The sequence below is a fragment of the Ixodes scapularis genome, unplaced genomic scaffold (assembly GCF_016920785.2).
Source record: "Ixodes scapularis isolate PalLabHiFi unplaced genomic scaffold, ASM1692078v2 PGA_scaffold10__122_contigs__length_95168666, whole genome shotgun sequence".
Lineage (NCBI taxonomy): Eukaryota > Metazoa > Arthropoda > Arachnida > Ixodida > Ixodidae > Ixodes > Ixodes scapularis.
In genome coordinates this window covers 73425951-73532098 of record NW_024609836.1, presented here as the reverse complement: position 1 = coordinate 73532098, position 106148 = coordinate 73425951, and the positions used below count along the sequence as shown (strand labels likewise).

General features: G+C 45.6%; 1 pseudogene; it reads left to right on the top strand.

Moving 5' to 3' along the window:
• The first annotated feature begins 15640 nt into the window (after positions 1-15640).
• Positions 15641-105029, top strand: LOC120840932 (annotated as a pseudogene).
• Positions 105030-106148: the final 1119 nt, after the last annotated feature.

Genomic DNA, 106148 nt, shown 5'->3' with positions numbered 1-106148 from the left:
AAGCTCAAAATCAAAGAATGTTACGAGCACGGCAACCGCTAGTCGGCCATAGAGTTCTGGTGTCTCATCGACTGTGAGAGAAATAGGATGATTCTTGCACTGTTCCTGAACCTTAGACAAATCCCTTGCGAATACGTCGGGTAAGTACTTGCGGTGCATCATGGCAGCAGACGGCATTGTACGGGCTGCGGGGCACATATCTCGGAAGAGTTCTCCAAGGGGTCCATCAGTCTTCTTTAGAGAGATGCCAGCCTTGCAGAGAGCTCTGCAGAATCTGTGCGCCACGTCGTCGGCATCATCTTTCTTCCTTGAGACGCGTATGATGCATTCCTCCAAAGAGCTTTGGGGGGTACCTGAGCACTCCCGGCTGAAACGAGTAAAAATTACAAATTATGGAAACGTTTCAAGACACGACATGCTCTCATAAAAGTGAGACATTGCGGTAGTTTTTCTCATTGTAAACGAAATGAGGACACGGGAAAAAATTGCTTACATGGATCAAGACGTGGTTTCATGAGCTGGCTCAGCTGAACGTGACGCTTGGATGTTATGTGCTCGGTGATCCTTGTAGCCCCTTTTCCATCTTTGAGGCTTACTGTGATTCTGCAGCACTTGCAGACCATGAACAAAGGGTCCGTACACGTGTCGAAATCTGGATACTCCTTAGCGTAGTCATCCGGAGCTTTCCTCTTATGTCCCATCCTGGTGGCCTTCTACTCCGCGTGACGACGATCATTGAAGTGTTCGACGAAGGGAAGCAAGTCTCACGTTGGGATAACCCACAGACGCGGGAAGGACGCGCCTTCTCAAACACGACTGCAAATATTTTTTACAGAACGGTCCTTTTATGTACAGCGAAAAACCCCCACGCCAACAAAACCCTTTTTCCGTTTCTCCAAAAGCCCTTGGAAACTAAACAGATAACAATGAAAGCATCTCAGTTCTCAAAGGTCAGTAGCCCTGTACGACACGGATGTTGGCAGTGTTTTCCAGGAACCACAGCAACCTCTGAATACATGACTTGCACCGACATCACTTAGCCAGACACAATGGGGAAAGGGCACGTGAGAGCTTAGCTTCGACTGCGTTAACTTGACGCTTTTGACCCCCAGAAAGGAGGGCGGACTGACGCCACAGGATCCACGAGATAACACGTTGGACGAACCTCTACGTGGAAAGTATTTTGCTAAGTCGGAAACATGCTACGACCGGTGTTTTTCGGTTTTAACCTGGGCGAAAATATCCAACCACCGGTGTTTTTCGGTTTTAACCGATTTTGTATTTTCGTCACCGACGGATGTTTATCGGTGTTTTTCGATTAAAACCGGAAAATACACACCCTACCTATCACTTGCATACCTTGCGAAAATATTCAAACCTGAACTCATAAATCAAGTCATTTCTATTTAGTTCTGCACCTACAACTAGCGCCAGCATTTGAATGTGTTGCTTCCAGGCCGCAACCAAATCACTCCCAAGCATGCATTCAGCGAAAAGTAAAAACAAAAATCAAAAAGTTCGCACCCTGCCATGCCGTCAAGGAGCGAGATCTTCCCATCGATTTTCGTAGTCATCATTGCAGAAACTCAAATATGAACACTTTCACATCCAGCTTTTCGTCAAAGTGCGGATATACAACATCTGTACGGAATCACAGCTACGACAATCGAAAAGCAAAGCTCACGTTCACCATGACGTACACACACGAGGCCGCGGTTGTGTTGTATTCCAAAATGTGCTCGATCTTAATCGAGAGTTGAACTTCCGACCCTCGGCGTCCAAAAACCTACTCGCTTCTAGAGTAGTTCTAGTTCATTCCTCCAGCCTTATTGTCACGTGATCCAACTCACAGGAGCAGCTAAAAAAGCCGTCGAAGAAAGGAACGCGACGGACGACCGTTGGGGAGAAAAGAAAAAAAAGAAAAAACGCGACACCGTGGCGCTTTTTTGTTTGTTCGCGCCGCGTTATGGTACGTTTACACCTGAAAAGAAATCCGCTGCCGCGGGAGCGGATCCGCTCCCGGCGGCGGCGGCGACGAGCTGGTTGTGTTTACATCTATTTCCTTCGAGCAGTGGCGGCAGCGCCGGCTGCGGCAGCGGTTCCCGTAACGTCTCGTCAAATATGACGAGAAGGCGCGAGAGTTCCCGCCTCGGCTCTCTCTCTCCCGGGCGTTGCTGCTCCCGGAAGAACGCGTACTCGTGACGTAGGCAGCGTCGCGCTGCGCAAGAATGTCACATCCGGTCAGCGAAACGCCTCGTTCGGCGGCAGAAATAGATCCCGGACCTATTCGGCTCGCCGCCGCGTTTTCCGCCCAGAGTTTCGCCCCAGCGGCAAAAGCTGGGCGGATCCGCTGGCGGATCCGCAAGTGTAAACGTACCATTAGGCGTAGAGAGAAAGGGAAAGTAAAAGAAAACGTGCATTGCAAAGAAGCCAACTGTCAAGGGGAGCCTTGCGGAGAAGCGCACTACCAGTTCAGCCGACTCACACCGACGCTCCTTGAAGGGAGAGGGGGAAGCGCTGCGGCTTTAGATCTAGGTGGTGTTGGCTGGAGACGCGAATAGCAAAGGGTCAATCTTTCGGCGTCGTACCTTTGTCTTCCAGAAGCAACTCTAAAAACACCGTACAAAGGATTTGCTTCTTTTTTTTTACGTTAACACCAATTTCACACAAAGGTTCTCTGCAGTAAATCTTAAAGGAATTTTATTTATTTAGTGCTTTACAAATTTCGGACACGTTATTATTTAGTACAACATCGCAATAAGAAAAAAAAAAAAGATTGAAGTTTTAGGAGTTACGTAAGTGTTACGTTTGCCGGAACGTATCTTAGGTAAACTGAGCATGTTGAATTGTCGTATTCACCAAATATGTCATGTTCAACTTGATGCCAGGCATTATGGCGTTGACAAACTGCAACGTCGTAAGTTTCGAACTGTTAGCTTCAGCAGCCACCATTTAACGTACACTAGATTCAGGCAATTTATCAGTTATCTCAAAATTCACGTCTTTAATATTGAAGGCCTTCTTAAATTGGGTTTTATGTGTGTAGCAGAAATATGCTTTCGTTTATAAATGCGGCAGAAACACAGCAAAAGTCGCCACACACCTCTTTTGATATAACTACAACAATTTTGAATAGCTGTGACCAAACTAGTTATAGGCTGGTCGCAAATCATCATACAAAAGGAAGACGAAAATTCCTCTGGTGCATTGGTCCCGCAAGACTTACTAGCCCAAAATGTACGCGACCGTAAAAACACATGCGCATTGCAATAAAAGACAGAGATATTATACACCACTGCTCAGCACATTGCTTCGTTTGTCTCATCGAATGTCAATTTCATATTTTACTGATTTTCGGTGTTCTTTAATTGCTTGTTTTACACATGCTTGTTGCTATTTATAGGTGCTTCAAAAGAGGTATTGCGTTGAGCGTCACATAATATTGGTTTACACAATTATCAAATCATCCATCAAAGCGTTTCATTCACATTCATTGCAAAAAAAAGCCCTAACGCAAGTAATGAAGTCCCATTGATAAGCCGTTGATAAGCTTGACACATTTCAACTTTGAACATGCGTGCATAGGATTTATAATATTCTATACTAAAAGAATGTCTTAGAGCCTCAGGATAACCGTTTTGCGGAATTACCCAAGCATAAAACAGTATGCCGGGAACATAGGTGCACGCGCTGCGCGTGCTGGCGTCTGCAATTGTAACTGTTCGAAAGCAAAACTCTAAATACAAATGGCACATAGCACACGGTATCCACAAACGCTTTATTTTGGTCATTTATTTCGAATATGTTGTATAGGGAAGGCTAGCGCGTGCAGCCCGTGTACCTGCGTTACCAAAATTTCCCTTGGTGCTTGGGTAGTTTAGCGAAAGTTCTATAAGAGTAGGCGTTTTTCCAAGATAATTAGTTATCTGAAAGAGCTAAACGAATTAACGAAATATTGCCTGTAAACACAACTCAATCGAAATAAAAGCTGGGCTTATGCAAGTGTTCAGTCTCTAAGCAAAATGACCTCTCGCCAAACATTTTTTTTAGGCAGGGGGGGGGGGGGGGGGGGCGGGTATCCTTGCATCTGCATGCAGGAAGGGTCGACTATATTTTCTTTTGGGGGGGGGGGGGGGGGGGGTGATACAGCCTAAGAAACCGCTTCCTTTTCTCTATACCTAAGTTTCTCAAGAACGATTTTAAACAATAATTCTCGTGCTGCTCCCAGGCACCTCACGTACACGTTTTCTTCGTTCTCTCAAGAGGCTACTGCAACTTTAGTATTTTAGAGACGTAGGTCATAGAATATAGATATTTTTATGTTCTTTGTGAAAAAGTTTCAAGTTTCCTAGCTGGAATCAAGCTACAAATTCTTCATTGCTTTTGCCTTACCGTCGTGTCGAGGGCAATCTCCGAGGTTAAGGTCGGTGTTCAAGGAGTTGTCTACTGACACAGTGGCCATACTTGTGAGCGAACATAGTTCTGCTGCCATCTGAAGGCATAGATGTCCACCTAACCTGCAAATAAATGCAAGCAAGGATCAAACGAGCTTGAGCTATCGCATCAAACTGAAAGTCCGAACTATCAAGCTCTCGCGATGGTTAGCAAGCTTTTTGCAAGATGTAATGGCACTAGATACAAAACTTTTTTGACTCGACTGTGTTGTCACAGTTCCTTTCCGGAAGAATCTCTGCAACATACTATGATCGAGAAAAATAAATCCTGCCAGAGGAAAACAGCACATTCGACGCACTCAAAGCCAGACTTACAAAATGACTTAATTGAAGAACCGCTAATTGACTAACATAGTATCTGGTATATCGTTACTGAAAAAGTTTTGGTTTTCTCGTCTCTGTACTAACTGCAATTTCATCTCTTTAACGTATTATTCCAGCCAAATATTTTTCATTCGTGAAATTTATTCATCCATGATCTGGTTTAAATACCGAGAAAAAAAGACACGGACGTGGGGGAAAAAAAGCAACACATGACAAGCGCTCACTCGCAACTGAAGGTCTACTAATTGAAACAGATAAACAGAAGAAAAGAGCAATAGAAACACAATATAACAGACATGCACCATTCCTGCGTCCACACGCATCAATGTAGGTCCCCCATCGTAGAACCTTTCTACATAAGGTCACTGACACTTCGCTTATGTATAGCTCGTCTAGACCGAAGATCTAATAGGTCTCAAACGCCTCCCGCGTGTCCTTGCGCCTCCCTACAACTGCCGTGTAACCAATGAACGGGTAACAGACGCATGATCCGCAGTAAAGTGACAAGTGTCCTCCATCCCTGGCTTTCAGGGAGTAACTTTGCTCCCTCAGGTGCCAATTAACAACATGCTCAGGGAGCACAGTTACTCCCTGAGAGCCACGATCGGAGGGCACCTTCCGCTTTACTGCAGATCGTGCCCCTGTTAACCGGCCTTCGGTGACACAGCAGCCGTGGAAAGGCACAAGGACAGAGTCACGCGGGAGGTTTTGGAGGCTATACTGAATTTTCAGTTTGAGCTACCTCTGCATATGCAAGACGTCAGCGATCTTATCTACAAAATGCATCTTTGTTCGCTCTACGATAGGGGACATACGCTGAAGCGATTGGGTGATGGATTGGTGCATGGGTGTTACATGAGCAGAGGTGCATGGATCCGACCGTAGAACTTCGAATCGAGATATTACGATTGTGATTGGGTAGAAGAGAAAGAAGCAGAGAGACCGGACGCATGGGATTGGATCGTTCTCGATTCAACGCGCTGCTATTGCATCCATGTAAACACAGTCATTAGCCGCGGGTACATGAATGCGACCGTATCCCATCGAATCCAGATGACAATTGTGATTGGGTTGAAGATGGGGTATCAGGAGGACTGGAGCGTGTGATTGGTTTCATTTAAATTCGAAGCGCTACTGTCGCACTCCTATAAACGTAGCCATTGCGCTCTAAAAAAAAAAAAAAAACCCATGTGTCGGCTTTGCCGGACAACACTCGAGAGCCAATCACCGTAACTTACGAAGGTAACTCAGCGAATGACGATGCCGAAACATATGTTTAGACCAGAAAACGCACTCTGAGTTGTGATATTAAGCAATGCAAGCGTGACGTTTCGCATTGCTTAATGTCACAACTCGGACTGCGGTTTTGGGCTAAACATATGTTTCGGCACCGTCATTCGCTAATCTGCCTCCGTAAGTTGGGGTGATTGGCTCTCCGAGGTGTTGTGCGGGAAAGCAGACGCACGGGCATTTTTTTTTTAGAGTGTGTGTTGCTATGGCCCTTGTCTTTATTTCAGTTTTTTTTTTTTTTTTTTCAAGTAAGAAAACATTTGTTGTGAGTTAACGGTTGGCCTGTGTTGTTTAACTCTTCCACTCCGCCCGTCTTTTTTTTATTTTTGTGTGCTTTGTTTATACCATAATATGTACAAAGAAAACCAACTAGCTCAATTTTTGACGTAACAAAATAATCACTCATTTTGCTTCAAACAACACATCAGAGTCCTCGAACTTTTACCTTGACATCCTTTCAAGAAAGACTGCAAAATTCTTTCAGAAAAAAGCATTTCCGGAGGTCTTTCATAAACGCTCATCTACAACTTACAGGTTGTCGCGAGCACCTATTTCACACCCTGCACATTCAGCAGAAAACAATGCAAAAACTCGTGATCGTCTAAGATGGGATGACGTCACGGTTTCCGGTTGATGACAAAACAGAATGCTCATCTTCAGGACCTGTTTTCTCAAAGCTGGTTAGCTTTAACCGCGGCAGAACGTTAACCGCATTTCTCTACGAGGGGCGATTACAGGTCACGTGACCGGAAGAGCAGGGACAGCGGGAAATTTTGGCGCAGCCCCTCCCAGCGAGCATGGCTCGCTTTGGAACATATTTTCTGTAGTCGCTGCAAAATCGGGCTTGGTTATCAGCAATAAATGGTGGAGGAGGCTTTCCCTTTGCCTTCACCTAAATCCCAAAGTATAAGCAGTGATCTCGCACCATCTGTTTTAAAGTCGTTTTTTGTTTCTGGCTATTCCGAAACCTAAAGACATGTTCGTCTCTGGATTCCTAGTGGATTATCTTTAGCCCAGTGCTGCACAACTAACCACACTCTAAGGAATATCTGCGCGTCTATATTTACCCGCAAAACACTCGAAGAGTCCATCTCTGCGACCTACGAAATCTGGTAACCGAATGATAAGGCGGAACATCTGCTTAGACCTCAAAATTAAGTCTTCGCTGTGGCATTGCGCAATGCAAGCGTGGAGCTTTGCACAATGCCACAGCACAGACTTCAGTTTTAGGTCTAAACGGATGTTTCGCCTTATCATTCGCTGGGCTGATTTCGTAGATCGCAGAGATTGAATCTTTGAGTGTTTGGTGGGTAAGCAGACGCACAGGCATTTCTTAGAGTGCATCAGAACACCCGAGGGATTGAATACGCCGAAAGGTTCAGTTTTCATGGGCAATATCAGCCACATCACTCACAAAACAAATCTCACAGGAATTTAGTTTGATATAATGCTCCATGAAGTCTGGGAGATAATGCGACTACCTGCGACAACGGTGGGTCCGGTGCTCGAGTACCACGAGTCGTTCAGACAGAAAGCCTCCAACGGTAATTGACTACAATGTGCACTTAACAACACGTTTTTTTTAAACACTATAATTTAAACATTTTAGGTTAATTCTGAATTACTTATTCATAAAAACTATTTATAAAAAAAAAATTAAGGATAACTTTTTTTGTTATCTTGCAGCACAAAAGGTGTACAGTTTAGACTTTACCGTATTTCAAAAACATTCTAGCGCAATTACACTTACAATAGTTTAACGCTGATTTTGCTGTTGAAAGGGAACAAGGCACGACATACTGTAGCGACAACGAACTCCAAGGTGTAATGCTCACTATGAAGTTCCACGAATATACAATCGCTACGGAGAAAGCATTAGGGCATTTTATGTCCCGAAAATAGTCAACGCGTTATCGGATTCTAGATTTCTTTGTAAATCAAGTTGTCATGTAAAAAAAAAAAAGAAGTGGTAAAAGATTGTTTCAGGACAGAAAGAAAAATTCGTAAATTTCACTGCCAGTTATTTACCTTTGTTCGTATTTGTTAATGTGAAGAATGTGCTTTCACTGCGAGGTCGCGCCACACAAACCTACTATGGCTTCGGCAGGCCTGGCGTTTTGTACTGTTGATCTTGATTAATAAATAATAATAATAATAATAATAATATTATTATTATTATTATATTATCATTATTAATATTATTTATTAATATTATTTTATGTACAAAAAGATTTAGCCTAAAAACCTTATTCTAAGTTGCGTTCAAAGACCTCCGAAAAATACCTAACATCAAAGAGTTCCCTACTCAGGCCAAGTTTATCATTTTATTTTATTTGAAATAGAACCTTAAACAAACTACATTTAGGTGTTTCAGGTAGACCAGTTGGCGTGCTTTATATACAAAAAATACGTTGTAGAAATATGTATTTTTTTATCCCTGTAGCCCTCAATGTTGCGTCGACGCGCAATTGGAAAAAATTGTAGTTGAAGGTCCTCTGAGACGCAATCTGTTATTACGAATACAAAATATTTTTTGTTCAAAAGTAATGTCTATTTTGTTGTATGAACATGCTTCGCCACCTCATATAAAAAAAATATGATCGAAAACGAAATATAGGCATGACACCCCATATAGCCCCCCCCCCCCCTTTTTATCTTAACACATTCTGCACAACAGCCTTGTACCGTACGCATTACAACTAATCAAATTACTTGTAATCGATTACTTTTTGGAGTAATTTTGTAATCATTTGATTTATTTTATTAGGCAGTAATCACAAGAGTAATATGATTACTTTCTGAAGTAAAAAAATTACTTGTAACCGTTACAAGTTGTCCACGGAACCCCCCCTCCCCCCCCCCCCCCCTATCCCCCGGCACACGCCTTTTTTTTATGAAATGACAAAAATAAAATTTGCTTTTTTTTTTTTCGAACGGAAAAAATAAAGATTTTTGCGGAGCTGTAGGAAACGAGGTCAATCTCTTTCTATGTACAGTTTCTGTGGCATATCCGTTTTTTTTTTTTTTTTTTTTTTCGAGCTGGGACTGGGAGTGGGAAGCCCCAGGAAAGCCACAGTGCGTGACAAAGGCCATTCAAGGCGAAGTTTGAGGAAGCAGAATGTAGCTTTGTGAGTCCTTCGTTCTAACTAGCCCCCTCACGCACACACACACAGAAATAAAAAAATTAAAAAATCCTGCTTAGGGTACTCTTTCGCAGCCCATAGAAGAACCAGAACCGAAGAATGCCTAAAGCGGATTCAAAATATGACAAAGGCAGTTGAAATATTTCCCCATTTCCCCTATGTGGTCTTTGTGACAAGCAATGTTTCGAGTTGAGAAGTGGTCGGGGCGATCTCTTCCGCTAATGGATACCACACATGATCCGTTTCAAATCCTGGAGCTGCTGCTCTTTTGTATAACATGCGAGTTCATCCAGGTGTGAATAATGAAATGAGCGACGCAAACTTTGAGCGACAACGCTTGCTCAAGCTTAACAAGATCTAGAACCCCCTCCGCTCCACCCCCCCCCCCCCGTCCCCCCCCCCCCCCCCCCCCACACACACACACTGGCGAACGCCCAAATCATTAAACGTCTTCAAACGAATTCTATGCTTGTGTCCGCATTGTGAAGGTGCAACGATCACGAAGAGGGAGCCAGTTTTTCTTCAATACTTGTGCAATTGTGAAATATAGTTTGGAAGTATTTTATTGTTATGACACTGAAGATGTGTCTTCACACAATAAAGTAATCGGAAAAGTAACGATTACTTCTTTAAGTAATGTCCAATTACTTTTGCCGTCGAGTAATCAAGTAATCTAATCGAATACTTTTAGCCAAGAGTAATAGTAATTGTAATCGATTACTTTTTTTTAGTAACGTGTACAAGACTGTGCAGACATCAGGGACTCAATCTAAGCGGTGTTTGAGCAAAGTATAAATATCGTTGAACCTCCCTTTACGGAGAAACGGAGCATGAGTGGTGTTGGCTCTGTCTTGTGGCATTTTTGTGCAACAGCTCCATAGTATCCGAACACGTGCAAATAGCAAGGCGTGGCGATGCAATATTGACTTCGCCGCTGAGCATCTCGCTCTTGATAATCCCTTATCGGTTGGCGTTGGCCGTGACCTGGTGTAGGATATACTCTGTTTCACCTTGTGTTGTACCTCAGGAAAGGCTACGAGCGCGAGCTCCTTGCTCTAGGGCTCATCTCGAAGGCACAAGCTCTCGTGCAACAAGGGCAGCTGCCAACGCTATGAGTTCGCGCTTCTAGTCTTCGCTGCGGTACAACATAAAGTGAAACGGAGTATAGACGCTTTGCAGCAGCTGTGCACGGACGCCGCCATAACTGACCTTCAGTTTTTGTTTCCTCTTATTTTGTTTATTTCACTTCACCATTACCAAAGCAGGTCAGGTTACTGCCACATTAGATTAAACTGTGTCCTTTTCTAAAGCATCGGCCTTTGTAGAGGATCGTCAACTACTGTTTCAGTTTCTCGGCATCTCGGTAAGACAAGAGAAGGTCAGCAATGGCGACTGTAATTTGGCGCGTGTGTAAAGCGTCTATAGATATCAGAGGCTACAACGGCCGTCGCGTAGAACACAGATAGGGATAGCGCTAACTACCGGGGAGATCAGCACGTCACGAATGACGCAAAGACTATAATGCGTCATTCGTGACATTAGACGCAGTGTGCTGCCTTGGTATAAGGATGCGCTCTCTCGACGTTCATACAATGGTGTTTTGTGTATGTTTAGAGGGCGGAAAAGCCGTCAACCCCAATGGGGGTCCGATGTCTCCGCTATAAATGGGAAATTTAGCCATTGCGGTACGCCGCCGCTATCCTGGGGTCTTGTACGTGCATCGCGCGGTTGTGATACACGACGGCACGTCGATACGATGCTTATTGAAATGTCAAAGGGCATTCAGAAGTGGGGACTGAGCCCCCCATTTCGAGGCTCTGCAGCGCGAGGTTTCGCTTCACGCGCTCTCCGAGCTGGGGTACGCTATAGCATAGCCTCCTCTATACGGAGAAAGCCTGGCACATCGACGACGAAGCCATAGAGCACGCAGCCGCAGGAAAAAGGAGAGGAGGAGCGCGCCGAACGGTGACCAATATGGTAGCGCAGAGCAGAAAGGGCAGACCTAGACAGCGAGCGCTTGGGTCGTGAGCGGCCGCTCCCCGAACCACGCTTGTTTTTGTGTTTTCGTCACCGTCGTTTTTGTACTCCGGGAGAAACGGGCGCGGCGATTCGAAAGGCCGCAGGGAGAAACGGGAAAGGGTGGACGTTGAGTTTCTCCTCTCCACGATAGCGACAAAAAAAGAAAGAAAAAAAAAATAAAAGATTGTTTCTGCGTTTGGCCGCTCGCTCTTTTGTGGCGCTAGCGGGCAAGGTTCTCTCCGCTCCCGTTTCTCCGCCCCTCCTTTCCCATTTACGGCGGCCGTCTTTTCACGCGACGCGCCAGGCTTTCTCCGTATAGAGGAGGCTATGGCTATAGTGATTGGATCCCGTTTAAGTAGCGCCAAGCTCCCCGTATTGTCGTCGTCTTACCATTGTTGCACAGTTCGTGCACGCCATCCCAACATTATGTGCATCGACGGAGAGACTTGTCATTAGCGGTTAATATTTTAAGAGAGGCGAACCAGTCTGAATCCGTCCGTGTGAACGACATTTTGTCTTTTTAACAGCAACCCCGACAAGTGAAACATTGCGTGTACACTCTAAAAAAAGCCGGTTCGTGTACTTTCCCGCACAACACTCGGCGAGCCAGTCACCGCAACATCAGGAAACAGCTGAGCGAATGACGATGCCGAAGCATATAGGTTTAGACCAAAAAAAGCAGTCTGAGTTGTGACATTAAGCAATACAAGCGTGACGTTTTGCATTGCTTAATGTCACAACTCAGACTGCGTTTTTTGGTCTAAACATATGTTTCGGCATCGTCATTCGCTGAGCCTCTTCCGTAAATTGCGGTGATTGGCTCTCCAAGAGTTGTGCGGAAAAGTAGACGCGCGGTCTTCTTTTAGAGTGTATGTCCGTTTCCTTATCCTAGACAGTTGGCACTCATTGTTTTTCTTTTTTTGTTTTTTTTAATCCGTATATGGTTCCGAGTATGCAGTTGAGGGTTCGTCTTTAAAACTGAAACCGATTAGAGGAGTTGTCATTATTGAATACTGCGATATTTTCCCAATGGTGTACTTGTGCGTTATACACGAGTACTTTGCTGCGGAAAGTGAGTCACTTTGCTCTCCCATTTTTTTAATTGTTTGGCCTAAATACAATGGCCCAATGTTGTCAGTCCGTCCTTTGTTAATTTGCATGTTTATATAAAAAAAGTGTCCACTTGAGATGGATTTTTCAAAGTAAAAAGGAAAATAATATTAAAATTTCGTTCCAAATTTTGTAAGTGTCACGGACTGCCAAGACGATCTTATAATTATCGGCTATCATCTTTCCCGCGATGCAAAATGACTGGAAAAATGATCGAATATTTTATAAATACGATGAAACAGAAAACGATAAAAGGACTTTCACCGTATTCTCATACGAAGAGTATCTTTCGCAAAGGGAAGCAGACGGGTTATAGGGTACAATACAGAAAGTTTTTCTCTGTTTTTTTTTTTCTTTTTTATCTATGCTTTATTTCATGATGTAACATAATATAGCGATTGAGGGTGGGATGTTGTTCCGAATTTTTGGGATGCGGTTCGGACGCGGATGCAAATATTTCCGAACATTGCGGGTTCTTTCGGATGCGGATGTGAAATCTGCGCATGAGAATCGGATGCGGATGATCAAACTCTTATCCGCGCAGGGCTCTACCTACAATGCGTGAATGGTTGTGTCACGTGACAATTTAGCAGTGAAACGGAATGGTTGTATGCTCCTTGCAAGTGGGCGCATTTCGGTCTTCTGCGCGTGGGAAAGGAGGTGTGAAGGAGGGAGAGGAGGTTATACTAAGCTCCGCCTCCTCTTGTGTGTGTGTTTGGGGGGGGGGGGGGGTGGGGGGAGGTCGCGGATGTAAACATCTCGGCGTCGGAAATGGCGGACGTGCTGTAGTAGCTGTGGCTCTAGCTGGGAGTCCTTCGCGTGGTTGGTGGTAAAAAAAAAAAAAAAGAGGAAAGAACGTTTCGCTGCTGTCCTGTGTGTATTAGAGATCGGCTCCGATCAGGCGCTGTCCAAGGGGCAGCGTCACCAAAGGAAATGAAAACGTGCTGCGTCTTCGGATGTGGTGGGCGCATTCACGACGGTGTGTCGCATTTTAAATTTCTGGGAGGATTGGCAGATTGAGAGATCTTCCATGATTAGGTGGATGGTGGTGCATGTCCGTTCTTAGTTGGTGGAGTGATTCGTCTGGTTAATTCCGATAGCGAACGATACTCTGGAAATGGGTGCGTGGTTCTCTGCACCTTGCACCCTTCTTAGAGGGACAAGCGGCTCCTATCCGCACGAAACAGAGCAATAACAGGTCTGTGGTGCCCTTAGATGTCCGGGGCCGCACGCGCGCTACATTGAAGCAAGCAGCGTGTTTTTATCCCTGTCTGTTTAAACAGTAAGCTTAGAAAAAAGTGACTTGAGCAAATACAGAGGACTAATTGAAGTCCATCGGATTACCCCCGAGCACCTGCTCGTCTGTTTAAATAATAGGGCATAGAAAAATAAGCTTTCATAAACGTTCGCCAAATATAAAAACAATAACTTCTTGGTGTCAACGACTCTACAACATAACTTCCGCGATACGCTCGACGCCGCACACGAAAGGAGGGAACTTGCGGACGCTAACCTCACTCCTTCTTGGTTGTTAGCAACAAACCTGGGCGCGTCCGCCACCTCGCCCGTGAGTCCTTTGGCTTCGCTCCTTGATGCGTGTCTGCTAGTTGTTAGACAAAAACACATCGTACCGCTCGAGTGATTTCGTCTGTCCACTCTGAAAGGCAAAGTCGAGCTCGCTCGTAAAGGTAAGACAGCAGTTGAATAGCAGACGACGTTGCAGAGAAGCAGTCGACGCTCAGATGGAGGGTCTCGGCGACCCACTATCTTTCCACTCTAGCCAATCAGAGCTCAGCGTTCTGACGTCACCACAACCCCTGCGCAAAAAGCAGACGAACTTACCCTTCGCATAGGCCACGTTCACGTCAGGTCACGTGGCGTCAATTTCCCGCTCCAATAATTGGAGAAACAAAATTGACGTTTTGACTAGAGGACATGAACCTTCCGGCTAACTTTAGCGGGGAAACTGAGTTGACGTAGAGGTCACGTGCCGTGATGTTGCGTGACGCCACTTTTCTCGCTAATTCCAGCGGAAAATGGGAGGATGGACGGACAAAATTTTGAGATTGGGGGTAGCGTTGAAAACCATTTCGTGCTTTACAAAACAGAACATTATGAAGATCCGTCCTCCGCGCGCACTTTGCCGTGCTCTAGGAATCGGTGCACGATCTGTCAGAAATCGGCGCACCGAAGCTCGCTTCTATATAATATAATATATAATCTAAGAAATGCCTGCGTGTCTATTTACCCTCAAAACGCTCAAAGAGCCAATCTCTGCGATTCATGAAATATGCTCAGCGAATGATGAGGCGGAACATCTGTTGAGACCTTAAAACGAAGCCCGCATACTCAATGCAAGCATGACGTTTCGCATTGCGTAATGCCACAGCGCAGACTTCAATTTTAGGTCTAAACGGACGTTGCGCCTCATCAATCGCTGAGCTGATTTCCTAGATCGTAGAGATTGGCTATTTCAGTGTTTTTCGGGTAAGTAGGCGCGCAGGCGTTTCTTAGAGTATAAAAATTCACAACGCGACGATAATCTACAATTTCAGGTAGCCAGTCGAGGAGCGCAAAAGCGCATATTCACGGAGATATTGGCGTCGTTCTGCGTTTAATGTCAACGGCCATATACCAATCACGCTGACTGAATGCTCAGTGTGTACCTGCGCTCTTTTTTTGTGTGTGCGCGTGATCGGCTCATTTTGCAATTTCCGACGCGACAAGACAAGGAGCGTCGTGACGATGCATTTTCGGCGCTGCTTCTGATTGGCTCGGTCGGAACAATACGGTTCTGCTAAGACTTACGCTCTAAAAATAGTCCGTGCGTCTACTTTCCCGCACAACACTCAGAGAGCCAATCACCGTGAGCTGCCTCCGTAAGTTGCGGTGATTCGCTCTACGAGTGTTGTGCGGGAAAGCAGACGCACGGGCTTTTCTTAGAGTGATAGGGTAAAACGAGTTAACTTGGCACCGCTATGAAATCGGAAGTTGGACAGGAAATGTGATTGGGCAAGCGGAGGTGTTACCTCCGTGAGCGCAAGCCAGCGATTCCGTTACCTAGGAGAGCTTCTTTTGTGACTCAAGATTATTTCTAGGCATTTTCTCTGATATAAAACTTGCTACGCAATCACGCAAAAAAAAAAAAAAAAAAAAATTACGCGGTTCCCGAAAAAAAAAAGAAAAAATACCAGTTTTTATCGTTCCGATCAGAGTGACGTGCGTGACGGTGAACGCCGATATTAAGCGTCGGCGAGCTTACAACCTGGTCAGAGAGAGATATCCGTTCACACAGAGAAAATGGCCTCCCGAATCTGGAACGGCGTGGTTTTGGTGACCCTTCTGTGCGCCGTCTTCGTCGAACGGGGTAAGTCCTTGCACGCATTTTCAATTGTTGTCCCCACGGCCAAGCGTGCCGAATCGCTGGTCTGTGTACATCTGCGCGGCGTAGGACATTCCTCAAGAGAGGACGCTACTTTTTCGGTATGAGCGAGAACAAATTTACGCACTATATACGCAAAAGATGGTCGCCCATCACGTTGTTGGAATTATTTCGAGTCCATCTTGAAAGCCGGGGTCACACTGCTTATGCATCATACAAGAGACAGTCTGCCTACAGAATCGAACGCGAGTCACCTCAAGATCCGTGCTTCGAATGCTTGGTAAGCGGCATTTGAACCACGGATACTCGACTCGTGTTTGCTGACTATCCTCTGTTTGATGTAAGAGCAGTTAGACCCCGCGGCTATAAAGAACGACGCGTAAAACGCGAAAAAAAAGGTCGGGAAATGTAAGCAGACTCCAAGTTGTCCAGGGCTCCTCGCTTTCTGTCATCTCTTTTACCGGCTTTGATAATATCTTAGTTAGAATTATGCTGCTAAAAGGCTTAACATATTACTTTTTTTTTAAACTTTGCTAGGTGCCTCTAGGTGGCTCAAGGCGCCGCGCGATTAAAAAATTTCAGCTCCCTTCAGCTATCCGTAGTAAGCGGTCACAAGCGGTTGTAATGCTGTTGGTCACGGGCTCAAACGCGAATGTGTGAATCAGCGTTAACGTCAGGCAACAAAGCTTGCAAGTGATTCACAAGCGGAGATGTGACATCCGTCATCGAAAGGTCTAATCACTCAGTTCAGCATCCAACATAGCACAACCGAGATTCTCTTCAGCGATTATTTCCGCTTAGCATGAGCGTGCATCTACGTGTCTTCATATATCTTCAATTGTGTTGCGTGCTTTGTTTACAAATCAAGAAGGGTGTAGCTCGATTGCCCCGCGTGCAGAATCTCTGTCGCAAAAGCCCCGCGTCTTTAGCCCTACGTTTCAAAAACCCGAGTTAAATTTCCCGTCCCGTATTCCCCGCATGCCAAAAGCCCCATCCTCACAGTCCCCATCCCCCCTTCGCCCCGCACCAAGCAGCAGTTTTTCCTGTCCTGACCTAATTAATATTGTTAGGGTCTACAAAGAGTTTTTTTAAGTGAAAGAAAGAACAAACTAAGGCTAACATGAAGCGGCGTAAAAACTTAGAATGACGTACAAGTGGACAATTGCACAAATCGCATCACCAGCGAGGCACTCTCTAAAATCATCTAGGCTAAATATTGATCATGACGATGTCGAGTCAATTTGGTGCTCAGTTACTTTATCTGACAATTCGTCGTTCGCTGCCGGAACGTTTTATCGGCCACCGAATTCAGATTTAAAGACGTTACAGTCGTTGTATGAAATCGATTCGGAGGCCTCTCGGCACCCTATTTTACTTGCAGGTGACTTTAACCTGCCAGAATTGAAATGGAATGATGGCACTAGTTCATGCAAAGTTAATAGTCGCATTAACCTAGAAATGAAGAACATCGTAGATACGTATGGACTGTTACAATATGTAAAGGATCCAACTCGGAATAAAAACATATTAGACCTTATAGATTCCGTCACCATTATACCAGGAATAAGTGATCATAAAGCCGTAATTGCAAGTGTCAAATCAGGAATCATCCGACCGACGACATGCGCATCAAGGAAAGTTTTTTTCTTCGAGAAAGGCGGCTATACTAGTATATCTCAGCAGCTGCTTGACCACTTGCCGGTCTTTGAATGCCTAGCTGAGGATTACGACGTCCACAAATTATGGTGTGTATTTAAGAACAAGCTGCTCGAACTTATGAACCGTTATGTTCCAAGCATAGATTCTACCAGACTCAAAAAAATTAAAAAAACCCTGGGTGGCTTCACGTATTCTAAGGATAATTAGAAAAAGATGGAGAGCATTTCTCAAATATAAGAAAGCTAGAAGTAACAATCACTTGAAGAGATTATCTGAAGTAGCGCAGGAGTATAAATTATCTATAAAAATTGCGAAAGAAGGATACTTGATGATGGGCGGAGAGAGAGCTGCACTAAAATGAAAAGCAAATTGAATTGGGAACTGCTTTCTTCTCGACGAGAAAAGTTGAGATTGAAGTTTTTATTTCTCATATATAATAATAAAACTGGCATTAACAGAGAAGTATATTTAAAACACCCACATTATGTTTCTAGGCGAACTGAACATGCTTTCAAAATTCGAGAGTACCACGCCAGAACGAACCTGTATGCAAATTCTTTTTTTTTTTTTTTTTGTTAAAACCATGGCAAAGTGGAATAGGCTGTTTGGAGACCAGGTGTGCTCTACAAATGAAGATGTATTTTTTTCGAAACTGTAACCCCCTGCAATAACGCCTCCGGGCAATGCGGGGTAATCTTAGAATAAAGAATGAATAAATAAAGTACTCTCTCACGGAGGTATATCGGACGCAGAATTATAAATTTTATCTATGTAGGGGTTAAAAATAATTTTTGAAGTACGTAAGAAGAATGGAACTGGTGTTTGGTGCTGCGATAAGTATATGACGCCATGAGCTCCGCGTTTACAGTTTGTGAATCCCGCGTGCTTCAGAGTCGATAACAGCCTTCGCTCAATGCTTACTCATTAAAGCTGTAACTTCAATTTTTTTTTTTCCAGTGACTGATATTTCCTGCCTCTTTTTTTCACTTCTAACGTCGGAGGACGGGAATGTGGTTAGCGCAACCCTGAAGAACGGGAAGCTTCATTTAGTTATTCCTTACTTGATTGTCGGGTGCGGCAATATTACGTCACGCAGGCTCACGTGCTCACTTAAGAGTCTTTCAGTTAAAAGCAGAATACTCTACCGTCACGGTGTGGACCCGGCCGCCTGATACGGAGGATTCGTGTCACGGGCTTCTGAAACTGCCGCTTTTGAAATCGGGGCAAAACATGACGGGGCGTTTGCCGCGGGGCACTTGACAAGGGTCTTTTGACATCGGGAGCTTTCGTGCACCACCCATCGGGAGGTTAGTCCTCCCCCGTTGGCGTTTCTTCTATCCTCTCTGGATGAGGAATTTAGTCAGCACAGCACCACTTGCACCGAGTAGACGTTAATCACGACGTAGTGATTAGACGAAGGCACGCATATATGCAGCTCATTCAGACTATCCAGACGGAAGCAGGGAGGGTGGGTCCTGCAGCACGAGCTTTCGGTGCACGCGCTCCGAGCTGCACTGCGCAACGCAGTCAACCACCGATCCCCCCGTACATTTGCAGCCTTGCGAAATAAAAAGAAATGAATGAATGAATAAATTTATTACATCTGTGCTGTGTTCCAAATTTTACCCAAATGAATCCGAGTTACCCCGGCCGGTCGTGTCACGTGACAACACAGATTGAAAAACGCTGGACGAGGGTAGGTTTTAGAACGCCAAGGTAAAAAACCCTTACCGTGGAGTAGGATCGAGTAAATTTTGGAACACGCCCCAGGATGGCTCTCTGGCCAATATGGGGGAAGGGGAAGGACGGTGGGGGCAGTCTGCAGTTCGTGTTCAGCTGACAAGGTGGGCCTCCTTGGCAAAGTCCCACAGTGCTAGCAGCGTTGCGTTGTCGTGGTCATTGGGATGTATCCATTCGTGGAATGTCTGGGCTCTTGGTGGCTTGTGCTTGTTAAAAACACCAGAACCCGGTTGTCCTGAGGTGCGGAAATGCAAAGCTTAAAATCTAGTGGTCTCAACGAATCCGAAACGTCGAGCCGAACTGAAAATCCAGGCAAGCCGTTGGCTTCGCTAAGTTCTACGTATAGGGTGCCTTCCTCGTACGCTGCTTAACGTGCAAGCGCGTTCTCTTAAAGACCGACCAACGAAACCATTTTCCGCAAGGTAGGAAAATGGCCGTCGCGCCCTTCTCTTTTCACCCTCTCCCAAAAATCACGTGACGGCAGGGGCTCGTTTTGTGTCGGCTTTTTCTGTAGGGATAATCCTCAAAAACCGCGCAATGAGCGGCTAGCTGCGAGCGCAACAACGACCTTGAGACGTCCAGGTGTCTTCCCTCGTTGACGCGGGCACGCTCAATCCGCGAGATTGAGGAAGCCAGCGCGACCGAACGCTTTTTTCCATGAGCTGCAGGTCCGAGGCCGCTCGGTCGGTGGAGATCGAGAAGTCGTGGTATGCTGGGTTCGTTCCAGCAGCCGCTCTCTGGCATCGCGCGGCTGCTGGAACCAGTCCCGCGCCGGCACAAGGATTGGCTTGTGCAATAAAGGGTTCAGGTTGTTGATAATACATTTATTTTTGAAACTTATAAATCAAGTGGCTTTCCCTAATCTTTGCATTACTGTTTGAAACACATCTCCTTTCATAGGTTGTTCATCCCATTTTGCACTCTTTTGCGTATTTATTCGTCCTTACCTCTGCTTGATGACTGTGTGATAACTTGATAAAGACCTTTAAATATTGGCGCGGGATTGCGCGATCAACGCTGTCCCGGATTTACCCGAAATTGGAAAGATTGGCGTCAGGAGGAGTTGAATAAGCAAACCGAAAATCTTGCTTCTAATGAAGACGGCACAATCGTAAGATAGGTATTTGCATCACTTGCCTGCACAACGCCCCATCGTTTGCACTATCGCAACTTCTCAGTAACATAGCTGTATACCACATTTTACTCATGGTTACTAAAGATGTGGCCCCATAGGCTTTCCCATTATCTGCGAGTCGACTTTTTAACGACCGGCGACTCTCCTGAGTGAGAATAAATATCACCTTCCCACAACATCCAACCCTTTCCCGTGTTGGGGAGATATCAGGCCACTCCATGAATCAGCCTGCAGACTGCGCGTTTCGGCTACTCATTCTCAACACATTCGAATGTGGAAGTAAACATATCGCATGAACGACGCCCAGTTAATTTGCAACCTAAATAATGTGGCTCTATACTGTTGGGACCCAATCAATTTCATCATCAATCAATATTTGTTACGATTTCATGGTGAAAGTGTGTTCGTCGTGATGCCACAAAAATGATCGATTCGAAGGGAGAAATAGATGATTTGCAATTTTCCCAAGCACCCCGGCCAGCGCGGGAGGAATTGTGGGAGAGACTGTCCCTCGCCTGGCCGCTCTGCCTTGAGGTCGCATTGCCTTTTCGCTTGCCTCCTCTTAATCCTCTGTTTTTCGATTCCATTACCTATTTTTATCTATTCCAGTGTGTTTTTTATTGCTTCTAAGTGTTTCTATTCTCTTCTGCGCGCGATATTTCTTGTATATATAGTATTTGTGTGTTTATTTTGCCTTTTTCGCCGGGAGTGCCGACAGACAACACGCCGCTTCGCGCGTCGTTCCCGGGGAGAGTACTACGATTTCTACGGATTCCTGTCGCGCTGTTAGGTGTTCATTTTGGTTTATTTGACCCGCGTGCAGTCGAGAGGAGCCGTTTATGAACACCCGCGCAGATGTCATAGGGGTAGGCAGAGCTCTGAATCAACAATCACAAGGCAAGAGCCGAGTGCGCTGTGATTTGGCCGCCCACGCTCACTCCGTCGACTCGCACTATAGCCTATGCCTTCGAGTGCCGCTTACTTGACCAAGATACAGCACGCCGCTTTGCCGTCGCGAATCATTTGTGCGAATGCCTGCGAAACCGTAACACCATTCGGCATATCCAACGCTGCGGCGCCTGACAACTGCACGCAGCGGCTCGAGCCCTTAGCAAGTGCCGGCGGTTCAACGTCGCGGCTTGTATGCGCCTTTGGCATGCAATCATTATCAGTCTGCTCGGTGGTTGTCAGTTGCTGACATCTTGACTCGAGCATAAGCTGACATATTGACCCGAGAAATAAAATTATCGAGGGAACTACGAGTTTCAAGATGACTGCCTGGGCGACAGCAGATCTCTGCACTTGAAAAAGGGCGTTGGCAACTGACAAGCGCTTAGCAGATAGATTACGAAGGCATGCCATAGGCGCATTCAAGCCGCGACATTGAGCCGTCGGTGTTTGCGAAGGGATCGCGCCGTAGCGCGCAGTTGTCAGGCGCCGCAGCGTTGCATATGCCTCAGCCTCGCAAACATTCGGACAAATGGTTCGCGGCAACAAAGCGGCGTGCTGTATCTTGGTCAAGTAAGCGGCACTTGAAGGCACACGCTACAGTGCGAGTCAACGGAGCAAGCGCGGGCGGACAAATCACAGCGCACTCACGGCTCTGGCGTCGCAATTGTTGATTCAGAGCTCTGCCTATCCCTATGACATGTGCGCGGGCGTTCGTAAACGGCGCCACGCGATTGCACGCGGGTCAAATGAACCAAAATGAACAGCTGACAGCGCGATATGAATCGGTAGCAACGGTACTCACCCGGGGAACGACGCGCGAAGCGGAGTGTTGTCCGTCGCCACTCCCGTCGAAAAAGGCAAAATAAGGGCACAAACACTATATATATATACAAGAAACATCGCGCGCCGAAGAGAATGGAAACACATAGAAGCTATAAAAAATACACTTGAATAAATAAAAATAGGTAATGAAATCGAAAGACACAGGATTAAGAGGAGGCAAGCGACAAGGCAATGCGATCTCAAGGCAGAGCGGCCAGGTGAGGGGCAGTCTCTCCCTGAATTCCTCGCGCGCAGGCCGGGGCGCTTGGGGGATCTTGCAAAAGGTCTATAGGTCCTCGTATTTATTTTGCTGAAATACTCGCTCCTGTGACGCTCTAGTGCGTAAGGTCAAAGCACCCGAGGCAGTGTGTAATACTTTTCAACTATCGTTGACGATAAAACATTTGGGGGAAGTGCGTAAAATTGTTCACGCACTTCCCACAAGGTTGTTAAAAATCAGCTCGCGAAAACCCGCGCTTCCCCCCCCCCCCCCCCCCCGTCTCTCTCTCTCTTTCTTTTTTTTTTTTTTCGCGCCACTACAAGAAATAGCGGCCGAGCAACGAAATTCTATCAAAACCTCGCTTCATAGAGAAAGGACACCAGGCTATAGGGTAGTGAATCTGCCAGGGAGTTTGTAGAAATAAAGGGCGACCATTGAATCTAGCCTTCTGCACATCATGCCCAGGATATTTCCATTTTCCTTCCACGCGATTAGAAGGCAAGACGCTGGGGGAATTTATGTGCACTAACATGCTGCTTCTAAAAGAAAGTACCAGATTTCTAGTGCATGTCAATCTACATGTAAATAGTTTAATCAGTGTGCACAAACATTCGCGGCCTGGAGGATGACATAGAAGCATGGCGGAAAGCAGCTTGCTGGAAATATAAGTCTCTATTGCATTTCACTGGTATGAAAAATTATTATGTATTTTTGGTTTATTTCTGCGCGAAAATAAAAATAGCGTTTAGAAACCGAACACTGTGCGTTTCGAGGTGCGCCGAAAGGACATAAAAAACCGGGACAACCTGAACAATACGAGGCGCCTTGCGTCACTCAGCTTTTCCTGGTTTCTTGTTTTTCAGGAGCCTTTCAAAAGGGGATGAAAAATTATGAACCGATTGACCCGACTTGCCACATTAGAGCTGTTCATTTTCATTACGACAGGCTCTCTTAGAGCGTCCTGCATAGTTCAGCTTGTACTGGTCCGTTTTTATTTTCGGTTCTTTTCAAAAAGTGAGCTCTAAGCTACTGGACCAACCTACAACATTCAAAATTTACGGAAGCGGAGAAGTGGTTGGGAGGGCCAAGCGGGCAAGGGCTGCACGCCTCTCGAACCACCGTCCGTTACCTTTGCTTAGCGGCTGGGCTTTGCGAGCAGAATGCGAGCTTGCTCGAGCATAGCCTCCTGGGCTATGGCTCGAGTAACTTGGATCCGTTCAGAAGATAATCCCCCCTAAACGACAATCTCCGCCGCCTTGGAAGATTGGCGAACGAGACGCCTCTAGGTTTTGCGTCACGCCTGCATTTCAAGGGTCAGACTTACTGGTTCCCGACACCAGCACGATTGACCGCACCGCCCGCGTCGTTGGTTGTATATTGATACGGAGAAGAAGGAGAAGAGCGCGACGGCCCGCGGCCGTAGTGCGTTAATTCTGGCTTGCACTCTGGCGGGCATTCTGAAAACCACCCCGTGTACATACTCGAAAACATGATAAGCATCGAATGGTAGTGGACGTAGACGTATAATGATCCGATACAAAGTTTCGCTTGATTCCTAAACGAATAATGTCATAGCCAAGTACACCTTCACATCAAATTGTTAGACAGAATTGAAGAGAAGATTGTGTGTTTCTTGAAGGAGATTTCGGCCCCCTTCTATCCGGTCCGCTTTTCTATAGGCCCCAAATAACGTGGGCGAATCTTTCATTTTGTTGCATTTGCACTTCTCCGCTTCCGCAGTTAATGAATGTGGTACTTTGGTCCAGTGGCTTAGAGCCCACGTTTTGAAAGGAACCGAAAATAAAAACGGACCAGTACATGCTGGACTCTGCAAGACGCTTGAAGACAGCCTGTCGCAATGGAAACGAACCGCTCTAATGTGACAAGTCGGGTCAGTCAGTTCATAATTCTTCATCCCCTTTTGAAAGGCTCCGAACAAACAAGGAACCCAACAAGCTCTGGTTGTCCCGGTTTTTTATGTCCTTGCGGCGCTCCTCGAAACGCATAGGGTTCGGTTTCTAAAGGCTGTTTTTATTTTGGCACGGAAATAAGACAAAAATACGTAATAATTCTTCACACCAGTGCAATGCAACAGAGACTTCTATTTTCAGCAAGCTGCTTTCCGCCATGCTTCCATTTCATCCTCCAGGCCGCGAATGTTTGTGCACAGTGATTAAACTATTTACATGTAGATTGACATGCACTTTAAATCTGGTAATTTCTTTTAGAAGCAGCATGTTAGTGCACATGAATTCTCCCAGCGTCTTGCCTTCGAATTGCGTGGAAGGAAAATGGAAATATCCCGGGCATGATTTGCGCAGAAGGCTAGGTGCAATGGTCGCCTATTATTTTTACAAACTCCCTGGCAGATTCACTACCATATAGCCCCCTGTCCTTTCCCCAAGAAGCGAGGTTTTGATAGAATTTCGTTGCTCGGCCGCTATCTTTTGTAGTGGCGCGAAAAAAAAAAAAAAAGAGAGAGAGAGGAAAGCAACGGTTTTCGAAAGCTGATCTTTTTATTATTTTTTTTTAGCCATTGCGATATTTTGTTGTCTTTCGGTGTGCTTTCGTGGTGTAAACAATTTTACGCACTTCCCACAAATATTTCGTCGTCAACGACAGTTTTAAAGTATTACGCACTGCCTCGGGTGCGTTGACCTTGCGCACTAGAGCGTCACAGGAGCGCGTATTTCCGCAAAATAAATACGAGGACCTATTTCTCCCTTTGAATCGACCACTTTTGTGGCATCACGACGAACACACTTTCTTCATGAAGTCGTAACAAAAAATGATTGCTTGGTAGAAGAGCGTGTTGGTTTAAGTCATGGATGAAGAAAGAATAAACAATTAAAACAGGGACAACACAACCACATCTTTCAACTAGCAACAGACGAGTAAACTTTCAACAGCGAGGGTATAGTCGGCTGCTCGCTGTTGAAAGTTTACTCGTCTGTTGCTAGTTGAAAGATGTGGTTGTGTTGTCCCTGTTTTAATTGTTTATTCTTTCTTCATCCATAAAAAATGATTGATGATGAAATTGATTGGGCCCCAACAGTAAAGCCACATTATTTAGGTTGCAAATAAACTGGCTGTCGTTCATGCAATGTGTTTACTTCCACGTTCAAATATGTTGAGAATGCGTAGCCGAAAAGCGCACGGTCTGCAGGCTGCTTCCTGAAGTGGCCTGATATTTCCCCAACTTGGGAAAGGGAGGGGAGAGGGGGGGGGGGGAGAGAAAGGTGTGGATGTTGTGGGAAGGTGATAATATTTATTCTCACTCAGGAGAGTCGCCGGTCGTTAAAAAGTCGACTCGCAGATAACGGGAAAGCCTGTGGGGCCACATCTATAGTAACCATCAGTAAAATGTGGTATACAGCTATGTCGCTGAGAAGTTGCGATAGTGCAAACGATGGGGCGCTGTGGAGGCAAGTGAAGCATAGACCGATCTTACGATTGTGCCATCTTCATTATAAGCAAGAATTACGGTTTGCTTCTTCAACCCCTTCTGACGCCAGTATTTCCAATTTTGAATAAATCCGGGCCAGCGTTGATCGCGCAAGCCCGCGCCAATATTTAAATGTCTTTATCAAGTTATAAAACAATCATCAAGCAGAGGTAAGGACGAATAAATACGCAAAAGAGTCCAAAATGGGATGAACAACCTATGAAAGGAGATGTGTTTCAAACAGTAATGCAAAGATTAGGGAAAGCCACTTGATTTATAAGTTTCAGAAATAAATGTATTATCAACAACCTGAACCCTTTATTGCGCAAGCCAATCCTTGTGCCGGCACGGGACTGGTTCCAGCAGCCGCGCGATGCCAGAGAGCGGCTGCTGGAACGAACCCAGCATACCACGACTTCTCGATCTCCACCGACCGAGCGGCCTCGGACCTGCAGCTCATGAAAAAAAGCGTTCGGTCGCGCTGGCTTCCTCAATCTCGCGGATTGAGCGTGCCCGCGTCAACGAGGGAAGACACCTGGACGTCTCAAGGTCGTTGTTGCGCTCGCAGCTAGCCGCTCATTGCGCGGTTTTTGAGGATTATCCCTACAGAAAAAGCCGACACAAAACGAGCCCCTGCCGTCACGTGATTTTTGGGAGAGGGTGAAAAGAGAAGGGCGCGACGGCCATTTTCCTACCTTGCGGAAAATGGTTTCGTTGGTCGGGCTTTAAGGGGATCTACTCGGGGACATTTTTTTTTTTCTCGTACATATTACGTACAAAAAGCGAAGGCCACGCGAGCACTGCTGGGATCGGCGCTCAATGTGCGCGAACTCAGGGGACCCATAGCTTTGGCTTCACTGCCGAAAAAATGTCATTTACCTGTGTCGCGTCGGAGGCTACACAAGCGTCACCCGGGGCAACTGGTGTATCCAGATTCCAGAGTGCCTCCAACCGCTTCATCGGGGTCACGTGCCGCCGCCGTACTTTGAATGCTATAGTCGGTTGCAAGCTAAAAAAAAACCGGTAATGCCTCTCAGAGGAAAATGTAATCCTACGCCGAGAAACGCCAGCCAATCGTTTTCATGACGTCACGATTCCGTGGACCAATCGCGATCCTTTTGAAAAAAAAAAAAAAAAAGCTCAACATGGCTGCTGGTTTTAGCAACGCGACGCTAGTTTCTCGTGATAATTATTCTGCTTTGTTGCACCGTGTTTTACGTGCCCGAGGTTACGCCACGAAATCTTAATGGTATCGGCTTGCGTTTGCAGCAGTTTTTGCGCGACAACGTGAGCAACCAGCGACGCTATCGCCAACGAAAATTTCGAAGCGGGCGCGAGGCTTAGCACTGCTGAGAGGTATGTTAGACGGTATGTTAGACAGTATCTTGGACAGAAAATGAATTGTGAAGACGGTACATTGGACATGACTTTCTTTCTTTACTAAACAGCTATTTCGTTGACAAAAACGTATTCTAACTTATTTAAATGTCCTGAACGAATTAAATAAATATTGTAGTAGTTTAAGACACGTTTCCTGGAGGAAGAAAAAGCAACGTTGCTAGCGAACTACTTTCTCGACGGCGGAGGCACTTCAGATGGCCGCAATGCGCTTGTGGGTGGAGCTAAAAGATTGTTCTCAGGTTGCATCCGACTATAGCTGCCAAGAGGAAGCGTCGATTCTCGATTGTCTGCACAAATCCCCGAGCTTGGCGCGGCCTCTCCTCCCATTATGTTCCTCATTGCGCTCTAGTTCACACATGCGCACGACCAATCCATTTGCGCGGGAGGTGCACGCCGTTAGATTGCAAACGCCGTCCGTGGTTCAACCTGCGCCCTCTCTTACATCTAGGCACTCCAAGGGAAACGAGATAAGCCTTTCTCGGCATTCTGATTGTGTGGTGCGTCTAGAGGACAAAGATAAGGAGCTGGTAAATACGAAAGTGCCAGGTATGAACGGTAATGTCGGCGGTTTTGGGAACCTGTTCCGACTTTTATCCACTGGACTAATGTTACACTGCGAGATTAGGTTTACGGGATAAGGAAAACGTAGCAAGGTTTTCATGACCACAGACCCCCAGGATTGTTTAGTTTCGCTTTAGCACCTCTGTCTGGCGAGCTTATGTAGGCATGAGTGCGATTAAAAAAACTCTGTAACAAATGTGTAACGTTCGAGTGCGATTTAAAGTTCCCAACTTGAACAAATACGTATAAAAAAAGAAATTAAATTGATTGCATTGAAGTACTTGAACCGACCACGACGGACATGTACGCTGGATCCACAAACATCCGGGAAAAGCTTCAACGACAACAATCCCACCGACCAAGTGACCGCAGAGGGCGGGCCCGTCAGAACATAGCCCTAGCAAAGCTCTCCGAACTACCCCGACGCAGCGTTGCTCTAACGGTCCCTAGCCAAGGCCGTCTGCCCACGACCGGCTGGATGGCTGAATAGAATATGCCCGCCCGACCCTTGTGGACCCTTTCCGTATGAATAATTGGGGTTGTGTGGATATTTATACTGTGTGTAGTTGGTCAGCCATTTCAAAGTTGCGACGAGTCTCCCAGCTGTAAATAAGAAATTTAGCCAGTGCAGTACAACCGCCTCCCTGGGGTCTTTAACGTGCACCTTGAACTAGTGGTACACGACCGCACGCCGGTACGATGCTCATCCAGATCGAAATCGGCAGGGGTGGGAATTGAGGTTCTGCAGAGCGAGCTTTCTCTCCACGTGCTCCGAGCTGGTGTGCGCTAGCCCACTCGGCCCACGATCATCCTTCCCGTATGAATAGTTTGACCCCTGACCTCAATTTTAGATCAAGAGGTCAATCTCTTCCCCTTGTCATCCCCTTGTTTACCGAGGCAGTCATGAGGAACGCTGTCGTCGAAAAGAGGTTCTCATCGACTCAATCTTCTTGTTTTCTGTGATATAGAGCTCAAATAAACGCCGTATGGTTAAGCTTTGCAACATTGTATGAACTTGGTTATTAGTGTGTCATTTTTATTTCGACACGACGGTACGTCAACACTGTAGAGCTAGATGAGTTCGTGGGAACTACGCGATGTGAGACCAACCTTTCTTCGCCGAGTGTCACGTCAGCATCGAGTTGCAATCGCAACAGGTCGGTTCCTAAGCGCTTACCAAGACGCGTTCCAACAGCGCGAATCCAACACTTCGATCAAACGCGCGCGTCCATTCCGACTGTGAACAGGTATTTAATGCGGCTCTGTACTGACACTCTCATAGTTTAAACGTAACTTTTTTTAACGTCGGCTCGCTCCTGCAGTTCCAAAGCCGCGAAATCCGCGGCGGCGATTTGTTTCTATCTACGCCGCTTTCAAAACGACCGGCACCTGACGTCTTCTTTTAGCAACGATGACAATAGTGTTGACTTCGTAGCGCGCGCGTCCGCTCCGAGTTTGAGCGTGTATTTACGTGGCTCTTGCTGTCATTCTCGTCGTTCAAACGTATCTTCCTGGACATTGGCTCGCTCCTGCATCTTCGAGGCTGCGAAAAACGCCGCGGCGATTTGTTTCTAGTATCTACGCCGCTTTGCAAACGACCGGTACGGGCCGACTCCTTTTAGCAGCGATGACAGTCGTGTTGACTTCGTAGCTATCGAGTTCCTAGCAGGCGACCAAGGCGCTTATCCCGGCATCGGCATTCGAGCCCGCTTAAATCGTGTTAGCGTCAACATTTTACTGCACGGAATGTTGACAGAAAGGCCGCCTCCGTTTGCTATTCAAAATCCAGGTGCTCTGAACTATGCCCGGCTCTGCGATTGGTTGTTCGTGTTGCCGAAGACGCCATTGCCACAGAAACAGCCGGCTTTCGAGGGGATCGGAACTTGCGGTAGACCGGAAGTTTTAGTTTTTCCGTACGAAAACGTCGCTTTCCTCGTCTCACTTAAGAAAGTTTTCGGGAATACCGATTTTTCCTCTTCTTACGACGTTCTTAACTTACGAACTTCTTAGCTAAAATATAAATAATAAAAGAACATAAAAGACGAGGATGGACGAGAGGTTGTCCGTCCTCGTTGTAACTTAAGAAACTCTTGGCGAATCTGGTCTCTGTTCCAAAGATTAAATGCGATGAAATGCGGAAGCTTGACAGGAACATCGTGAGTGCAAACAATTAGGAAAGGCAATGGTGCGATGTCTAGGACGACGTTGGGGACGACTTCATAGAGGATGACATCAAGGGCGACGTCTAGGACGACCTGGAGGGCTACCTCATGGACGACGTTTAGGGCGACGTCGAGAACGACGTCGTAGACGTTGTCTAGGGCGAGCTCGAGAACGACCTCCTTCTGTCCTATGGACAGAGTGTCCATATCTGTCATATGGACAGCTGGACACTGTCATATGGACAGCTGCATCGTCATCGGAATGCAATGACTTTGTCAACCTTTGTTTAGATTATAATCCAGAGTGACCCCGTTATCCGCAAACATATTGAATCTGGTCCTGTCATTCACGCTGAACTAGTTTCCCCCAAATCATTTCTTCCAGGGATTAGTGATAATTACATATTACATTTTATGATTATGAGTAAGCTTACTTCGTCGAAATTAACATTGATCTTACAACGTTTATTAATATATTTGTAAAAGGATTCTCAAACCGTTCAGTGGAAGAGAATTGGCAAATATTTAAGAATAAAGTAGAATCACTTACTAACGTACTTATTTCCATAGGACTCTACTAGAAAATCCCCAGCCCCCGTGGTTTAACAGAAGCCTCAAACAATTCTCAAATAAAAAGAAGCGTTTATTTCGAGCAGCCAAATTTATCGGATGTGAACGGCGCTGGTCCAAATACCGTACTGCTGCTGAGACATACGAAGAGGCAATTAATAAGACCAAGCTGGTGATTTTAGTGCTAACCCTACCCGATATGTTAATCAAGAACCCTAAAAAGTTCTGAAACATATTGAACAAAAACATTTTTTCTGTTAGTTTAATAAACGAAAGTGGTGATATTATGCCCAGTGAAGAGTGTACGATTGCACTGAGCAGAGTTTTTATAAAATCATCTTCTAGTGACAGCAGCACGGAGTGTACTATTTTAGATAGTTCAGATTATTGGCCGATGAACCCCATCTTGCTTAATTGTGCTGGTGTCGATCATGTCATAGAAATCTTAAGATTGTCGTCTTCAGCGGGAGTGGACGGTGTTAATTCGAAGTTTTTGAAAAAACAAAACATTACTATTCTTTTTTTAACTAAACTTTTTGATCAATTTATTAGAGATCATGTTCTGCCTTTAGATTCAAAGGTGAAGAAGGTGGTTCCCCTTTACAAGATGGGTGACAAACATTCCTTTCTAATTTATCGCCCAATCTCTATAACCACTGCTCCTTGCGAACTCCTTGAGCATATCATATTTTCCAATTTTGTCAATTCTTAGAATTTAACAACTTCTTCTGCCCATCCCAACGTGAATTTCGAAAAACATATTCATGCGAGACATAGCTTTTATAATTCATTCACGATCTTCACTGCATTCTGGAATGAGGATCCCAGGCAGACTGCATTTTCCTAGATTTCTTCAAAGCGTTCGATAAACTATCCTAAACTACTTCTGAAACTCCCCAAGCTTAGCACAGATGCTAACGTTCTTGCATGAATTCGATCTTTTTATCGTAGCGGTCACAATTTGTTGCAGTCAGTAATAGTAACTCTTCCTTTTTGTCTGCAGCCTCCGGGGTTCCCCAAGAAAAAATCGTAAGGGTGCAGGCGAGCTGGTGAATATTAACCCTGTTGATTTAACCTGAGGCTCGGGTAGAGAAGAAGCATCAAAACGTAGAAGGGACAGAAAATAGACAAAAGCTGAGTTTGTGACGTCGTCAGCCGGGTGCAGCCGTAGCTTCCACCATGGTACGGCGAAACTAGCGCCGCTAGGCGCTGCGGCAGTCTCGCGAACTAGGTCTGGGTTGTAAACTACTTGCAAATGGCGCCACGGCGCCACTAAAGCGAACAGCTATCATCATCATCAACGTGCTCACCCTTCCCCTTATCCTCCCCCCTTCCCTCCTGTCTTTTTTTGTTTTTACTTTTTTTGACCGTTCTTTTTTTTTTTATGTATGCGTGTGTTTCACCGTAGGAAACAGCGCGAAAATCAGACGAGGACGAAGAAGAAACACACGGGACGAGCGCTCGTCCCGTGTGTTTTTCTTCGTCCTCGTTTGTTTTTCGCGCTGTTTCCTACGATGAATTTCCACCAACTCGCCCAACTATACTTCGTCTCACCTTAGTATAAACTATTGTTAGCCGCGCGTGCTAAAAGCGCGAGCTAGTCGCTTTGAATGAAGCCGCGGCGGCTTCACGAGCGCTCGTGCAGCAAGTGCTCTAGTCAAGGCAGTCAAGGCTAGCCACTTGCGCTAGCACAGCCTTCGCGGTTAGTCTAGGGTGAGACGAAGTATATCCATTCTTCGGCGTGTGTTTATCGCGCGTGCGTGTACGATGATGGGTGGTGATGCGTGTTGAGATTTGGCGTGCGGCGCGCGCTCGTGCGTCTGTGTTAAAGCATCGCTTTTTCACACTGTAAACACGGACGTCGCTTGATACGGACATCTGTGTTTGCTGTTTTTTTTATCGATGCCTAACAACAAGCACGCGTACACTGCACACAACCTCGCCAAGGAAACGTCATAAAACCGGAAGATTGAATAAGACGCATTTTATTTGAAGTCATTTCACGTTCTAAAAATGCTTAGCTATTCACAGAATTGAGAGAAAGTTTACAGGAATACATAAGCAATCAATAAGTCAGCTTTATGGCGAGATCAAGAGCATATACAAACATGTAACATGTGACATCATATAGAAATAATTGCGTTCACTGGCATCTCGCCATCTTTCAATTAGCATTTACATATTTTACATACTTACTTTATTACTACATACGTCTTAAACAAGCAGTTTTCACAAATAGCACTCTCATTTATTTAAGCTCTTACCCATGACATTCAATAAAACATTTACAAGAAATTATAAATTACTTTTACAGGCCCCATAATGCCGTACTAGTCATCACACGAAAAAGCATACTAAAACTCCAGTGCACAGCATTCGAATTCTTTTTTATACATAGTATGAGCAACCTTAAAAGGACAATTTAGGATATGCAGGGAAGTATTGACAGGATTTTAAGTAACGAATATATGCACCAAGTTGCCACACAGCCAATAAAAAAAACTCACACCTCGAGCAAGAAGCAAACAAGCCGTTCGCCGCAGAGACGACGTTCGCGGAGTTTGCTCAACGGCAGCAACTTGAACTCTGGGCAATTTGCATAGCAGATCCATTTACTGGCTCTATTTGAAAAAGTAAGCGGAAAAGAAGAAAAATAGCGCGCATAACTTAACGCGTTCACTTCTTTCAGTATATCGCGCGTACGAAGTTTGTAGTCTCACCTGTCGTCCGTCGCAAAACGAAAAAAAAAAAAAAAACTGCAGTCAGCAGATTTTGTTGTATGCTGCCACCACTTTGCTGCACAGTAATATCCATAGACAGCAGCAATCCCGCCGAACTGAAAGCTGAAAGAACCATCTAACGCGCAGACCCCCACCGCCGAAGGTTTCGGTTGCGCTCGAGCGTTTCGCGTACGCCGCACGCCAATCGCCCGACTCGCCCGCACGCGCTTCGAAAGATCAAACAAAAATAACGGTCGATAACGGATCTCTCCCTGAACGCCCATGATTGGCTGAAAGCGCGCAGACTGATATTATATGGTGGCGAAGATAACCTATGCGACACGACGCTCAAAACTGCGGCGGTAAGACTGAGAACCACGTCTGGGTTGGAACGAATGAATGGATGTACGAAGACTTATGGATAGACGTAAGGAAGCTTCATGTGGCGCCACACTTTGGCCACCCGTGGAACCTCAGAGCTGCACATAGCTGACGTCGTCCTGTGTATTTTCTGTCCCTTTTACGTTTTATGCTTCTTCTCTACCCCAGTCTCAGGTTAAATCAACATAGTTTCCCAAGAATCTGTTTTAGGACCTTTGCTTTTTTAATATATATAAACGACCTCCCTTTTAATGCTTCCTCCACTTTTTGTTTATTTGCTGGCGACTGCGTGATTTACCGTGAGATGCTTAATAGTCATGATAACAGCAGGCTGCAGTCTGACATTAATGCTATCTTCCAGTGGTGTGACCTATGGTCTGTGAGTCTTAATACTAAATATATAAATCTGTGCATGTATCTCGCCAGTCGCATGAAACTCAAAACTACTTTTTTTAATCAGGCTCAGCTGGATACGGTATCTTCGTACAAATATTTAGGTGCACATATAACTTCTAACCTCTCATGGAAAACACATGTCCAGTATATCACTTCTAATGTTCACCGTATGTTAGGATACCTCAGGTGTAACTTTTTATTAACACCTGTTTCTCTCCAACTAATTGTTAATAAAACTCTATTTCGACCGATGTTAGAATATGCAGCCTCTGTCTGGGATCCCGGACAAGCAACTCTCCTCACCGCGTTGGGAGGCGTTAAAAATCCGTTCGCTTTATTCTTTCTAATCATTATTCTGTGTCTAGCGTCACTTCTATGAAATCAACTTTGTCACACATAGTCGCGATATATATCTGAGCCTTTTAATGTGTACTTCTTGCTTTTTTACTAAACCGTCTGTTTAACAGAACTAATTTCTCTGCCACCAATGGAATGTTATATATTGAATTACTGACCCGTGTCTTTTTATATGTTTGTTCGTTGATGAAGTGATACATTTCTTTTGTGACCTGCCGCTGTTGCCACTTGGGGAGGGGGGTCAGTGACTCGTCAAGCTGCACAAATGCAGCTTTTTTCCTCAGTCTCCTTCCATTATGTACTTGTACTTAATGGAAAAATAACTATTCCTATTCTTATTTTGTGACACCCTTTTCCCGTCCAAGGGGTTTAAGAGAAATGTTTTGTTCTTTTGCATGTATCCTTTAAGCGTCCCCCAATTTATGTTTTTCTTTTTGCAGAAGAACACGTAGAGCACTAGATCGCTGATCAGAGCGCTAGCATATGCTTTGCCCCACACTTCTCAAATACCTTTTATCTCAACCCATGGGCCCTGAAAACTAAAGAATTGCAAGGCGTGGCGAGTTCCGGGTACCTTGAGATCACTTATCAGCCAATCAAATTGCGGTATTAGCCTGCACCACCGCTGAAGAGCCAATCCCGAAGCGATAGGCGCGAATGTAGAGAGCCATACCCTACGTTTCTTTAGTTGACAGTGACCATGGGCTAAACATGACTCCTCGTGTTGATACGCATGTTTAAAGTATTATTCCACCCACTTCAACCTTAGAAAAGCAATACCGGAAAATATTACTCGTTGAAAGCGTCACAATAGGTTTATTTTACTTTTTTCTTGTAAGGTTCGTCGGGAAAACAACCCTGCGATGCCGAAACATATTGGGGATGTTTCAAGTGGGCCATGAACCAGATCTCATTTCCAGATGGTAAAGAGGAACAACGGCTCGCTAAAGATTGCAAGTGAGTACAGTTTTTGAAGTTCCATCGTGAAGATAGGAGCATCATCTTGAGAACTGAGAGCCCGAAAAAAGATGATCCAGATACTCTCAGAAAGGCACTCGAGCAAAAGTATACGCCCATTTTTTTTACTCGTAATTGCGCAGCGTAATCGGTAGATGAAATATAAAAATCAACTAATAAAATAATTACAATTGAGGGAGAAGTTAATTATTCAAGTAATCAAGCATATATATATATATACCCCCTGCGGTAATATAATTCTTGTGGCTTCTTTTAATGATCTAGATTATTCGTAATCAAGATAAGGAAGATAGTTAAAGGAAAACTCATTCATGAAAATCAACGCCACTAAGAAAATGCGATAGGAAAAAGCGATCAGGCTTATACCCACCAAATACGACACTAAGCTCGCCGTCGGCAATGAGCGACAGGGACACTTGATCAGTGTTCTACGGAACGGCGTTCCATTTTGCATCAGTGGAACGGGAACGCGTTACTTTTTCACTGAAACGGAAGAAGGAACGGCGGTCCTTTTTTTTTGTGTGTGTATGTGTGCCTTCGTGTCATTATTAGATTGTAAAGAGGGTGTAAAATTTTTAAATGTCATAATTCGATCACCTTGCCGTTTCTTTCTTTACAATATATTTCATTGATGTGAGGGTGTGAGTATCTATAAATAAATTCATATTCTCATAGAAGTGAGCAGCTATCGATATGACTTGAACAAGTGTTTCAAGGAATGACTGGAAAGCACAACTGCTAAAATATTTCTGCCGCACAAACGTATACAAAACCTCGAAAACCAATGACGAAACATATTTGGAAAAAAGCTATAAGTAACACTCTTCGTTGTGTCCATTTTAGAACTGTGAATACAGGAACTTTTGTAAGTGCCAGTGTGTGTTTTATTGATTATATGCTTCACTGATGTCTCCTGTTCCAGACTCCAAATTATCCTTCTCAAGATGCCAGAGATTGCCTTCTTTAAAACTGACGTTGAATTTTGGTGTGCCAGAAATCGTAACTTAGTCATCGCGCTCGTCAGAACGTAAAGAAGTTACACTTGTTCATATGTGCTGTGACTACTTTGACCGATGTTTTCAGGGTTTCGGAGTCCGCCGATTCTTGCACAAAATACACGGAGATTGGAGGATGCTCGGACGAACTAAAGCAAAAGCTCCAATATCTGAAAAAAGATTTTGCTTCACTCCGTTCACACTTGTGCGACCCAAACCTTCATACCAGTGAGTTCATCTTCTCAAAGTGTATTAGGGTCCGTACGTTTCGTTTTGATATCAGCCCTTGGTTAGCACTCGTGCACAACTGTTACAATTAAATCTTTGTGGTTATAGCAAGCTGCGTCATTACGGTTTGGTATCAGCGCGAAATGTGAACTTTTGTCGGTTACTTGATTGGCTCCACCAGGCGGTAGCGTCGAATGCGGTCGGACTTAGAGCGAAACGAAGTGTAGAATAATCAATACCTGTGGAAACCCTTCTCTACTTCCATGCAACGTCATTGCACCCGGATGGCGCCGACTTCGCAATCGGGCCCGAGCCTGACGTCGAGTGTCCTTCGACGCGTTGATTGGATACGAAGCACATCCGAACGCTGGTGCAATGCTCGTATCCAATCAGCGTCTTCGCTTGACCTCAAAAACCCTTTGCACAGGTTTTCGATTTCTTCAAATGTTGTTGGCTTGACCAGAAAAACTGCTGCTGTCTCCAGTCGGTTTTCGGCCGCCGCCACGAGAACCTCCCCCGAGATTGTACACATTTATAGACGCAGACAGCCTAAGAAATTGAGGGCATGGCTTCGTATATTACCGCTTTACGCTACGGGATGCCCGAATCATAACCCAGCTCTGCCTTTTTTTTCTTTTTTCTTTTTTTTTTTGTCACGCGTCAGAGGGTTTAGTACGTTCCGCACACATGCCTTGCATTGATGTCATATTGGGGTCCATTGTGGTAACCTTCCTGCTGACCACGTACATTGCAGCATACACTTTGCGCCACCGAATTTGTTCACTTCGATAAGAAAACGAAGAAATTACCACCAGTATGGTGCAGTAACGTCACGTGCAAGCCACGCATAAATTACGTGAGCACTGTACGTTACACGAAGTAGCTCGAGCACGACATCGACGCTTTCCGCTATTTACCGAGACAGGGTATCAACGTGCGCCAATGTTTTATCGCTTAGGTTGAAGCTCCACATAAGCACTCTAAACAAGATGACAAGTTTTGACAAAAGCGATTCAATTGTTCACGAGAAATATTAAAATCGGGAGTCGCACCTTCTTGCTCGCAGGCTGTGTACTCATGAAACTCTCTCTCTATAACTGGGCGAGTTGGTGAGAGTTCATGTTGAAAAACAGCGCGATTGGGACGGGGACAAACAGGGATGAAGGGAAAAAACAGCGCTTTGTCTTGTGTTCCCTTCATCCCTGTTTGTCCTCGTCCCAATCGCGCTGTTTTTCAACATGCTCTCTCTCTCATAAGCTACAGTGCCCTCCGAGTGGCAAATGGGGAGCTTCTTCGCGCAAGAATGTTTATTAGAAAAAAAAAAATGTCTGTAATTAGCTTGAACAATTCTCGCATTTCTAGGTATACTTGAGTGGAATCAGTGCCTGAACAACAGTGCCTCCCAATCCTGCTTGGAGCTTCTGCCTCAAGACCTCTGCAGGTAACGACAACTAAAATAGGAGCGATTTAAGGTGGCGACTGCACGATGAGCGGTTTAATGCTTAAACTAAGTTCAGTTGTAATGACTAAGAACTACGTATGCATAAACCTGTTGTACAGAGTTTTTGAAATTCGTTTAATGAAAATATTCCAGCTAAATACCAGAAAGAGATAGAGAAGACAAATTTGGTACTGTGCTGAACCGCTTAGTTTTATGTTGACGAATATATATATATATATATATATATATATATATATATATATATACAATAACTGTTTTTTATTCTGTCAAACGCTAGCTCACGCGGTAAAGAATGTTTAAGAACAAGACCCTTTTTAAATTTTTATTATCAGCTAAATTTGTTTTCAGATATAATATAATGAGTCAGCAGAAGGGTGCATCAGTGGCTCTTTTTGGTTAAACAAGCTTACCACTATTAGATGAATATGAGATAGGAAACGAGTCAGTAAACTTTTTCAGAATAATATTTTTTTTAAGCTAGTAGAATTTTGCTTTAAGGTTCCGTGAGTCTTGACCTTGACAGGATATCTTTGGCACATATTAATAGGTAATTATTGCCTGCACTAAAATAACAATAATTATTTGTGGCCTTTATCTCTGAAGCCTTACAATGCATGTACTGCTTTATTTAAAGAACAATTTATTTTTAGTTTGCTAAGACACTAAGAAGAAATTTCTTCTTAGTGTATAGTGTATTAATGGCTTAACTGAATATAGCGTAAAAGTTGACGTAACCTGACTTAATGTCACGTGATGTCAGATCACGTGACATCAATTTTCCCTCTAGATTTAACGAAAAATTTCATCACGTGACCTCTGGTCACGTGATCTCAGGTCACACAAAGTCGCGGAGTCAGGTCGTGATGCCCAGTGACATCAAAATGTTTTGTGACGTTACTTTTCCCGCTAAATATAGCGTTAAAATACGCAAACTAATGAACAATCGGACGGATGGACAAGTGTTTGGGGTAGGGGATTCCGTTAAAAAGCCATACAACATAAATTTGAATGAAGAAAAAGACAAAATAATGAAAAGTTTATTTTGGAATCATATTCTTAACCGCTTTTAATAGAGACGGCTAAGTTTTAATACAGACGGGTAAGTTGTAAGTTTTGACTTATATCACCAAAATCCAAATACTGTTGAGGCAACGCAATCTGAAACCATCATATCTCGGATGAAATATTCACGATGTTTAAAGTGGTTAGGTTCATAAATCTGTGAGAGGTTCCCTTCCATAATTGTCCGCTCCTATTCACTTCTCATTTCTCGCAGTACTGGCCGTTATAATTGCTTCCTGAATGCGACAACAAAGTGTACTCGAGACAGTCCTGCGATGAAAGCCATGCACGACTCGTTCAACATTCATCTTGACTTGAAGAATTGCAGCCGAATCGACGGCAACGACGGGAACGGTGGCATCACCACTCCTCTTGACTTGAAGAATTGCAGCAGTATCGACTGCAACGACGGGAACGGCGGCATCACCACGAGCCCGAAGATTTTGCTGACATTGGTTGCCTTATGCATTTCGCTCTTCCCTTTACGAAAATAAATGCTCCAGACGGTTAGCCTCCGGCCTACTTTGTCCCTAAGATCATTTCTTATGCGATTCAAATATGTCACAATCATCTACATGGCCCAAATCGACCAGAGTGCGTTTGTTATTTTTTTGTTTTGGCCCGTAAAAATAAACTGCGCGTCGCAGAAAGATGAAAATACTTTGAGAACGTGGCGCTAGGGTGGTGGGGACAAAATGCGAAAGTTTGAGAACGTGAGGTTACCTGGATCGAAGGATACGAGAGAAAAAACAAAATTTCTCAATGAGCCGAGGTCCCCCTACGCCTAATATTCATCACAGTAATAAATGCCCTTGTGGGCGCCTGTAGCATTTGTTTTCCTCAAAACACGTGTTAAGACAGGAATGAAACAATATGTTCTTTCTCGCTGATAAAATGTTTCGTTTTTTATAGCTTTTAACGCTATAGGCACGCATAATGTCATATTTGGGCTGCATAAATATGATGGTGGATGTCGGCGCCTAGAGAAAAGGTTTAAAGCGAAAGTATTAACTGTCCCATAAAGCGAAGCCGGTGTCTGTAGCAACGAAATGACACCTAAATTCCATTGGCTGCGACACGTGATATCAGATGCTTCTTCACGGAAGTAGGCGGAGCGCTCAAGGTCAAAGTGGACGAGCCTCGGGAATAACACACAAAGAAAAGCACAGCAACGCAGATGCATCGTCACGGAAGGCGTGAAGCCGGCGGGGATCGCTGCGCCTGCGGAGTGGGGTAGCGTGCAGGATGTCGCCGCCGGAGCGCCGTGTTCGATAAGACGTGGCGGGTTGCTTGTAGGAATGCGCTGCGTGTAGAAATGATTTCGTATTTCCTTCACGTTAGCAGTCTTAAGTGTCCTCCTGTGATTTTTTTTCCCCCGTATCACTTGATCCACGGGAAACGTCATAACCTTGAACTTTCGCATTTTATCACAACCATATTCTGGAACATTCTCACGGAGGTTCAGCTTACTGCGATGCGTAATTTGTTTTTGCAATCTTAAAAAACAATCGCGTTTCAATTTTTCGATTGGGCCCTGTACCGTCACCGACAACTTAAGGAACGAGGGGTGGGGCCTATCAAGGTCATGCTTCTGGCTTCGTGATTGGGTCTTTGACGTAATGATCGGTCTGAAGTCGCAATCCGATTGGCTGGAAAGCGATTACCGGAGTAATATATGGTCGAAACTCGGTCACGCGCTGGGCTTCTTGGGTGGTCGGTGCACACAGTAAACACACTTCAACGATGAAGCCTGCCTGGTAAGAGTTGTGATAATTATGAACTGCAGACATTCTATAGGGCATTATGAAAACAAAGGTAAACAAAAAATTGTGTGTTATCAAGTAAGCACTGAACCTATGGAAAGCAAAAAGCCTTTTCTACTTTGGCTTGTAGGGATTAGCGCATTTAGTCGGGTTAGTTTTGAAAATATTTCAGGGAGATTATTTCGGCGAATAATGGCTTCGCAAAGCGGGGAAAGTATATTTACCCGCCTTGATTTTTGAGAAGATTTCATTCTTCGCGGAAAGTGGTGAACGGGGACACTAGCTGTTTAAAAAGAAAACCTCATTTTTAAATAGTGTCCCTAAACAGTGCCAAAAAAAAAAATTTAGCGTGCAACAGAGAGGAAATTGATCGCACGAGGGATTTAAGTTGTATCATAAACATTTGTAGCAGACATGGTAACGGGAACTCCTCATTTTGTCTGTGCGAATATTTTTTTTCTTTTTTGCGTTGTTACATTTTCATTTTAGAACACAAGGGGCAAGCGAACAGAGGGTTAGGGCGTAAACGAGCTGGTGGTGGTAAGACATTTCACTAAAAAACCCGAGACTGAAAAGAGAAGGGACGGAGGAAGGAAGAAACCCCTTTTGAAAAATGCGTCAACTACCAACCAATATTTTTCGCACAACTCCGTCCTAAACATGGCTTCCGCCCAGCTGGCACAGCATCTCTCGGCTAGCCGTGAGCCTACGACGGACAGTACCGAGAACCGAACGGCGGAGCCTAGGGAGCCACTAGCCATAGCCATACTGCGCCGTCAATTTCCCGGTACTGGCCGATAGAGGCGGACATGCTGTGCTAGCTGGGCGTTTCAAAACCGAAACTAAGCGAAACTTGTCTATATTATGCCCAGTGGGGGAGTTTTTAAAGGAAATGAATCCAAAGGAATCCACGAGAAGTAATTAAAAAGAAAAGAAAAACGCCGTACTACCTTAATGTCGTCAAGTATTTGTATACCTTGTAAAGTGATGGGGAAAGTAACTTTCTTTAAAACGATACTGCGCGTGTGAAACCTAAACCAGGCGGATATCTAAATTTCAGAGGCGCCCTTAACTACGATGATTTTATTACAAAAAAAAAAAAAAAACTAATTTATTTAGGATTCCCTCCCAAGTCCACCGGACAAATCTCTGCAGTCAGAGACGATGCTTCTAAAGATGACCTCTCTGACCTGGACTTCCTAGATTTAATCATATGGTGCTCTTAATAAGACCTGGGTCTCGTTCCCCAATGTTTACATGTGCACTTTTTCTCTGCATATGTTCTGTATCTGGTTTCATGTTTCCTGTTTTTTTTTTTTTTGTTTTTTTGAAGGAACCTTTTTTTAAATTATGTTTTTAACTACTGACTTTTTAATTTTGCTCGTAGTTGCTGTCTGCGTGAAATACGCCGACACAAAGCCTCCGTTTTACTTTGTTGTAGTACCTGGTTTGACTATTTTTACGTGAATAAATAAGTATTTATATTCAAGCAGTCTCTTAGAAATTTTTTACATGGCTAATGTAACGTCCCTAGATAACGCTATCCGAGGTAACGACAAGTCCTCGTCTCGCGCCCTCCTCTCGTTGCTCCTGTCGTCTGCTAGCGTGCGGTCCGCCATGTTCCTCCTAACTCGCCCACTATGGCTGTGTACGAAATCTTCCGAGGTACTCCGGTGGGTCATGTCACGTGACAATCCAAATAGAACAACGCTGGACTAGGGTAGATTTTCGAACGCCAAGGTATTCAACCGTTACTTGAAAGTGAGGTCGCGTCAAATCCTCCATGTCCTTCCGAACCGGAAACGGAACGCGGGCGCGGACCAATATGAGAGCGCGTCGGCACATCAATCGCTGTCGTTACTTAGCAGTGCGTTTATCGAAAACTGTGGGCTGATGCTGTTCTAACTAGCTCATTAATAAACGTGTTGAGAAATAGTTTTCCCGGTCGTAATCTTCAAAGTGGGTAAAAACTGGAACATGTAGTGGAGATTTGAAGGATCAGACGAACCGGGAATCAGCGCTTCTCACAGAACGTCTGTCAAACAAATCCCGTGCTAATGTTTTAAGTTTCCTCTAGGGTTAGTGTAGCCCTGCTCAGTTTGATATACAATTTTGATTTTCCTCTGCTCACCGAGAGACCGACACCCGCCATCGTTCTCGGCCTTCAGAAGTGGTCGCAAACCTGTATGCCTGGGACCAAGATAGCACCAGTATTGACGCGCTAGCTGTCTGGAACTATGGACACCTCCGCCCCCCCCCTTCCCCCCCCCCCCCCCCCCCCGCTCACCAAGAACAAAAAATCGTTTACATTGTGAGTTGTTTACAATAACGAGACATTGTCACCGAAAATGGTGTTCATTTAGCGAAGTATCCATAGCAACGGGGTTCATGTTAACGAGACATGGCTGTACCTTAGTATTTATGAGGAATGAGACAAATTTACAACCATCTCTCAATGTGAGGGAGACGAGCGTTATAAAGCCAACGCGATTTTTGTTTTCAGGCCAACTCCGTTGAAGAGCGGCTTCCTTCACTCCTCTCAAATCCTCAAATGCTCATCAACAGTTACAATAACTTTAAAAAAAATACAACGAGCTGGCTTTAAAAAGTTGAGCCCCTTCACAATTTAAAAATTTATTAAAAGTTTTCTGTTTTAGTAATTTTAGCTCAAGACTTCTGTCGAATAGGCTTACGCTTCAAATAATACTTTCATCCAATAAAGTAGAAAGTTGGGCTAGTTGATTTTGGTTGTACATAATGAGAAATACACAGCGCAAAAGGACATAAAGGGAAGAGACACACCGGATAGAACAGGGCGCTCACTCGCAACTAGATATTATAATAGAAGAAAAAGAGAAAGAAAAATATTTTACGATAAGGGAAAAGGGACATTAAAGACAAACAGACAAGATAGCCTGTCTTGTCTGTTTGTGTTTAATGTCCCTCTTTCCTTATCGTAAATTAATAACCAACACGCTCAACCATCTACAAAAATATTTTGGCCACCATAAATCGCACGCTTAACCTGCGCCATGCTATGTGGTCGTTATGGCACGCACTGGGCCTTCATGGTCAGTTTTATGAACTCTAACTCTTTGTTGGACAACGAGACAGATGGTTTGCTGATGCAACTTGCTCCTCCACTGTGGATGAAAAAGCTTCCAGCACCTCTCGGGTTGTTTTGTCCGGGTGTTTTCCCATAACTGTGGTGGCATCAAAAGACGGTTCACATAGACACTCTTTACAGTGAAGTGAAAAATTCCCACTCACCGTGGCTCTGAGGGAGCAGTTGTGTTCGGGGAGCCTGTCGTTCAGGCAGCGTCCTGTTTGCCCAATGTAGAAGCGGCCGCAGGATAGTGGTATGTTGTAAGCAACACCCCTGGCGCATGGCACAAATGGCTTGGCGTACTTTTTGAAAATCTGTTTTTTAGACTTCACTCTGCCTTGGCGTTGACTCTTGGACAAATCTGGCTTATATCTTGTGGAGCTGAAAAGATCTCTGGGACTCCATAGCGGTTTCCAACACTTTTTTAGATTATGGGAAATCTTGTGTAAATACGGGATGACAACTGGTATTTTTCTTTCCACACTACGTTTTACGGTCTGTAGATTTGTCCAAGAGTCAACGCCAAGGTAGAGGGAAGTCTAAAAAACAGATGTTCAAAAAACACGCCAAGCCGCTTCTGCCATGCGCCACGGGTGTTGTTTACAACATACTAGGGTGCGGCTGCACCTAGATGGGGCAAACAAGACCAACGTTACTGGAGCAGAGAGAGAGAGAGATCGCGTTGTTATGTTGGAAGAGAATAAAATGGGGTAAGAGAGGCAGGGCCGGCTTTAGGGGTGGGCGACCAGGGCGGTCGCACAGGGCGCCATCAATAGGGGGGCGCCGCCGCGCCCCCCTTTTGAAAAATATTTTAGCTTTTTTTTTTTATTAGAACACAGCGCCCTTCGTTTTCGGAATGCGGTTATTGCATGACGAAACGCTCGTGTTCGGCCATTGCTCACATATTTACTAACAACGTGATGTCGTACCTAGTAGATAGGGGCGTATCTCGACCACGACAGGGGGGGGGGGGGGGCGCCACGGCCGGAGTTCGCCCAGGGCGCTTGATGGTGTAAAGCCGGGCCTGAAGAGAGGGTCAATTGTGGATGCGCACCGGGCGCTTTTGTCACTGGCTCGTTATTGGAGCAAGCTCAGTTTGACAGCTCCGCCTGCATCTTGGGCTCATTGGCGGTCACGAGAACTAGCAGCGCTGCAGTCGATTCTTACATCCGGACTGTCTAGCCCGCCAAGTTTGAATAGCAATACTTGAGCTTGGGCGAGTTGTTGATTTATACTAAGTCTTCACAGCGTAAGAAAACAGACGCACACAAAAATAAATTTCAAACACTCAAAGAAAGAACACTCACCTTGGCCACTCGTCTCTGCAGGCGAGAATAGGGAGCTGCTAAGCTGAGCTTGCTCCAGTAACGTTGAACAGGACGCTGCCTAAACGACAGGCTCCGTGAGCACAACTGCCCCCTCAGAGCCACGGTGGGTGAGAATTTTTCACTTCACCGTAAAGAGTGTCTATGTGAACCGTCTTTCGATGCCACCACTGTTATGGGAAAACACCGGGACAAAACAGCCCGAGAGGTGCTGGAAGCTTTTTACATCCACAGTGGAGGAGCAAGCTGCATCAGCACACCATCTGTCTCGTTGTCCAACAAAAAGTCAGAGTTCATGAAATTGACTATGAAGGCCCAGTGCGTGCCATAACGATGGCATATCATGGCACAGATTACACGTGCGATTTATGGTGACCAAAATATTTTTCTTTCTTCTGTTCTTCTATTAAAATATCTAGGTCTCTGTTTTATCCGGGTGTGTCTCTTCCCCTTTATGTCCTTTTGCGCTGGGTATTTTCATTCTGTACACCTTCATCCAAATTGAGAGCACTTTCGTGCGCCCTCTCTTCCGTAAGCGAAGGGGAAGCTTCGGGGTCCGAGTTTCGATCCCGTAACCGCCAGATCAAACAAAAGTTTCAAACTGCCACCAGTATTAAAATGATAAAAAAATGCTACAATAAAAAAACTGCCAACATTACTTATACGTATCGATTCAGAGGAAATTTTAAAGATGAAGCGCGATTTACGCTAAAATGAATGAATACTTTCGCATAAACGATGAGCTATATTGTGCCCTTCATGCGCATGGTGTAGAATTGAACAAAGCACCCTGGCCCAGTATTCTAGTCAGAGTATACTATTGTATTTAATTAGGTGAATCACAGCAGTGATTCACCTAATTGGTGATTCACTCACAGCGTGACACTGTTGTACACGTCCTCCGGAGTGTCTATATTATCATGACGAAGGAAAGTAAAGCATTGGAAATTTTCGCATAATATAACTAATAGTAAAGCTAGTTTGAATTGTGAGGATTGTTCGCAGTATAACGCAAGTCGTGATACAATGCAGAAGCACGAGAATTTCTTCCTTGAGGTCCGTTGTAGAAAAGCTGTTTTTAAATACTCCTTGTCTACATTGTGTCCAAGGGAAGGGGGGGGGGGGGTAGTTTTCAAAGGAACTGTATATATCCGTGGAAATAGTTAAATATGCCGCTGCACTACATTAGTACCGTTAGGTGTTTTTACCTTATGAAGTGACGAGAAAAGCTACTTTTTTTTTTTTTACAATGCTGCGCCTGCGTCAACGTCTACTGTCAACCCAAACAACCTAAACAGCGCGGAAATCTGGGTTTTTATTGAGCGACAGCAGATGTGCCCTTATCGACAATGGGTCTATTCCAAAAGAGCTAATTTATTTATGATCCTTTCCTAAGTACACCTGACAAACGTCTGCAGCCAGAGAAGATGCTTTTAAAAATTACCTTTCTGACTAGGACATCTCGTTCCTCAATGTTTACATCTGCCCTTTTTGTCCGCATATGTTCTGTGTCTAGCTTAAAGGATTTTTTTTACTGTAACTTTTTTTTAACTCCTCTTTCTAACTGCTGCCTTTTGAATTTCGAAAGTAGATGTTGTCGGTGTGCAAATCGCCAACACCAAGCCTACCTCTATTGTTTTTTTTAAGTTGGTTCATATGCTTTACCTGATTACATAAGTAAATAATTACACCCAGAGTCCTAAAAATATGTTCCAGAGCTAATGCGGTTCTAACTAGCTCATTTATAAACACCTTGACAAATAGTGTTCCCCAAGGTAATCTTCAAATTAGGTGAAATTTGGAACATGTAGCAAATACTTGGATGTCCAGACGAACCGGGAATAAGGACTTCTCACAAAACGACTGTCAAACAAAACCCGTGCTGATGTCATAAGTTTTCTCTGCGATTAGTGTAGCCCTAAAGTTCAATATCCCAAGTTTTCTTCTTTGCGCAATGAGACGACGACTTCTTCCATCGTTTAAGGCATGTCAGAAATTGTCGCAAAACCACATGCCCACTCTCTATACTATGTCCACTTCATGCGAAACTCCTATCCAGATTTATTATTCAAGGTAACGAAACATGGTGCACAAAGCTCGTTTTGCCACACGGCTGCGCAGAAAGCCAGTTTGGGGTGCCTCATCACAGCTCAAAGGCACGATATAAATTTTAAACTTAGTCGATGTCCTTTTAGCTGCACGATTCTCAGCGATTGCCAAACGCCTGACCCTCCGGCTATTGCATCTCACCATTACTCTGCGGTCGATCAGATTACGGAATTCATTTTTATAAGAACACCATAGAACCAATCCCAAAGCAAGCAAGCCTGAACAAATAGACTACGGTTTTTATTTCAGTCACCCTGTCGGTTGCTATAGCCGCTGCGAGTAATTTCGTTGAACACTGGGTTGATACATCTAGCGGTGCATAAATATCTACAATTTTTGCATGATAATCTACAACTTCAAGCTGCAGAATCTATGCCTCTTTAGTTGGCAATAAAGCATCTATGGCAAGCGCGTGCTCGCACTGTCTGTATCATGTGCCAGCCACTGCTCTTCATGCCATTAAAGGCTTTCAAATGTAGCTTCAGCTTTTGACGTAGAGCTACTTCGTTCTCCGCACTTGGAAGAGGGTCCAAAGTTGGGAGATCAATGTCACGAAAACTTGGTCACGGAAGTGATGTCACACAGATAACACTGGAGCGTCGACCGATTTGCATCGCCTCGTTCTCTAACAACGCGCAGTGCACATGCGAGTCCTTTTAATGCGATAGCAATCTTTATGCTTCTGAAGGTTTCCAGCTGAACGTAGAAGAAAAACCAAAAGAGGGAAGAAAAAGAGGCGCCCAATGCTAGATAATCAACCATTTACTGAAAATGCCGGCTGCGTCAATGGCGGCCGATCTCCGGCAGTCGGGTGGACGGATGGGAGTATTTTCAACTCCCATTTCGTCTTGCGGAGGGTTGTCATATAAGAACCCCAGTTTAAAATGGGAGTAAAATCAGGTGTTGTCGCTTTTATACCTCGTCTCTAAGCGACCAGAGTAAAGTGGTGGTTTCTAGTTTTTATACTCCCATGTGCGGGAGTGAAAGCTTTAGGCTTGGGAGTTTAATCCGTATCTTATTCTTTAAAACCCCCATCCGGGCTACTTTTCGTTTACAGTGTAGGGTCGGCCGCAGCATCCAAAAACAGCTCTGTAGACTTCGGGACTTTGGGTACACAAACACACTCCTAATACCGGTATGAGAAAACCTATGCAAGAAACTGCGACCGAAACCTGAGAAAAAAGAACAACCAACGAAAAAGAAGCCCCCAAAGCCTCTTGTGGTGATGGTAAATATCCATGGGATAACGCATCGCGCAAAAGAATATCGCTCGCCGACAAGGCGTACTCGTCGTCTGCTCAGCCCCCAACAAGGCGTATGCCATCTGCCGTAAAGTCAATTGCACAGGTTGTTCCAAATAGCAGCCAGGATCTTTAAATCGACCGCCAACATCCGTTTCTTAAAGGGGTACGGAAACAAAAATTTAACGCCGATCTTTCTGCATAAATATGGGCTAGGGACGGGCACCACCTCGGAAATATCAATATCGCGCTGTAAAATTCAGGAGAACTAATTTTAAGCCTAATTAAACGATTTCAAATTCACATCTGGTGGATGGTGTGAAAGTTCTCGTGACATCACTTGTGGCATAGGAGCAGCGCCGTTCTGCGGAAATTCGGCGTGCCGGCAGAATCATCCTAGGCCTGAACGCGTTTGCAAAGCCTTGGCGGAGAAAGCCAAAGCGTAGTTGGCCACAGTGAGCTCGTTCTCGTTGCGGCTCTTTGCACGGCACGACCCGAGCATGCTTCTGGCACGGCCGGTATTAGTTGCTGATGCGAGTCGCGAGCTGCGAGCCGAGGTTAAAAAAGATACGTTTGAACTACGAGAGTGTCAGCAAGAGCCACGCAAATACCTGTTCACACTCGGAGCGGACGCGCGCGTTTGATCGAAGTGCTGGATTCGCTCTGTTAGACCGCGTTTCGGTAAGCGCTTCTGGACCGATCTTTTACGATTGCGACTCGATACTGACGTGACACTCGGCAAACAAAGGTTGGACCGACATCGCGTAGCACCCACGAACTCCTATAGCTCGATTGTGATGTAGCGCCGTGTCAGAATAAAAATGGCGTACTAATAACAAAGTGTACATACCGTGTTCCGAAGGTAATCCGTATGGCGTTTGTTTGAGCTCTATATTACACAAAACAAGGAGATAGAATCAATGAGAGTCCCCTTTTCACGACAGCGTTCGTCACCGCTGTCTCGGAAAGCAAGGAGATTGAGACGAAGGGGAAAAGATTGACCTCTGAAATTTAGTTCAGGGATCAAACTATTCATCTGGGAAGGGTCCACAAGGATCGCGCGGGCATATTTCATTTAGCAGGCCAGCCGGTCGTGGGCAGGCGGTCTTGGCCAAGGACCGCCGGAGCAACGGTGCGCCGAGTCGGTGTTGCTGCTAGGCCTACAATATTCTGCCGAGCTCGCTTGGTCGGTGGAACCGTGGCGGTTGTAGCTCTTCTCGGGTGTTTGTGGATCCTGCGTTCTTGATCGTCGTAGTCTGTTTCAAGTACTCCTTCCTTTTTTCTTGCTGGTTAAAGTCGGGACGCGCGAGAAGAACACGTAGAAATATAAATGTCCGTTGGTCGTCGCTACGAAGTAACTGAGCGTCGCTGTCGGCCATGTTGATTTGATCGCAAAAATTGCGTAAGACAGATTCGGAGCTGTCGTAGGATTTTGCCGTGACCTGCGCAAAAGTTACGACAATTTCGTTTCGAGAATACGGGTTTCCTCTCAAATTTGTCGTCCGCACTTTTTTCGTCGTAAGTTCGCTTTGAGAATCCGGCCTCAGAGCTGGTTTTGTCAGTCGTGCCGTGGTTGCCGACTTGCCGTGGTGCAGCGTGCGTGCAGCCCTTGCACATGTCAAACGGCCACGTTGTCACAGGTCGTAAACAGGGTTGCCAGGTAGGTTCTAGCTCAAACCGCCAAATGCCAGACGGTGTAGCCCAAAGGTAGCCAGATACAAAAGATCTATATAGCCCGAAAATAGCCATATTTGAGATATCTGCAGAGCCCAAAAAAAGCGTGCGCTCGAAGATGGGAGCTCAAGGCGAAGGCCGTGCGTCTGCACATGTAGGGTTGAGTTGAGGAGCAGCTTGCAAGATCTACGACATCTGGAAATGTATTGAAAACGTTGTAATTCTAACGAAAAGGTACTAAAATTTTCCTCGTGTTCTTACAGTTCCATAGTTATGAAACACTCGCTCGTGCTTGGCTGACTCGCCTCATATATAATTTTCATGTTAAAACACACAAAAAAAAAATTCTTCAGTAGGTTCGATGTCCTTACAGCACTTGTTTTTCCCATGGATAGCAAACTTTTGATAGAAGATGTTTTGAAGAGTTGGGACATCCTGCTCCTTAGGTCTGACTTTGTAAGGGACACCATAACTGAATACTCTTTCAAAGCGGCGTTCAACATGCGCATAGGCGTACCAAACCGGGTTGGGGTGCACAAGGGGTGCGCTTGCCCCCATAGTTCTCAGTGTGTGTGTGTGTGTGTGTGGGGGGGGGGGGGGGGGGGGGGGGCAAGGCATATGTCGGGAACGCGATGGCAAGCTCGAATAGCAAGGGAAACATGGCTGCTTCTGCGCTTCAAACTTGGCCTTGTTCGAATTATTTACTCTTCTAAATCTGTTGTCTTTAGTTATGGCTTATTGTGCTCTAAGAAACTTCCATGTTTCGTGGAAAAGCCTGCTTTATTACATCATGTACACTGTTAGCAAGTCCCGTGTATTTGGCGAATATTTGGGATGAAAAACACGCTATTTACACAAATTACCATAAATTTACACGATGAGTAACGGATAATTCGTTCAGAAATCATGCGAGGTTGTAAAAAACGTGTTTTAGTTCGGTCATACACGCATAACCGTGTAGCCGACCTCGATAACACGCATCGCCCCCGGCGACGACCGCGGCATTGCCGGCTATCGAAGCGCCGGAATGCTTGGGGACACACTTAGAAAGGACCGTCGAGACAAATGCCGCGGAAAGAAGCATGTCTCGGAGACAGATATGCACCAAAAGCAATTGCGCCATGTCGCAGGACGTTGGCGAAACCCGCGCTTACCGTGCTCGCCGCCATCTTCTGGTCGATGGCAATGCGGCTTCCCTAATGTCGCCCATGTGTGTATTTAGTTTAGGGGTCCTGATAACAGTTTCTTAGACACCACAAATAAAGTTATGGGTCTAATTATTCGTTCCAAACAGTTAAAATGGATATAAAAAGCGTGTCCTCGATGTGGACACGTGACATTGCAGTTGGTTTCGTTTTTGCTTCAACCTTCAACTGCAAGCGATCTGGCCACGGCGCAAGCGCAACGCCGATGTACCCTGGAAGCAAGCGCCGGTGGGCTTTCGTTGTTTTTGTTTGACCGGAGAAAATCTGGCAAGTACGCATGGCGCCGCTACTGTTTTGGTTTGACGGGACGCGAGAAGCTTCGCATAGAGCTTCGGAGTTTGCGAGCAGTGAAGACGTGACCGGAGAAGTGCCCCTGTGATGTTCCTGGAAGACGGAAAGTAGCATTCGTAATCGTCCTGTGTGCTTTGAAAGCGAAGGGAGTCACAGGGTCCACGAGCGCGCAACCGCATGCCAAGGTTCACAACAGCGCAGCGTTGACTTCGGCGATCTCGTTCTGTTTGGTGCAACACGGCGATGCGAAAAAGAGCTGAAGCGTTCGTCGTGTGTGGTGCGGTGCTTTGAATTCCGGGTCTGTTTGAACCGCGCTTTTAACACGGAGCGCAAATTCTTTGTTGCGGGGTGGAGGTTTAACGGGTACAGCCCCGTCGTCGTCAGCTTATCCGGTCCAGCTGGTCCGGGAGGACGCAGCGAGCGTTTTTAAAAGTAAATCTACCTTCGTGCCGTTTCAAACTGTGGAAGTATCCCGACACACACCGTGAGCAAGAAGCAGCGGGCGTTTTCAACAAAATTACGTCTTTTAATTGAATAATGGACTCCGGATTGTTGTCTTAAATCGGCCGTTTTTATGCTTCGTGTTGGACTGCGTTTGCACAGCGACGCACACCGCTCGAGTAGATGATTCGGTCCTGCAACGAGTTTGTTGCGCCAATCATGCGGCGTGAATAAATTAGGGCAAGGTTTCCTACCTGCCCACAGATGCATGTACTGAGACCATTTTTTATGTTGTGAACGTAGTGCTCTTTCTTTATTTTGGAAGACGCGTTGGTGCATTTATTATGGTACAATCACTTGAGAGTTGAGAAATTGGAGAGCGAGCAAGCTTTCCCAACTTTGTCTCTCTCTCTGGCACTGCCCTGTTTCAGTTTCAGTAGGCATATCTACTAGCAGGTACAAACTGCTCTAAAGCAGGTAAAAAACGGGGAGCTAAGGACGGTGCGGACTCCGTGTTTCGCGCTTTTCGCAAGGTGACAGGGTAAATGCTTTTGTGAGAGATGCGGAATATGCAAGCGATTTTGTTATGCCCGTCGTTTGCGTCTCTCCAGCAAAATGAATAAGATGATCTACTACAAAGGAGCAATCACAAGCCAAGATTTAAGATAGCAGTCGTTTGCTTCGGTGATCCGTATAGCTGTATTTTACCCTGCTCTCTGCAACACCGTGTCATGACGAGGAGCTGGAACGGTCACGATTTGTGCTGGCCTCCCGGTTCACAGAAACCTGCGTCGCCCGCATCGACACCGAGTGCGCTTGGGCTGTTGATGCTCAAGCCGTTCATCCGCGGCTTGTCGCCAGCTCATCCTGCTGCTCAACGGTGAGGAAGCGGCGAGAGTAACCTCGAAAGTGAATGTAAATGCTCGTTCATTCAGTTATCCGGTGTCAAAGTGTGGAAGATGTCCAACGTGTACTGAGGGCGGGAACTACGAGCGTTTTGCCTTGCTTTTATAACCGAAACAAGACCAACGAGATAACTGCCTTGCGTACTCTAAAATGACGGAAGCAATAAGTTTCAACAGGTCGAGTACGTCACCGGGGATGTAGGCGAGACGGTGCACACTGTTTGAACGCTTGCAGTATCCACGAGTGGTACCAGGAAAGCGACGTCAACAGAGAAGGAGCTCGCGATTCAGCATAATGCACTGCTACGGGCCCGTGTATCTTCAAAGTTCGGGGTGGTGGCACTATAAAAAAAAGACGCATCAGCGCCCCACACCAGTGTTCACGGATAACACCGGTCGCAAACTCCCAAGCCCCACCGCTCTTCTCGACACCGACACGACATACGACAACAAACTGCATCAAAACGCCCCAAAAGTGAAGGCGTCTGCTCCCGTACTGCAACTGCTGCAACTAGCGGAAGTGAAGTGTTGGGCGGATGTCCGGATGTCCTTCACAAAAATATATAAAAAATGCTTTGCGCAAGGATCATTTTCATTTATTATTGTATACGTAATGACAAAATCCCAATAATTTGTTTTCCTATCTGATTCAAGCTAGTCGGACTGCTCATAACACTGGTCAAGCAAGAAAATAACAAAAATTTGAACTTTTTCATGGCCGGTTTAAGATTTATTGTTAACATATCGTTATTTATTGCAGCGGACTAACATTATAGATTTGGCCTCCATACTTTTTAAATGCAAACAGTTCTAACACACGGCTGTCCATTGCGCCGAGTTTTGTGTATTCTTCTATAAATCTGTAATGGTCAGCGACCAAAGAGCTCACCCACACATGTCATGCTTATATGCGCCGCGGGGAGAGATGGATATCGAGTAGGAAGTGTCGGGCGTGGTGTCGGTTGTTGTGTTTGTGTACATGTCGGTGCTGCGTACTGTGTTGCCTGCGTTGTATGTAGGGTAGCTGTGTAGTCGTGGTCGTTCGCAGTGTTAACAGGCTCGTCTTTTTTTTTAAAAACAGGCTGCTAGAAATCTCGATAGGTGGCGCAAGTTACCGCCCGATTCTAAATAGTTTGCTCAAGTAAGTTCGGCATTTTTTTTTTTTTTTGTCTAGCGGCTCGTTGAAGCTACCGACGCCGCCGACCGCTGACAACGCACGTACGTACCTTTGCAAGTAGCTACGTCCGCCGCTTGGAGACTTTACTGTGTATAAAAGACATCGAACGAGAACTAACGCGCCCTCAGGGGAGGAAGTGGACGAGTGGGCTAACGCGTCTCAGCTCGGAGCGCGGAGCGAAAGCTTGCGCTGGGAACCTCCTGGGTTCGATCCCCGCCGCCCCCGCCCGTTTCGATCTGGATGAGTTTCGTACCGGCACGCGTTCGTGTAATCACTACTGCGTGATGCACGTTAAAAACCCCAGGTTAGCGGTTGTACCGCACTGGCTAAATTTCTCATCTACAGCTAGACCGATTACCCGTTGAGGCGCATCTCCATCAAGGCTGTATAAACATAAAGAGCAAGCCAATTTGTTTACTAACGCGCCCTGTGTGCTTTCAATTCGGCTGAAAGGCGCGCGGCTCGCTGGGCTCGTCTCTCGCCTGTTCTCGGCCGCTGGCCGCCATGTTTCATAAGGAACACGCTCGAAACGGTTTTGCGGAAGGCAGACACGGTGCAGCGTGTTAAGCTTACACAGCTCCTCATGTGTAGACGAAAAACACAGATGGCCTCGTGTAAAACGAACACGTTTCGACGTGTCCGCTATGGGACAACGGTTTACACGTCTGGGCGTGTTAGTTTTGCTAACAGTGTACAGCATGCGTTATCGGGACGACATCAAATTGTGCTGGATGTCTTGAGTTGCTTTTGGTGTCGTTTTTCCTGGGAAGAGGTGCCTCCTGTAGAAGGATGGTGGGGAACTCAAGGAAATAACAGACGGCAGTAGGAAGGAGAAAGAACTTGGCAGCATAAGATGAGCCACCATTAATAAAAAGGTGATGTCTTCAGAGCTGAATCGAATCACGGCCACGCATTTTCACAAAAAAAAAAAAAAAAAATCCCTGAAAGAGGAAATTTGGGAAGGGTGGACTGTCGCTTTGTGTCCACGGTGAAGTGTCTTTTAATTATATACTCTAAAAACCAAAAAAAAAAAAGATTGCCGCATTAGGGTTTGAAATAGCCCAAAAATAGCCACATAACCAACCACCATATTTCTACGCCCAATGGAGTACAAAATAGCCCAATTTGGCCATGAATAGCCTAACCTGGTAACCTTGGTCGTAAATCGTCGACGCGCCACCAAATGGCAACGCTCGTAACTACAACATCCACGCCGTAGCCTTTCCCATCTGGCACAAGTGACGTCATGAATGCGCCCAATATCCCAAGACGCATCGCGCTCTCTGATGGCTGATTTTTGAGCGCGCGCCCAATCGGGCCCCCTCAGGGTGAAAAATATAGCAATCAGTTCAAAATACAAACGCGCGATTATGATTTACGGATATCATTGATCATATTAAACCTATTTCTGACCATAATAGGTGTATTTCAAGTTTCGCTTCAGTATCCTTTTAAGGTATCGCGCTACGATTTTGTGCAGTGTTGCCCACAGATGGTGCATTTTTTCTATAAAATTTGCAAAGAGACGAATTGCCCGACGAAAAAGTAAGAAAAAGAAAAAGGCTTAACTCCTATGGAAATCCAGCGAAGCCACCGGTCTCCAAACAATAAGGCGCCGTTTGGCACGTGAAACAAGAGATGACAGAAGTGGTCGTGACCAGCGGCGTAGACTTTCCATTTTCCCTGGGGGGGGGGGGGGGGGGGGGGGGGGGGGGGGTGCTGCTGCGTGTTACCGTTTCGCCAGAACTATAGATTGAAGCTAACGAAAGCACGCTGTGATTCCATTTCCCATGTATTTGATCAATAAAGGAAACGTGGGCGTTATTTTGTCTACATGCCACTACTAGAAGCTCGTTGCATGTCACGTAAACAGCGTCTATGCAAGGATCATAGCACCCCCCCCCCCCCCCTCCCCCGGATCTCCCCAGGGGGGGCACGAGCACCAATGCACTCCCGAAGTCTACGCCTATGATCGTGACGCCAACGGCCACCAACGAACGAGCTCTATAAGGCGCCGAGAGCCAGCGTAATTAAACGACGACGTTTTCGACTCAAAAGCGGCGCGCGTTCCGCAGGCGTTGAAAACTCGGAAAGACGCAATCGCAGCATATGCTTTATCATGTTTCTGCTCACCGTACCCCCGAATAGAAATTAAATCCGTTATGCTGACCAATGGCGTAGCCAGAGAAGTATTTCAGGGGGTGTTTTTCCTTGCTCAAACCGCTGAAAATGCAAAAAAAAAAAAAGAGGAAAAGAAATTATGCAAACACAGTTTTAGTTACTATTTTCCTGTTTCTTGGAAGACAAAAATTCAACCTTTTTTTCGCCACATCTCGTTTGTTCAATCTTTAAGGCGGGAAACTTTAATGGTGAACAACGAAAACACACAATCATAAAATATAATAATGGGCTTTCAACAAAAACGTCCAGACAGGCTCACAAGTATTCCGGTGCGTACACTTCTTTGCGGAACACTCGGGTATCCGATGACTAAAAAACTACGAAAACGTGCCAGAGAATAACGAAGTTTAGAATACGATTAAACATAAAAAATTACACCATCTTCCCGAGGGAAACCATGGGGTGATGCGGAGCATCGCGGATCGTTATTAATGGTGTTATTAACGGTGTTATTAACGTTGTTAAACTTCACGGTCCCGAACCTCAGGTTCTGCTGCTCGACGTTCACGAACCAACGCGGCTTCCTGTTTTCGAAGGTCGGGTTCCGCCGCTCGCTTTGTACGTTTACGTTGAACTTCACGGTCCCGAACCTCAGTTTCTGCTGCTCGACGTTGTCGAACCGCCGCTGCTTCACGTTGTCGTAGTTCAGCATCCGCCGCTCGACGTTGACGAATGGACGCCGCTTCTCGTTGCCGTAGTTCAGGGTCTGCCGCTCGCTTCAAGCGTCTGCGCTCAGCGTCGCGTGCCCTTCGCTGCGCAGCTTTGTCTTCAGTGGACGTAGCGTTGCTGTTAGTTTGTGGGGTGGTGCTGACGCTTGCTTGCGCCAACCCACTAACTGACGGGACTGTTGCTTCCATCACACTTCATCGGAAGAACGGAGTGAAGTGGAGTCAACAGCGGATGAACTGAACGCCCGCAGCGCGCTACCGCTGCTTATATTCACACTTGAAGGAGAGGAGACTGTCGAAACCATTGAGCCGAAGCGTTGATGACTACAAGAAAAAACACTACTTTAATCACCGGTAGCTGCGTTACTCACACTTCCCAGTTCCGAACGAAAATCCCCGATAGAAATTGTAGCTCGCGCTCGGGCCCAGTCCCCGAACCTCCTCGTCTTCTTTTCCGCTCCGCTGAAGGGTTTCTTCATCCACCCCCCAAAAGGAAACAAAGTTCATTTTCAACCACTTTCTAGCCCGTACACAAGTTGTATTGGTCGTTTTACAACCGCACCAGCGGGAAGTCGGATCTCGCAGACTCGTACTCTTCCGTCTCTTCCGGAAAACAATGTTTTCACAACTCCCATCTTCCAGAGCTGGCGTGGTTGCTGGCTTTCGTGAAGAATAACCAGGTCCCCAACTTTGAGATGTCGGTTTGACCTCCTTGTCTTGAACAGTGATCGGAGTTCCGTTAGGTACTCCTTTGACCATCGTTGCCAGAACTCTTTCAGGAAGTCTTCTCTGAGTTTCCAGAGCCTTCGCAGCGATTCTGCGTTTCCGTTTTGCAAGTCGGAGTCGGACGGTTTTGGTAACGACGTAAGTCTTTTCCCTGTCGTGAAGTGCGACGGTGATAGTGGCTGAGGCTCTTGCGCTTCACCGTACGCGTAGGTCAATGGTCGAGAATTGATGATTGCTTCCACCTCAGTGAGGAGAGTCACTAACTCTTCTTCTGTCAGGACTCTTCGTCCGATGGCTTTCTTCAAAGAGTTCTTGACTGACCTGATCAAACGCTCATAAAATCAGCCCCACCACGGGGCACGTTCTACAATGAACTTCCATTGTATCCTGCTGTTTGCGAAGTAATTCCGCACTTCTTCATCTCGTAGAACATTCCAAAGCTCGCTTAAGTCTTTCTTGCTTCTCTTAAATGCCAACGCATTATCAGAGTAGATCACCCTTGGCACGCCTCTTCTTGATACAAATCGACGGAGCGCACGCAGGAATGTTCCTGCCGTCATGTCCGGTACCATTTCCAAGTGTACTGCCCTAGTAACTGCACACGTGAACAACGTGAGATTTGCCTTCCTTTTTGTTTTCCTCGCTGTGACCCATACGGGTCCCGCAAAGTCAACACCCACGACCTCAAAGGCTTTCGCTTCTGTGACACGATCTGCGGGCAAGGGCGCCGTCACTTCTGACATTGGTCTGGCGTTCAGCCGTTGACATGCGATGCATTTCTTGATTTCTTTTTTTATCATTTGACGAGCTCTCACGATCCAGTATCGCTCCCGTAATTGCACGAGTGTGTCACGCACTCCCGCGTGCAATAGTCTACGATGTGCTTCAGGGGGGCTAAGCTCGGCTCGGCGAGATCGAGGCGAGTTCTCCGCCAAACTCTCCGACCGCCGCGATTGGTCGGCGCCGTGCATGACGACACGCGCAGACACTCCCTAGATCGTGACGTTAAACGGAGGGTTTGAGGCGGTCGGAGAGTTGCATATTCGGAACTCGCGGCGAGATGCGGTGACGTCATTGTGACGTGGCAGAAGCCGCCGCGGATGGGAAGAGCTTGCCGGCTCCGACCTAGGCGAGTTTGGGCGAGTTGGGCGCGAGATCAGGGAGAAGCGTCCAAAATGGCAGCGTTTTCGTTCGTGTTTTGCCGTCGGCATAGGTATTTAAACCACGCCAATGTGTTTGACATGGACGACGTTAATTTTCAACAACACTATCGTCTCTCGAAAGACGTGGTAAGGTGGCTGTGCGATGAACTGCGTGGCGAACCGGGCTTGAGGCGATGGAGCCGTGAATGAACCGTCGCCCCCGTCGTGAATCCTAAATCCAAATTCTACAAAGTGAATCCTAGAAACAAATGTGTTTTTACGGCAATCTGCTACCAGGAACGCAATTTACCATTACCTACAGGCTTTTACAATTATTCTGATGGGTTGCTGTGCTGCGTAGATGCAAGATAAACGCACTTGATAAAATTCAAACTAAAACAGATGATAGAAGAAAAGCAATATACATGAATGGCGCAGATTAACAACTGTGTAATTTCTTTCTCATCTTTCTTCTTCCACACCGTATTTTGACAAACAAATTGGGCGTTAGTTGTATATACAGCAGGAGAACATGCCAGAACATTACGCAATTGTCACCTACTGTAGATAAGCAATTTAGCCAGTGCAGTATGACTGCTAGCCTAGGGTCTTTAACGTGCACCACGTAGTAGTGATACACGACCGCATGCCGGTACGATGCTCATCAACATCGAAAAGGGCAGGGGTGGGGGTGAATCCACGATCCTGGGTTCTGCAGTGCGAGCTTTCGCTCCACGTGCACCCTATTCTGAAAAAAAAAAAAAAAATATTGTGGCTGTGTGGCGGTGTGGGGGGAGAAAGATGAGAAAGAAATTACACAGTTGTTAGTCTGCGCCATTCCTGTATGTTGTTTTTCGTCTATACTCTGCTTTAGTTTATATCTTTATCAAGAGCGTTTTTCTTGCATCTACGTGGCGCAGCAAACCATCACAATGTCCAATCAACTAGCCCACATCCAAGCAATGTTTGTATAATTAGCATCCCTGCTGTTACCTATTCTTATTTGTCATTTACGATTTAAATAAAAAAATTGGGCTGTATGTATGTTGATACTGCCTAAAACTTGTTCTGCCTCAACGGGAAAGATTCTCCCAGCTGTAGATGAGAAATTTAGCCATGCAGTGCCGTACAACCGCTAGCCTGGGGTCTTTAACGTCCATCCCGCAGTAGTGTTACATGACTGCACGCCGGTACGATGCTCATCAACATCGAAACGGGCAGGGGTGGGGATTGAACCCAGCATCCTGGGTTCTGCAACGGACCTTTCGGTCGACGTGCTCCGAGCTGGCGTGCGCTAGCCCAGCCGGCCACCGATCCCCCGATTTAAATAAAATAAAAACCCTTCACTGCGGAGCGTAGGGAAAAATCGGAGCTACGCTGGGGAACTCGCCGCCGCCGGGGGGGTCGGAAATGTAAGAGGGGGAGTGGGAAACTCGCCGGGGCGGAGTCAAAAGAAGCTCCTCCCCTCCCTCGTGACGTGGTATCGGAGAGATTCCCGCCGGAGGCGAGCTTAGCCCCCCAGTTATCAACAACTTCGAAAAGTGGTTGTCTTTTGGCAGCACAACGGGATGCCTTTCTTCAAAGGATTTTTCGGAGAACTGTAGTCTTCCTTCTACCCAAAAAGAGAAATGTCTCTTATAGGAGAATCTGGCGGTAGTTTTTTGCCGTCTTGAAGATTCTTTATCTCCTGTTCGAAGGCTCTACGTTGCACATTCTTTATTATATATCTTTCGGCTCTGTTCAATTCTTCCGCGGTTAATGGTCCAGTTTGAGCACTAATTCTTTTAGACTTCATTATAAAGCGGAGTACCCACGCCATTGTTCGCCGAAGTCGCATAGCTGTGCTAAACCGCTCAATTTCTGGAACCATCGTTTGGTCTGCTGTTGCCGTGGGTAACGCTGCAACCTTTTTCTTCTCTGTTTCTTCTATATTGAATTCTTGCGGTTTGGACTTCTCTGGCCACCGCTCTCGTACTGTTAACCAGCTAGGTCCTTTCCACCATACTTCACTGTCGAGCAGCTCCCTGGCTGTGATTCCTCGGGTCACCAGGTCAGCTGGGTTCTCTTTGCCTGGGCAGTGTTTCCAAGAGCAAGGATCAGAGTTTTGTTGGATTTCAACGACTCTACTTCTTACAAACTGTTTCCAGTCGTTTGCTTCTCCGAGGATCCAATGAAGAGCTATCTTCGCATTGGTCCACAGGTGCACTTCGTGGATGTTCTCCTGCAGCTTGGTCTTAATGTAGACACTCAGTCTGGTTGCCAAAAGACATGCCAAAAGTTCTAGCCTCGCTACAGAAAGTTCTTTTAGAGGTGCCACTCGAGACTTGCAAAGCAGAATCGTGGATGTCGTGGAGTCGGAATCATTCGTCATAGTTACGTATGCTACGGCTCCATACGCCTGAGGACTTGCATCGGCAAAGATGTGCAGGTTTGTCCTGATCGTCACTCCCTCTATTCCCCGTCTGTAGAAACGTGGCACCATGACGTCACATAGCAATGGAAGATCCGCACACCATCGGTGCCATTCACTGCGCAGGTCAAGAGGCAGTAGGTCGTCCCACTCCATCTTCTGTTTCCAGATTTGTTGAAATAGGATCTTTGCTCGCACGACAAATGGCGCGATGAATCCTAGGGGATCGTAGAGTCTGGCTGTAGTCTGTAGAACAAACCTTTTTGTGTCTGAGTGCTTCTCTACGAAGTTCAGAACATCGTCTGGTGCAAATGTTAAGAGGTCTGTGGCAGGGTTCCACGTTAGTCCCAGCACCTTGAAAACTCCCGCAACCTGCCCCAATGGGTGTTCCTCGTGGTGATTCGAGTCAACCTCATATAAGAGCGTTTTCGAGTTAGACACCCACTTGTGCAGCTTCATTGACGCTTGCTTGAAAATTGCTGTCGATTCCTTGAAGATCTTAGTGGCTTCTTCTTCGCTGGATGCACCGGTAAAAATGTCATCCACGTAAATGGAATCTTGCAGCAGCACCGCGGTGTCTGGATACTCGTTCTTCATTGTTTCCAGGTGATGTTTTATCGTCGCAGACAATAAAAATGGGCTCGATGTAGTTCCAAAAGGAACTCTCGTCATCCTCCAGATGAGAATTGGAGGAAGTGGTCTTCCGACCTGTGGGGTAGTTTTATACCACAGGAAGCGTAACGCATCGCGATCATCTTCTTCTATACTTATCTGAAGAAACGCCTTCTCGATGTCGGCCACTAGCGCGATACAATGTCTTCTGAAGCCCAGAAGCAACGCGACAATATCCGGGTTCAGATTGGGGCCACTTTCCAAACAGTCGTTCAACGACTTCGAGCTTTTGCTATGGGAAGAAGCGTCAAATACCACTCGCAATTTAGTGGTGGTGCTCCTTTCGTGAAAAACTGATTGGTGTGGCATGTAGAACTTCCGAGATCCAGTCTGCTCATCTGACACTTCTTCTGCCATTCCACCTTCGGTGTACTTCCGGATCGCGACGTCATAGTCCCTCATCAACTTAGGGTTCTGAGCTAACTTCCTTGTTAGCTGCTGAAGCCTCCTCTCCGCAACTTGTTGGTTATCGTCTAAGTTCACTACGGGTTTCCACGGGAGGGCCACCTCGTACCGAAGACCGATCTTCTTAACTGTTTCTTTGTAAGACGCGATCACGGGTTCTGTCTCTGAATGAGGTTCGTCGGTTATACCAATCGATTCAAGGTTCCAAAACCTTTGCATTATTTCAGATGCATCCATGTTGTTTGTCGTTGCGTTGAGAACGACCATCTGTGAGCTCTTGATGACAGATGCTGAAAGTTCTGTTGGACCGTGTACGGTCCAGCCAAGCGACGTCTCGATTGCTCGAAGTTTTCCAACGAGTCTCCTAACTTGGCCCGTGACGAAGTTCCAATAGCAATCGCCTCCAATCAGTATGTCCACGCCGTTGGGTCCCTCAGCTTCGCAGAAGTCCGCGGCCGTTTATCCCATTTTTTTCAGTTGGCGACGCAATTCTTCTCTTGGATAGGGCAATCGTTCACCACAAATACGGCTTGTCTCAAGTGCTTCCAAACGGAAAACTTCACCTCTCTGATTTTCAAGAGTCACAAGAACTCTGCGAAAGTTTCGTTCTGTCGTGTGGTCGCCAAATGCTCCTACCGTCAGTCTTTCGTTTCCCAGGTGCTTCCATCTGAGCTTTCGTGAGAGTAGTTCTGTGACAAAAGACCTCTGGCTTCCGCCGTCGAATAGCACTCTTACAAGGATGCGCTGTTTCAGTCCCAAGCCCCACACTGTCGCTGTTTGCAGGAGGACGGTTTTGTTGACCCCGTCTTTAATCGTAGATTGCAGGGCCACTGGACCAGCAGAAGTCAGTTTTTCCTGTCTGCCTTTGTCGTCTCTTCAGCTTGACAAGAACGTTGGGTCACACATGACTGATGCGTGCCGACCTTGGCAGTTGGAGCAAGAAATGTTTTTCCTGCATTGTTTGGCCAGGTGTTTTTTCTTCGTGCACCTAAAGCATCTTCCCGAGCTCGTTAAAATCTTCCTCTTCTCGGGAAGACCTATCGTTGTTGTGCACAGCTCTGTCTCGTGGTCTGCTGACTTGCAGAAAACACAGCTCTGCTTGTCACTTTTCTGTAGAAGTGTCGCGGCCGTTCCTTTTGTCCATGGTTTTGAATTGTGCTTTGCTGCACGAGATGCTACTCCACTCTCTTTTCCTGCTTTACTTCTTATGCCTCCTGATTCTGTTTTTTTTGTGACTGTCGTTCTTTCTCTACTTTCAACTTCAATTCTCAGAAATTGCATAAGTGATGGTAGTTGCCTTAGCTGGGACGGTTCTACAACGTGTTGGTTTCCTCCGCCAGCCGCGTTTACAGCCTCATATTCCGGGCGACGCTGTTCTTTCTTCCGAACGACATTTCTGTTGAAGGTTAGCACAAGATCTTCTGAAATCAGCCGAAGTACAAGGGGGCAAAGGAGAGTCCAATAAGAATCTTCGTTAACCCCTAGAGACTTGAGTCCTCTTATATGCGCTTGGAGGTCATCGTGTAGTCGTCGTAGTCCTCGGACGTCTTGCGAGGTCCGAACTGGCTGCCGTTCTGCTAGTTTCATCATGTGGTCATCTACTAGCAGCGCCTCGTCGCCGTAACGGGACTTTATGATCTCCCGCGCATCTTCATAACAGCTGGCCGTTGGTGGCAATCCGGCAATCGCTGCAGCAGCCTCTCCCGACAACGCCGATCTGAGGTAGTGGAACTTCTCGGCCGATGACAGTTCTGGGTTACCATGGATGACCTGCTCGAACTGCTCCCAGAAGGGCTGCCATTGTTGACGTTGTCCGTTGAATTTCAAGAGTTCAAGTTTTGGTAGCTTGACCTTGACTGACAAAGTGGGACTGCGGTGGTTTGTTGCGATTTCTTGACCGCTTGTACTCGCTCTTTCGTGTAGGGTCCGCACCTTGAAGGTCAGTCTTGCCGAGTAGGTGACGATACGATCGCTATGCTCGACGGTCCGAGCATACTCTTGTTCGATGTCACTTGCTGCCAACAATGGTTCGAGGGCAGAGTCCGTTTCGGTAAGCTGACCGTGTAGCGCGTTGAGACGAGTCAGCAAGACGTTGAGCTCTTTCTCAATCGGCAGTTCGGTTTGGGTAGCTGTATCGATTTCCGTCAGCAGCTTTGTTACCTGTGAACGCAGGGCTTTTCGCTTCTGTTTCAGCCTATTCATGGCAGCGTCGTTATGGTCCCTTGCGTTCTCGAGCTGGATGGTGTCTTGTCCTGTAGCCTCGTTACATCAACGCTTGTGGCACCTTCTCATCTGGCCCATCGTACAGTCCTGGTCCCGGGTTTCGGCACCAAAATGTCGAAACCATTGAGCCGAAGCGTTGATGACTACAAGAAAAAACCCTACTTTAATCACCGGTAGCTGCGTTACTCACACTTCCCAGTTCCGAAAGAAAATCCCCGATAGAAATTGTACACTTCGTTTCAGCTTCGGTCCAGACGCAGCCGATGCTACAAGCGCGAGCATGTGGCCCAGAACAGTGCTTGCACTGCACGAACGCGCGTGCTTGACAGGGATGCTGAAAGCCTTTAGCTCGCGCTTGTAGCTTTGGCTGCGTCAGGACCGAAGCTAAAACGAAGTATAGCTCGCGCTCGGGCCCAGTCCCCGAACCTCCTCGTCTTCTTTTCCGCTCCGCTGAAGGGTTTCTTCAGAGACTATAGGAGGAGAGTTGCGCATGCGCGCGCGGTGTGAGTAGAAGCGAACGCACGCGAAGTGCACGCAGCTGGTGGAGAGAGAGAGCGGAGAGAGTAACGCGCAGCTGTTGGAGAGAGGGAAGGAGGAGAGTTGCGCATGCTCAGTGTGAGTGCGGACTACGACGCCGCGGGACATAGACCCGAGCACATCTAAAACTTCTATGCGCACTAGGGCAATGAGCAAGTGAAGTGTGATGCTCATTGTTCCGGCGTGAATCAAATTTTTCAGAAATGATCGTACTATGGTCATGCTTTGGGCTTTTTCCGTTGTTCGATGTCGTTTTACGAGAAAAGGGCAAAGGAAAGTACCAGCTCCTATCATTTTGTGGGGTCTAAACATTTAGTGAAAGCGCCGTCGGTCAATCGAAATAAGCGAGAGGACACTTCCAAGGCTAACTCGGATGTTCCGGTGAATGGTCAGGCGCGCAACACCTAGCAAACGCTCCTGGAACGTTGAAGCTCTCAGGTATGACTTGAGCCTTCGCAGTCTCGAGAACAAACGTTCCGTTTTAGTTGTGCTAACGGCCATGGGGGCCAGGATTTGTAGCAGGTGGTTTACATTATATAAGATACAGGGCCCCCGGGAAACGACAAGTCGCCTGTATCGCTGAGGCACGCTAAGCGGTTCGATCCTTCCATATCTGTGTCCAAACCAGAACTTCCCCAGGCAATTTATTTAACAAAACTTATGCTCCGCAGAGGCTGGATATTTGCTTGAAGTTGAGGCTTGAGACATAGAAACCGATGTCGCTGGCCACAACACCGCTGTCGCCTGGGGAGGACGATGCTGCCAGACATGAATGTGCGGACTCTTCTATCGGAGACCTTGATGACACCATTCTTCAAAAAAAAGCCTCAACCGATAGCTTGGCTATTGAATCCATTACTTTCACGAATCCCATGCTGGATGGAAGACTGTAAGCATTACCTAATTCAGCGATTTAGTCAACTAGGTACGCTTTGAAACCAAGTGACAATCAGCATTCCAAAAGGTGCTTCTTCTACGGTGCATAACTGCCACTTTTCCCTCTTCCTTCTTTTTTTCTTTCTTTCTTTTTTAAGGAGGGTGCTCTATTTTCTTTTACATTTTGGTTCGTATAGTGCTGCAAATAAAGGAGTGCAGGCTAGTAAACTCTTAAAAAAGGGGAAGACTGGACGAAAACAAGAAAAATAAAACCCCTATGCTGTTTGTCATTTCGTCGTCCTATTTTCATTATAAGCGTTTGCTGCCCTGAAATTGTCGTCGAGTCCTTGAGACCCAAAGGCTAGGGGGACTATAGTCGCCTATCACATTGCTAGAATTATTTCGAACCCGCGTTTAAAGACGGGGTTACCCTGCTTGCACATTGTACAAGAGACGGTCTGCCCACAGAATCGAGCGCGATTCACCACGAGATGTGTGCTTCGAATGCCGCGTATCAACGTGCTCAAGGAGAATCTCAACACGCGGCATCCGAACCACGGATACCGCGGTGATTTGTGTTTGTTGAGTGTCCTTTGTAAGATGTATGAGCAGTTTGACACGGGCTTTAAAAAAGGACGCGTAAAACGCAAAAAAGGATCAGGAAATGCAAGTTGACTCCAAGTTGGCCAGGGCTCCTCGACATGTGTCATCTCTTTTACCTGGCTCTATTAATTTCAAAATTACAAGTATGCTGCTAAAAGGCTTAATATATTATTTTTATAAAGTTGTGGCTTGGTGGCTATAGGTGGCGCAAGGCGCCGCCCGATTACAAAAGTTCAGCTCCCTTCATCTATCCGCAGTAAGCAGTCACACAAGCCGTTGTAATGCCGGCGCGCTCAAACGCGGAAGTGTGAATCAGCGTTGAAGTCAGGCAACAAAGCTCGCAACTGACTGGCAAGCGGAGATGTAACATCCGTCATCGAAATGTTTAATCGCTCAGTTCTGCATCGGACATCCGACATTGTGCATCCGAGATTATTTTTATAGCTTCTTTCTCACTCAGTTCTTTCTGTCACAGTCATGCGGATGACGAACATCCGGGAAGTGGTATACGGTCTTTATCGTGTTTGATTAGGGCATGTGCCACCATGGCAAAGGCGTATATTAAGCGCCAGTCGGTTTCGTGCTGTGGAGGAACCAAAATCCGTCAATGTATACCGCTAAAATGTCTGTCAGACTCTGGTACGGAACAGTTACAGTGATCTTCCTATGCACGTTCTCGGCTCAGTGGGGTAAGTGCTTCGCAAATTCACGGAATACCCTCGTCGCAGTCGTGTACTTTTCCAAGTGTTTTTTTAAATTGTTTTTGTTGAAAACTTGGAGCTTTAGACTTTTAAGGGTAAAAATTAAAAACAAAAGACGCAACATAAAAATATATACATGTTACAGACGAATGTAAACAGTTTAAGAATATTGAAACAGCGCGTTATTTGGACATTCAATAATCCGATCATTGGATCGCTCGCTGCACGGTGCGTATGTATGAATCAGTCGTCAATGATTTTGATATTTGGTCTCGCCCTTGAGATTGATATCAAGGAAACTTCCATGTTGACGAAAGGTGTTTATGAACCAGGGAAGCCTGACATCTATACTTCGTCTCACCCTACGATGGACTAAAGGCAGAAGCTACGGACCGCCAGATCCAATCACGAGCCGCTTACAAGTTGCGTGGTATTTCGCTTCGATGCGCGTATCGGCACCCGCGTCTCGAATCACTAATGGGGAGGGGCGGACGGTAGTTTGGATTGAATAGCACTGGGTGACTCAACAATTTTACATTGCAAAGAAAGCTATGTCATTCAGGCTCTTTGCAGTGTCGAAGCTATAAAATGATGCAGCGCTTTTGGACTCGGAGGATCATTCGGTCACCCCTAAACAATGCTAAGCGTGTCATATTTCAGCTTGAAACTTGATTGGACCTTGCGGCCCGTGGCTTTGGCCTTTAGTCCATCGTAGGATGAGACGAAGTATAGGAAGTGCAGTTACCTAACGGTTCCCAGTACTTACTTTACCCATACGTTGGCTGTCGGTTTTGTGCAAGTATTTCTGTGAGCTTTCTTCATACTATCACGTCGAACATGTTAACGACAGCTCGTCTGCTCCCTCTTCACAGAACCATATAATGCAACTTACCGCAGATTATTTTATGCGTCCTTTCTCGGTTGGCCGACGTCAATTTCGTGCTCCTTTCACTGAAGTCTAATTTAGAGATACCCCAAAGGTTTAACATACCGATTACTAGCTTTCAAAGTTTTATTTCACGGAACGTGCCATTTCACTGGGTTTTCGTTTATGTTCCGCTAAAGCGTTATGTTAATCAGAAAGCCTATCTTCCCCCTGTAGTCTCCAGAGGCCGCGTAGAAATAATAAATAAAATGAAATTATTTCCGCTTAGCACGCGCTTAACTAATTTGAAGCGCGAGAGGACATCTACTCTTTGTTTATATATCGGGAGGGGTGTAGCACGATGGCTTTGCGTGGAAAATCTCTGTCGCAAAAGCCCCGCGTCATTGGCCCTACTTTTCAAAAACCCCAAGTTAAAGGAATTGTCCGGTCGAATGTTGTATTCGAGAAAACAATCGAATATCATTGTTATTGCCTCGAGACGCATCGTGCGTGCAATACCTGAATTTTATATGCCCCTCTGCATAAGTAATTGAATTTATACTGCTCCCGTCGCATCCTAGCGTAAACCCTGCTTTTGGTTAGCAACATTGGTGCTCTGACGTAACACAACGCAAAGCGAACATTTCCCTCTCGTCGTTTGCCTGCGAACGAACGGCGCAGCGTGCTTCGTTTTGTTGTTGCGCTCGGCTTGTTTCATGCATGTGTAAGATTTTTGTTGCGCGGTTCAGTGCCACGATCACCGGACAGCACATGCGAGCCAAGACGTGACGTTCTACAGTTTTCCGCGAAACGTGCAGTGACGAGCAAAATGTATCGTAGCCGCGGGTAGGGACTGGGTTCGCGTCAAGATAGAGATACAATAGTAAGGGTGCAGGCGAGCTGATGGATGTTAACCATGTTGAATATACCTGAGACTGGGGTAGAAAAACATAAAAGTCGAAGAAACAGAACGGGACAGGACGACGTCTCAAACTCAGCTACCAGGTTTATTCAGTCCTCCTCCTTATATAGTCCACAAACAGCCCACCACCAACACAAAGGGGGCAACTCTAACCAGTTCAACCGCCAAACCCTCCAGACAGTCACTACCAACACAAAGGGACAACCTCTGAACAGTCCAAACGCCAAACCCTGTAATTCCAAACTAGCGCTATGGACGGCCTTCATGCCGATTCACAAAGATAACTCAGCAATCTCCCCCAAAATCCCGCGAAACGTGCAGTGACGAGGGTCACTATATACTATACTAAAGTTGAACAGCTGTACTGTTCAACTTTGCACCGTTTTACGTTAAGTGCGTGTCATCCTTTCGTCGAGGAGGAAAGGAAAACAATTTAAATAAAAAAAAGTTTTTTTTTTTTGTTTTTTTTTGGGGGGGGGGGGGGTGGACAGAGGAAAAGCTGTACTGTTCAAGTTTGCACCGTTTTACGTTAAGTGCGTGTCATCCTTTCGTCGAGGAGGAAAGAAAAACAATTTAAGTAAAAAGAATTTTTTTTTTTTTTTTTATGTGTTTGTGGATCCTTGTTATTTTGGAAGAGGTAATGGTCCTTTTGTTATATTTTGGGGGAGATTGCTGAGTTATCTTTGTGAATCGGCATGAAGGCCGTCCATAGCGCTAGTTTGGAATTACAGGGTTTGGCGTTTGGACTGTTTAGAGGTTGTCCCTTTGTGTTGGTAGTGACTGTCTGGAGGGTTTGGCGGTTGAACTGGTTAGAGTTGCCCCTTTGTGTTGGTGGTGGGCTGTTTGTGGACTATATAAGGAGGAGGACTGAATAAACCTGGTAGCTGAGTTTGAGACGTCGTCCTGTCCCGTTCTGTTTCTTCGACTTTTATGTTTTTCTACCCCAGTCTCAGGTATATTCAACATGGTTAAGATAGAGATCCCGCTTATGCAGCACTCATCTCACGGAAGAGAGCTACGAGCTGAGCACTAAGCGGACAGAAGGCTCGTGAGCTGGGGTGTGATGCTTTGCCAACTATATTCAACTACGCCCACCCACTTCTCGCCCAAATGGGATCAATCGGTTTGATTATGCAGCGAAACTGAAACCAACAGCAAGTCCATCTGCAAACGATGCCAAAAGTTGTATTTAGCACGCATACAGCAAGATTCTGTTTGACCCGCGTGTGAAAATAGAGCGTGGCTACGATTCACCAAGCTCGTCCAAGTCAGGTGACGAGAAGCATTTGAACGATTCGTCGTTTGCCATCGACCCGCGGATATCGCCTTCGAAGGGAACGACACGCAGCCTCATCACCGATCCAGTGGATCCGCCGACATGTGGACACAGATGCCGCTTTGGGCACCTAGATGCCACTTCAGAGGCAAAATTCGCATGCTTTGCTTTTCAAGCGCTGTTAGTCCGATCGGTGACCGTCGTAGTTGCGTCTGCGCGAAACGGCATACGTTTGCTCGAAGCTTATGGTTGTTTTCGAGTAATATCCTGCTAAAAGGCGTGATTCTTTTTTGCACACGCTGGGAACTGCACTAAAAGGAACGTATTTCAGTAGAATAGAGCCTAGAAGAATATACATTTTGAAATAAAATATAAGACATCCATCGACCAACGCTTGTTATCCCGACCATCCGACAAACCTTTTGCGTTTTGTGACGTCACGCAGCAGCTACGGATGACAGCCATTGACACTGGCGCAATCCGGGTTGCAGTTTCGTACACACGCTCATGAAAGGTTTAATTAATAACCGGAGATCATATATAAAAATAAAATTACGTTTGTCTATATGAAGGCTCCCCGACGTTTCAGTACTTCCGGTTTCGACCGGGCAATCCCTTTAAATTGCCCCTTTCCGTATTCCCCGCATGCGAGAAGCCCCGTCCTCACCGCGCATCAACCGGGATTTTTTATGTCTTAACCTGATTAATATTTTTAGGATGTACAAAGAGTAATATAAGTGAAAGGAACAACAAAATAAGACGAAGCGCCGAAAAACTTTGAATGGCGCGCAAGTTGTCCATTGCATAACTCGCATCACCAGCGATGTTCCCCGCTGTCACGGAGGGATGCTCGGACGCAGAATAATACACTTTATATACCTTAGAGGATAAAAATAGTTTTAGAGGGGCGTAAGAAGAATTTAGCTGGTGTTTGTACTGCGATAAGTGACGCCATGAGCTCGGGATTAACCGTTTCTACAGAACCCATTTCGGCGGGAATGGGAATCCGCGCCTGCCTCAGAGCCGACCACAGCTTTGGTTCAATGCTTATTCATAAAGGCTGGAACTTCAAATGTTTTCCGAGTGACTAGTGACTGTTTGCGAGTGATGTTTTCTGTGTGTGTGTTTGTGTGCGTATTTTTCTTTTCTTTTCTCACTTTTAACGTCGAAGGACGTGAATCTGTCGAGCGCAGGCCGGAAGAACGGAAAGCTTTACCCAGTTATTCCTCACTTAAGTGTCGGGTGCGGCATGATTACTCGCCGAATTCACAAACCCCACTTCTATTGAGGATCTCCTCCACTTCCTCGAGGAAGGCGCAAAGGCCGGCACTGGCCCATGCGCCTTCTTTGAGGAAGTGGTGGGGACCCTCAATTGGAGTGCGGCTTGTGAATTCGACGGTTAGTCACGCAGGCTAGCGTGCACGCTTACTGTCTCTTAGTTAAAAGCAGAATGATCCGCCGTCGCGGTGTGTGAACCCGGCCTCCTAAAGCGAGGGGTTCGTGTAACGGGTTCTGAAACTGCGGCTTTGAAAGTGGGGCAAAAAAGTGAAAGCCGTTTACAACTCCCTGTAACAACGAATTAGAGCGCAGCTCTTGAGGAGGAGGAGGGAAGGGTACGGGGGGGTGAAGTGACCTGGGGGGGGTCACGTGACCTTGGGGAGTCACGTGACCATGCCGATGATGTCATCAGTGACGTCACTGATGACGTTATGAGTGACGATGACGATGCGGACTCCGATGACGTCATCAGCGATGATGACGATGCGGATGTCGGTGACGTCATCGTCATCATCACTAATGACGTCATCAGTGACGTCACTGATGACCTCACCGGCATCCGCATCGTCATCGTCATCATCACTGATGACGTCATCAATGACGTCACCGGCATCTGCATCATCATCGTCATCATCACTGATGACGTCATCAGTGACGTCACTGATGACGTCATCAGTGATGATGACGATGACGGTGCGGATGGCGGTGACGTCATCGATGACCTCATCGGGGAGGTCACGTGACCTCGGCGGGGGCCACGTGACCCTGGGGGTGGTCACGTGACATGGGGGTGTCACGTGACTTCGGGGGGGGGGGGGGTCACGTGACCTCGGGGGGTCACGTGACTTCAGGGGGGTCACGTGACTGGGTGTCACGTGACCTAGGGGTGACCTTGGGGGTCACGTGACCTTGGGATGACCTTGGGGGCCACGTGACCTTGGGATGACCTTGGTTACGCCGACGGCGACGCCGACGGCGACGGCGACACCGACGGCGACGGCGACGCCGACGCCGCTCAAGCCGGGAACGGGGCCCTAAGAGCTGCGCTCTAAAAAGTGCGGGGCGTTTGCCGCGGTGCATTTAACGAGGGTCATTTGACATTGGATGCTTTGATGCACCACAAATCGGGAGGTCAGTCCGCCACGGTTGGCGTTTCTTTTATCAGCTCTGCAGTGGATGAGGAATTTAGTCGGCACAGCAGCACTCGCACAGAGTGTTATTCGACGTTAATGACGATGTAGTGATTAGACGAATACACGCTGGTATGCAGCTAATAATAATAATAATAGCTTTATTTACCATGTATAAGCATGGTGGGGGCTGAGGAAAAAAGCTGTCCAAGAAGCTTGACTGGTCCTCATTCAGACTATCCAGACGGAAGCAGGCAGTGCGGGTCCTGCAGCACGAGCTTTCGCTGCACGCGCTCCGAGCTGCGGTGGAAAACGCACTCAACCATCAAACCCCCTTTGCAGCCTTGCAAAATAAAATGAAATAAAAACGCCAGAACTGGGTTGTCCTGAGATGCGTAAAATGCAACGCTTAAAAGCTCGTGGTCCCAACGCATCCGAAACGTCGAGCCGAACTGAAAAGCCGAGGCAAGCGGTTGGCTACGCTTTGTCTTACGTAGGGTGCCTTCCTCGTACGCTGCTCAACGTGCAAGCGCGTTCTTTTAATGCGATATTCTCGGGGACAAATTTTTTCTGGTACGTATTTCGAAAGAAGCGAAGGTCACGCGAGCACTGCTGTGATCGGCACTCAACGCGCGAACTCAGGGGCTTCCCTGCCAAACAAATGTCATTTATTTGTGTCGCGTCGGAGCCTACACAAGTGTCACCCGGGGCAACCAGTGCGCCCAGATTCCAGAGTGTCTCCAATCGCTTTGGTCGAGGTCACGTGCCGCCGCCACGCTTTGAATGCAAGCTGCCAAGGGGAAGCGCGAGGTGTCGAACGTCTGCACGAATCCCCGAGCTTGGCGCGGCCTTTCCTCCCATTATGTTCCTCACTACGCTCTAATTTACGCATGCGCACGACCAATCCATTTGCGCGGGAGGTGCACTCCACTAGATTGCAAACGCTGTCCGTGGTTTAATCTGCGCCCTCTCTTAAATCTAGGCACACCAAGGGAAACGAGATAAGCCTTTCCAGAGGAGAAAGGTAAGGAACCGGTAAATACGAAAGTGCCAGGTATGAACGGTAATGCCGGCGGTTTTGGGAACCTGTTCCGAGTCTTATCAACTGGACTAACGTTACACTGCAAGTTTAGGCTTACGGGATAAGGAAAACGTAACAAAGTTTTTATGGCCGCATACCCCCGGAATTGCTTAGTTCCGCTAGCACCTCTGTCTGGCGAGCTTATCTAGGCATGAGCGCGATTGAACAATTCTGCAATAAAAGTGTAACATTCGAGTGCGATTTAAATCCCCATACTTAAACAGATAGTTAAAAAAATTAAAATGATTGTATGCAAGTAAAAGAACCGACCACGACAAATATGAGCGCTGGATCCACAAGCATCCAAAAAAGCCGTTGTTATTGAAACCGCAAGCTTTCGCAGGGGTCGGGAGCTTGCTGTACACCGGAAGTTCTAGTTTTTCCGTAAGAGAACGTCGCTTTCCTCGTCCCGCTTAAGAACGCGTTCGAGAATACCATTTTCTCCTGTTCTTACGATGTTCTTAACTTACGAACTTTTTAGCTAAATTATAAATAAGAAAAGAACATAAAAGACAAGGACGGTAAGACGTTGTCCGTCCTCGTCGTAACTTAAGAAGGTGGTCGTAAATCTGGCCTCTGTTCCTTAGATTAAATGCGATGAACTGCGGAACCTTGACAGGAACATCGTGAGTAAAAACAATTAGGAAAGGCAACGGTACGATGTCTTGGGCGACGTCTAGAATGACCTCTAGGACGACCTCGAGGACGACGTTTAAGACGTCCTCGAGAACGACGTCGTAGACGTTGTCTAGGACGACCTTCAGAACGACGTCCTGTCATATGGACAGAGTGCAATCTATCAACAACTGCATCATCATCGGAATGCAATGACTTCGTCAAGCTTTGTTTAGATTTTAATCTCACTCACTTGGTTACTCAACCAACGAGAGTGACCCCGATATCCAAACATATTGGATCTGCTTCTGTCAAATCACTTTGACCTAGTTTCCCCCATATCCTGTCTTCCAGGGATTAGTGATCATTACATATTGCACTCTATGTTAAAACTTCTCCTCCTAAATCATCAAGTCACGTAAAACGAATTTGAGATTATGCGAAAGCTTACTTCGTCAAAATTAACATGGATCTAACAACGTTTATTGATATATTTCTAAAAGGATTCCCAAACCGTTCAGTGGAAGAGAATCGGCAAATTTTTAGTAATGAAGTACAATCACTTACTGACCCACATATTTCCCTTAGGACTGAACTCGAAAATTCCTAGCCCCCGTGGTTTAACAGAGCCCTCAAACGACCCTCAAATAAAAAGAAGCGTTTATTTCGAGCAGCCAAATTTACCAGATGTGAACGGCGCTGGTCCAAATGCCGCACTGCTCCTGAGACATATAAAGAGACAATTAATAAAACCAAGCTGGTGCTCTTCACGCGCTCCTTACCCGGTATGTTAATTTAGAACCCTAAAAACTTCTGGAACATCATGACCAAAAAAACTAATTTTTCTGTTAATTGAAACAACGAAAGTGTTGATTCTATGCCCATTGAAGAGTGTGCGATTGCATTGAGCAGAGTTTTTATAGAATCATTTTCTAGTGGAAGAAGCACGCGGTTTCCTATTTTAGATATTTCAGATTATTGGCCGATGAATCCTATCTTGCTTAATTTTGCTGGTGTCGACCATGTCATAGGAACATTAAGATTGTCGTCTTCAGCGGGAGTAGATGGTGTTAATTCGAAGTTTTTGAAAAATACAAAACATTACTATTCTAATATTTTTACTAATCTTCTTCATCAGTCAATTACAGATAATGTTCTTCCTTTAGATTAAAAGGTGGGGAAGCTGGTTCCCATTTACAAGACTGGTGACAGACACTCCCTGCTAGACTATCGCCCAATCTCTATAACCAGTGTTCCTTGAAAACTCCTTGAGCGTGTATCATTTTCCCCCCTTGTCAATTTCTTAGAATTTAACAACTTCTTCTACCCATCCCAACATGGATTTCGAAAAAAACATTTTCATGCTTGACACAGCTTATAAAATTAATTAATGAGCTTCACTGCATCCAGGACCGAGGATCCCAGGCAGACTGCATTTTTATAGATTTCTCCAAAGCGTTCGATAAAGTATTGAAAACAACTTCTGAAACTGTCCAAGCTTAACATGGATGTCAACTTTCTTGCATGGATTCAATCTTTCTATCATAGCGGTCACAATTTGTAACTTACAGTCAGTAATAGTAACTCTTCCATTTCGTCTGTAGCCTCTGGGATTCCCGAAGGATCTGTTTTAGGACCTTTGATTTTTTTTAATTGATATTATCAACCCACCTCTTGATGTTTCCTCGCTTATTTGCTTATTTGCTGATGACTGTGTGATTTACCGTGAGATAGTTAAGGATCATGATAGCATCATGCTTCAGTCTGACATTATTGCTATCTACCAGTGGCGTGACCTATGGACTATGAGTCTTAATACTAACAAACGTAAGACCATGCATGTATCTTGACAGTCACATGAAACTAAAAACGACCTTTTTCAATCAGGCTCAGCTGGATACGGTAACTTCTTACAAATATTTAGGTGTACAAATAACGTCTAACCTCTCATGGAAAACACATGTTCAGTACACTTCTAATGTCAACCGTATGTTATGATGCCTCAGGCGTAACTTTTCATTAGCACCTGTTTCTCTCAAGCTAGATGATAATAAAACTCCATTTCGACCGGTGTTAGAATATGCAGTCTCTGTCTGGGATCCCGGACAAGCCACTCTCATCACCGCGTTGGAAGGCATTCAAAATAGATCCGCTAGTTTTATTCTTTCTAATTCTCATTCTTCATCTGGCGTCACTTCTATGAAATTAACTTTGTCAGTCCTGCCCCTCTTCCTGCGACGTGAGCTTTCAAGCCTCTCTTTAATACACATAATGTATTTTTATAATCCTGTGCTTCGCGACAAAATAATCACTCATCCCTTTCTCCTTCTGTTAGTCATGATCATCTGCAGAAAGTCAAAAGAGCTGTGGAGCAATTTCAGTGCTTTGCTTAAATACGTAATTTGGGAGTTGGTGTCTCGACCTTTCTGAAGTAAAGAACAAAAAACTGCTTTTGCCCGCATGTCCTAGTTTTTATTTTAAAAATGAACAAAGATTGAGGTTTTCGGCACCTCTCAATTCCTTCACCATCTTCTGAGTCACGTGCGCTGTGACGTCAATGGGGGTCGCGCGGGGTTCCGGTGAAGCTCTCTCTCTAGAGCCCTCAGTAAGCAGCGAGAACTCGTCCGCTCGCGACCGTGTGACCACGTGCTGGCGCAGCGCGAACAATGTGGTGAAAGGAGGAAAGTCTCATCCGGGTCCGGGCATCTTCGTCCGGCTCTGCCCCCGTCCCCCTCCGACCTCTGGTGGCTGTTCGCGGTAGCAGATAGATCTGACCGTTTTGTGGACCCAGGATAGATGGCGCCACTAAAACTCCGTGTAATAAAAGTTTTGTCGATGATACCAAGGTTTTGGCGCATTTATATTTATGTTGGAACGACAAGATTTCTAGAAAAGTTACCTTTTATCGAGCAGGTATTCGCACAAGTTGCTATCTTTCTACAAGACCCCCATCAACGTCATGCCGCGTGGTTCTCATGGCCGCCGCTCGCGGCTGCAGGTCGGAAAATCTTTCAATTTTTGCCTCGCGATTACGCGGCGGTATAACAACGCTTCGAAGGAAGGAGGTGTATTTTCTGTCCTTTGTTGCAAGATAAACAATGTCAAAAGTAGAAGATGCCAATTCTTGCCACGTTACAATTGTTGCACAGCTCCTTTAAGGTACCTATCGCTATCAGATCTACATTCCAACCGTCTTTCCTTCCTCTCACATTCCTCGACTGGAACCACCTTCCCGGTCCAATTGCGTCAAACACAGACACTGCAGTTTCTCGGTCTGCTCTAACCAATCATTTTTCTGATGAATGTAAATAACTCTACATTGTTTTATCCAAACTTTGCTCTCCCCCTCTGTAATGTCTTAGGGCCCTGAGAGTAAAGCAAAAATAATTAAACAAATATAGTACGACGTGAATGGCGACGCCTAGGACGACATCTAGAATGGCATCTGGAAGACGTCCTAGACGACGTCAAGAACGACGTCTAGAACGAATATTAGGATGGCCTCAAGGACAACGTCGAGGATGACGCCAAAGTCGTCAGGTCATGTCAGCTTCAGCTACCAGCTCTTGCGAGCTTACGCTAACGGCGCTTACGCGAACGGAGCACACGCAACCGGCGCTTACGCGGCCGGCGCTTACGAGCTTACGTGACTGGAGCTTACGCGACCGGCACTTCAGCCGAGGGCTGAAGTGCCTCGGCTGAAGTGCCGGTCGCTTACGAGCTTACGTGACTGGAGCTTACGCGACCGGCACTTCAGCCGAGGGCTGAAGTGCCTCGGCTGAAGTGCCGGTCGCTTACGAGCTTACGTGACTGGAACTTACACAACCGGCACTTGAGCGAAGGGCGCTTCAACCACACACGTTTCATTCACCGTTGCTTGAGACGCAAGCGCTCCAGCCACCATGGTGGCTGGAGCGCTTCAGTCACGAGCACTTCAGCCACCAGCGTTTCGTGACCTTTGTTACGCGTCCTTGAGCGGTTGCCCATTAAGCAACCACTTAAAAAAATCTGCCCGAAAAACGGACAGCATTTTGTTGTCCGTTTTTCGCCTTTCTTTGGTCCGCAAAACCGTGCACAAAAGCGGGAACCGCGAGTTCGACCTTGTGGTGGCTGCTTTCGTTGCGCGAGCTACGTGGCAGGAGCAGCATTGTCTCAAGCATAGAGTTATTATAATGTACGCTAGGGGTTCAAATGGCGCTAGTGTGCTGACGCAAATCGAAGCAGACAGCAACCAGTCGAAAATTGACTTCCGGTAATGCATTTCTATGGGAAAAAGTGAGTGCATTTTCTCTCTGCGCTCGATCATAAGAGCCAATACCCCAATTAATTCGTACGTACTAGGTAGCTTGGAACATTTCTCAGTCAGGCCGACGGAAGAATTAGTCAGTTATGGCGTTTTTCTTTCGAATTCATCGCATTAAAAACGCTGCTAAAACGGCTTCGTACGTGTATTTATGTGCAATGTCGGACATTGTTAGCGCGAACGCGGCGTCGGCGATTTCCAGCATGGGGGATATACATGCCAAACGAACGGAGGACATCTGGAAAATCAAGAGCGGCGGCAAGAACTATAACACTGGATCAGTAACTCGCAGTGCATCTACGATCAAAATAAATTGAAGACCACACAATCTATTCCGATTTTAAATAAGTAAATACCGCTTTCCTGCAGGCCCTGAGCGAAGCTGCTGGTTCTACGTGAAATATCACCCGCGCGCTCGATATCTTTGAGAACAAGTGCCCAATAAAAGCTGCCCGGCAGAGAAAACAGTGCGAAAAGACATCTTTCATAGCCCACGGACTTTATTCTCTACGTTTTGAAGGTTTTATCCGCTCATGCACGACGGGATCATTTTCATATAGTGACTGGACTGTCATATTATCAATATACAAGCGTCACCGGAATGCTGGCGAGCCTTGTACACATTCTATATTCGTTTTGATTGTAATTTTACTTTGAATCTTCGCTTGTTTTTACACACCTGCTGCGGAACACACGTTTGGGACTGAAATGTAGCGAAGTTAAACATCGTTCACTGATGAAGAAAAATACGCTAACTAAAGCAATTACACTTTTACAGTGTTAATCAAGGTACATGCTATTCGGTATGACCCAAATAATCAAAGTGTTCCGTGTTATTTTCCGGCGAAGAGACAAAATGCTGGCGCGTTTTCCCATAGGAATGCACAGGGGCACCGCAGAAGTAGACTGGTTGCTGTCTGCTTCAATTTGCGTCACGGAAGTCGCATAAACACTAGCGCCAGTTGAACCTCTAGCGTACATTATAATAACTCTATGGTCTCAAGGTTTGGACCTCGTGCCGATCGATAGCCGTTGCTGTGATCCTACATAAAACAGAACGGCCGCTTACAGCGGAAGTAATCGACACTACCTAGAAGACAAGGCCTGGGCGTGACATGATTGTTAGTGGCTCCCCGAGCCTCCTTAAACAGCAAACACTTAGTTTGACTTCAGCCGTTGCAAAGGTGCAGACAACGTCTGTTTTGGCGATGCCGCGTGCGTCGCTCTTGTTGCGAGGCGCCGCAAGACCCGCTGGCGGCGATGTTGACTCAAGGTAGATGGCACTGCGTGGATCCACCTGTGAAAAAGCTGGGCAGGAAAGGCCCAAGAGTTGTCCTCTAGGTTGTACTGACGTAATGCTCGACACGAGCGTCACGTCCCCTACGTGACTGTGTTCAAAGGCTACAGACTACATGACGCCAGCGTACCGGCTTCTTGCTTATTGTTTCGCTTCGTATATGGTTACGTGCGGACGCTACGCACTCGATGACACTTAAACGCAAATATGTGAAGAAACCTCTAGATTTATAAAGAGTAAAAAAAATAGTTTCCAAGCGGAAAAACAATTTAGTAGATAAAAATTCACGAACACAGCTTGTGTTTGTTCTCAGCTGAACACGAGGGGGTAAAAACGAATTAACACGTACTAAAATACAAGGCGGTGTCTAAAATAATCATAATTTTTAAATATTTGTTTTTTTCTATCACATGAACGTAAATTGTAAGTAAAAATATCGCATTTAATCTTTTCTTTATTTCAAGGTGCCTGCGATGTTCAGACGTGTGGAAGTGCTCTATTAACTTCTTGTTTCCCTGCTGATGGGGCAAGATCGCCAAAAGTGAAGTTCCAGATTAGTGGCGTCACAGTGGAATCTCTCAAAGAGGACTGCACGTGAGTGTACCTTACTCCTACCCAGTGTTGTACAAGTTAACAGAAAAAAGGTAAACGACTACAATTACAATTACCACTAGTTGACAAGTATTCAATTAAGTTACTTCACTATTTGAACAAAGAAGAAATTGGTCACTACTTGAAAAAGCAACCGTTCCTTTTCCTATTTCATCGGATTTAAAAAAAAAAGAAAAGAAAAAAGTGTTTTCTACCATATTAAGACGGGACTTTCGTACAGTCTATCACTGAATTATAATCACCGATTTATAACCTAAGTGTCCACTTCTTTAACCCCAGATTTTGGTAAGCCACCCTCCAGCAAGACATTTGGGTCTAAGATTTTCTGGAAGGAAACTAGTACAAACAGAGGGCGACACTAGGAAGGGGGAGGAAAATAATAACAGTTACGAGCAATTGTAGAACTTCCAAAAGTAGTAACATTACTCTTGTGGTAACTTCTTAATAAATGTAATTTAGTGATTACAAAATCATCCATAATGTAATCGGCCACGAGTAAATTCATTACGTGTTCTGAGTGTACCGTACATGCACATGATCCTACCCGGGGTTCTCCTACCATAGAAGATTCTTCGTTTCGAACGCAGACAGTGAAATCTTCTTAAGCAACTTGACAAATAAGTAATTGTAAAGCACTGATGCATTACTTTCAATAAAGAATCACCTGGCTTAGACATGACGTCAAACACAATGAAGCTGCAAGTACAGTTGGTGGGTCTTTTTTTTATCGAGCAGCCCTAGCTATTGTAATTTAGTGGGGGAACTTTTAAAGCGCAGCTCTTAGGCGCCCGTTTCCGGCTGGAGCAGCGTCGCCGTCGGTGTAACTGCGAGTTGCATTATGAGACGTTTCCCATAACGACGTCACACGTGATGTCACGTGTAACGTCACGAGGGTCACGAGGGACGTCACACGGCGCCTAAATTTAGCGGAAAGTATCGCCGCTAAATATAGCGGAAAAATTTCCCCGCTAAATTTAGCGGATACATTTTTTAGCTAAATTTAGCTGAAAACTTTTCCCGCTAAGTTCAGCGGAAAATTTTCCTAGGAATACTAGCGGAACAAGCTCCCCGTTAAGTTTAGCAGAAAAAATTCCCCGCTAAATGAAGCGGAAATATTTTCCCGCTACATTTATCGGAATCATTTCCTTGTTAAATTTAGCGGTGAATTTTTTCCGCTCTATTTAGCGGGAAATTTTCGCTCCAAATTTTCCGCTAACTGGAAGGGAGCAGGAGAGGAGAAGGGGAGAGTACGGAGGGGAGGGAGAACACCGTCCCCTCCTCCTCTTCAAGAGCTGCGCTCTAATTTGGCATTACAGAGAATTGTAAACGTCTTTCATTTTTTCTTCTAAATTTAATCGTAATTTCTCAGGTCTTGCATTTGGGTAATCACGTGACATTGTAACCTTGCGTAGCGCATGATGTCACACGAAATGATGAAGTTGCATCACGTCACGTAACCTTACGTCCTGTGACGTAAGGTTATGTGACTACGTCACGACACCTCGGGTCACGTGATGTGAATTTCTATGCTAAATTTAGCAGTGAAACTGACGTCAGGTGACGCCACGTGACACGACGCTGAAGCTCTAACGTAATTTCTCTTGTTTAGCGTGGAAACTGATGTCACAAGACCTAACGTCGTGTGACACCAGGTCTCCTGAGACATGAGTACTTAAAGTTTAGTGGCAAAACTAGTGTCACATTATATTGCAACCACTTGCGTTCACATCAATAAGAGCAAGAAAGGCCCATGGAGGGTTGCCACAAAAAGCTGTCGCTCCAAACGTTTTTTTTTTTTTTTTTATAATCCTTATTCCTGTTTCGGTCCTCAGGCCCGAAGATTCAGATGGGCTAACAACTGTTCCATCGCTCTCAGTCAGTGTTGGAGGTAACGCGTTACTAGTAACGACGTTACTGGTAACGCGTTACATTTTTCGCTAACGCAGTAACGTACTCGTTAGTATTCTGAATGACTAACGAGTAAAGTATTTCCGTTACTTTTTTACGGTATCGGCTGTCAAATTTCGTTACTCGTTACTCGTTACTTTTGACCAAAACTGGTGAATTCCTGCACGAGCTTATCTCAAAATCCTGCACCAGCTTATCGCTGCACAGAACCAGCATCCCTCACAGTAAAGTTAAAAAAAAAAAACTCACTTCTCGAAGGCGAGAAAAACCTTCGGCTACCAGCTAATTCCATTCATCCTTTTTTTTTTTTCATAGTGTCACCACCCACAAGGCGTTACAGTCTCCTCCCCTCCCTCCTCTCCCCCCCCCCCTCCTGCTTTCTGCAGCAGAAGTGGACAGCGGGAGGGGGGGGGGGGGGGGGGGAAAGCGTGGAAAGACATCCGTTTACAACAGTGGACAACTCGTGGCCAAGCGATTTGCTTCGCCACGAGTTAAAAAAAAAAAAAAACATTTCTTGTGGAATATTTTTACCCTCGCTCTCCCCCTCGCTGCCTGAAAGTTCCTGACCCACTTTTGTACACAGAAGAATCTTTCGCTTGATTAGTCTTTAATTCCCTAAGGTCATGATAAAAAAATTTAAAAAAAAAGTTTTAAACCTGGAAAGAAAATTTACAAACACGAAACCTGTTTGTTTTTTTGTTTTTTTCACAGGAAAATTAAGAGCTACTGCCTGGTAAGAGGCAGCAAGTGATTATAGCCAGTGTGCTGGTAACCGGTGTCCTGTTCTAGATAGTGAAGTAAATCAGTCTCTGGTAATAGTATGAACCGGACTGTTACTAAAACCGGCGTACAGATGAGGGGTGATGGTTGGCTGGTTGTGTTCCAGCAGTCCTCGTTCGCATGCTGTAGTTTATAAAAGCCGATTGACTAACATCTCCGACTCATTCTGCGCGTGAGATGGGCATGAATAACGAAAGTCCGTCGCCATGGCCAGCAGGTCTGAATAAAATGTATCAACTAAAGGAGACAGAATCAGGTAATTTACAGTTTTAATGCCTAATCTGCATGCTGAAAATTAAGCTGCTTCGCGCGTCAAAACACTATGAAACCGCTGTGTAAATTTTTATCTTTATCCAAGCTTGTTAAGGAGGCTTATCATACATCTCTGCCAAACATATGTACTCGAACAGAAAAGTAACGTTAAAGTAACGTAAAAGTAACGTTCGTTATTTTTGAAAAGTAACGGTATCGGTATATCGTTACGTTTGTAAAAGAGTAACGTAGCTCGATAACGCGTTACTTTTTACCAAACTAACGAGTAACGCTATTTCGTTACTTTTTTCCGGTAACGGGCACAACACTGCTCTCAGTAACTCTTCTCAAAATCTTGTTCCCAGGAATGCGGACGCAATATCTACTTGCGTAAATGGTCTAAAGATGGACGGCTGCCAAGACGAAGAAAGACGCCAGCTCCAACTGCTTAAAGACGGGCTTCGTACAACAAGAAACTCTTTATGCCACGAAGATCTCTACCAGAGTAAGTAAGCTCCACTTATTTATTCATAGGCTAATATTGGGTAAGGAAGAAATTAGTTTGTTATCAATAATATTTACAATGTGGAAGTGTGACATCTAAAGAAAAGAACGTACCCCTGGTGTTCCCCTAAAAGAGGAGATCATAAAGATGTCAATAACTATACGAACCCTTTCATGCCAACACGTTCCTTTTAAAGAGGTGTGTAAAATCACATTGGGTGAACGCGCAGGCATCGATATTTCCCGCTCGTTTTAAAGTGCTTGGTTCCAATGTGGACAACCCATTCGTCTAAAAACAAATGCACTCAAATACGAAATACCTGAGAGGCTCTACAGTTCGAGAAAAATTCAATTACATAGAGTGCAACGTTGTTCGAGTAAAATATTATAAATCCAAGATACTTTCGGAGTAAACGATAAGTACATTTTAACACAATCTGTCGCAGTACTTGTTCGTTTCTTCTTTACAATATATATCAAAACTGCGTAGCCCCAGGAGCACTCCAGTGTATAATTGGAAGTATATAAATTATTTACCATACGGGCGGCGTATGCAGGATCTGGTCAACTAGTCACGCCGTAGATGTTGTGTTTTCGCTGACAAACTATTTAACACAAATCTTCACTACAAATTTGTTCTAGTAAAGTCTATGCTCACGCAAGAGTAAAGTTGTAAACACCGATTCGCTTTGACCTTATGGCTCGTTCACACTCTTGCGACTGCTTGCGACCTCTTAAACCTGGGTTCCTTAAAACTTCTTAAACCAGAGAACACACTGGCGCCATCTACTGGCAAGCAGTGTAAACTCGGCGGTCCGGCATATATTTTTTTTATTTCTCGCGCAATATCCTTTCTTTTTTGGCTCGAAAAACTTTTGTCAATGTTATAAACGAGCCTTTCTATGGGTATTACGCACATTTGACCTCGGAAATCCCGCAAAACCTTCGCGTTTTGTGAAATGCAGTTCTAGGGTCACCGCATAGATGGCGCCACAATGTCAGTGTGTTCCCTCATTCTAGAACCATTTAAGAAGTTGTAAGAGATCTCGTCGTACTCGGTCGCAAGAGTGTGAACGGGCCTTTATACACAGAGTGTCCCCCAAAAAAATTTACAGGATTTTTTTTTTAGCGCAAAAATAAACTACACATCGCCGAACCCTCATTCCCTGCCCAAATCAATACCTAAAGATCCGAACCGGATGCGAAAATTTCAAAACTAATTGTCATCTCAATCGAGAGTTATAAGTGCTTTTTTAAAAGTTTCAGAGGGAAATTAGGTTCCCTTTTCGGAAGTTTTCGATAGCTGGCGGCATTCGGCTCCAAGTATTCGAGAGCTCCATCGGTCGCCATTTTCCTATTACAAAATTTAACAAAATAATTTATAACTTTAGACCCAGACAACGGTCAATTCCGAAACTTTTTCGGAACAGCAGTAGCCCTGCATTTGAGCAGAAGATGAGCGTCCAGAGAGGTGAGTTCTTTATATTTGCGGTAAACAATACCCCGTAAATTTTGGGGGACACATTGTGTATTGCCGTCATCACTTCCCTCGACATTTTGTTGTTGTGATCACGCACCGCATATGAGAAACGCACGGGGGAGGGAGTCTGAGCATCTTATTACCTCTGAGCACCCAATGAGAAAGCAGCATTACCCTATAAAACGCCGGAGAACCAATGACAAAGAAACCAGCGAGAACATGTGCAAGCCACGCCCGGTGCTTCTTAAAGGCGTGGTGCAACAATATTAGCCCCATTTTTTTTTTTTTTGCTTTACACCAAGTTACTGGCACTAGCGGTACCCAAGTACACTCGCACGCAACCCACTGACCAAGAAACTCCTTTATTGCGGTTTAATTTTACGGACAAAAGCGAGCATTTTCATTCAATCTCTCCTTCGCAAAACTTGGTGACGTAGCTGGGCGATCGCAGTGCCGCCCAGTGACGATATTTGAATGCGGCTCAAAACTTGGACACGAGCATTGCGTAGGCACTTGATCTGGGCTCGTGCTAATCGAGAGCTCGAGAAGCATTTGGGTGGTGGCCCGTGTCCAGTCGCGGCAATGACGACAATAGACCCTGTCCGGAGTTCAGTGCCATCTGGTGACTCAAATGGCAGTTTAACTCTTACCGTACTAATGGCGGCAATGAACCTGTGGTCTGCAGTGTTGTATGGGGCACCGCCACTTTCGCAAGTCAACGGTAAATCAGAATGCGCGCGTCACTGTCCAGTTCTTTTTAAGTCTCTTTCACTGTCCATGGCGAAAAAGATGCAACTAGTCAGAGCGAAGCGCGAGCCCACATATACGCCTTGATAAAATTCTATACATCAAGGGGCTTTGAAACCGAGTGTGTGCTACTAACAGATTGACTGGGCCCGAGTTAGAAATGTACGCTTACGCAGCTCTTGCGTCCAATTCCTGCTTCACGTCGCGCTAATATCTAGAATGTAAAGGCATCGAATCATCTGCTTAGGAGCATCTTCAACTTCTTCTTTCATCAGTAAACAGAAGGCCGCCATTAGTATAGCAAATATGCCATTTTTCAGATGATGATAGTGATCAAAGTCGCCAGTTTGAATTCCGGAAAGGGTCTATAGCCGAACCATAACAGTGTCTGGAACTCAGAGCGTGTTCTGTGATTTGCCAACCCCAGCACGTGGCTATGATCAACATTGGCGGCATATTATCGGCTCCAGACCAAGTGGCCGCTTGTTCTGGCTGCGAGTGGAGGGGGTGGATGCTGCTCGTTTTTCTTTAATTTTTTTCTGTGACTCGTATTTGGGGGGGGGGGGGGGGGGGGGGCGTGGGGGAAAAAATAATTCGTATGTCATCGGTCACAAGCGTCAGGGATTCGCTTTTAAGCGGTATCCGCGGGAAGTACACAAACGGTTGAACCGCCCATTTAAACTGTCAGTAACAATGGGGGCTGGTGTAGACATTTACTTCAGCTCAGAGATTGCGTGCAGTACTGGTATGGTGCCTGGAACGCGTTTCCGACTGGTGTATTTAGCCATAGCCTCCTCTATACTCACAAAGCCTGGCACTTCGACGACGGAGCCATGAGTGCCCGGTCGTAGATTTGGAGCGCGACGATCTGGTAGCACAGAGCATCAAAGAGCCATTTCTCGGTGAACCTGGACGTCAGCGCACAGCTTTTGCAGCGGCGAGGACCGAAAACACACTTGTTCGCTGGGGAGTGTGTTTCGGCGTTTCGCCGCAGTGGGGCGCCAGTCACGTGGCTCTCCTCTCATCTGTTGTCTGCCGCTCCACCTTTTCCGTTTTGGCGGCCGCTTCTCGTAGCGATCTACCAGGCATTGTCAGTCCACAGAAAACTATGATTTAAAGCGTCAAAAAAAAAAGTCGTCATTCGATTTTTGTTTTATGACGTCAAAGAAGTGTCACACAGCCGCCAACCGCGATCCTGGCGGTGACACAACGGCGGTGGTGTACCTGGCGGGCACTAGCTCAGGTCGATCTCCAGCTCAACGGTGCAATGACGCTTCGGCAGGCGGGAGGTGGGACGCCGCGACGACTACGACACGCGAGTTGACTCGTACTTTTACAGCGTTAACTGTGACGGGCTCGCCTCACGGTAATGACTTGAGCCGAACACATCGCGGTCTTGGTTACGACTGGTAGGTTTTACTTTGCTGATCCGGTAACAAACAGATAACTAGGTTGACAACCAAAACACAAAGTCCGCTAAACATAGCTAAAACAGTGAAACTTGTCACTACATTACATCCCTCCCCTCTTAGTAAGGTGCACAGTCTCGTTAGTTAATACACATAAGGTCCCAATCTGGAGCCTGGTCGACGCAGTCTTGATGATCTTCGAGGAGGAGGACTTGTCGGCTGGTCATGGACCTCTGCATTTGGTGAAGGCACTTGTTCCATTGGCTCTTGACGACAGGTGATGGGTGGCAGTTGAACAGCCTTGTCCCGGCTCGTTGGGTTGATGCTCACGTCCAGCCAAGCCTTGCGCAGCTGGTCACGGTGGCGTCGATGAGTCTCGCCGTTCTCCTGCTGCACTTTGTACGAGACTGGGCCCATTATGGCAACCACCTTTGCTGCTTTCCATCGCGGGCCAGGGATGAAACTTCTCATGTAGACCGCATCTCCTAGTTGGAACTTCTTCACCTTTAGGTCTGGTCTCTCCGGTTCTCTAATCCGATCCGGATGAAGCCTGTCCAGGGGCGAACGCAACTTCCGTCCCATCATGATCTCAGCTGGTGTCTTGCCGGTCACTGAGTGGGGGGTGGTGTGCTGTTTGAACAGAAATCGCGAGATTCTGCACTGGGTATCTTCCTCCGACTGCTTCCTGAGTGTCGCCTTCACCTCCCTCACCATCCGCTCTGCCCTGCCATTGCTTGCAGGGTGGTATGGAGCTGTGTACACAAAGCGGACAGCATTGAGCTTGAGGAAGTCTTGCATCTCTCGGCTGGTGAATGCAGTTCCATTATCGGACACAATGACGTCCGGCAACCCATGTGTTGCAAAACACTTGCGCAGGCTCCTGATTACGGCAGTAGAGGTCATCGATGGCATGATATCTACTTCCACCCAGTTGGAATAAGCATCGACGATCACCAAGAAGACCTCGCCCTTAACTGGACCTGCGAAGTCGACGTGCAACCTGCTCCAGGGCTGCTCTGGTTTAATCCAGAAGTGTACTGGTGCCTTGGGGTCGCTCTGACGGTTGGCTTGGCACTTGTCGCAGTAGCGCACAAACTCCTCTATCTCTTCATCGAGTTTCGGCCACCAGATTAGGCTACGAGCCATTGCCTTCATCGCCGTCATTCCAGGATGATTTGCGTGCAAGAGCTGTAGGACTTGGCTCCTTGCCGCCTTGGGGATCACGACACGGTTACCCCATAACAAACAGTCTCGATGCACTGACAATTCTGTTTGCCTCACTTCGAATGGTGCGAAGTCTCCACCAGAACTGTCATCGGGCCATCCGCTGAGCACCCACTGCTTTACCCTTGAGAGCACGGTGTCCTTTCCAGTCAAGCCCGCAATGTCAGTAGCCAGAAGTGGAGGGTACTGGATGGCTTCAAGCAACAGGATGTCACCGGGTGGTGCTGGTTCGTCAACATCTCCAGGCAGTGGCAGCCGGCTTAGACCATCCGCGTTAGAGTTGTCTTGACCCTTCCGGTACTTGATCTGGTAATTGTACGCACTCAACAGGAGTGTCCACCGTAGCATTCGAGGTGACAGGACCTCAGGCATGCGCTTGTCTGTGCCAAACAATCCCAGTAGCGGCTTATGATCTGTTATGATCGTAAAACTTCTTCATTCCAGATACTGGTGAAAGTGTCTAACCCCGTAGACAACGGCAAGACCTTCTCGGTCGATTTGTGCATAATTCCGCTCGCTCTTGCCAAGAGTACGTGAGGCATATGCGATAGGAAGCTCATTCCCGTCGTTGTCTTGGTGTGCCAACACTGCTCCAACCCCCACTGGTGAGGCGTCACAGCATAGCACCAGAGGACGACTGGTGTCGTACTTCACCAGAAGTGATTCGGAAGTCAGCAGTTTCTTGAGGCTTTCAAAAGCGTTCTGGTGTTCCCTTGTCCAGGTCCACTTACCCCCGTCGTCTAGCAGGCGATGCAAAATCTCTGCAACCTCTGCCTTCCCTTCCAGGAATCGACTGTAGAAGTTCAACATGCCCAAGAAGGCTTGTAGTTCTTTTTTGTTAGTTGGAGCTGGAGCGCTGTGGATTGCTGCAACCTTGCTGGCACTTGGGTGAATCCCCGAAGCATCGATCTTGTGTCCAAGGTACTCTATGCTTGTCTTGCCAAACTGGCACTTGTCCTTGTTGACCCTCAGTCTGGCGTCTTGTAACCGTCGCAACACAGCCTCCACACGCTCGTTGTGCTCTTGTTTTGTTTTTCCCGAGATGATGATATCATCCAGGTACGCCACAACACCAGGGATTCCAGAGATCAGACTGTCGACGACACGCTGAAACAGTCCCGGCGCTGCCGAAACACCGAAAGGCAGTCGTCGGACTCTGTAAAGTCCTTTCAAGGTGTTGATTGTGAGGAGCTCTGCAGACTCATCGTCCAGCGTCAGCTGCTGGTAGGCCTGCGTGAGGTCGAGTTTTGTGAAGATGCAGCTGGTGCCTATTGCTGCAAACACTTCGGTGGTGGTCGGTAGAGGGTAAACATTGCTTTTCACTGCCTTGTTCACCGTACTTCGATAATCCCCACACAGTCTCAGGGACCCGTCTTTTTTTCTTACCACTACCAGTGGCGTCGCCCAGCTGGCATACTGGGTAGGCTCCAAGATGCCTTGCTTCTGGAGGCGGTCCAGCTCGTTGTTGACGTCTTCACGAAGAGCAAATGGCACTGGACGACACTTGAGGAACTTCGGCTCAGCGGTGTCTTTCAGTTCAATGTGAAGGGGTGCTCCTGTGAATCCTGGCAAGTCGCTGCCGAAAATCTCCTGAAAAGCTTCCGTTAGGTCCTCTTCGGAGCTACTCAGCTGTTGGATGCCTTGCACTCCAATCCCCAAAGCTGGAAACCAGTTCCTGCCTAACAAACTGTTGCCTTGCCTTCCGACCACTAGCAACGGTAATGTTGCAACGTGATCTCTGAACACGACGTCCACCATCGCTTTACCGAGGGTCGGCAGCGTTTCACTGGACCATGTGACCAGCTTGGTGCTCGATTCCACGATAGGAATCTTTTTCTTGAGCTTGCTTCAATTTTCCTGAACGTGTCTTCGCTGACTATCGAACAGGATGCACCAGAGTCCACTTCCATAGTGACTTGCTCATTTGCAATGGAAACCTCGACCATGTACTTCTTTGGTGCCTCGGTTAGCTCGCAGATGGAGAATAACTCATCCACTTCGTGCACCTGTTTTGCGTTTCCACGCTTGCTTCCCGTCGCTGGCTTCACCGCCTGTTTTTTCGAACGACACGCTGCCGCGATGTGCCCTAGCTTCTGACACTTATAACATGTCGAAGTCTTGAACTTGCATGAAGTTGGAAGATGCTTACCATTACAACGGTAGCAACTCTCTTTCTTTCCGTGAGGCGAGCTCTTCTCTGCGGTTGCATGCACGCTCGCGTCCCCTTCCACGACCGTCCTTCGATCCTCGTTGATGTCCTTCAGCTGCCTGGCTGCGGCTTCCGCCGTGAGCGCCAAGTCATACGCCGCGTCGAACGTCAACTTGTGTTCGGCGAGCAGCCTCTGTTGTATCGCCTCGCTGCGAATTCCACACACAAAGCGATCACGGAGCATGACATCGAGCGGCAACTGTTTGTCCCCGAACTCACAGTCGCCCGCTAGCTTGCGGAGAGCTGTCACGTAGTCAGCGATGCTTTCCCCCGCCGCTTGATTCCGTTTGTAAAACTTGAATCTTGCGTAGAGCTCGGAAGGCCGCGGGTGCATGTGCGACTTCACTGCTGCCACAATGTCTGCATAGTTCGCTGTCGTCGGACGACTAGGCTTTACCAGCGTAACTATGAGCGAGTACGTTTCGGCGCCGCAGCAACTGAGTAAAACCGCGCGCTTTTGTTCTTCGCTAGCCAGCTTGTGACACACGCAGTACATCTCCAACCTTTCGACATACTCTTCCCATGCGCTCCCTGTTCCGAGCTGGTATTCTCCGATGCCGTTGGTTGTCATACTGCCGCCGCTGTGCCGTCGCTGTGGCCGCTTCTGCCGCCGTTGGTTTTTCTTTGTTCTCTAACGGACGCCGCCGTTTAGGCTTAGTTTCTCGTCGCCAGTTGTAATGACTTGAGCCGAACACATCGCGGTCTTGGTTACGACTGGTAGGTTTTACTTTGCTGATCCGGTAACAAACAGATAACAAGGTTGACAACCAAAACACAAAGTCCGCTAAACATAGCTAAAACAGTGAAACTTGTCACTACATTACACTCACCACTGGAGTTGATGGGGGATCGGTGGCCGAGTGGGCTAAAGCGCACACCCAGCTCGACGCGCGTGGAGCGAAAGCTCGCGCTGCAGAACCCAGGGATCCTGGGTTCGAGCCCCACCCTTGCCCGTTTCGATCTGGATGAGCATCGTACCGGCGTGCGGTCGTGTATCACTACTGCGTGAGCACGTTAAAGACCCCAGGCTAGCGGTTGTACTGCACTGGCTAAATTGCTCATCTACAGTGTAAACCAGTGTCGCCCCTACTGGCAGACCAACCTTACTCTGTATAAATCACTCAAACGTCCAATTTGACTTTGACTGGAGTTGATGTCGGTTGTTAATGACGTTGTAGTTGATAATGTAGTTGGCGATGTTGCAAATTCTTAAAAAAGGTCGCCCGCCGCCGCCGTCGCCCACGGGAATCGATCCTGCAGGTCCTTCTCATGCGAAGCGTATACGATAGCACTGAGCTACACCCCAGCATTAGTAACCCACTCGGGTTTTTGTCGTACTCGATATCCACTCCACGCGCTCTCGGGATACAAACAATAGGCGATAACAATATGCCGTTGTAGCACTTTCAGTTATAAGAGCTCGTTCCGGGGAACGCGCTTTCCCTTGCTCCGGAAAACAACAGCAAACCAACCAACAAACAAACAAACAGACAAAAGCGTTCGGAACAAAATGGTCAGATGTCACTTTTGCTCCGAACGCTTTAGTTCACGCATCCCACAATGCGGGAGCGCGACGCAGATGCCCAGCGTCTTCGTCGTGACCTGTCGCAGATATTGCTGTGACGCTTCCGTGGATTAACGCGGGAATGCACAATTTTGCCGGGAATTTTACGAGCAACCGCCAGGATCGCGACATTCGACACCGCGACACTCTGGCTTTGGCTACGTCATTTGTTGCCACTCCGAGACCGTGTCCGATGCACGGGCAGAATAGGACACTAAGGTCCAAAACACCTTTCGGAGACGCTTTCCAGGCACGTCTTGACAAACACCTTCTCCGAGCATTCTTTTGTGACACATTTACCGGCGAGACTATTTGTGAAATGTACTAATGTCGGAAGTTGCGCTTTTTTGTGGAAAGTACACTATAGATGGAGCATAAGTACACGCTCCATGAATTTACCTCGAAAGCAAGGCGCCCCACCGAAAAAAAAAGTGCAAACATAAACTAAGCATTGCCGAAGGCTCAGCGCCCGATCAAATGTAGCGCTAGTGGTCCTGCAGCCAAACGACAGAGTTCAAAAACTAACCGTCATCTTATTCAAACGTTATTAGCAATTTCATAAATTTCCAATAGGAAAACGGTGACCGCCGGTGTCCATAAAAACATAGGTTTGGAGGCATCGACTACCGGGAATGGGCCCCAGGTTTCCACGGAAAGTAAAAAAAAAAAGATCACCCATAACATTTTAATAAGATATAACGTTCAGTTCTGAAACGCCATCTGGTCTGGACCAGTAGCGCAACTCTTGGGCGGAAATTGAGTGTTCCGCAATTTGTAGCCTATTTTTATGTCGAAGAAAACGCTTGAAACTTTGTTTTTTTCTTGGACAGGCTATACAAGTAACAAAAACCTTCTTGAAGTCTAACTTAAGGTGCAAAGTCTTTGCGTACTTACTTACCAACACCAGAAACGTGACATCCTGGCGACAAATTTACGTAAAGTGTCAGGTTTCGATGTTCTTTGTGAACGCCATTGGAACCGCATATCACGACTTGTACTTGTCCTCACTGGAGTGCAATGCGGCAACATGTGTTTATTGAATTCGATATTTTCAGGCATGGTCGACTGGAACCGCTGTCTCAACGAAACTTCTTTTCGAATGTGCATGGGTGAATACAATGATGAACGCACAACACTTGAAGGAGATGGTCGTCTTACCCGTGATGAAAGATAATGCAGGTAATGTCAGCACAAATTCATTTGCGAGTATTATTGTAAAAATACAAACCCCTGACAGCTTAAAGGGGCGATGCAACGATTTTTGTATTTTGTGCAAATACCGCTTAGAACGATCCCTGACGTTAATGACCTGTAAAATACCTGTTCGTTTTTCACCACACGCAATCGAAGTCGCAACAAAATAACAAAGAAAACGAGCAAAGGTCACCCCCTCAACTCGCAGCCAGAACAAGCGGCCCCATGATCTGGAGCCGATTATATGCCGCCAATGTAGATCATAGCCACGCGCTGGGGTTGGCAAGGCACAGGACACGCGCTGCGTCCCAGACATTGTCATGGCTCGGCTGTTTTCTTAATTGCAGCGATTGGACACAGGACACTACCCGAATGCTTCTCGAGCTATAGATTACCACGAGCCCATATCGAGGGCCCACGCAATGCTCGGGTCCAATCTATGAGCCGCATTCAAATATCGTCACTGGGCGGTACTGCTACCGCCCAGCTGCGTCATCAGGTTTTGCGAAGGAGAGATTGAATGAAAACGCTCGGTTTTGTCCTCGAAATTAGAGCCCAACAAAGGAGTTTCTTGGTCAGTGGCGTTGCGTGCGAATATCCTTGAGCCCCACAAGTGCCAGTAAGCTTGTGTAAAGTGAAAAACATTCCAATTTCATATCATTGCACTGCCCCTTCAAGAAACAAAGGTGGTGGCTTATAATGTCCACGCTTCTTGATTTCCAATTCGCTCTTTCGCGTCCCTTTCACCTACCTTAACATTTAACTAGTTAAAAATATGTTTCAATTACAATTACACGCACACCGGGTAAATAACTATTTCACTGGGTTACTTCATTTCGTACGGGAAATTGTAATTGACCATTGCTTAAAAAGGCAACGGTTTCCTTTTCTGTTTACTTGAGAAGCTTAATGTCGTTACGACTTGCAGCATCCAGAAATAAAGCTTAAACAAATTTTAAACATAGCTTTTGAACATAGAAATCGTAAAGATTCTTCCCAACTTTTCTGTGAGTTTTAAAACAATCCTTTCGAACTTTCGATCCGTGGTTTAGAGCCACCGGATTATTCTTCTCAATTCTTCAAGAACTCCGACTGCTAATCAAGCACGTCCCAAGAATCGAAACTTTTTATTGCGCCATAGCTTGGATATTATTTGGTTTTGATTATATTTTTGAGCCGGACTGAAGTAGTTTAAAGGGAGAGAAGATGGGGAGGTTGAACGGTCAATGAACACAGAGATATTACTTTAGACGTCAAACTACGCACTGAAAGCCATGCGAAGAGTACATGGACTTGGCAATCCAAGTAGTTTAGACAAGAGAGTAACCTTATTTCGTACAACCCCGTAAGAATAAGTATATTTCTCGTTGTTCCCAAGATTTATAATAAAATAAAATAGACATATAGCAGCATCTTTAGCTCGAAACTGAAGAAGTAAACAGTCGTAAACCCAGACTGAAGGAGAGGGTGTTGTAGAATACCAATGGTCAAAACAAGCAACTTGATTAGTTCCGAAAGTAATCCAAATTACTTTCACGATTACTATGAAATGAAAGTTACCAAACCACTTCAAGATTACTTGGAAACGAAATTCAATTACAAGTGTTTGATTATATGTAAAGAGAACCAAACATATCTTAGCTAGCGCCACATTCTCGTTGTCAAGAGTTCAAGATGCTCGGGACAGGAGTCGCCACACGCTGCCTTTTTTAACTTGTCAGCGCCCAAGCTCCCTTTTCACTTTACGTCCGACCGTAGCCGTCACGACGATCTCTTAATCAAGCCGCCTCAAAAGTGCAACGTCACGAAGCTCACAGTCTTTCTGACTTTTCTATCACCAACTAAACCAGTCGTGCACAATGATGCATCGCACAATAACCACCTTGGCTATTTATATTTTTTTGTGCTTGAATGGTTATACCGGTGATAGGAAGCCTACAAAAAAAGTAAAGAATATACTCGAGACTGCTTACGTGTAAGAATGCAAAAGCATTCGTGCACGCAGCGCATTCCTTCAAGTAGCGCGTCACGTCCGCAGCTTCCCCCCCCCCCCCCCCCCTTCCCCCTTTTCCGTGACGATGCATCTGCGCTGCTGCGCTTTTTTTTGTGTTTTATTTCTGAGGCGCGTACGCCTTGAAGTGGAGCGCCCCGCCGATTTCCGTGACGAAGCATCTGTGTGGCTATGCTTTCGGCCAATGGTAATGTAACTGCCGTTTCGCAGCTACGGAGGGTTACAGACAACGCCGGCTTCGCTCCATAAAACAGTTAATGCTTTCACAATAAAAAAGATATATATTGAGCACAGAGGGATTATAAACTTTTGGCGCTGCATGATCGATCCCACCAAATCGAATCATAGCGGCGGTCGAGGTCGGACTCGAAGGCAAAGGGAGTATGGAGGATGCTTGTCGGCGCTTTGGCACCAGTATTCTCGGTGAATGAGGTGTACCATCCTTTCAACACAACATGATGATGATTGGGTAGATTTTCTTGAAGCACTCACATTTACGTAGTTCCTCGCATTTTTCTTATTTTGCTTTTTTTCAGATACGGAGAATATGCGTGTTTTTTGAAGTCCACCGAAGGCTGCCCATCTACAAGTCTTGCCAGGAAGGCGGTGAATGACCTTCACAACACCAATCTTGACCTGAACAACTGCACCCGTTTTGACGGTGAGTGCAAATGCCTGATCTCAATATGAAATACTAAAAATACAAGTAATGATTGAAAATAAAAACACTTTACTTCTCTCTTTTGAGGAGAGTTGACAAAGACCAAGTCTGCTGCGGCAGCTTCCCGAGTTTTGTGTCGCAAAATAAGATACAGACAATGAGTATAAAAAATGCACGCTAGTTATTTCGCAGTGTTGAAAGACAAGATGCTCTGTTTTCCGCTATAAAAATGAATTGTAAATGAACGGATGAATTTGACACTCAGAAACATTTTAAAACGTGTCGTCTGTACTTCTCAAGCGAACCAAAGAGCTTATTCGAATAAATAAATATATACCTAACAGAAACTATATATATTACATAACTTTTATGATATTTATTAATTTATTTATTTCAGGTAAATGGCATCGCACGGGGCATTATTGCAAAGGGGGGGGGGGGGGGCGGGATACGTTTTCGCAAAAAAAAAAAAAACAATGTAGACTAAAGCCTAATATATTATCTAATTTTAAAAAAAATTGTCTCTAATTTATAATCTCATTAACCTAAAACTACGTTAGCCCGTCTCTTCTGCATTATAATTAAGGAAATATTGGTTCTTGATCATCTAATATTAACAAATGAGGAAACGAATGGATTCATAAATTCTGCATATTGGAGCAATCGTGTTTTTAAAAAATTTTATCTATTCATAAGCCGACATCATCAGAAAAATGGGAAAATATTTGTTGAATAAAGCTCCGCAATTCTGTCCTACGAGGAGTGCACTGTTACACAGCGAACACGAGTTGCGGCTGAGGGATGCTATGTGAGTCACTAAAGCTACTAATCGTCAAAGAATATTTTAACGTAAAATGTTCTTTGGCTAGTGGCTCTGGATTTCGTAAAGCCGCATTTCGTGTAGCCGTGGCCTGTGACGGCACATGACTTCAGTTTCCCCGCTAGATTTAGCGGCGAAATCGATGTCATGTGACCTCTACGCCAGTTCAGTTTCCCCGCCAGGTGTAGAGGACGAAAATGATGTCACACGACTTTACGTCATATCACCTATACAAAAATTCAGTTTCCCCGCTAAATATAAACGGAGAATTGACGTCACGTGACCCACACATGAACTCAGTTCACCCGCTAAATTTAGCGGAAATATTTGCTCGTGACCGGCCACAGCCCGTCATTCCCCGCACTCCGTGGACACAGGCTAAGAGGATCGCTGAACGTTTGTGATTCAAGAACGTTGCACGTGTCCGACACAATTGCCTAGCGATTTGCTATACAACCTTAACGCGATCGTTTAGGAGCTCGTGTCGTAGGAAATATGGCGTCCGTGTCGGTACACCGGAAAATTCCGGCATGCACTTGCGGACGCCACGTGTTATGTCACGAGAGTAAAATGTTCCCCGAAAATTTTGCGGGAAAGTTTCTCACTAAATTTGTCGTTCAAAAATTTCCGCTAAATTTGACGGAAAGATTTCTCCGCTAAATTTAGTGGGGTCGATTGGTTCATGGCGTCACAGCCAGGTGTGACGTCACGCCGCATGACCTCACGTTCACGTGTGACGTCACGCGACACGTCACGCTGCCGACTAGACCACGCGCACACGCTTGCAGGCCTTGGGAGCGAGCGCGGGTTTATACGATAAACGCTTCGCGAACGGGGCCCGATTACGGTATCGCGCTTAAAAAATACATGCAAAGAAAAGTCTTTTTTTTTTTTAAACAGCCTGGACGGGAAGAAAATTTCATAAGAAAATTTACAACGAACAAAGAAATAAAAATAAAGCTATATTTACGGCGCGAAACGAATTTGTAGATGGCGCCCGCGGGTGCCGCCGCCGGTCACGTGGTAGACTTGTGCGCCGCCGCCGCTGAACGCCGCTGCACGGCGCGCCGCTGGTTCATGGCCTCGGAGATCCCAAAGCACTCGTGGGATCTTGGAGGAAATGGCTGGTTGAACGCGTTTTACCACGCCGCCGCCGCCGTAGAGGAACAAACATTCCGGCGCGCCGTCGCAGTCAATTTCTGACCGGCGCACAGGTCTATCGCGTAGTGCTTGCGCTCTCTCGGGAGCTTCCTTTGGGTTCTGAAAGTTACTCCATAATTTTAATTCTTTTGTTGCACTTCGAACGAAATTTTAGTACATTGCAGAGACCATAGGAAGCTCCCGAAAGAGTGCAAGCATCACGTGATCACAGCAGCCAGTCACGTGACCATACGGCCACTTTTCCGCGGGCTCCCGAAGGTGTCAACTAGAGATTCGTTTCGCGCCGTAAATATAATTCTAAATGTTTCGTGTTTTTTTTTTTGTCATAAATTTGTTTCGGACCTTACTGAATTAACTTAATAATCATGATGTTCATCCTTCGACATCAACAGTAAAAGAAATCAGAGATTTTTTTTCTTGGAGAGTGAATTTGCATAGCTATGACTAAGTAAATATTCAACTCAATGTCCTCATTTATGAGTGGCAGTTACATCCGCTCAGAACAAATTTAGTCAATGAGTATAGTATTACATAGTCGCCATATATCTAAGCCTTTTAATGTGTACTTCTTGCTTTTTTACTAAACCGTCTGTTTAACAGAGCTAATTTATCTGCCACACTGTAATGTTATATATGGAATATATTGTTATATATTGAATTACCTTGTGATCACTCATCAGCCAATCAAATTGCGGTATTAGCCTGCACCAACGCTGAAGAGCCAATCCTTTTAGCAATAGGCGCGAATGTACTGAGCCATGCCCTACGTTTCTTTAGTTGACAGTGACCATAGGCTAAACATGATTCCTCGTGTGGATACGCATGTTTAAAGTATTATTCCACCCACTTCAACCTTAGAAAAGCAATACCGGAAAATATTACTCGTTGAAAATGTCATAATAAGTTCATTTTACTTTTTTTTGTTGTAAGGTTCGTTGGGAAAACAACGGTGCGATGCCGAAAGATATTGGGAATGTTTCAAGAGGGCCGAGGACCGTACCGAATTTCCAAAGGCTAGAGAGGAAAAAGTGCTCGCTGAAGACTGCAAGTGAGTACAGTTTTTGAAGTTCCACCGCGAAGATGGGAGCATCATCTTGAGGACTGACAGCGCAAAAAAGGAAGCAAAAGATACCTATACTCTCAGCAATCGGCCAAAAGTATACGCCCGTCTATTTACTCGTAATCGTGCAGCCAATTTGTAGATGAAATATAAAAATCAACTAATTAAATAATTAAGGGAGAAGTTAATTATTGAAGTTATCAAGCATCTAAATATACCCCTTGCTGTAATATAATTCTTGCGGCTTCTTCTAGATTATTCGTAATCAAGATAAGGAAGATAGTTAAAGAAAACTCATTCATGAAAATCAACGCCACTAAGAACATGCAATAGGAAAAGCGATCAGGCTGATACTCAACAAATACAACACAGTAAGTTCGCCGTCGGCAACTTCCGACAGGGACACTTGATCAAGCTGAGTGAAGGAGCGCGGGAATACAGAGCGAAGATTTTGTTCCTATTGATTGAAGGAAAATTCAACGTTGATATTACAAAATACAAAATATATCATCTTGTCAGGTCCCCTAAATACCCCCTCTTGTCATGCTCGTTCACAAATGCATGATTCATTTCGACTAGACACATTCAAGTAGTCATTTTTCCCCGATCCCGGTTTAAATCGAAGAAATTGCCTGTATCGCTAACGAATTAAGACTCTGTTGACTACTTCATTGACGGAATATACTTTCTTTTCAATGTAAACTGTTTAATTTTATTTTGTGTGCTTGCTTGCCTTCGTGTTATTATTGCATTGTAAAGAGGGTGTAAAATTGTTAAATGTCATGAATCACCTTGCCGTTTCTTTCTTTGCAATATATTTCATTTATGTGAGGGTGTGAGTATCTATAAATAAATTAATACTCTCATAGAAGAAGTGAACAGCTATTGATATGACTTGAACAAGTGTTTCAAGAAATGACTGGAAAGCACAACTGCTAAAATATTTCTTCTGCACACATCTTGTGGTTTTCACTTATATAAAACCTCCAAAAACCATGACAAAACATATTTCGAATAAAAAAAAAACTATAAATAACACTGTTCATTGTTCCCATTTTAGAACTGTGAATACAGGAACTTTTGCAAGTGCCAGTGTGTGTTTTATTGAGTATATGGTTCACTGATGTCGCCTCTTCCAGACCCCAAATTACCCTTTTCAAAATGCCACTGACTGCCTTCTTTAAAGCTGACGTTGTATTTGGGTGTGCGAGAAATCGTAACTTTGTCATCGCGCTTGTCAGAACGTAAAGAAGTTACACTTGTTCATATCTGCTGTGACTAATTTGACCGATGTTTTCAGGGTTTTGGAGTCCGTCGATTCTTGCACAAAATACATGGAGAATGGAGGATGCTCGGACGAACTAAAGCAAAAGCTCCAATATCTGAAAAGGGATTTTGCTTCACTCCGTTCCCTCTTGTGCGACCCAAACCTTCATACAAGTGAGATCATCTTACTCAAACGGTATTAGGATCTGTACGTTCCGTTTTGATATCAGCCCTTGGTTAGCACGCGTGCACAACTGGTACAATTAAATCTTTGCGATTATAGCAAGCAGCGTCATTACGGTTCGATATCAGTCCGAAACGTGAATTTTCGTCGGTTATTTGATTGGTTCCACCAGGTGTTAGCATCGAATGCGGTCGGACCTAGAGCGAAACGAAGTGTAGAATAATCAATACCTGTGGAAAGCCTGCTCTACTTCCATGCAACGTCATTGCACCCGGATGGCGCCGACTTCGCAATTGGGCCCGAGCCTGACGTCGAGTGTTTTTCGACGCGTTGATTGGATACGAAGCACATCCGAACGCTGGCGCAATGCTCGTATCCAATCGTCTTCGCTTGATCTCACTGCGATGACGCCAAAATGCTTTTGCACAGGTTTTCGATTTCTTCAAGTGTTGTTGGCTTGGTCAGAAAAATTGCTGCTCTCTCCAGTCGGTTTTCGGCCGCCGCCACGAGAACCTCCCCCGAGATTGTACACATTTATATAAGCAGACAGCCTAAGAAATTGAGGGCATGGCTTCTTATATTACCGCTTTACGCTACGGGATGCCCGAAACCATCGCCCAGCTTTGGCTTTTTTTTTATTTTTTTTTTGTCACGCGTCAGAGGGTTTAGTACGTTCCGCAATATGCTTTGCATTGATGTCATATTGGGGTTCATTGCGGTAACCTTCCTGCTGACCACGTACATTGCAGCATACACTTTACGCCACCGAATGTGTTGACTTCGGCAAGAACAAGAAGGAATTACCACCAGTATGGTGCAGTGACGTCACGTGCAAGCACGCATAAATTCCGTGACCACTGTACGCAGGGATGGGCAGTATTTCAAATACAAGTGTTTGAAATACGTATTTCAAATACTTTGTGTATTTTGCATTTGTATTTAATTACAAATTGGGTAATGTATTTGACGTGTGTATTTAAATACTAAAACGTGGGTATTTTAAATACAATTGTAATTAAATACAATTTTGTGGGCGAAAATACATCCCTCAAATTAATTGTCAGGACAATTCTTGTTTTTATGCATGTGGTCGTAAGATATAGTCTCCATCCTTTATTCGGCCATGGGGCTTGTTTCTTTTTCTCCTCCGGCTTTATTTTAAAGGCACTGTCCAGAGCAGGAAGAAAACTACGTTCTGCACCGAATGCAGTGTTTCTCAATCAAGCACAAGGCTTTAGTGACTTTGTGATTGCGGTGCTAGTCCAGGGCAAGAATAGTGACGAAATCAACGTTCACAGGCAGACTGGCTAAATAAGTGCCTGTGACAACTTGTGATGCTTTCCAGCCTGATTTCCACCCATATTTTGCCTGGAACATTCTAAATGCGCGGGTCGTCTAGATTTTCGTAACTGGTGCGAGTTGCCTCAATAAAAAATTCTCTAGCTAGTGCTGCGCGTCTTGATCGGCTCGGTTCCTTGTTGGTCTATACCAAAATGTAATCGACAAAAAAAAAAGCTGCTTGAAGCTCTGTGCTTTTTTAACCTATTACGTCCAAGCTGATCACATTTCTTTTGTGATTATATTTCTATTACGTTACTAGAGCCTCGCACACTAACTTCCGAGTGTGCGATGCAAAACTAAAATGGGATACCCAGAAACCCGTTGCAGGTGCCCTGAGATTGCTGACGCAAATTTAGAGGAATGTATTTGGAAATGTATTTGGAGGAGACCAAATACATTTGGTTGGATTTGAATCTTGTATTTAAATGCTTTTTTGGAAATGTAATTAGATTTGTAATTAAATACATTTTTAACGAAGTATTTTGTATTTGTATTTCGATACATATTTCTATGTATTTTGGCCATCCCTGACTTTACGTTACACGATGCAGCGCGAACACGACATCGACGCTTTCCGCTATTTACTGAGACAGGGTATCGACGTGCGCCAATGTTTTATCCCTTAGGTTGAAGCTCCACATAAGCACTCTAAACAAGATGACAAGTTTTGACAAAAGCGATTCAATTGTTGGCGAGAAATATTAAAATCGGGAGTCGCACCTTCTTGCTCGCAGGCTGTGTACTCATGAAACTCTATCTTATAAGCTATAGAGTGCCCTCCGAGTGGCAAATGTGGAGCTTCTTCGCGCAAGAATGTTTATTAGAAGAAAAGAATGTCTGTAATTAGCTTGAACGATTATTGCATTTCTAGGTGTGCTTGAGTGGAATCAATGCCTGAATGAAAGTGCCTTCCAATCCTGCTTGGACCTTCTGCCTCAAGAAACATGCAGGTAACGACAACTAACATAGGAGGGATTTAAGGTGGCAGCTCTACGGTGGGCGGTTTTAATACGTATTAGTAAGTTCAGTTGTAATAGCTAAAAACTGCGTATGCATGGACCTCTTGTACAGAGTGAATAAAATTGGTTCAATGAGAATATTCGAGCAAAATAGAAGAATCAACTTATATGATAGAGAAAGAGATAGAGAAAATAAATTTTGTACTGTGCTGAACCAGTCGGTTTAATGCTAACGAATATATATATATATATATATATATATATATATATATATATATATATATATATATATATATATATAAAACTGAGAAGAAATATATATATATATATATATATTAAATGTTTTTCATAGATGATAAAATGATTCAGCGGAAGTGCAGCAGTGCCTTTCTTTGGTTAAACAAGCTTTTCAATATTAGGTCAATATAAAATAAGAAACGAGTGAGTAAAGTATTTCAGAATAATTTTTTAAAGCCAGTAGAATTTCGCTTTAAGACTCCGGTAGTCTTGACCTTGACAGGATATGTTTGCCGTATATTAAAAAGTACTTGTTGCCTGCACAAAAAAAAAAAAATAATAATTACCAGTGACCTTTATCGCTGAAGGTTTACAATGCATGGACTGCTTTATTTAAGGGACAATTTCTTTTTAATTTGCTAAGACACTAAGAAGAAATTTCGGAAAGTCGTATAGTTTCTTATTAATGTATTAACTGAATATAGCGTAAAAGTTGACGTAACCTGACTTAATGTCACGTGATGTCAGATCGCGTGACATTAATTTTGCCTCTAGATTTAACAGAAATATTGTCATCAGGTGACCTCAGGTCACGTGATCTCAGGTCACAGAAAGTCGCGGAGTCAGGTCGTGATGCCCAGTGACATCAAAATGTTTTGTGACGTCACTTTTCTTGCTAAATATAGCGGGAAAATGCGCAAACTAATGAACAAACGGACGGATGAACAGGTGTTTGGGGTAGGGGATTCCGATAAAAAGCTGTGCATGCTTTAATACAAAATAAATTTTCAGTGCAGAGAAAGTCAAAATGATTAAAAGTTTACTTTGGAATCACATTCTTAACCGCTTTTAATAGAGACGGGTAAGTTTTAATAGAGGCGGGTAAGTTGTAAGTTTTAACTTACTTCACCAAAATATGAAATACTCTTTGAGGCAAATGTGAGAGCATCATATCTCGGATGAAATATTCACGATGTTTAAAGTGGTTAGGTTCATAAATCTGTGGGAGGTTCCCCTCCGTAATTGTCCGCTCCAATTCTCTTCTCATTTCTCGCAGTACTGGCAATTATAATTGCTTCCTGAATGCGACAACAAGGTGTACTCGAGACAGTCCTGCGATGAAAGCCGTGCACCACGCGATCAACATTCATCTTGACTTGAAGAATTGCAGCAGAATCGACGGGAACGACGTGAACATCAACACTCCTCTTCACTTGAAGAATTGCAGCAGTATCGACTGCAACGACGGGAACGGCGGCATCATCACGAGTCCGAAGATTTTGCTGACATTGGCTGCCTTATGCATTTCGCTCTTTCCTTTAAGAAAATAAATGCTCTAGACGGCTTGCCTCCGGCCTACTTTCTCCCTACAAATATTTCTTGTGCGATCCAAATATGTCATAATCATCTGCAGGGCCCCAATCGACCAAAGTCCCCTTCTTTTTTTTTTTTTGGGGGGGGGGGGGGGGGGGAGAAGGGGGGCTGTAAAAATAAACTGCGAACTGCAGAAATATGAAAGTCTGTGAGAACGTGGCACTATTGTCGTGGTGACAAAATACGAAAATTTGAGAACGTGACGTTGCCTGGATCGAAGGATACGGGAGGAAAACAAAATTTCTCGATGAGCCGAGGTTCACCTAAGCCTAATATTTATCAAAGCAAGAAATGATATTGTGAGCGACTGCAGCATTTGTTTTCCTGAAAAAGCTTGTCAAACAGAAAGGAAACAATATCCTCTTTCTCGCTGTTATATATCTTCTTTTTTTTTTTGCATTTAACGTTACAGGCGAACATATTGTCATATTTTGGCATGTTGAATATAAGTCTAAGGTGGATGTCGGCTCGTTCAGAAAATGTAGATTTTCTCCCGTATATCTTTATCAACGGGTAACATCATGTTCTTAAACTTTCGTATTTTATCGCATTCACCTACTGAAACACCCTCACGGAGTTTCAGCTTACTGCGATGAGTAATACATTTTTACTGGAAACAAAAAACAAGAAAAACGCGTTTCGATTTCCCGATCGGGCCCTGTATTGTGACTGACGACTTGAGAAACGATTTAAGAAATAAAGGGCGGGGCCTATTAGGGTCATGTTTCTCGCTTTGTAATTGGGTCTTTCACGTTATGATCGGCTGTGGTCCCAATCCGATTGGCTGAAGAGCGATGACCAGGATGAAAAAGTCGAAACTCGTCACGTCCTAGGTTATTTAGGTTGTCGGTGCATACTGTAAAAGCACTTCAATGATGAAGGTTGCCTGGTAAGAGTTCGGCTAATTATGAACTATAGGCATACTACAGGGAAATAGAAACAAAAGACAGGTAAACAAAGAAATGGTGTTTTAGGAAGTAAGTACTTGATTGATAAAAAAAAAAACTTTTCAAAATTGGCCTGCAAGGACAACCTCATAGAGTTTTGGTCGATATCAAGTTTTGATCGATATCAAA